The sequence below is a fragment of the Anguilla anguilla genome, chromosome 18 (assembly GCF_013347855.1).
Source record: "Anguilla anguilla isolate fAngAng1 chromosome 18, fAngAng1.pri, whole genome shotgun sequence".
Lineage (NCBI taxonomy): Eukaryota > Metazoa > Chordata > Actinopteri > Anguilliformes > Anguillidae > Anguilla > Anguilla anguilla.
This window is the reverse complement of record NC_049218.1, coordinates 3,582,428-3,705,226: the sequence shown is the minus strand read 5'-3', so window position 1 is coordinate 3,705,226 and position 122,799 is coordinate 3,582,428. Positions and strand designations below refer to the sequence as shown.

At 46.8% G+C, this 122,799-nt stretch overlaps 3 protein-coding genes across 7 annotated transcripts; 2 read left to right on the top strand and 1 right to left on the bottom strand.

The window, feature by feature from the left end:
- The first annotated feature begins 6,028 nt into the window (after positions 1-6,028).
- Positions 6,029-44,763, top strand: loxl4 (lysyl oxidase-like 4). 2 transcript variants are annotated; one of them, XM_035399628.1, is made up of 15 exons: positions 6,029-6,139; positions 7,692-8,000; positions 10,204-10,550; positions 11,156-11,370; positions 21,012-21,050; positions 21,236-21,449; positions 22,435-22,615; positions 29,816-29,970; positions 30,673-30,840; positions 32,766-32,928; positions 33,442-33,685; positions 37,295-37,410; positions 37,658-37,794; positions 40,878-40,989; positions 41,308-44,763. In XM_035399628.1, the coding sequence occupies exons 2-15, from the start codon at positions 7,715-7,717 to the stop codon at positions 41,376-41,378; spliced, it is 2,448 nt and encodes an 815-aa protein (XP_035255519.1). In that variant the 5' UTR covers positions 6,029-6,139; positions 7,692-7,714; the 3' UTR covers positions 41,379-44,763. The 2 variants fall into 2 exon arrangements, with proteins under 2 accessions (XP_035255519.1, XP_035255520.1); XM_035399629.1 differs by lacking the exon at positions 6,029-6,139 and adding an exon at positions 6,442-6,471.
- Positions 44,764-45,569: 806 nt separating this feature from the next.
- crtac1b (cartilage acidic protein 1b) lies at positions 45,570-100,859 on the top strand. Of its 4 annotated transcripts, none has more exons than XM_035399663.1 (15): positions 45,570-46,219; positions 70,138-70,346; positions 73,232-73,428; positions 75,028-75,164; positions 79,175-79,331; positions 83,580-83,714; positions 84,463-84,608; positions 91,345-91,481; positions 91,876-91,958; positions 92,590-92,690; positions 93,215-93,383; positions 94,767-94,912; positions 95,640-95,682; positions 96,503-96,646; positions 97,198-98,738. In XM_035399663.1, the coding sequence occupies exons 2-15, from the start codon at positions 70,138-70,140 to the stop codon at positions 97,308-97,310; spliced, it is 1,917 nt and encodes a 638-aa protein (XP_035255554.1). In that variant the 5' UTR covers positions 45,570-46,219; the 3' UTR covers positions 97,311-98,738. The 4 variants fall into 4 exon arrangements, with proteins under 4 accessions (XP_035255554.1, XP_035255556.1, XP_035255553.1 ...); XM_035399665.1 differs by lacking the exons at positions 45,570-46,219; positions 97,198-98,738 and adding exons at positions 65,216-65,346; positions 100,776-100,859; XM_035399662.1 differs by lacking the exon at positions 45,570-46,219 and adding an exon at positions 65,216-65,346.
- A 4,769-nt stretch (positions 100,860-105,628) lies between these two features.
- LOC118217663 (golgin subfamily A member 7B-like) lies at positions 105,629-121,718 on the bottom strand. Its single transcript, XM_035399607.1, has 5 exons — positions 121,477-121,718; positions 115,008-115,133; positions 113,265-113,417; positions 109,553-109,654; positions 105,629-109,006 (listed from the first exon to the last, which is right to left on the bottom strand). The coding sequence occupies exons 1-5, from the start codon at positions 121,486-121,488 to the stop codon at positions 108,923-108,925; spliced, it is 477 nt and encodes a 158-aa protein (XP_035255498.1). The 5' UTR covers positions 121,489-121,718; the 3' UTR covers positions 105,629-108,922.
- Between the last annotated feature and the right edge of the window lie 1,081 nt (positions 121,719-122,799).

Here is a 122,799-nt window from a genome sequence, read left to right as displayed (position 1 = left end):
TCCGAAGCAGCCTCCTAACCACTGCGTCCCTAAAGCATATACTGTCTATTAAGCATACTACGTGCTGTTTAGTGCGTATTATTTTAGTATGCAATGGGTAGTATGTGGGAAAACTATCCTCCGTACTGTTTTACAACTGTACTAAGTGTGGTAAGATGGCCTGCCCTTGTGTGGCCCTGCTCATGTTGTCATTGAAGCCACGCCTCATTTTTAAACCAAAGCTCTGCGTCATATTTATAGGACCAATAAGATCATTTACTTCCTGAAAAGTATACTCAGCGAAACTCAGGAAATAAGTACATCGTCCTGTGGATTTTAGGTACACTACATTTAGAGAAAATTTAGACTGCTTAACTTTCTCATCTAGTGTACTCATCATGTATACTCAATAGGCAAGTGCGGTGATTCAGACATGCCTTACGTCATTAACCCTCTATGCTTAGGCGTGTGTAGCAGGAGTTGACGGCTGGTTGGGTGTAGGGTGGGATTAACTCTGATTACTGCTGCCTCAGCTCTTTCCCACAATGCACCAGGAGGCCGCAAGCTACAGCCCACCATCATTCTCTTCTCCAATTAGTAGCGACATTTGTAGCAAAGTTGTTTTCCTCATTTAAATTCCACACTTGTTGTCAAAAAAAAAAAAAAATCCTAAATGAGTTTTTTTGTTTTGAACGGTGCTTTGAGCTGAAGCGTAATGCTAAATGCTACTCCTGTAGCACACCGGCTAACTGAAACGCCTCCTCACTGGACAGAGCATCTCAAACAGGGAAAAGCCGCCCCTCTGTCACCTGACTGTGTGTGTAGTTTAGTGTGGGTTTGCGTGATTGGAAATCTGAGGCCGAATCGAATGGTGAGATGATGAATGAAAGGGTTGTGAGTGAGCCACCGCCGTGGGCACCGACATCTAAACCAGGGGACAAAAAGGCGGGAAAAGCGACCTGAAACGCAACTTTGGAATGCGAGACACGAGAAATGCGTGCGCGTGGCGACTGCTTGTTATGACTGCGGCCGCCGTCGGCCGTGGCCTTCGCTTGCAGCTCAGAAACACGTCGCTGTCCGTGCCGAGTGAGACTCCCGTCTCCACTGCCCCCCCCCCCCCTGAAAAGTGATGATGCACGATGTTCTCTTAACATCTCTGAACATGGTGAGTAAGCTTCTTTTTTTTTTGTTTGTCCATCATTGCGGGAGGAGGGGGGGGATTGGGGCTGGGGTTGCGTAAGGTGGGGCCAGGGCTGGAGGAGGTGCTGTAATTTGAAAAGGCGGTTGTTTGTTGTTGAGGAGTGTATATTTATTTCACGCCACTGCAAATTGTGGGTGAGGGCAGAGTGGAGGCCTGTGGGTAATTACAGAAGAGCAGGGAGGGCCAAGACCCGTGTGCTGAGCTAAAAACACACAAACGACACGCACTGCCCCAAACAACACACACTGCCCCCAATAACACACACTGTCCCCGACACACACTGCCCCCAATAACACACACTGTCCCCGACACACACAAACGACACACACTGCCCCCAAACAACACACACCGTCCCAAACACACACTGCCCCCAATAACACGCACTGCCCCAAACAACACACACTGTCCCCAACACACACAAACGACACACACTGCACCCAAACAACACACACTCCCCCCAGACAACACACACTGCCCCAAACACACACTGCCCCCAACACACACTGTCCCCAAACAACACACACTGCCCCCAACACACACTGTCCCCAAACAACATGCACTGCCCCAAACGACACACACTGCCCCCAAACAACACACACTGCCCCCAAACACACACTGTTCCAAACAACACACACTGCCCCAAACGACACACACTGCCCCCAAACAACACACACTGTCCCAAACACACACTGTCCTCAAACAACATGCACTGCCCCAAACGACACACACTGTCCCAAACACACACTGTCCCCAAACAACATGCACTGCCCCCAATAACACACACTGTCCCCAACACACACTGCCCCCAATAACACACACTGTCCCCAACACACACTGCCCCCAATAACACACACTGTCCCCAACACACACTGCCCCCAAACAACACACACTGTCCCAAACACACACTGCCCCCAATAACACACACTGTCCCAAACACACACTGCCCCCAATAACACACACTGTCCCCAACACACACTGCCCCTAACACACACAAACGACACTCATTGCCCCCAAACAACACACACTGCCCCCAATAACACACACTGTCCCCAACACACACTGCCCCTAACACACACAAACGACACTCATTGCCCCCAAACAACACACACTGCCCCCAATAACACACACTGTCCCCAGCACACACAAACGACACACATTGTCCCAAACACACACTGCCCCCAAACAACACGCACTGCCCCAAACAACACACACTGCCCCAAACGACACACACTGCCCCAAACACACTCTGCCCCCAATAACACACACTGCCCCCAATAACACACACTGTCCCCAAACACACACTGCCCCCAATAACACACACTGCCCCAAACGACACACACTGCCCCCTAACAACACACTCTGCCCTAAATGACACACACTGCCCCCAAACAACACACTCTGCCCTAAATGACACACACTGCCCCCAAACGCACACTGCCCCCAACAACACACACTGTCCCAAACACACACAAACGACACTCATTGCACCCAAACGACACGCACTGTCCCAAACACACACTGCCCCCAAACACACACTGCCCCAAATGACACACACTGCCACACACTGACACTACCCCAAACACACACACTGCCCCCAACAACACGCACTGCCCTTAACGACACACACCAACACACACTGCCCCCCAAACACACACTCTGCCCCCAAGAACACACACTGACACACTCTGCCCAAAACAACACGCACTGCCCCAAGCAACACACACTGCCCTGAACAACACGCACCGCCTCAAATAACACTCACTGTTGTAAACTGTGCAGAAACACAGTGACACACTCTGACCAAAACAGGCAGATGCTGACCGATTAAGGCTCCCTGTAATGCCCTCCTCCAGCTGTAAGTAACCCCCCCTCACCTCCCCATTCTCTGATCCTCTCATGTCTCTTCTCCTCTGACCATGCCTTCTGATGCCCGCTGTCTCTGTGCCACTCGCTTTTCTAACCGGCCTGTCACATGCTGAGCGGTGGCGGTCCAATCACAGAGGGAGAGAGCAGGCGTTCGGATGACCCTAGCACCAGGACTGCCCCTGGATTATTTTTTCTGCTTGACCTCTGGGATTACTCCCGTGATGAGTCCCCTGTAACCGGGGCCTGGTGTTCCAGGGTTACTAACGAGGGTAGGAAGCACACTCGAGCGTCAGGTGCCACTCAAACCTGCTCATTGCCAGATTTAGGCACACAACCGGACCTAAAATCAGCCAAAATGGAGCGGAAACAATGGTATTTTAAATCTTTTAAAAAATAAGTAAAAATTATTTGGCCAGTCCTTTACCCTCTTCGAAACTGCGCTTTGAGACGTGACTGCGTTTCTGTTACTGCTGCTCAGACTAATGATAAAATTTCATTTGGTTAGTTGACTTTCTGAATGTGTAAAAAAACAAAATTTAATGGCATGAGGTGTAACAGATTGAGTTGTAAACTCCAAGCATCTATTTTGGGGGCAAAGTTGGTACCTGTTCTTTCCAACCAAAAAATAAAAATAAAAATAAGAAACCCTCCTCACGGACCCTGTGAGAAACCCCAGAACCTCACGCGACTAAAAAAGTCCAGACCCCTAGTGGTTAGCCGATCGTCCCCTGGGTCCAATAAAAGAGGAAAATATGGTTCCATTGCGTGCCCGCAGGCAGAAGTGAAGAATCACACATTAAAACATGGTGTACTTTCGCTGTGCCGGATCAGTAAGCAAGCACAGCTTACGCTCTTGACTTGGTCCGTCAGCTGGCAGGCCTTGTGACAAAAGCACGCAGGTATGTAGGGGGAGGTTTCCAAGGCGACAACGGCTCCGCGACAAAAAAAACAACAACAGCAACGCAAAAACACGGGTAATACGGGGAGACCAGAGAAGCGAAACGATTTTAAAAAATGTCCTCGCGGAAGATCAGCCGGGAGCGTTGCTTATTGAGAACAAGCCCGTGGTTTTGCGGTCTCCTCGCATCCGCGGATTGGTTTTTGCCGCCCCTTCTGGATGGCTACGGGGTTTGACATGCCCGCTGCTATTTCGGACGCAGGTTCTTCCTGTGGGCTACGGTTGCACAAAACGCTCCTCGATAGAGGTTAAGGAGCCGACGCACGGGGGCGGGGGTTTAGCATGTCGCAGGCACAGCGCTCCGCTGACCGTCTAAAGAGAGGGTGGACGAGATTTTCAGTAAACAGGACTCGTGACGGGCGGCGATGGAAGTTAAACTCGGCGCATAAACAGATGCAGGATCGGCGGGCCGACTTGAAGAGGCACCTCGGCGGGCGAAAACAAAAACAGTGAAAGTGGCCGTTTGCATATGCCACGCATCTGCACGTGCGTGTCTCGCGTGTCACCTTAAATAACTTTTGAACGAACTGCTTTTAAAAATAACTTCTTACCATACATATCAGACATTTTCCATATAGATAAAATATTACCATATTGTTATCTATGAAGTGACTTGTAATCACTTCGTAGAAAACAATATGGTATGGGCAGTGCCTGCCCGCGGCAGATGGGTTCCCCCTCTGAGTCCGGTTCTGCTCAAGGTTTCTTCCTGTTATCAGTCAGGGAGTTTTTCCTTGCCACTGTTGCCCTTGGCTTACTCTTTGGGGGCTGGTTCTCTGTAAAGCTGCTTTGTGACAAAGCTCCTTTGTTAAAAGCGCTATACAAATAAAATTGATTGATTGATTGATTGATTGATTAATCTTACCACTCAACTCCGCGTCCAGTTATCTGTCCTTAATATCTAGGTCTTGGGTCTTCAACAGCAGGTCTTAGGAGGTCATGACCTTGACATGGCCAGACTTCATATGCAAACACTGTGCATAGATTTGGGGGAAAAAAATCCTTCTTAAAATATGATGGGGGTCTCCCAGATGCCTTTGAGTCTGGATTGGGGGGGGGGGGGGGGGGGGGGGGGGGGGGGGCAGTTTCCCTGGATCAGAAAAGTTTGAAAGCCCCCTGATCTGGGTCAAATACATTATACATTACATTACAAATAAAATCACAGGCGTGTGTCCTCGCCACCGGTGGATTTTTTTTTACAGAGAACTCCATGTACTCACGGTGAACGCTTTTAAAGAAAGGCTGGAGGGTACGCCACACTTATTGTGTTTCCTCTCACTCGCAAGTCTGCAGAACGCTTGTTAAAATGTGCCCCGACACCGCGGCTCGGAACCGCTTCCACGAAGAAGCGCGAAGCCGCACTATAAAAGGAAAACCACAGCACTTCTTTGTGCCACAGGCTTATGGACATTTTAAAATGACCCATTTCACTGCAGATCTCTGTGCCTGTTTTCAATATGTATTTACATTTTATTTTTCCTCGAATTGGAGGGGAAATGGGAAAGATAATACTTTTCAAAGGTGTCTGTAAGGCTTTATGGAAAACACTTGAGAATGAATTTGAACTTTTCGAATAGCCCTCTGCTGTTTGTGCGATTCTGTGTACGCCCTCAAGGCCACAACTTAAAACAGGAAAAAATGAAAAGAAAGGGGGTTTTATAGATATTTTTAGGAGGCAGATTATGTGCATTTGTGCATCAATGCTGTTCTTGTACTCCCGATACCCAGGCTCAGAAAGACAATATGAGAAGAAAGTGTAAATATATATTAAAATATTTCCACCATACATTGAATATATGCAACAACAAAAACAAAAACTAAAAAAACCGAAAGGGCACACAAAACTCTATTGCATGTTGTAATCTATGGATACAGAAGGCCAAATTTAAAAAAACTTTTACTTGGGACATACTTAAAATTTTTCAGGAGAGAGAAAAGGGTGTGACGTGGGAGGGATGGAGGGACACGATGAAGGAGGGAGGGAGAAGGAGGGGAGGGAAGGAGAGGAGAGGAAAACGACAGACCAGAGATTTCTTCTCAGCAGCACCCTCCTTCGCTCGTTCGTTCACTCCTTCTCTCCCTCTCTCTTTCCCAGCCCAAGGACACGAGGGGTTCTCAGCAGAACTGGCCGTCAGGTGAGTATAGGCTATCTGCCGGTTCTCAGCACGACTGCAGTGCCCACACACGTCTGCTCTATCAGTGGCTTGTCTGCCTGTCCTCTCTCTCTCTCTCTCTGATTTATCCACCGTGTTAAATATACTCCATGAGATCACATAATAGACATACTCTGCTTCTTTCACACAAAACTGCAACCTTCCATGGTTATTCCAGACTGTTTTTTCGGTTTCTGTTTCTGTTTTTATCAAACCTGTGCGGTGCTGCAGTGTTCATTTGTTAGTTGGAGAGTTTGACTGACTGTGTTACCCTACTTGTTGCCCTTGGTTACCCCTCTCATCTGTAAGTTGAGGTGTGTGGGATCACAGTTTAATCACAGTTGAGACTCATTTTGGGGGAGACTGGAAAGGCAAGGGCAGAAGTGAACTGAATTATTTGCTTTACTAATTATATGTCTGCTTTTGGAATAATATGTAATTACTTTACAGTTTGCGACTTCACTACCTCGCGTGCCAATAATACTTAAGAGTTATGAGCCAGACAAGTACATATTTGTTGCAATGGAATAATTCCACGTACCAAGGCTAGGCATTGTGGGAATGCGGAAACAATCCATTTATTTTTTGCCAGATGACGGTCAGTTTCTCAAATTTCTTTTTTATTTTCAATTCAGGAATTCATCTAACGTGTCACTGTATATGAATGTGAGCTGGGAATGATGTGACTGGCCAACCATGTCAGGATTCACTGGAGACAGTTGATTCAAACTTGAATATTTTCTAACAGTGGCACCTATTGCTCTTTTTTATTTTTTTATTTTTTTGTGTTAAAGTTGTGCTGACTGTCCATACTCATGACTTGACATGTATTACCGTTTTATTACAAATATGTATCTGCAATGTATCATTACTTGACCTGACATGGAAGTCCAGATTAATTTGATACTATTATTCTAATGTGTCAGAACAAGGACAAGATCACGTTTTCCAGTAATATGAATAAATAGGTACATGCTTATCAATAAAACATTAATTATAATAATCCATCATTTTCTAATTATAGTTGTCTAATTATAGGTAGCGATTAAATAAATATTATTAATGCACCTGGATGAAAGACCTGCTGTTGATGATGATTAAGAACACAATTGTATGAGTGACGGCGTAGTAATTCCGACAATATATAGCCTACTCGTTCTCTCCTCAGTCAACTTGACGTTATCGCTTCAACCCGCGTCTCCAGTGGGTGTCAGTATTGGCCTTTAACGGGATGTGCACGGGCACAGTGACCGGCTTTATTGCCCAATAAATTAATTGAAAAGGCTTCTTGTGCAAATACCCGTAGGGCTACACATATTTCTGGGAGATAAGCATCGCGTTTGTTTTGTCACGAGAAAACTACGGCACATTAGGCTAAATTAATGTTGAACGTATTTCAGATTTGTATGGAGTGTATTAAAACAATGTAATACAATAATCACAATACAAGCGAGCAACATGTCAACACAGTGACCGCATGTTTAATTTTAAGGTCTAATTGATGTCGCCAACATTACATGTTTCTTCTTTTCAGAAGTTCCACGGTGCTACGGAACGATGCTGGGCTTTTTGCTGTGCGTCTGCCCCTTGCTTTTTCTCTCCGCGCACGGAAGCCCCGGATCTTCGGGCCGCCGCTCTGCCCGCGCGCCAGCGGTCCGTGTGCGCCTGGCCGGTACCGGTCGAACTCAAAATGAAGGGCGCGTTGAAGTCTTTTACAACAACACGTGGGGCACCGTCTGCGACGACGAGGTCGACATTAAATTGGCCAACGTCGTGTGTCGCGAGCTTGGTTTCCGAAACGGAATCACCTGGGCACACAGCGCCAAGTACGGGGTAGGAGCGGGTGAGTATGTGTACTTAAGGCTGCGGCACTTAAGAGTTATGCTACCAGGGAAACATACTTACTGGACTATTTACTGTCCGCAATTTAGACTTCCTCCAACTAAGTATTTGCTTGATTTTTCCGCCGTCGATTTTTCGCCTTGCTTAAACTCTAGAGGTGGGCATTTAATTTCCTGTCAGTGACTCCACTAATTAGATTCAGTTCACGATAGAGATTCGTTCACTGATTGGTTCACGGATGCGTTCAGTTGTAGGCCTACTGTCAGTTGTCTTTGAATTGCGAACGAGCCACGTTCAGACTGCATTCCTTCGTCAGTGATTCGTTCAGTGACTCCTCGCGCCTGCAAAGTCTGTACTCTACCACAAGATAACGGATATGGAACAACGATAAAACAAATACGAAACTGATTTTGTTGTTAACTCAGTTTGTGATCTGTGAAAGGCACGGTTCCATTTCAGTTTTCCTGTGTGGCTTTGACGGCACTTTGCTGAGAGTGGAGTTTAAATCCCTTGGCAAAGCACGATGTCGCCGAGTTTAATCAGAAATTTTAAAATACCCCCTATCATTGATAACTTTTTTTCACATAATATATTATACAATAAAACGGACCATTGTAAATCCAAAAATTAAGTAGAACAGTGTACCATGATTACAGATCGAGTCCATTGGATTAAAAAAGCTAATTATTAAATCAAAGGAGCACAATGTTTGAGTGGGCAGGCAAGATGAGGCTATATAATCAATAAATCAATATCAATCAATAAATATACTGACATGCAGTTATAACTATATACAAAAAAATCAACAATTAAAATATGCTAGCAAATTATTTTGTTAATTTGGCCTGTGAATGATTTCAGATGGAACGAAGCAGTGGCAAGTTTGAGTAATACTGTACGTGTATGTGGGTGTATCTCTACATTATCCGACCATCTCGCTGTAAAATGTGCGACCATTGTTTTGTTTCAGCGTGTGAAAATAAAAAGTAATGTGTATGCATTGTAGTCTGCGACTTAAAAGTTCCATAACTATATTCAAATGACAACAAGAAGGCTATACCGATCGAACAAACGACATGACCCGTTCCTTCAGTTCACTTTTCTTTCTGCTAAGAAGTGGGTGCGTTCATTTGTTCACCGTCATTTCTTTGGGGTCATATATGCTCAGTCAGTGCGCCTAGCTGTCAATGCACCTGTTTGCATGTGCCCTTTACACTGAAATAACTTCACAAAAGCAGCCATTTAAAGCACCCGGTATTTTCTTTTTTATGGACAGAATGATTGAAGCTTGCTCTAAGTTTGTTTAATGTGAATCGAAATTATTTTGTAGAATCCATAGGCTTTTGCCACGGTTGTTGCTGCTTTTGGCTTTCCCCGTCCTGCCCTTTAATTTAGATTTAGTGGCTCAATAAAACGTCCCGTAAATGAAAGCAGCAAGTGCAGCGCAGAACTGGCAAGGCAACGCTGTCATTAGCCTGAAACAAACGTCCCAGCAAAAGCTCAGAAAATCAGATACACCGCCGCGCTGGGCCGCCGTAAAGAAGGCGCTTTGGGAATCTCATTATCGTTCTCTGAGCTTTACGGTTGTGTAGTGAATTATTCGCCACGCCGTGCCGTGAGTTGTGTTCATGGTAGCGCGCATTAAAGGTTCGCTGTTAGTGCTTTAGCCTTGCGTACTCTCCCATTGCATAACTGTGCAGAGAGGCTGAATCTGTGACAGGCCTTGCCATACCTTTGCCAGTATAATTGATGTGACCTGCATTTCATGATTTCATTTGCCAAAACCAAAACTGTTAAAAAAAGTTTGAAGTGATGAACTTTGGCTGACGTTTTTTGAAATGAAATTTTACTCGTAGGAACACAGCATTGCAGGCCCTGCATTTATATTATTCCACACAAGTAAAGTTAGTTTATTTGAAACTACAGTCATATTGATCTTTCTGGGGCCTGTATCACAAAGCAGGATCACTGAGTCAGCCGACTAACTGCGCTGAGTAAAACCCGGAAACCCTCCCAAACCTGGAACATGGACTGAAGTAAAAAGAGCTATTCCAGGTTTTACTCAGTGCAGTTTACCCAGCTAACTCAGTAACCGTGCTTAGTGATACAGACCCCTGGTGTGTATTTTTGTGGGTGTGGAAAGGCAGAATTCTGATTGGCTGATTGGCTGATTGGCTGATTGGCTGCCCCCCCCCCCCCCCCAGGCCCGATCTGGCTGGATAACGTGCGCTGCTCGGGCACGGAGAGCTCGCTGACGGACTGCCGCTCCAACGGCTGGGGCGTGCACGACTGCCGGCACACGGAGGACCTGGGCGTGGTGTGCGGGGACGAGCAGCGCCTGGACGGCGGGCACCAGCACCAGAAGGTGAAGGCGCGGCCCGGGTACCACCGTGGGCACCCCATCGCCCTGCGGCGGAACAGCAGCGCCACCCGCCAGTGGCGGGAGAACACCGCGCGGCTGGGCAACAGCGCCACCCTCAGGACGGGCAATGACGTCTCGCACCTGGGCCCGCCCCTCAGGCAGCAGCTCTCCAACAGCCTGCACGGTCAGGTGAGCCTCCCCACCCCTCCACCCTGACCAGGGGACCCCAAACCACCCCCCCCTCCCCTCCAGGGGGAATACACCCCCCTCTGTAGAGCACCTGCCCCCCAGGGGACACCCCCCCCCCCCCCCCCCCAACCAGGGGACCCCCAACTACTTCCAAAGGTAGACTCTTTATTTTACAAAGTCCCAGACTGGTAGCATGAGCATGAAGCTTCTCACCTTTCAGGGCATTCACAGGGACATGCAGTTTCTTCCCAATGGAGGTGTGGTCAGCAGGGGCTGGTAGTGAGGTGGGGGGGGGGGGGGGGTGGGGGGGGGGGGGGGGGGGCAACGGCTGATGTTTTGGTTCACCGCCTCCAGAATGCACTTGGATGAGGGATGGTGTGCTGAATCGCATCCTTCCACATGTGCATGAGGAGGGGAAGGGGTTAGACCCTGGAGCTCCCAAATCACTCTCTCTCTACTCATCAACACTGACACCTTTACTAGCAAGCAAAAATTCCCCCTGAATAATCCTCCATAGTGGTGACAGTGAGTGGTGTGTATCTCCCCCCCGTGTGCCCCCTAGTGGTGACAGCGAGCGTGCGCTCGTCTCCTCTCCCCTCCCGCAGGCCGCCAGAAAGGTGAGGATCGAGGAGGTGCGTCTGCGGCCCATCCTGACCTCCACCAAGAAGCGCGCCCTGGTGACGGAGGGCGTGGTGGAGGTGAAGCACGCGGGCAGGTGGAGGCAGGTGTGCGACCTGGGCTGGAACCTCAACAGCAGCAGGGTGGTGTGCGGCATGCTGGGATTCCCGTCCGCCGCCCAGCACAACGCCAAGATGTACAAGTACGTCCCTCCTCACCGTCTGCCCTCCCAGACCTTCATTGTCCCAGGTTATACAGAGCAGGGTTTCCCAAATATTGAGCTGCGCACTCTGACTATGCTAAAGGCCCACTTGATGTTCTGTAGTGGTGATCATGGCCATAACTCGTCTTACCAACTGTGAAAACTAAAAAATATTCTAAAATAATGTTTAACCCTTTTAAGATGTGAGATCTCAAGTGTGTGATTAGAATGCTCTTAACTGAATGTTCTGAGCATTTTAGTGCTGATGTCACAATCACTACTGGTGATTGACAGAAAAGGGGTTCTAGAACACTGACTTTGAATTTTGAATTTTGAATTTTTAAACCAACACTTCAAAGGGTAAGGCTGTTTGAGAAGGTATGGCAGTTTGAAGCCTCAGACACCCACCCCAGTGACGTGCGGAGTGCGTTGTGTCTGAAATGAAGCTTTGTAAATATGTTTTTTGGAAAGTTGGGCCCTGAAGGGACTCCAGTTCTCAACATCCTCAACAGAGATAGTCTGTGCATCCACCTGCCAGTTTTTCATAAAATAGCTAATCACAGCCTTCACCATCTCTTATGCCTACAGCTGAGTTGGCTGTGTTCCTTTCGGGTGCATCAATACATGAATCTCTGCTTGGTATTTTGGTTTTCTTTTGCAGTTTTGTGCGTGATGCCTCCTAGAAGCACATCCTTCTGGAAGTTTCTGTTCGGCAAAAAAAAGAAAATTACTTTATATTAATTGGGGCAAGTCAGGATGATGATGATGCTAATGTCTGCCTTTCTTGAGCTGGATGCTGAAAGAAATCTGAGGACTTAAATTGATTTAAGGGAAATAAACGTGTATAAGAGTGAGGTGGTGGGGCAAGCAGGTCTATTACAGCTCATTTGAGTCACCTTTTCTGCTTGGTTCTGGCTTATCTTCAGCCCACAGGCAGGTCTTAATAGACTTCAGACTGAGAAGTGATAAAGAGATTTCCCTCGCTCACTGATACCATCTCCATTTCCTTATTTTGTTTTTCTTTTTTAAGAGGAATGGGTTTTTAAGAGGAATGGAGTGACTTTGACTTTGATTGCTTTGACGGGCTCTAATATCCCCGTTGATGGTCGTTTACGGCAGACCATCAGTTACTGAAACAGGAAGTGGTGGTGGTGTGGAGGCAGTTGGTTGGCAGTTGGTTTTATAAACGCTGCTTTTATTTGGGCCTCGCTTTAGACTTGCAGTGGTGCTCTAATCCTGTAACTCTGTGCTGTGGGTTCCTGCTTTAGCTGTTGCTGTTTTAGCAGTATGGTAGGTGATGTTCATTGTTTTCTCCATTGCATAGTGTGAGTGATTATTTATAATAATAATAATAATAATAATAATAATAACCCCGTAAGTCAGGGAACTTAATTCTTGGAAGTCTGTATTTCTACGGGGGTGTTTGCAGTCAGTGGCGTAGACTTGGAAAGAAGATGTGATGTGAGGACTGTACAGCACACCCCAAAATCAACAGACACTGCGGCCCTCCCGAAATTCAGTTTGAGACCCCCTGTCGCGCACCATGTGCGTTCTGCATGTTACGCAGGTCCCGGTGGAGCCTGGTTAGCGCCCCAAGGCTCTGTTTAATCTGTCAGCACAGCGCTCCTGTCGAGCCGAAGCGAAAGGCATTAAATGTCGTACTCCGTTTAATTATGACGCTGTGGCGCACCTCAGCTATGTGCAGTGGAGCGGTGTGCCAAATCTAAAAGGTCAGATTGCTGATTGGCCGAATTACCAAAGCCAGCCAGCCTCGGCCAATCAAAGCAGGAGCAGAACCCTTGGCTGTGCATTGCTTTCAACAAACAAAAGCGATAGCAGTGCAGCTGACCTGGGTCAAGGGTCACGTGCACATCCGAAATATTTTAACTGTTTAGATGCTGGTGAAATTTGGAAATGCTCATCCCATGAACCCCCCCCCCCCCCCCCCCCCCCCCCCACCCTTCCCCAGCGAGCCTCACCATGGGGAGGAATCTAACTCGGATCCCACACTTCATGGTGGCAGTCTCTGTGCCCGCAGTGAGACTGGCACGCTGTGCCCGCAGTCTGACTGGCAGAGCGTACACGTGCCAGCGCGACCGCGCGGGCGAACTGTAGCCCTCGCCGTGCCACACAGACGGGCCCTCGGGGATTATTTTTAGCGGGCCCAAACGGGGCCGTTTGTGAGGTATAAATAGCGGAGCTCTGCCCGCTCTCCAAACCCATATCCTCCCTCCGCCGTGGGGCCCTTCTCCCCGCCTCCTTCGGTGGTCTCAAACCCGCCATGTACCATCAGCCCTCCGGCGGGGAAAAACACGCTGAGCCGCCGCGGAGCAAAATGCCACCCAAAAATCCGTAATGTCAAGTCAAAATGGCGGGAGCAGAGGCTGCTTTGCCATGGCGCAGAGGGAATAAAGCATATAAACTGGCCCACATTACATATGAAGTACTCTCATGAACATGCATACATGATTGACACATGTGCTGTATTTGAAATCATGCCCATCCCTGCTGAAAAGTATGTGGACAAGGGTTTCACCCCCAAAGGAACTGGCATAATTTGGATGACCCCACCTCTCTGTCCCTCACTCTCTCTTCCTCTTCCGCTCTCTCTCTCTGTCTGTCTCCCTCACTCTCTCTTCCTCCCTCTCTGTCTCCTTCACTGTCTTTCCCTCACTCTCTTTCACTCTCTCTCTCTCTCTCCCTCCTTCCACACATGCCTTCCACACTCCACAGCATACAAACCCAGTACAGTAGAAAGGGCAGAAGTGTTTGTTTTTTTTTGGTTGGGGGAAATGCTTCAGTGGTTTTGTGCTGAGGGAAGTGAAAAAGTGTTGCTGCTTGAATAAAACTCCTTCGCCCCAGATGACTAATTTGGAATTGTCAGCTAGCAGGAACGCTATTACCGCTGTTCCCTCCAAAAGCATCTTTATGTTAGCAAGTAGAAAATAATAGCCGTGTAGCTAGTGTCGCTAGCTAGTTCTTGTCACAGCCTTTTTAACGGCTTATTTGAATTTTCCGGCCATGTTATTAATGCAAAAATTACGTTTTTTTTTTTTGGAGCAGCATTGTGTGTATTTTAGTGCCGGTCCTCATAAACCAGGTTCTTGTCCTCTAATTTCATACAATTAACTGGGTTGGTGTTTGAAGTTAAGAACACGCGGCCGTTCCTCTGCCAGTCTCCTTTGCTTGTCTCTGGGTCACCATGGAAACACGCTGAACATCAAAGGAAAATTGTTATTTCACCCCCCTCGAAATTCAACCACGAGGCCACCCATCTTGACCTCCTTCCCTGACTTTACCTCTTTTGACCCTCGTTCCACCTTTTGGCCTGGCTTCTTCTGTTCACATCATATTTCTGCAAACACGTTTAAAACTCGCAGCATATGCCTGTGAACATTTTGGGATTTTCCACGGTCCCCCATTAGCTGTTCTGTGCCTTACGGGAAGAATGCTCTACCCCTGTGCTAAATATGAACATTCGGGATCGCCTCTGTCTGTGTGCGGATCAGCCTCAGCCTGTTATTAACTCGCAGTCAAACCGAATCTGTGTTGTGGAGAACGTGGAGGACGGAGTCACACAACCCCATCAGCACAAAGCCTTCGCCCCAAGCCTTCAACCCAGAAATGTTCTAAATGCAAGCATTGTACCCGGTTTAGCTGGGAAAGAACCGTAAAGGCTGAAAAAAGAACGTGTATTTTTGTAATTTTGGCTGCATCACAGTCTGTGTAATTTCTCTGATGTTCTCTGAGTTAACCTGAACATCTTTCTCAAGACATTGGTGACTCACACCATTCAGGGAATGACTGGCTGCCACTGTTGATCGAACCAAACAAAGCGGTGGTAGCACGACAGAAGAACACACAGTAACAGTGGGCGAGATTTGATTCTGTTCAAGGAGCAGACACTTGTTGAATATTTAAATGAGAGCTGTACGTGTTTTATTTCGATTTGCATGCAGATTTGGAAAATGGTGTCCAAAATCACTTAAATCACGTAAATTCAGACATGGAAATGGCGGTACATCAGGTTTCCTTAAACAGTGCAGGAGATCCATAAACACAAGGCATTTGCATAAGTCGAATGACAGATATCTCCGTGGTGGGTTGTGGAGCGGTGGGTAGGGGGGCTTTGGCCTTGTGTTAATGACCTGCCCAGCTTTACATAGAACCTTCAAACCTACGCTGTTCTTGCAGGAAGAGCGTATCCGAAGGCAGCTGGTTATCTGCATATTTGCATTTAAAAAACCATAGTTTTTTATTTAGCAGACATCTGAATAATTTAACCTTGAACGTGTGAGTTTGAAATGTCAGCAGGTTCTTTAGTATTTTGCCAACCTTTCTGCATGCTTTCGTAGCTGTTTGCTTGGAAGAGGACATAGAGAGGTGTTCTTCCGTCGCGTAAAGAGTATGGAAACCATCACTGAAGTTCCACCAAACTTTTGAGAACTGTGAATGTGGGAGGAGTTGGGAGGAGTTACCTACCTGTACAATTCAGTGGGCAGTGCTATCTGTAGAGACAAAAGCTGTGGACCGCTATGGTGACATCATTTCTGTGACGATTGCTTTTGACCAATCGGCAGCCTGTTGTATGCCTAGCACCACCCATTGGTTCCTGCTGATTTCATTGGGTACCTAGCCAAGAGCAGGGAATAATAGAGTGTGGTGCTGTTAATAATGGAACCATCAAACAGGACTGGGATCTCAGTTTTGGATTAGAGTCCAGTGCAGTGCTCATAAACAGTACAGTTCCGTCATAGTCAGTTTCAGATACCAACTGCTAAAAAAAAACAGAAAGTGTAATGGAGAGATCTGTTTTTATTTATGTGTTACAAAAGACAGCCCAACCTCATGTATTGAGGATAACACAGTAAGGGGAAGTTGGTGTTCCTTGAAAGACGTGGCTTTTTCTCAGCTGCAGTTGCAGGGATCGTCCTCCGTGTGATTTCGCTGGGGTCATGTGGGGTGCATCAGAGGGCGAAACCACCCCCTCATCCGGACAGGAAACGGATGAAAGGACATTGTTGTGGAAGACTGCAGCTCGCTGTCATCAGACCTCGTTTCCCTCTCTAATTAGGGACTGCAGTAGGGCTCTTTGGTAGAAAAACAAACAAAGAGAGAAAGACCGCACTAAAGAGCCGTTTATAGCGCCAGACGCGTGTCATCTCGCGACGTCTACCTGCTGCGCGCACGACAGACGACATCTTCATCCTGTCTGGTTCTGAGATGGCCCCGCCCCCCTACAGGGGATCTGCACACGCTCAGAACCGTGCGTTAGGTCTAAGGCCACCTCTGCTCTGTGTGTGCTGGATGAGCTGCACGTGTGTGTGTGGATGTGTGTGTGTGTGAATGTTTGTTCATGTGTGGGTGCCTGGTGTGTGTGTGTGTGTATGTGAGTGTGTGTGCGTGTGTGCGTGCGTGCATGAGTGTGTGTATGTGGTGTGTGTGTGTGTGTGCATGAGTGTGTGTGTGACTCAGTGTGTATGTTTGTGTGAGTGTGTGTGTATGTGGTGTGTGTGTGTGTGGGTGTGTGTGTGTGTGTTTGCGTGCGTGTGCAGCATAGCTAAATTTCAGTTGCGCCCTGCTGTGTCAGCACGGACTGCTGTCTGTGGAGACTGCCATTTTGCCATTTAGGGATTATGACCCCGTTTTGCTTGATTAGCCTGTTGTTACATTAACCTTTTCTCCATTGTGTGTGGGGCGGGAGACCTGTTCCAGGCAGCAGGTTTGGGACCACTGCGTCTCTGCATTCTGGAATTCCCTCGATTATCTATTTTTTAAAATCATTTCTGCTTTACAGTTTAAGGAATGCAGCTCGTCCTCATAAAGGACTTTAATGTGGTCTCGCAGATATGTTCATTACCCAAAAATTTTCTCCCCTCCAGGAATTCTAATTTACACCCTTGATCTGTGATCGCTGCGGGTGGGGGGGGGCACTGTGTGCGGGCAGGTTGGCGTTAATGTCCCACAAAACCTGGGTCTCACCCAGCAGGCTTGTGGTGTCAGCAGGGGGGGGTGCCCTCAGTCTCCATGGCACCCGGCTAATTAAAGGGTTCGAGCCCAGAATCCCCCCCGAGCCTAGCTATAACCCGGGCAACATTATGTTGAGCATGTTTGACCCTTGGGAACTTGAGACTGCAATCAAAATATTGTATAATGTGACTGGCACCCAGCCAGCAATCATGGACTATAGGATGTGTCCTGGGTGGGGTGCTCTTCATGAGGGAGTCTTGTGGCCTCTTCGTGAGGGAAGCTTGTGGCCTCTCGGTCTGGTCTGGTCCCTGGATGGATATATGCTACAGCCGAGTTCTGGGAGAAGCCACCTTTTTGTGGCATAGCTGCCTAGCCTAGCTTCAGATGCTTCTACTGTTACCTGTCAGAACAGTGGAGTGAGTCGGTCAAACGGTATTCATCTCTGTCTTTGTTAAACACGATATGCAGGTTTATTTTTGGACTCCATGTGAAGTTTTGGACTACAGATTTTCCCCCATATTTTACAGCTGAGCTTGGGAACTCTACAGAAGTGCTGTCAAAGAGCTTTCGGTCTTATACAGGGGTTCAATCTCACACAAACATGCTTGAAATCAGTCACTGACAGAGGTAGAGATTCACTCTCACACAAATCTGCTGGCAGGTATAAATCAAGCAGCTGTCAGTCAGGGAAAGCAACAGTTGTTACAGACACAAGAAATGAGAGTAGAGAGTAAAAAGTGAAGCCAAACACAGCAGCGTGGCTGTTTTCTCCAAACAGGCGGGCTGGCCGTGTCATTTAGCTCTTCCTGGGGTTTGTAAACCAGGGGTGAGGCAGGATGCCTAATTACACGGGCAGGTAGGACAGTGGGAACTAATTAAAAGCCGCACCAGCCGCAGCGGCAGTGCCTCTGCATCCAAAAAAAACCGGGTTTGGAATTACGGTTGCCTTTCATGCTCCCTTCCTGTCACCTGACCGTCCAGCTTCCTGTTCCAGTTTAGAATAACATCGTGGCCACTTCCTGTGTGTTTGTTTTTAAAGGCTTGTTCATCTGCAGTGCAGTGAATGTGGTCTGAGCCTGTGATCTTGCTGGTCTTGTATGTTGCTTTCCTGCTCATTTGCACACAGCTATAATCTGTAGTGAAGAGTGATGAACTGGAGTAATGCTGGTGAGGCCATGAACTGGACACTATTTAATATCAGAAACTATACCTGAATTGAGTATTATCTTAACCATGTGTTAGTGTGTGTATGTGTGTGTTTACAGTGCTGTGAAGAAGTATTTGTCTCCTTTCTGATTTCTTCTGTTATTGAATGATCAAGCACCCATATCACCCGTGTGGAAAAGTAATTGCACCCTTAGTTACTCAATCAACCAGTTGTAATTGACCATTAGATTCAGCTGATTGAACACGGCCAGGCTTGATTGCAGTCAGCCCTGTTGAAACTAAACCTGACTGATATTGAACCTTACCATCAAAGTGAAGTAGTCACCACACAGTTTCTGTAAGCACAGGCTGAAAAGGGTTACAAAGCCATTTTTAAGTCTCTGGGACCGAACCACAATGAGAGCCATTATCTCCTAATGGAGAACACTTGGAACAGTGGTGAATCTTCCTAGGAGTAGCCAGCCATCCCAAAATTCCTTAATATATTAAATATGGGTATTTAATAATGTTTTTCATTAAATAAATTAAATAATAATAATAAAATGTGTGTTCACTCAGGTTCCTTTTGTCTAATGTTACATTTAGTCTAAAGATCTGAAACCATTCAGTGTGACAAATATGCAGTAATGGAGGAAATCAGGAAAGGGGGCAAATACTTACTCATGGCCCTGCATACATAGATTATATTCTCTTATTTGTGTGAAATATTGTGTATACATTCATCTTTGTGCCAGCTGTACTTGCAATGAAAAGGCTGTAGTGTATTTTATATGCCTCTGTCTATATATACCCTTTATTGGGGTGTTTCAGGTGCAGGTCCTGCTATTACAGAACACACCCACCTGAACACAACGTGCCTGCACACCACAGCCCACCGCACGGCCACAAAAGAGCCCTTTGAACACTGCTGTTCTCCCTCTCCTTTTTTATGGGCCTGGGCGTGCGAGCCCCCCCCCCCCCCCCGGCTCAGGGGCAGTCACTCTGCTTCTCCAGACATGGGGGAACAGCGCCAGCACTGTGGGCCCCTTTATTAAAATGCACAGGCACCTGTTTGTGTCCGTACGGGACGTACAGGACGTGCGGGACGCGGGAGGGCCGAGCCCATGACCGGCGCAAGGCCTGGCTCAGGCTGACCCCCCCGGACAACCCTCACGCCCGCTCGGCTGTAACTGTAGGGTCTTTGATGTGGGCCAGACCACCAGCCCCCCTCCCACCCCCCACCTTGCCCCCCATTGCCTGATATGGTCCTGGGGCAGGTGTGGGGGGGGGGGGGGGCATGCCGGACTGCCAGGAACTCTTCCCCCTGGCCAGGGCACTTAGATGCCAGGCATGCATGCTCCAGGAGGAAACGTGTGTTTTGTGAATCAACATTTTTTGTTTTATTTATTTTTTTAAAACGCTGTTTGCTGTTTGGCTTTCTCCCCCCTCCCGTTTGCGTGACCCAAAAGTGTGAGGGAAACGCGGACCAGAACCGTGCCTGTTTGTGTGTTTGTGTGTTTAAGTTCTCATTCGCATTTCCCAAAAGCGGGGCCCATCCCTGTTCCCGGACTTCGTTACCTTACACATCTACACGGATACTGCAGATGTTGTGAGCAAATAGCACCTATTTTCCTTCTCTAAATTTGAACCAAATTTCCATCTGTCTTTGCTCCCCCTCCCACTTTCTTCAAGGGTACACTTTGTAACACTTAGTCACACTTTACACTTGTTATTTCTATATAAACTGTATATATCCACTGTATTATTAATGTGTAATTATATACACATTAGTATTCATAAAACTCAATATATATTCTGAATTTGGCTCACTTGTGATTCCAAACATTAATATGAACATGAGATCCTTTACATGAGGCAGGGATGTCCAGTATGAATGAGTGAGATAAGCTGATTGGCTAGATGGTGGTGACAGTGGAGAATGAGTGAGACAAGCTCATTGGCTAGATGGTGGCGACAATGGAGAATGATTGAGACAAGCTGATTGGCTGGATGGTGGTGATAGTGTAATCTCTCCACAGATTTGCATTTTCTGCACTCTCATTTTGTGTTCTTAGTGAGATGTTCGCTGTTAGGATTGCTGCTCACACAGGGCCTGGGTTCACACACACACAGCTTCAATTCAACCAATATTTATTCTTAACTTTGCCTTAAAAACATACAGTTTAGCAGCCCAGCCTGGCTGTTTACTCGTGAAGAAACAAACAAAATGTTTATTTATAAGTCAACCCTAAGGACAAACGTTGATTGAATACAGGCCTATTTATACAGCTAGGAATACCGGTTTCTATTTCTTTCAGTGGCACCCTAAGATCCACCATAAATGCATGGTAACATCCCAAAAGCGCAGTCTTTAACTATGAAACACAGTGCCCTTCAAATATAGTGCACTTCAGCCTATATGCCAATCTTTCAGTGGTGATGTGCAAGTATGTCTTTTAATTTGTAACTGTGACAGGCAAGATGTGCTTACCTTTCACCTGTTAACCACAAATGATCTTTTACAGAAAAATATGGGACTCAAAGATCAAAGATCCAGCCACCAGGTGAGTTTTTGTTTTCACTTGTGTATTTGACTGTTTATACTTTTTTGTTCTGAGGACTCCCTGAAGTGAAAATGTTAAACGCACAACTGTAATTTCCTTTTCTTGAAACGTTCTGCACATAAGAATTACAGTTGGGATTTACACACCGGAGAGCCCCAGCCCACATCTCCTCTCTCCACCTGCAGGTTGAGCATCATGGCCGGGAAGAAGGGATTCTGGGTAGAGAAGGTGCACTGCCTGGGCACGGAGTTCAGCCTGGCGCAGTGCCACGCCCAGCTGTCCATCCCGCGCAGCCCCGTCCCGTGCCGGAACGGGCGTCACGCCGTGGCCCGCTGCGTCCCCGGGCCCCAGTTCGCCCGAATCTCCTCCGGCCGGCCCCAGGCCCCACACCCCGGGGTGGTGAGAAGCCTAATGTATCTGTTAGCACGTTAGCGCTGCAGTGTGTTAGCATGTTAATGCTGCATTGCGCTGGCTTATTAAAGCTGCAGTGCATGGTAGCGCTGGAGTGTGTTAGCATGTTGGCACTGAAGTATACTAGCATGTTAGTGCTGCAGTTTGTTAGCATGTTAGCACTGCAGTGTGTCAGCACGTTAGTGCTGCAAAACGTTAGCACGTTAGCATTGGAGTATGTCAGCATGTTAGCTCTGCAGTGTGTTAGCATGTTAGTGCTGTAATACATTAGCATGTTAGTGCTGTAGTACGTTAGCATGTTAGAGCTGTAGGGTGTTAGCACGTTAGCGCTGCAGTATGTTAGCATGTTAGCGCGGCAGTATTCAACTGGGTGACTATGAGGGACCTTTATCTCTGCCAGGATTTCATACCCTTTCCATCTCCTGTCACTGCAGTCTCAAGTCGCATTATGTACTAGCAATAAATACCGCACCCAGCCCCGTAGGCTCTGGTGTGACAGATTGCATCAAAGGTCTGGAATTGTTTAACTGCAGCTTGCAGAAATGGTTTTACAAAACCACTGAACCAAACCCTGAGTACAGATCATGCAGATGTGAGTACAGATCGTACTGATGTAGACAGATGCAAATCGGACTTTGGAGTTACAGGAATAGCCCAAGTGAATGTGTAAACGTGCGTAAGGACACGCACGACCGTTGCTTTGGATGACGAGCACACGTCTTTCTCCCTCTCTCTGTCTCTCTCTCTCTCTCTCTGTCCCTCCGTCCCTCTCTCTCCCTCCCTCCCTCTCCCCCCTCTCTCTCACTCTCTCCCTCCCTCACTCCCCCAATCACTCTCTCTCCCTCTCTTTCTCTCCTCTCTCTCTCCCTCCCTCTCCCCCCTCTCTCTCTCTCTCTCCCTCCCTCACTCCCCCCCCCCCACTCCCCCCCAATCACTCTCTCTCCCTCTCTCTCTCCCCACCCCCCCCCCCCAGCCGGTGGTGCGGTTGAAGGCAGGCCCGAGGCTGGGGGAGGGCCGTGTGGAGGTGCTGCGGGAGGGGAAGTGGGGGACCGTGTGCGACCACCTGTGGGACCTCACCTCCGCCAGCGTGGTGTGCAGGGAGCTGGGATTCGGCACCGCCAGGGAGGCCCCGACCGGGGCCTACATGGGACAAGGTCAGACCCGCTACCGGCACAGCCGCTAAAACTGCTACGCTAAATATTTAGCTTAAATGTGTGAAATATTCATGAAAAAAAAATTATATATATATATATCTCAGGTGCAATCATATTAATGCCCAAATTGGTCTGCATATTTTATGGAAGGGAGGAATGGAATTGCATGAGATATGAGAATGAGATATTCCATGAGATATGAAGGCCCAAATGTTCAGACATATTTGAACATATCAAACACGAAAGAGTATCTCAGGAGAGAAACATTACGGCTCCATAAATCGGCGACAAACACGACGAGATGTGCACGTTTGCGCTGTCGTTCTCGCTCTCCTATGTGGAAATCTGTAGATTGGTGTGATATTTAACTTGTTTGCATGTTAGCGCTGCTGTATGTTAGTGCTGCAGTGTATTCCAGTGGCAAACGGAACGTACCGCTAAACGTTGTGTAGATGCCGCACACACAATGCTGCGCTACAGTGCCTTCCAGTGTTTTCTACGGTGTGCTGATCTGACAGGCTGGCTGTTTCCGGGACAACTAACCTGGTTCCCTAGTTTTCCGTCCATGAAGTTACATTTTACAGACTGTAGGACTTGGTGGTACTGGGTTTGTCAGCACAAGATCATTGATGGTCTGAAGAGGACATTTAGCTTCCACTGATGTCTTCTGAAAATAATGTGGAAGGCGTGCACCTTCTCCTTGGAAGAGTATGCAGTACGTGGAATCAAGTTCTCTTATGAATTCCTTGAATCTGTTGTATCCGTCAGTGGAGACAGATAGTCGTGTATAGATCTTTTTCACTCGTTTGTCTGTGACGGCCGGCCTTCTCTCTGCAAGGCACATCTGAAAAAGGCATAAAACTTGTTGTTTGGCATAGTGCACATTCCATTCAACCAGAAATGTACTTGTGAAAGGACACGGTTTGCATTTTGGCGTCTTCTCTTTCCTTCAAGGCTCACGTTCTTCTTGTTCTCTTATGGCATGTGTCCTTCCAGTCCGGCATTTCCCCATATTTATTTACTCAGAGAAGTGACAGCCTTTGGTGTGGAAGTACTTAAGGAACCAGCCAGTACAGGCTGCCATCCAGGCTGGCCCTGTCCAACCCAAACACCCAAACAGACCTGGGTCAAATACGTATTTGTTTTGGATTCAAATACTTTTCTGTGCTCTGTTGATCTTGCCTGGTGTAATTGAGCCTGCCAATATGACCAGAAGGTGGAGTTTACACTTTTTGAGAGTATTTCATTGGTTCCAATACGCCAGACAAGATCAGTAAAGCTAATGGTACATTTCTGTTTAAGTTCCACTGTGTTTCTTTTTAAGTTAATATCAGCAGATGCTGACTGTAATCAGCTTGCGAGATTGTAATTTGTACGTTTGTAAGTGAGGAATAAGCTTGACACTGGCTGAATGTACAGAAGGTCGACCGCACAGTGGTTGGATGGAGTTTCATGTGTGACCTGACTGTGTTCATTTTGTATATTTCCCAGAACCGTGTGGTCTTAGTCATATTCCTCAGACACTCAAAAAGTCATTAATCAGATTTAGATATTTGGGCAGGTGAACTTCCTGTGACCACCATAACTGGGGGGTGGGTGTGTGTGGAGGTGAGGGTCTGAGAGTGTTTGAGAAGCGCCCCTGCTAAGTTAAGTAGGGCCAGGAAGTGTTGGTGTTTACGGAGACTTTGTCTTTGAGGTATTTTGAGGTATTTGTTTACGGATTCCACGCACATCTGAGGGAGCCTCTGAGCCTGGCGGCTTATCTGAGTCACTCCAAGCCCTTCTGCCTCTGAATCTCGGGAGAATTTGCATGAAGTCGAAATCCTCCGATGAGCTTTTTTTTTTCCATCGCGCGTTATCTGCTCTTTACCGCGCTTTGATCGGGCCGCGATCTGATCCACCTGCCGCCACAAACTGTTGCCGTGGAGATGACAGCAGGAAGGGGGCGGGAGAGGTCGCTGGGCGGCTAGCCGCTTTCAGCTAAAACTGCAGGTGCGCACCAGTTTGTTTTGGCATTGGGGATCTGTAGTGCCTGCTGGGCATCCACCTGACTGAGCCCTTTGGGGAAAGGCAGGGATAACGTTTCACTCAACGTCAACGATTCAGCGGAAGGCGAAACTAGCTGTGCTGTCGAATCAGGTCTTGCCAACTCGAGCAGCTGACGTCTCTCTCTCTCCTAATCCACGGAGGAAATCTTCTGTCCTGGAAGATTATTAGACAGCGTCGAGCAAAACTAAGGTCCCAAAAAAAACTCCTGTTTGATTGAGTAACATGCACTCCGATGACCTCCTGACTGGGTGATAAGCTCATTTCAGACTCTGGATGCTTCAGAAGGTATTTTCAGGGATACGCTCACGGAGCCTGCCTGTACTCAGCGGCTGGGTCTTTCTCCGTGTCTCAGGGATTTAAGCTCATTCAGGCTCGCCGCTGCTCTCTCCTCCTCCTGCAGTCCTTCTGTGTTCTCCTGTTCATTCTGCTGTACGGCAAAAAGCAAAACGTGGGCAGACTCAGGACTGGGAGTGGCGAGATATTGCGCTGTGTCTCAAAATGTCAGTCAGCTTTTCCTGGGATTGAGGCTTCCGGTTTGCTCTCTGTTTGCCCCTTTGGGTGGAGTGTACTGTAACGGTTAGAGAACTGGGCTGGTGACTCTGAGGTTGCAGGTTCAAATCCCAGATGGGGAACTGCGGCTGTACCACTGAACAAGCTACAGGTACTTAGCCTGATTTGCTTCAGTACATATCATGAATGCATTCTGTGTAAAAATTGTCCCAGCCTCTCTGGATGCGTGTGCTAAACACGGTGTTGTCCCTGTACAAGCCCTTACTGTTGGTCCGGCCACATCCCCTGAAGATGAAAGTTGCCTTTATTTCCATAACACTTGCTGTCACGGCTGCCGTTTTACACTCGTGTGTAATTTAGCCCGGTGCGCTCCAGGCCACAAAAACACATGTCCTGAGACGAGGGCGCACATTAGCGTCCAAATGAGAGAAAGGGCGCAGACGGGGGAGGGGCCGTAACGAGGGTGGATTTCCTGTGCCGGACACGCGGCCTGGTACCGCGCGCGCTCATAATGAGAGCCTCCCGCCTCCCGCCCCCGCCCCCGCCCCCGCCGCCGCCGACCTCTATCTTTACCCGCCTCTTAACTGTCACCGGAAACCGTCCCGCTGATTAGACTCCAGGGAAAAAGAGCTTTCTGCGGAGTCCTCTCCGCGTTTGCTTGGCCGGCTGAGGAGGAAGCTGAGAGGAGACAGCTTCATCCAGGCCAATAGGAGACAGCTTCATTCAGGTCAATAGGAGACAGCTTCATTCATGCTGAGAGGAGACAGCTTCATTCAGGCCAATAGGAGACAGCTTCATTCAGGCTGATAGGAGACGGCTTCATTCAGGTCAATAGGAGACAGTGTCATTTAGGCCAATAGGAGACAGCTTCATTCTGGCTGATAAGAGACAGCTTCATTCAGGCTGAGAGGAGACGGCTTCATTCAGGCGGATAGGAGACAGCTTCATGACAACATGGCGGCACCTACAAACTGCACTTCCCGGGCTTTCAAAATGCTTTTCACAAAACCCCCGTGGAGATTCAATGGGTGGCCTTGCAGTGACTTGGTCTTTATTTTCTCTACCATCTATGGTCCTACTGTATATCTATATGACCTCACTGTCCTTGATGTTCTGGAAGCTTAATGATCTATTCCGTTGCCTACCGAACATTCTGAGCCACAGCCCACTTAAAGAGTGACTGCATTTTTTTGGTGGTCCGCCATGTTTAAACTGTGGGCAGACATATGTTCAAATATGGAACAGAAACAGCTTCTAAAGATCAAACGTGTGTGTAGACTAGCTGGTACAGGTGCAGACCGGCGTGCATACGAGTGGAAAGTACATTATATACTGCGTGTTATTTTTATAATGTATCTCACCACTCGCTCCATCCCCTCCTGTGATCCACCAAGGCATCCCGCCGCAGAGTTAAATAGCAAGTTCGTTAGAACATGTTTTGGATTCAATGAACGTTTGTCCTTTTTTGAAGACCCACATGCACTTTATTTGCACGTCAGTTCAGGTTCAGGGCAAATTTGGATTGAATCCATACCAACATCTTTTGAAAGGAAAAAAATATTTGCTGTGCTAATGTCTTCAGGAAGAGTATGCTTCAGGGCCAAGAATCCCTGAGTGAAAATGCGACTGACCTCGCTCGTGTGTCTGGAGACTGCACTGAGCATGCCCAGACTCCCGGCGGATGAAAGGAGTCCTATCTTCCCCCGCTTGTCCTCGCATGGCTGGCTCTCGCACTCTGTGGTGAAGGGAACCGTGGCAACCGAGCTGCCACTCAAGGACCCCGGCAACAAAGAGAACAAAGAGCCCCCCCCCTGCGCTGCTCACCTGGAGACGCCACGCCACACGGCACAACGCTCGCCCTTACCTGGGATCTGATCAAAGCACTAATCAACACAGCGCACGTGCTGTGCAAACACTGCTCGCCCTTACCTGGGATCTGATCAAAGCACTAATCAACACCGTTCACATGCTCTGCGAACACTGCTCACCCTTACCTGGGATCTGATCAAAGCACTAATCAACACCGTTCACATGCTGTGCGAACACTGCTAGGTCTTACCTGGGATCTGATCAAAGCACTAATCAACACCGTTCACCTGCTGTGCGAACACTGCTCGCCCTTACCTGGGATCTGAGAGAATCAAAGCGTCCAATCGGGTCAGCTCAGGTGGAGCTTCTTCCGAGTGGGCAGAGATGTGGAAGTGGAGGCCTGGGAATGCTGAATCCAGTCTTGGCATCAGCGGGGAGAAGGGATTTTAACCTGCTCCTCAGACAGTACATTACTACAGGCGGCGGCCGTCCCACAAAAGCAGAACACGATGAAAACAGGAGCGGGCTCGTTTAATCTTAAAAAAAGGCAAATGTGTGGGTTACGCTCCGGAAGCCGCAGAACGCTCATCCCTTAAGTGTGTCTTCCATGGCTGCTAACACCGTCCTGATCCTCCCGTCTTTCAGCGTTGGCTGCCATTCCGCATTATTGGGTGTAATACATTTTCATGTGTCTGCCTGACTGCCTGTGTTTGTGTGGGTGTGTGTGTGTGTGTGTGAGCAAGAGAGAGAGAGAGAGAGAGGGACAGACAGATCAGATCAATTCAGAAAGTCAAAGCTGTCGATTTTCTTAGGGACAGTTTCCCAGATTTTTTTTCTAGTGGAATTCGGTAGATTTTTACTGGGTACACCAAATGTCGCCATAGATTCTGGAACAAACCTAAGGTTGCACATTGCACAGGCAGCAATTCTTGCCAAAGCTTCTCTAAAGCATTTGTCTAAAGTAATTTAAATCCCTCAAGTATGTGTATACGAACATACATCAGTTTTCCTAGGCTCAGTTTGAATTTCTCGTTTCCGTCTGCGTTCAGCCGGTTGCCATGTTCTACTGGTGTAGCGAAGACGGCGGTGTTTCTGAGATGAAGGGGTAAAAAAAGAGAAAAAAACAGAGACAAAATTACACACACATGCCGAGATTCTTGTTCACATCATGAGCTGCCTAAATTACAGGGGCAGTCCTCCTCTGTACATTTCCCATTTTAAACTGCTGGTGTACATTCAAATGTACGGTGGTTTCTGTCTGTCTGTGTGTGTAATTTTCTCCCTGCCTCTGAATGGGAGCTTCTTGTATTTAAGGCAGGATTTCCAGTCATTTGTTTCCTGTCTGCTGCAGTTCTCAGAACTGTGGCCCCGACGCAGATGCACAGGGTGAAAATCACAGTCGCCCCGATAGTATGAACAGCAAGTTGCCGCTCCTGCTGGTCTGTGATTGGTTGAGCCCCCCCCCCCCCCCTCCACACCCCACCCCCATCCCAGATGTTTTGACCTGCTCCCCTGGACTACATTTAGCAAGCTGGGGTTCACCTCTGCTCTCTGAGCAGTGAGACGGTACTCAGTTACTCCTTTCACAGCCTTCGCCTAACATTTGTGCAGCGTTTACCTAACGTTTGTGCGGCGTACACCTAACGTTTGTGCAGCGTACACCTAACGTTTGTGCGGCGTACACCTAACGTTTGGGCAGCGTACTCTACGCCTAACGTTTGTGTGATTTGCGTAGCAGCGCAGTAGCATTGTAGCGATGTGAAAATGTAGCTCGAATGTTACACGAACTTGTTGAATGAACTTGTTTTCTCAGGGTCCTCCCCTGGTCTTTGACTCCTGATGTTTGGGGTTCGCTGTTTCTCACCCAGTTTTGGCCTGGTTGGATGCGGTCTCCTGAGGGGGAGAGAGAGAGGTCAAACGCCATCTGCAGACAAGAAAGAATGGCGGTAATGGTCTGTGGCGGAATCATGACTGTAAGAACAAAGTTCTTATCGTCACAACAAAGCCGCCAGACAGCGAGACCAAACAGACACAAAGCCAAGTTTTTTGGGACAAGCGTGTTGGGTTTGAAAACAAACACAGACAATGTTTATCGAGCTTTGCTCCACCTCCACCTCCACCACAATGGCCTCGTGAGCCTGGATTGCACTATAGTCTTTACTCCTCTCTGCTACAAGCCTGGCAAAAGGAGAGCCGTTAAGAGCTGTAAATCTGCCCTTTGTAACAGAACTAACGACTAACCAATCAAATTAAATCAGTGAAGCCGGAGACTAAGGAGAGACTGGCTAACTGTGCTTAGAGATTTGGACCAGTCCCAGTCAACATTTTTGTGGTAAAAGTGGAAAAACCATTTAAGGTGTTCAGGTGAAAACCAGGTTACATTTGGTTGAACAGCGAAAGTTTTCCAGCCAACTAGGACATAGACTGACAATATCTGGGTGGAACCTGAGCTATATTGGGGATAACCTAGTCTGGGTATGTCAAAATGTCTCTCCACCCCTCTAGATGTCTCAATTCCAGCTTTTGCTCTCTGGGGTTGAGGGTGTCTCCCCTGCACACCTTGGGTGTGTCTATTGCTGCTGTTTTTTCCAGACGGTCCGGTGCGAATATCGAGAGATCTCTCACAGTCTGCCATTTTGGATTCTGAGACTACAGCCATCTCTTTCCCATGTGCACCTCCACACTAGGTTTATGGACCATTTACCTTCTAAGGACAGGAATGTTGGCAAGAACCTTGCCTGTTGGCAAGAACCTTGGATGAATGTGGCTCCCCAGCTGGGACTGCAGCTAATGTGCTAACGAGCTACTGGAACTGCTTGGCTTTCCTTGCAGGCACGGGCCCTATCCACATGAACTCGGTGCAGTGCCTGGGCACGGAGAGCTCCATCATGAACTGCTACTACCGTGAGGTCACCCCCAGGACCTGCAAACACGGCCAGGACGCCTCGGTCCGCTGCAATGTGCCCAAAACAGGGCTGGAGAGCACGGTGAGGCCCCTGACAGGCAGCCCGACCACACGCATCAGAGCGCGATTTAACACATGCATCAGAGCGCGATTTAACACAGGCATCAGAACGCATTTTAACACATGCATCAGAGCGCATTTTAACACATGCATCAGAGTGCATTTTAACACATGCATCAGAGCGCATTTTAACACATTGCATCAGAGCGCATTTTAACACATGCATCAGAGCGCGATTTAACACACGCATCAGAGTGCATTTTAACACATGCATCAGAGCGCGATTTAACACACGCATCAGAGTGCATTTTAACACATGCATCAGAGCGCATTTTAACACACGCATCAGAGCGCATTTTAACACATGCATCAGAGCGCGATTTAACACACGCATCAGAGTGCATTTTAACACATGCATCAGAGCGCAGTTTAACACAGGCATCAGGGCGCATATGCATCAGAGCGCATTTTAACACATGCATCAGAGCTCATTTTAACACATGCATCAGAGCGCATTTTTACACATGCATCAGAGCTCATTTTAACACATGCATCAGAGCGCATTTTAATCTTTAATTTTTTACAAAGACATGGGGGTATGGAGGTTCTGAATGCCTGTTATCTTGGAGCAGCCCCATCTGCAGATAAAACCGTGTCGTGGTGTAACGCGAGTTTGCTCTGAGTAAGAGGCCAGCCTCTCTCTGGGCCCCTGGTCCTGTTTCAGGTGCGTCTGGCCGGGGGGAGGCAGCCAGGCGAGGGCCGCGTGGAGGTGCTGATGGACGTGGGGGGCCGGAAACGCTGGGGCGCGGTCTGCAGCGAAAACTGGGGCATCAACGAGGCCATGGTCGTCTGCCGGCAACTGGGCTTCGGCTTTGCAGCTCAAGCACACCAGGTGAGATTCTTTACACTGTCGGTAGCTAGGCTACAGCTCTGCACCAGGTGAGATTCTTTACACTGTCGGTAGCTAGGCTACAGCTCTGCACCAGGTGAGATTCTTTACACTGTCGGTAGCTAGGCTACAGCTCTGCACCAGGTGAGATTCTTTACACTGTCGGTAGCTAGGCTACAGCTCTGCACCAGGTGAGATTCTTTATACTGTCGGTAGCTAGGCTACAGCTCTGCACCAGGTGAGATTCTTTACACTGTCGGTAGCTAGGCTACAGCTCTGCACCAGGTGAGATTCTTTATACTGTCGGTAGCTAGGCTACAGCTCTGCACCAGGTGAGATTCTTTATACTGTCTGGAGCTAGGCTACAGCTCTGCTGCTTGTGCACACCAGGTGAGATTATTTACCCTGTCTGCAGCTAGGCTACGACTCTGCAGCTAGTGCACACCAGGTGAGATTCTTTACCCTGTTGGTAGCTAGGCTACAGCTCTGCAGGTGGTAAATGATTTTTGTTATTTTCCGCACATGTACAAGGAAACAACGTTACCACTGAGCTACCTGACTATCAGAAATTGACTGAACGCGATTATGAGATGTTTTATTTTTCATAGCTGTTGCTTTGACCAGTGCTGTGTGGTGTGTGTGTGCGTGTACAGCTGCAGAACTGGAATAGAATAAGGGTGGAAAAATAAGATATTAAATACAGTGTCCACACCAAAAGTCCCGACAGAAACGTTTCTGTTGAGCTGTGATGCGTAAAAAAAGGCAAAAAAAAATCACAAGGAACCGTTCAGGCTGGCGTGCTTCTGTGCAAAGCCCTCTGGGATTCCTCTGGCTTATAATATTGTACCCGCTCTTAGCGTCCATCAGAAAGAACCAGTTTGTCCTTTTCCAAAAATATATGAGTACGCACCATTTCACAGCCATTTTTAATGGCTCCTTTTTATTTCCCTTAGACGTATTTCACTGAGCTTTGTGTTGCAGGCTCACTTGTGCCGGTCAAAGCCATGTTTAATGTGCTTCTAGGGGCGTTTTTGTTTGATTTAATCTTCTGGACGCCGTTTGGCTTTCATGGCCTTCTGTGCTGTTCCCCGAAGGAGGATAATTGCAGGTTCTTAAGCTCAATTTGCTTGTATATAAGAATGCCAGGAAAAGAAAATCTTAAAAATAATTTTTTTTTTTTTGCTTGGACAAGGGCAAAAACGCTCATTTGCATCATGCCACACACCAGTTGGGATGACAGAAAAGTGATGATTCGTACATGTCAGAGTTTCTATAGGTGGGTGTTCCTTTATGACCATTGTTCAGGGCACTTTGAAGAAATAGTGTGCTGTTGGCATGCTTAGCTTGGTGAGCATAGTCGAGTCAGGGATATGAGATATACTGATGTGCTGATATATATACCGATGTGCCTGTGTGTGTACGCATGTGTGTTTGTGTGTGCATGTGCGTGCGTGTATGTGTGCGTGTGTGCATGTGTGTGTGTGTATATGTGTATGTGTGTGTGCGTGTGCGTGTGTGTGCGTGCGTGTGTATATGTGCATGTGTGTGTGTGTGTGTGTGCGCATGTGTGTGTGTGTGTGTGCGCATGCGTGTGTGTGTGTGCATGTGTGTGTGTGTGTATGTGTGTGTGTGTGTGTGTGTGCGCGTACGTGTGTGTGTGTGTGTGTGTGTATGTGTGTGTGCGTGTGCGTGTGTGTGCGTGCATGTGTATATGTGCATGTGTGTGTGTGTGTATTTGTGTGTGCGTGTGCGTGTGTGTGCGTGCATGTGTATATGTGCATGTGTGTGTGTATGTGTGTGTGTGCGTGTGTGCCTGTGTGCGTGTGTGTGCGTGTGTGTGTGTGTGTGCCTGCGTGTGTGCGCGTGCGTGTGTATATGTGCATGTGTGTGTGTGTGTGTGTGTGCGCATGCATGTGTGTGTATCACAGGAGACCTGGTATTGGCCCGGAGACCCAGGCGCCAGCGAGGTGCTCCTGAGCGGGACCCACTGCATCGGGACGGAGCTGTCCATCCAGCAGTGCCGCCGAAACGGCAACGTGTACTGCCCCCGGGGGGGCGCCGCCCGGTCCGCTGGGGTCACCTGTGCCGAGGGTAAGTGTGCTCCCCCCCAATTCCGGTTGCTACATGATCGTTCACTGATCGTTGGCTGGTTGTTAGCTGATTGTTGGCTGGTTGTTAGCTGATCAGTGGCTGGTTGTTGGCTGATCATTAGTTGGTTGCTGGCTGATCGTTTGCTGGTTGGTGGCTGATTGTTTGCTGGTTGGTGGCTGATTGTTTGCTGGTTGTTACCTGATCGTTCACTGATTGTTGGCTAGTTGTTGGCTGATCGTTGGCTGGTTGCCGGCTGATCGTTAGCTGGTTGTTAGGTGATTGTTAGCTGGCTGTTAGCTGATCATTGGCTGGTTGTTAGCTGAATGGTGGCTCGTTGTTAGCTGATTGTTGACTGGTTGTTAGCTGATCATTGGCTGATTGTTGACTGATCATTGGCTGGTTATTGGCTGATCGTAGGCTGTTTGTTAACTGATTGTTGGCTGGTTGTTGGCTGGTTATTAGCTGGTGGTTAGCTCACTGTTGGCTGATCCTTGGCTCCCTGCCCCCTGCCAGCGGCTCCAGACCTGGTGATGGACGCCCAGCTGGTGCAGGAGACGGCGTACCTGGAGGACCGCCCCCTGCACCTGCTTACCTGCGCCAACGAGGAGAACTGCCTGTCGTCGTCCGCCGCGCGCATGCGCTGGCCGTACGGGCACCGCCGCCTCCTGCGCTTCTCCTCCCGCATCCTCAACCTGGGCAAGGCCGACTTCCGCCCCAGGGCCGGCCGCGAGTCCTGGACCTGGCACCAGTGCCACAGGTACCCTCTACCGCTCACCCAACTCCCAATCCTCTCATTTCAGGGCCCTGTACTGCTCACCCACATCCTAATCCTCTCATTCCAGGGCCCTGTACTGCTCAGTCAACTCTTAATCTTTTCATTTTATTTACTGTATGCGTGCCAGACGAGGCTCAGATACGTTTTAAATGACTCTTTACATCAGGTTCCCATCCTGTTGTGTTGGTTTTTTTTTTTTGTTTCCTCATATTTTGCAACCAGTTTATGCCTTCAGAAGTTGTGAGAATGAGTGTCATTATCATATCAATGTTGTGAATTGAGCATGTGCTGAAACAAACTGAAAAAGACACTGCGGCCATTCCGGATTTCAGTTAGATGAATCCCTGAAAATGGTCAGCGGAACATTTATTGCCAAAATGTGCAATCATATGAAATCAGAACTTTATCCTGAGTATTTATGAAAATATTTTTTCTTATCAGCTTGTCAGGAATCTGCAGCAATTTTAACGGTGTCTTTAGTATTTCAAATAATTATCTCACCCATGTCTGGTACATACTGGCTGTCTTATACACTCTGTGTGCGCTTCTTGTTTTTAATGTATGTGTCTCCAGTGCTGCTTTATGGGTCTGAAACACCTTCATATGAGCTTCATATGTTTTTCTCACAAGTGCCACTACTGGCATTTTCCTCTGATTCCACTTCAAATGCCCTCTTTGTTCAGTTGGTTTATATGTGACGTGATTTTTTTTTTTTGCCTACCGTGTAAAAAATAACCTGTGAGTAACAAGTGCTTTCAGCGTATGGCTGTTCCCAGTTCGTGTCACTGGTGGCCTGTGTGTCTGTACCTGATGACTCGGGTCAGGGGTGGGGGGTTAATTAGCTGCCGTGACCTGGCCCCGCCCTCACAGGTAGTTTACTGAAATAATGACGGGCCCGTTCCGTGAAGACAAGGCGGGTCGTTGTGGGGCGGGCCCAGAGGCACTGTGGGTAATCCGCAGCCTCCGGGCCCCCTTCGTTAATCTCTTCCATCAACACGTGCGCCTGAAAGGGCTCCATTCAGGGCCTTCAGTGCAGGGCATTGTGGGCCGGGTCCTCCAGGGGTCCACCCCGTGCCACACACCTTGTGTAGAGTGAGGTCATCGGCTAGCCTGTCCATAAGAGCCTGGTTATTCCCTCTGCTCCAAATCTGAACCCCTCAGGCACCCTGCTGCACCCCTGCACCCCCCCCCCCCCCATCCAGGGCTCCCCACAGGGGAAGTTTGCATCTTAATGAACACCATGGCCAATGTATTATTATTATTATTATTATTATTATTATTATTATTATTATTATTATTATTACAAAAGAATAGCAATGTATAATCCATCCATCCATCCATTATCTGTACCCGCTCATCCTGGTCAGGGTCGCAGTGGGGTGCTGGAGCCTATCCCAGCATGCATTGGGCGAGAAGCAGAAAACCCACTCTGGACAGGTCGCCAGTCTATCACAAGGGCACAGTGTAGTATAATGGTGGCTTGCGACTTTAAGATTGTAGCTTCATTTCCCTGGTGGGGAAGTGCTCGCTGCACCCTGGAGAAAGGTACTTAACACAAACTGCTTCAGTAAACAACCAGGCATAAAAAATGTAATCTGTGTAAGTCATTTGGGATGAGAGCAGCTATTAAATGCCTGAATGAATGAATAATATCAATGCATGGCTAAATAATACAGTACATAAATAAACCAAACAGTCTGTTTGTAGCGTAATTAATGCCTTGGACAATGAAGAGTCATGTTATAACAATAATGTTAATATGATCATCATTATTCTTTGTACGGTGCTCTTCCTGTGCATTATACAGAGAGCGTATAAATAATAAAAACTAATCCTGTTGAGTTTTGAGCAAACAAGGCAAAGCAAAGACAAGGAACCCTGCTGTGACCAATAAGTAATGATGTGAAACGCACACGCTCAGTTACTGATTTACTCTGCTAATGTTGTTTTACTAGCATCACTGTGTCTGCTGCCCTGGAGTATGGTACATTCAGCCCTGTCCACACTGAGCTGTCAATTGACCAATCAAAAAATCTTTTACTGCTCTGCTGACCAGTCACTGACCAATCGAAATTCTGCTACCGCTTTGCTAACCAGTCACTGACTAATCAAAACAGGCTGCTCCTGCTCAGCTGACAAGTCTCTGACCAATTGACACAGGCTGCTCCTGCTTTGTTGACCAGTGATTGAACAGTCAAAATAGGCTTTTACTGCTGTCACCGACCAATCAAAACAGGCTGCTCCTGTTCAGCTGACCAGTCACTGACCAATCAGAACAGGTTGCTCCTGCTCATCTGACGAGTCTCTGACCAACTGACACATGCTGCTTCTGCTCTGGTGACCAGTGATTGACCAGCCAAAATAGGCTGTTACTGCTGTCACTGACCAGTCAAAACAGGCTGCTCCATGTCAGCTGACCAGTCACTGACCAATCAAAACCGGCTGCTCCTGCTGTCACTGCCCAATCGAAAATAGGCTGCTCCTGCTCAGCTGACCAGTAACTGATCATTAAAAATAGGCTGCTCCTGCAGTGCGCTGCTGTTGGCCAGCCTGCTCTATTTCCGGGAAGTGGGAGATCTGCTTCAGGGTGAACGATGCCCTCGTATATACAGTCTAATTGCTCTAGAATTACCGCTGCTATTATTTCATAGGCGTGCATTATGGGGTGGAACATTTGGACACTCACACTGTTTACCTCAGCTGATTTAAACGCTGGGGGAGTTCTGTGCTGCTTCGGGTTCTAAAACCACAAGTTGAATGTGTCAAATCAAATCAGTATTATTCGCACGGCACTTTTTATAGAAAACTGTCACAAAGACACTTTACAGAGTAGCTGAAAAAGATGTTTTATACAGTAAAACTTTTACATATGATCTCAGTTTTACCTCTCAAGTCTGAAAAACTCTTCCCTGAGTCACACCTGTCACTCTGTGTCACACTTGTCACACCTGTCTCCCTGTGTCACACCTGTCTCCCTGTGTCATACCTGCCTCTCTGTCACACCTGTCTCCCTGTGTCACACCTGCCTCTCTGTGTCACACCTGTCTCCCTGTGTCACACCTGCCTCTCTGTGTCACACCTGTCTCCCTGTGTCACACCTGCCTCTCTGTGTCACACCTGTGTCACACCTGTCTCCCTGTGTCACACCTGTCTCTCTGTGTCATACCTGTGTCACACCTGCCTCTCTGTGTCACACCTGTCTCCCTGTGTCACACCTGCCTCTCTGTGTCACACCTGTCTCTCTGTATCACACCTGCCTCTCTGTGTCACACCTGTCTCCCTGTGTCACACCTGCCTCTCTGTGTCACACCTGTCTCCCTGTGTCACACCTATCTCCCTGTGTCACACCTGCCTCTCTGTGTCATACCTGTGTCACACCTGTCTCCCTGTGTCACACCTGTCTCTCAGTGTCACATCTGTGTCACACCTGTCTCTCTGTGTCACACCTGCCTCTCTGTGTCACACCTGTCTCCCTGTGTCACACCTGCCTCTCTGTGTCACACCTGTCTCTCTGTGTCACACCTGCCTCCCTGTGTCACACCTGTCTCCCTGTGTCATATCTGTGTCTCACCTGTCTCTCTGTGTTTGCAGGCACTACCACAGCATCGAGGTGTTCACTCACTATGACCTCCTGACCCTTAATGGCACCAAGGTGGCTGAGGGACACAAGGCCAGCTTCTGCCTGGAGGACACCTACTGCCCAGATGGTACTTTTACCGCCGTGTAGGCCTTTTAAATAAAGTTCTATCAGCCATAAATATGAAAGGTTTTTCAACACATTTCATAATGTGCAAATTGTATTTGTCTGTTTTTGTCCCATGACATTCTGAAACAAAGCAAATTATAACCCACTCAAAGGGAATATAATCCCCCTGTCGATGTTCTGAATCTGCATTTATCTGCTGTATAATAATAACTACAGTGAGTAAAGTTGCTTTGTTTTCTTGGCATTAGGATTACTTAAACGCTACGCTTGCTACAACATGGGGGAGCAGGGCATCTCCGTGGGATGCTGGGATACCTACCGTCACGACATCGACTGCCAGTGGGTCGACATTACGGATGTGAGACCAGGAGACTACATCTTCCAGGTCAGAGGTCACCCTCTACACAGAGCATGCTCAGTACTGTTCTCGTCAGCTGACCCTCTGCACAGAGCATGCTCAGTACTGTTCTTGTCAGCTGACCCTCTACACAGAGCATGCTCAGTACTGTTCTCGTCAGCTGACCCTCTGCACAGAGCATGCTCAGTACTGTTCTTGTCAGCTGACCCTCTACACAGAGCATGCTCAGTACTGTTCTTGTCAGCTGACCCTCTGCACAGAGCATGCTCAGTACTGTTCTTGTCAGCTGACCCTCTGCACAGAGCATGCTCAGTACTGTTCTTGTCAGCTGACCATCTGCACAGAGCATGCTCAGTACTGTTCTTGTCAGCTGGCCCTCTGCACAGAGCCTGCTCAGTACTGTTCTTGTCAGCTGACCCTCTGCACAGAGCATGCTCAGTACTGTTCTTGTCAGCTGGCCCTCTGCACAGAGCATGCTCAGTACTGTTCCCGTCAGCTGACCCTCTGCACAGAGCATGCCCAGTACTGTTCCCGTCAGCTAAGCACACTCACAGCAAAATACCCCCAGGGTTCAAAGGTCACCCTCTACAGAGAGCATGTTCAGTACTGTTCCCGTCATCTCCAGAACAGCAGCCCTGTTCACACAGTAAGCCCTGCTCCTCTTTCCGCGTCTCACACCCTCGGAGGACGGGTACGTGGGGAGTTTAGGGTAATTACAGCGTACCTTGCCTCTCGGCCCTTTCTCCGTTTATTTACGCTGCGCGTAGCTGTGATAAATACACACGCTGCGTATCTCTGCCAGTTGGAGCAGATCTTAATTACAAAGCTGCGGGCCGCGCCTCGACTATTTGCAGCGTGGCGGAGAGCTGTGGCGAATCGGAAAAGCCGGGCTGCTTGTCTGGTTCTGTCACCAAGACAATTAAAAAAAAAGAAGAAGCCGATTGCCAAACCCCAGCCGACACGAACAGAGCTGTTTGGTGTGTTAGCAATGTAAGCTACGCAGACAGACTGTAGAATACAGTTATTTACGCTTCAAGCCAAGATTCAGCCAACCACAGTGAACCATGGCCTGACAGTCAAGCCACATTTCTCAGGGAGTACTGTGTTTATGTCTGGAGTTCTGTGTACACATTTTATTTTTATTTTTTTTGCACTGTCTGCTAAACTCAGGGTTAGGTAAGGGGAAAAACACATTTGCTTAAATTTGTCAAAGTAAAGGGTGAGCTACACTGCACTGCGATAGAAATCTCAGGGCCCCAATTTTGGAAATTAAGAGGTGTGTCACTGCAGTCCTTTCAGCCAAAGGACTCAATTACCCATGATTCCCTCTTAGAGAAACAGAGCTGGTGCCCGGCTTTCACTGGAACCCCTCTGTTAGCCTCCATTAGCAACGCTTAATTTATCGCTGAGGAATTCCTCTGCCCTGCTTCGACAAGCACTTTCTCAGTTTGGAGAACATTCCAAAGGCTTCCATTGGCTCACAGGACCACAAGGATAAAGACTGAAAGCTTGCAGACTGTAATTTTTCCCCCCAAAGGCACTGACTAAGATTGCGCACATTCACAAAAAAAAAAAAAAAAAAAAAAAAAAAAACCTGGCAGTTTTGAGTCATTTATTTTCAAAAGGCATTCAACCTGTATTTAAAGTGGGTGTATTTCTACAGAGCAGCCATTTAGAAAATGGTTCCGCAATACGATCAACAAACTGGTGGGGCGGAACCAAAGTGTTGTATCAGCACTTGTGAAACTGTAATGAAATTGGCCCCCCTGTTGTGGCTGGGCACTGTGCATAAAAGGCCCTGTTGGATTTACTTTTCCACAACGCGGCTTACTAACTTTGTGGAGCAGAAGGCGACAGATCACTGTGCCCCAACAAATCATCACCTTCTCCCAAAAAAATCAATATTTTATCTGCAGAAATAATCTCCTTATTCAAAAAAAATCATCACTTTATCTCAAAATCATCACCATATTCCAAAAAATCATAAAAAATTGCAGCACAGCAAAATAAGAAATAAACAGGGCAACAGCGCTGTGTGTGTATTTATGTTCATGAACACTGAACTGCACGTATACATGTGAACATGCACAGTATGCAGAATATAGAAATCATCTGCAAGAGAAACCATCTCACTCTCTCTCTCTCCCTCTCTCTCTCTCTCTCTCACACACACACACACACACACACACATTTAGACAGACACACACACACACACATTTAGACAGACACAGACACACACACACACACACACATTTAGACAGACAGACACACACACACACACACACACACACACACACACATTTAGCGAATCAAAGAAACTGGGGAAAAAAACCCTACAGAATATGGAAAAGTAATTCCATCTTTTTATAGAAATGAATCAGACAGGCTATGAAAACAATGCCAGCCACGACTGCTTTTTAATGACAGGCCTCTCTGACAGTTTCCCAGGCATCTTGTCTCTTCCCTGCAGAACTGCACGGCCCTTCCACTGCCTGTACAAAGCTGAGCTGCATTAGCCGCTAACAGTGAACGCACTCACTCACTGAACATCTTCTCAGTCGTGCAGTAACTGCTCTACCTGAGCTCGCTGACCTCTGGGCCTCTGGGCCTGCAGGAGGGTTTTTGATAGTTTGCCCTTTGAAGGAGGTTGAGTAGTGTTATTTTGAGGCTTTGATTATGTGATCGTTATGAGGAAATTTGGTTTGAAAACCCCAGTTGAACCCACAAGCACAGACAGGCCCTATAGAGCAGCTCAGTCAGTAAAGACTCTCACTACAAGCACAGACTGGGCCCTATAGAGCGGCTCAGTCAGTAAAGACTCACGGTGAGCACAGATGTGACCTCATCCAATAATGTACATGACAGGTAATTTGAAGAATGATTGTGAAGACAGGTAATGATTCAGCAGACGTGTGTTTTTCATTTCGGACAGAGAGAGCAGGCACAAACCGGCACCTGTCTGAAGTCTGACTTGCTGTACATTACTGATGAGTCAGCATACGTTTCTGACTTTTCTGCTTGCGATGCCAGGGGAGAAAATGGCCAGATTACTGTTTACGGTTTCCTGTCTGCCAGGTAAAGAGCCCTTTGGCTGCTCTCTGTCCTCGCAGGTGGAGGTCAATCCCTCGTTGGACATGGCCGAGTCGGACTTCATGAACAACGTCATGCGCTGTCGCTGCAGATACGACGGGGGCAGGGTCTACATGTACGGCTGTCACGCAGGTACGCCTCGGATATGAACGCACAAGCACACACACACACACACACACACACACAGTACCTATACACACATACCATACACACACACACACACACACACACACAGTACACATACCACACACACACACACACACATATGCACACACAGTACACAGACACACACAGTACACATACACAGTACACAAACACACACATGCACACACACAGTACACACACATACACATACACATTCACACATACCACACACACACACACACACATACAGCCATACGTAGTCTCTGTGAAATGCCCTGGTATCTCCTCCCTGTTCCTGCTGCTTAGGAGATGCATACAGTGCGGAGACTGAGGACCTGTTTGAGCACCAGCGCCAGATCACCAACAACTTCATCTAAGCGGACAGCAGGGGGCAGTGCTGGGACTCTCCAGGATGGTTGCGGGTCGTGAGAGGTCTCTCCTCGGGCAGAGTGACTCCATAAGAACACCACAGGATGGCGACCCCCAGCATCCCAGCATGCATTGCGCCACACCCCCAGCGGCTACACTCCCTATGGGAACAGACTCACATCCACCCATGAGAGAACATTGCGGGTGGATCCCCCTGGCAACCAGAGGGACAGGCGTCATCGTGGCGACAAGATCACTTCACTTTCCATGGCAACGGGTTTCATTCCAAATCACAATCAAACTTGGGCTCCTAACGGGTTCACTAGATGGTGTTTCCCCAATTAATATTTACTTACCTACAGATATTTAAAGAGTGCCTGCTATAGTTGAATGACACCACAGGACAAAAAGCGACAATTATTATAAATTTAGCAAAAAGCAAAACTTTATTTATGAGGGCAGACTTATGGAAATATAATTTAATTAATGTGTGACGTAAACCCATGTGTAGATTATGTATTGATATCATTAAAGTATTACAGGCTGTTACAGACAGGGGGAGCCATACTTGAAAATGACTAGCTGGTCATGGTCTTCTATGGCAAGCACCCCTTGGAGACTGGTACAGGTACATATGGACAAATGGCTGTGGTAGAGGGAGGTTGCTGGATTTACTCCGGGCCTGGATTTATGATTTTCAGTTAATATCAGGTAAATCTAGATATTGGTGCATTTTAGTTGAGGCGCTGTTATGACAAATTCATACGCTCCCTTAAAGCCTATTGTGTGTTGTTTTGTATGAAAGTCTAATATTGTGGAATTAGGTTTTACTATTTGAATTAGCTGTTTTTTGTGATATTGCACATGAATTGTCATGTACAGTTCTAGGTATTCACAAAACATTCACTGGTAGGGCTGTAGTTGATTTAATCTCAAACCAAAAGGATTTGGAATTGGTGTCACAGAAAGTCAAATTCAGTTGATGCACTTTATTTTTTAAACAACAGTATTCCGACAGTTTGTTCATATTATAAATTTTTGCCCCAAATCGTATCCAGGTTTATAGATAAAACCAACCAAGTCAAATAAGTATTCAAAAGCTGGCGCTCTGTTCATTTAATGAATCATATTTAAAGATGTATTTTTATTACCAAACATACTGTACACTGTAGCTTTTCTTTGCTCAGTTATTGTGTGTAGAAATGTCGCTTGGCATTTTATGTTTTAAGATGCACAGCCTCATTATTGAAGATATAAATGGAATATGATGCATCTCTAATTATTCTATGCTATGTATGTGCTATGAGTTAATTTATTTTAGGCCTGAATGAAGAGTATGCCTATTTTAAGCATAGTGTATGAGATTTCTTATTTCTAAATGAAATTAATATACTGTATATGAAACACGTGATTTAACATCCACTCTTAAGCTGTTTGAAAATGTGATATCAATATCAGTGCCTTCAGTGTGATTAAAAGAAAGGAGTCCAAATTAAAGCAACTGTCAATTAGTTACCTCACCTCACCTGGTTTCTTGGGTTCAAACTGTCTGATTTTAAATGGAAAACAACCAGCCAAACCCCAAACTGGCTGATTTTAAAGAGAAAACAACCAGCCAAACCCCAAACTGGCTGATTTTAAAGGGAAAACAACCAGCCAATCCCCAAGCTGTTTGATTTTAAAGAGAAAGCAACCATCCAATACCCAAACTGGCTGTTCGTAAAGGGAAGGGTATGGTGCAACTTAAATATTAAGTCATGTCAGTTTAAGTCATCAAAATGTGAAAACAGGCAGGCCAGGAAAACCTCCATTTCCCAGTGTGGAAAAGTATGTAAAAACGTTGTGATTAGGCTTCTACGGGCTGTGCATTAGGAGACACAGACAGTGGCTTTTATAGAGAGCGCCTGGAATATCACGTGTGCATTTCTCTCTATAAGACAGCTACTTGTCTGGCCCAAAATACACAAATTGTTAGTTATTCGTTCTTTGTACAATAAACAGTGCTGTTATTGTATAATGTGGACCTTAATAACCATTGGACCATACATTATTGCCCTTTAATTAGACTGATGATTTGTTTACTGTATGGTACTGTAATCTCCTCTCCAATCGCTGTGCTAGGCGCTCAGTATGCCTTGTCCTCCTTCTGCGAGTGCTGATCTCTTTGCCAAGGGCTTTGTGTTGCTGCATTTTATTACATCGGGCCTCCTGTCCTGTCCTTTCTGAGGAATCGGCTTTACTGTAACTGGCAGTGCCGCTGGAAAGTGAGCTTAGCTTTTGTGTGGCTCTTTTTAGTGAGGAACAAGGAAAGAAAGCGCGAGCAGCTTAATTAACAACGCTTTGAGTCAGGCGTGTTAAGCTCTCCGGCCCACACCTGTTGGCATCCCCTCCTGGGGGCCTGACCCGTAGACCAGTTCACCATCTACAGCGAGTTCTGGAGCGCGGTGGTGTTCAGCAAACAGCGCATGACATCGTAAATGAACACACCTTCCGCGAATGAGGAAGCGCAACAGAACGCTAGATGGATGCTAGCGATGTTAAATCATTTCCTAAACTTGACTATCAATTGCCAGCTTTTGTTTTTGTTTTTTTAAATCGCAAGTGACCATGGCAATATGAGTGATAATAATGTACTTGTGCTAAAACGGTGCTCATGTACAGCGGCTTGCAGTGTATAGACAGGAGCTTGTATGCCCGTATGTCATTGTGTACTACATTATGTTTTATTTGTGGTCCTCATCAACACATTATATTTATTTTGTTCTTGCCCTCAATAACTACTTCATGACATCATGTTACTGTATGCACGTGCCAACCCTGTTGCCTTCTCTCTGACAGTCTGTCGTACGATCTAAAGCTGTAAACACCATCTTATTCATCTGTGTCTGAAACACGGACAGCTGGACAGCAGAGAGCAGCGGCTGCAGGTTTTTTTTTTTCGTTTTTTTTTTTTTTTTACCCGTGGGTGAAATTCTACACACTCAGGGATTTCATAGAAAAGCTAGTTGTTCTTGCTCATCGTCCTGTCATTACATCTTATTCCGTCTTTCAGTGGTCAGCGTAATGACCGAGTCCTCACAGGAAGTGGTTTCATCGTAGTGAGCTCCCGCAACAAACACAGCCCATCCACCGACGCCCACTGCCACATCCCTGACCCGATCGAAGCGTTGCTCGATTCCACATCACTCGAAAGTGGTGTTATCAGTGTTTGTGGGGAGAAGCGTGTGAAGCGTTGCATCTTCTGAAAGCGGGCCGCTTCGGTTCCTCTGTTCTTGTCAGTTGTTTGTGTGGCGACAGTGGCTGTTGGTGTACAGAGGGCGATCATTGAAGCGGTGTCCATAGCTGACTGTATTCTTTACTGTGAATCAATAAAATCACCCCAAACAAACCCAACCCAACTGCTTCTGTCCTTAATGCGTTATTTGCATATTTATTTGTTATAGATATACATACATAGGTGTGAACACAGTGGTTTGCAAAAGTTCTGAGTGAAAAGAAGTTAACACAGCCTCTGCAGGGAACATGCCCTTAAACATGACATTTGTATTGGTTAAATTTAACAGAATGGAAAAATAATAAATGGTATATGTTGCATGTGGAAGTTTGGACACCCTGTCAGCTCATACTTAGGAACATAAGTAGTATAAGTAAAACGGTTGTTATTTTTAATTGTATTAATGTTTCTTTGTGTTTATTTCAGTTTTATATAGGACATGTGTACCATCAAGGCTAAAGTATAAAAATCCATGAAATATGTGAGGAATTAGTACATAAAAATGTAGGGGAAAAAAACATTTTATTTTATAAAATATTTCATTTTTTATAAGTATTTAATATACTCGCTCTGCTATTTATTTCAGAAAATCCACATCAGCTAGTGGCAAAACTATGATATACAGCTGATCTCCTACATGTTTGTCACCACAATTGTGCGTATGTCAAAAAGCGGTGCAATTCAGCAAGGGTTTCCATGGAGAGTCATTAATGGCTGGTGTGACAAACCGCCCACCTGCCTGGCTACCTGCTCTACACTGTGCTTGCCTGTTTTCAGGTGCTGGTAGTCAGAGCTGAGTGGTTCATCAGTGTTGATTGGCTGCACCTGTGGGCGTGGCTGCCTTGGGTTTAAGAAGCCTGCTTTCTGTGCCTCTTGGTTCTGGTGACCTGCTCCCCAAGTAGTCCAGTTGTGGGTTTTATTTATTTATTTATTTATTTATTTATTTTTTGCTTTTTACCTTTAGGATATCCTTACACCATATTTAACACTCACCTGGACATGGCTTTATACCTCTGATAGATCCTACTTACACTTTTATGGTAGAATTTTTTTTTTTTAAGTTTAATAAGCTCTTGTTTTTACCTTTTATTTTGTGTGTGGTCTCCACTTGTTACAAACCAGAGCCAGTTTGTAACACTTTGGCCATATTGGAAAAACTACTTTCTTTAAATATGCGCCATTATTAGTTTAGATACCGTATTTTTCAAGACCGCTGCCACTTTAAGAAAGATGATTTAAATGCACGCCGCATTGTTTGGGGTGATAAGAGGCCATTGACTGAAGCCATATACTCCAGGAGGGGTTCATTTGAAACCAGAGTCGTAATCCTGCTTGATTGACTTATAAGGAAACAATTCGCTGCTCAAACAACCCCAATATATGTCACCTCCAGGAGTGATCTGAAATCGGCTTGTTAGCCTCTCTGCCATTTGCTTGAGTTCAACATGGAGTCCAAGCTGGAAAACTATAACTACAGCTTGAATACGAACAGAGCCATATTTGGTTACAAAGACATTATTATGGACAAAAAACCACCGAGATGCAAGCACTGGATACACTGCAAGTGAATGCAATGTGAGTACATTACATATGAACATTTAAAACTTTTCTGAATTATTTTTTTTTTTGGTGATCTCAGGCGCTGTCCTGAAAGTTGAAAGGGTGTGCAATTTTTTCATGCAAAGATTTGCGAGACAAACATAAAAGTAGAAAGTATGACAAAATATGTTTATGATGTGGTTTAGGGTGTAATAAGTGATTGGGGGGAGGGAGGGGGGGACCTCATTGTGTTTTATTTGGATTTATTGCCCTGAGGGCTGATGAGGGAACGGGTGGTGGCTGGGGGTATATATTAAGGTCCTGCCACAAAATCCCAGTGGAGTTGAGGTCTGACTTTGACTTGGGAATTCCAAAACCCTGGTTCTTTTCTATTTCCGGTGTTCAGTCAGAGATGTACCAGTGTGCTCAGGATCATTGTCCTGCTGCATGATACGCTTTCGGACCAAGCTTTAGCTACTAGACAGATGGTCTCCTCTAAAATACATTAGCACAGAGAGGAATTCACGGTGGACCCAACAATTGAGAAGCATCCAGGTCGTGTGGTCGATACAAATCATCACCCCTCCACCACCGTGCTTGATGGCTGGCATGAGGTTCTAGTGGTGATATGTGGTGTTTGCCAAATATGGTGTGCGTTACGGCCAAAGAAACTCCACTTTGGTCTCGTCTATCCAGAGGACAGTGTTCCAGAAGTCTTGTGGTTCATTCAGGTGCAATTTTGGAAACCTAAGCCATGCTGCAATATTCTCTTGGTTTCCCTCCCACAAAATTCATACGTGTTCAGTTTTTTCCTAATGGTGGGGTCATGAACTGTAATATGTACTGTGTTGACAGGGGCTGGCAGATCCCTGTCTGTAGCTTTGGGGTTCGTATCATACAGTCTGATTTTGGGGTGAATTTGCTGGGAGAAATTCACAGGGGTCTGCAGAACCAAGTTTGAGAACCAATGAGCTGTAGTCAAATACGTTGGCTGGCTCTCTGATTGGGTAGTCAGACTCTCCTGCTCTTACCAGCAAGCTTCCTTGCAAGTGCCCTGTGTATGAACCCACTTTGCAGTAGCCCAATTTATCCTTATTACAAAGATACTAGCATAGGCTACACCTAGCCACATGCCATCTCAGTACACCACAAGAATTTCCATCAGTCACGGTAGCAAAACATTTTCTGCATTTAGCAAGCCTTGACTAATATAGCCAGAATGGGTTTCCACAAGGCAGGGGGAGAGCCTGCTGTGAATTACAGCTCCCACTCCTTAATCGAGCTGTTCCCAACCCCGTGAACTGTGCGTTGCTGGGCCACGTACTGACCGCTTAAAAAACAAAAGTTCAATTATAAGTAATTCCCCCTAGCCCTGCATCCTATTTGCAACAAAGAACACACAGGCTGTCGGTTAAACATACGCTATTTTTAAACGTATTGGCAAAATAAGTTGTAGCACAGTGGCAGCTTTGTCTCATAGCCTTACCCGAAGGTTTTATTTTTGCATAGACCAGGGATCTCACGCTCAAATCCTGGCAGCTGCTATTTCTGCTGGCTTCTAATGTGTTTCTGCACTCCGGTGCTTAATGTAAGTCATCGTTTGACTAAAGAGTCTGTACACCTTGTTTCCAGGGCCTACATTTGCTGTAGACTGAAAGGAAATTGCAAAAAACCAGCAGACTGCAGGCCTCCAGGAGTTAAAGCTCTCCAGGAGTGGAGTTAAACCTGCAGCCTGCATCCTCCCCCCCCCCCCCACACCAAGACGAGACTTAAAATAATTTTCTTAATGAAATATTTTTCTTTTTTATATTTTTTGGGGTATACACAGAAAAACAGTGGCTGTTTTCAATGACAAGTCTTCTTGATTACTTCTTGATTACCATAACTTCTTGACTTCTAGTAGGTTCTGCAGTCCTCATGCAGTAATCTAGAAAACACCTTTCACTTAATGTGGTCGTTCTGGGAGTATGAAACCCAGTAAGGAGGAAAAACAACTGCTAAAAAAGTAAGACAAACAGTGCTTCAGGCCACTGGTCCACTGAACACACTGCTGCGCATTTCACATAAATTTAACCGCTTATCAACAGAGATCAAAGGGCACCGAAGCGGCCATTTTGTAAACAGGCAGCCCAGCCAGCCTGTGCTAGACCTGCATCCTGTTTCCAGCATTTGTTTTCATTGAGTCCCCACCCAATGTGCACTCCTGGGAATTCAGAGCCTCAATGGCGGCTTGTGTGGGCCATGACGGCTCTCTGTGGTTGGCAGGGGACAGCAGAGTGACCCTGCCTTTGGGACAATATGAGCAGACTGTAGGAACAGGTCAGCAGCCCCAGTGGCAGCAGTGTCACCTGACTCACCCACCTTCTGGCACGTCACACGATTTTGACCAGCAGGCTCTTCCTCTGATCTGTCCAACTGGCACATAGCTTCTCGTCTGATATTAAAAAGATTATTTTTAATGGTTTCACAGACCGTCCAGGAACTGGTCTGTTTCAGGACTCAGGCTGGTGCCCTTGGGGAGACCTTATGGGGCAGCCTGTAGGTCAGCTGTCTCAACCTGTATAGAAATACCCCACGTGGTGAGGAATTTAGTTCTCTCAGCCCCCATAGAATTACCCCGTACAGTGGGTAACTGGTTTCTTGCCGTGACAGTTGTGGTCTTTATTTATGTAGTTATTTATTTGGATCCCCATTAGCTGGGATACGTTAGCTGTGGCCCATGGCTCACTGTGATTCCCATCTCCATCTCTAAGCCTCAGTGCTGTCCTTCTGTCTCATTATAGGAGGGCAGACCCTGTCGGTCAGACCCCTTGGAATCGTCCTAACCCATTTCCCCCCCCCCACTGCCCCCCGCAGCCCCCACCCCCTTACGGCACCTCTGTTCTCCCTCACCCTTGACCTCATCTGACAGGCCCAGTATTCAGTCTACGGTGACTGCAAGCCGCACGCAGATCGCTTAATTGCGACCTAGACGTCTGTATCTGGGCTGATTTACAATCGAACAATGGGCTCTGGGTCCCATTTATTTATATATTATTGACCAGTGATCAATCGCTAGCTAAATGGCTGGGACAGGATTTATTGTTTAACAGTGATCAATCGCTACCTGAATAGCTAGGTCAGGTCTTTGAAATAGCCAGCCATAGTAATTTCGCTCAATATAGACCGGGCTAGATGCATGATTGTGATTAAAATCTTGTCTGTAATTCCCATCTTCCCAATACTTGAATAAAATTGCCTCGCTGACCGCCTTGCTACTTGAATATTTCATCGGATCTATCTCATCGGCGTTCGTATTATATTGTCTGGAAATATCTGATGGGAAGCACTTCATCTGTGTGCAGTGTAAGAACAAAATAAAACCTGTCATTTTCATACTGGTGTTTACAAGTCAAGATGTTCATCTATGGGTTGTAATACAATGTGCAGGAAAAAAATAGTTTTTTAAAATTTTATTTGAAAAGTTTATATTTTTAAAAAGAAAAGGTTGGGAATAACAAGTAAAAGCTTAATACACATGGAAACGACTCCATAGGTTGTGTGCATGCATGTGCGTGTCCAAGTGTGCCTATATGCGCGTGTTTGTGTATATGTGTGTTTGTATGTGTGTGCGTGTATATGTATTTGCATAGATGTGTATGTGTGCGTGTGTTCATGTCTGTGTGTGCATGTGTATGTTTGTGTGCATAGGGGTGTGTGTGTGTGTATGCCTTTGTGTGTGGGTTTTATGTGCACGTGTACGAGTGTGTGTGTGTGTTAGTGTGCGTAGGTGTGTGTGTGTATGCCTTTGTGTGTGGGTTTTATGTGCACGTGTACGAGTGTGTGTGTGTGTTTGTGTGTGTAGGTGTGTGTGTGTATGCCTTTGTGTGTAGGTTTTATGTGCACGTGTACGAGTGTGTGTGTGTGTGTTTGTGTGCGTAGGTGTGTGTGTGTATGCCTTTGTGTGTAGGTTTTATGTGCACATGTGTACGAGTGTGTGTGTATTTGCGCCCTGAAATCGTTCCTCTGTCGGGTTCCATCGATCAGCCGCGAGATTTACTGCAAAGGGCCCCTGGAAGGAGTGAGCCTCTCCCCGTCCGAGGGCCCACTGACAATTATGCCTATATATACTGGGGAAAATGAAAGCCGTTAAACGCGCTGATTACAGGGTGGAATCGGGGGAGAGCCGTTCTCCCGCCCGTAATACCGGGCCCGATGTGGCTCGGCACGGAACGTTCCACTCGGCAGGAAGGCGGGGGTGGCTCCCCCTCGCCGGGGAGAGACCGCGCCAGGGCAGTTTAGGGGGGGGTGGATTCAGGGAAGAGCCAGGGTGGGGGAAAAAAGGCACAGGCACAACCTCCTGTTTGCATACTGAAACCTATCCAGTCAGGGGTACTACGTAATTACGAGCTGCAGATTAGCGTAGCCTGGCACCCCCGCTCCGACACGCGGGGACTCAGGGTGACCCCCCCTTGTTCGTTAGTGGCGCGTTCTGCCAGGCCTGGTTGTAAAAATGTGAGAGGATTTAGGGGCTGTGAGTGAGAAGGTGCTGACGGGGGCTGAAATGGCGCGGCTTCATTACCCAGCAGCCCCCTGCCACGCTCGCTCACCTCCTGAGGTCTTTATTTATCCGCCGCTTGCGTTTCCTCCTCCTCCTCCTCCTCCGGCACGGGGGCGAGAAGCTCGACCGGCTCGTTCTCGGCTGCGTGGTTCCCAGCGTTGTGTTGTGTTGTGTTGTGTTGTGTTGTGCGTTGTACTGTGGAAGACCGAGGCTCAGAAGTGCTAGCTGCTCAGTGTGTGTCCGCTTGCCAGGGTGGTGGACCCTTTCAAAAGCATGAATGTTCCCAATAAGTTTCTGTAAGCATAGCTGTTGCTGGGTGGCGTACAATTACTCTGACCCAATCGCCACCATAAGAATTCATATTGACTATCCAATGAAATCCCAGCCGTTTGTTCATCTGAGGAAAAAGGACAAAATAAAGAGAACAACTCTTTTTTTGACAGACAGAAAGACAGACAGATGCAGAGAAAGAGAGACTCAAACTGATTCTTGCTACAAGTTATGGCAAGCAAATCTCTTGAAATGTGTCTCCATCTAGTGGTGAGAGCAGCACACAAGGTCAACCCCTCTGTTCAGTGGGGCATTTTGCCCTGAGTCTGAGATGGCAAGGGGGGAGGGGTCGGGGGTGCAGAGTAACAGCTCACTTCCTGCTGGACTTCCTGGGTCTCCGATATCCCCATATCTAAGCAGGGTGGTCCTCCGTTAAGATGTCCTCATTTGGGTAAAGTTCGCCCGAATGCTTTGCATTAAGAGCGTGAGAGTGGGGGGGGTGGGGGGGGGGGGGGGTGAGGGCGAGGCCCATGGCTCGTTTCCCATCAGCGACTTGCGTGATTGGAAGCATCTCTGGCACGGCAATATCGCCAAGGTGGCACATCAACGGCGTGTTTGTTTCAAGGGCGTGTTCAATATCCTCTTTCAGGCTGCGCACACAGTTACGCCACTAGCACGGTGCAGGACAATCCTCTTGCAAGAGCTACTCATAACTAAATCACTTAGTTATGTACATTTGTTTTTTTTAATGGTCAAATGCACTGAGGACAAAATTTGACCAGTATAAACAAATGCCTTTTTTAATTTTAAATCACCATTATTTTATTTTTGCCCCAGGTTGGAACAGCCAATCGCATTTGTTGGCCCGTTCTACTGCTGCAGCATTCCCCACCAATCAGGAGAGCACACTTAGTCATGCACGTCCACACAGCGCATATGCTGCCAGTAGTTTCCCTTGCGCTTCTAAGTCCACCAGCCGACCCAAGCGACCCTTACACTGGAGGACTACACTTCACGAGCTGCTAACATTACATTACATTTCATTACAGGCATTTAGCAGACGCTCTTATGCAGAGCGACTTGCACAACTTTTCTACAAAGCATTTTACATTGCATCCATTTATACAGCTGGATATATGCGGAAGCAATGCAGGTTAAGTACGAACTTGTGACTCTTAGGTTACAAGACCAGCTCCTTACCCATTACACAGTGACTACACTGCCGCCCTAACCCCTGCGGTGTCATGGATTCTCAGTAAATGAGACAGGATTTTGAGGTTGGAAATAAAAACCATATTTAGGCACGTTATTGGTTTTTTATTATAGCTAGTTTCACAACCCCAATCCCTGCACATCACAGAAAAGCAGAAGGAGACTGGTCATTATGCACCGATTGACCCAACAACACATTAGCTTTAAACACAGAGACGTACTATAAATACATATAATTGAAGGTGTATGTGACATACATGTACACATAAAAATACAGTAAACTTGTAATATACTGTATTGCAATACCATTACATTACATTACATTCATTTGGCAGACGCTTTTATCCAAAGCGACGTACATGTATATGATGCAATATAATTACTAAACATTTTTCACACATCAGTCTCATATTATCCAGACTTTTGTGTCAGTTTTTGTGTATATTTGTTCATTATCCATGCATTAAATGTAAGTTTTAAGCGCTGATATATTCCTCATACATACATCCATTTTCCATATATTTGGGGAATCGAGTGCATGGAAAAGAAGAGAAACCTTTCAGCCAGGAGGTTCAGTACCTCAGACTGTTAGCCTGATAGCCCCAGGGGGAAATGAGAACTGGCATGGGGTTTTAAAACGGACACCCAGAAATGGGATGAACCATCCACCTTAAAAGTATTACTAAAATGCTTATTCACCCTTCGACCATGAAAAATAAATACAGAGATTATTTGCTTTCAGGGAAAAATCAGTATTTCACAACGGTCCCCGCAGAACCTCTTTATTTACACATTTATTTTAAAAGCTTTGTAATTTCAGCCACGTTCCCCAGGGCCAGTATTCACACAGAGCTGCCTAGGGCTTGACACAGTGGGTGAGATCATTTTAAACTGGATAAAAAATTTAAGACCGAGATGGGAGGGCTGAATCGCTTAATCGCCATTTAGTTTAGTTTTTTTTTTTTTTAATTCAGCATCTCCAGTCTCCTCCAAAATTTGGAACTTCCGCTTCGCTACCTATGTACAAACACGCTCATACGTGGCCCCTGCTTGCCAGCCCCAGAGAGTGAAGGCCATCCACGGTTCTCCTCTGAAAACACGTGCCTTTCAGCCAGCTGCTTCTTTTCACACCGCATCCGCCAAGCCGCGCGTGCACAGGGTAGGGGCGGAGGAGACCCAATCATACACACGTGCGCAGGGAGAGCTAGCCGCAGACACCTTGGACGGCCAGCAGGACTCGCTCAAGCGATGAACAGTGTGCTATATCCCTACAGACTGTATCCGTCCCAAAGCCAATTACGCACCACTCCTGTGGGGGTGCCGACCACGGACTCAATCCGAGACCGCGGTGCTCACTCATGCGCTGACTGGCCATTTGACTGAGAAAAAAAAAAAAAAAAAGCTGGTGCACACCTGCTCTTCACCTATTGGACGTCAAAGCCTTCTGAACAACCAATGATAATAGAGACCCGTAATTCCTCATGTGACTTATGATTATTAAAAAACAACTACCCCTTGTGTCTCAGTCCCTGAAAACTACCGCAAACCAACTTATTAATCTGAATTTGCGGCTTTATTGCTATTTACTCCAAGTGTGTGACCTCCTGTTTGAGGTTCGGGCTCACCCCCGCCCCTCCGCCCCATATGCCAGGGGTGATAAATTGCTGGTGTTGGTATTCTGAGATTCAGTAACGACAGTGCGGAGGAACTCGGAGTCTCTGATAAAAAAAGGTGAGACCTCACGTTTCCCGAGCCCTCGATGTCCCCCGCCAGTTTCTCTGTCGCTGCTTCGCAGCTAAAAGAGAGATTATTATTCCAGAGCCACCGGACGTTCGCGTGCGCGTAACATTATCTGACAGCCCTTATTAATTTAGGGGTGTGCCTGAGTATCAGACGGTTACAAAGGTCATTCAGAAGAACAAAAAAAAAAAACTCCTGTTGCCAACCAAGAACCTCCTGTAATTAGGAACAAGGGAGGACAGATCTGGTCCGTCCATGAAATCTGAGGACTACAGAATATGAGAAGATAAGAATGCATAATGAAGAAAACAGGCCATTCTGACCATATAGGGTTGTATCTTACCTGCAGTCTACAGAGAAGAGACTCTCTCTGAGTGATATAAACTCTGACCAAGCACGTTAAAGCCTGCCACCTCAATGGCCTCATGTCTGTTTCGACTCCTGACACTTACACAGGTCGGTCTGATTCTGCTCCTGACACTTACACAACAGAGAGCGGAGGGAAAAAATCCTACAGTTCTTTAAGCTGGCACTCACACGGTTAATAGCGGTCAGTAATGAGTAAATCTCAACACACATGCTCATTTGAATTAAAAAAAATAATAATAAAATCAATCAGGAGTCATTGTAGATTTATCAGCTACAAAACTGAGACAGGAAGAAACGGGAAGATTTTCAGAACAAAGCACCGTTGTCTTTTTTTTTCTGATGGGCAAAGTGCCATGGTTTTTTTTTTTTTTATTATTATTTTTTTTTTACAAATTTTTTTTTTTTTTGCCAAGGGAGAAAAATGCTCTGTCAGCCACGATAAACGCACCGTCCCCCTGCTCCTCCATTCATCTCCAGCGCTGATAAGCACTCAAGTGCATGTTTAGGAAAGCTAAACAAAGTGACAGATTGCTTGATGTTGCTATTCTCGCCGCATGCAAAAACAAACCCCGCTCTCTCTCTCTCTCCGCGCGACGTCCTCGCGGGGTCGAGTAATGCCGCCCTAAAAAGCGTGGCTATGACAACATTCCTCCTGGCGAACGGCTTCCCTTTTTGAAGGCTCGTTCAAAGGTGAGTACGTAGAATAATAATAAAACCCAAGAAAGGTGTCTGGTTGGACGTGAAAAGCGTGCATAAATCCGCTGTAGTTGTTCAGCCATTTTAAGGGACTGCTTTCAAAGCATGATAATGCTGATACTAATATTGATAATAACTCTAACGATTCACACATTACATTTTCAAGATCATGCACCAGTGATTGTCCAGGAACAGTCCTAGGTTACCTTGAAACACATTTTTGTTTCGGTCTCTCTTCTTGGCCACCATATGCAGGAAACTTGTGTCCTGGTCATGCCCTAATCTCCTGTTTCTCAAATCACAGCCCTCCAGGTCCAAGAACTGCAGGGTTTCCACCCTCCCTTTACCTGGGAGTCAGGTGTGAATACAGTCTGGCCAATCAGTAGCACTAATAGTTTAGTTTAGTTTAGTTTAGTTTAAGTCAAGATTTTAAAACCCATGCCCAAATTCCATGGCTTGAAAAACCAAAATAAAATGTGAGAATTGGCCAGCTACTTATATAAAGAAATACCATGAAGAAATGAGTGGCATTCAAGTATGACCATTATACGATGATCCCTTTAGACGCATAATACAATCTACACCCTGAGCCAACCGGAGGAGGATGGGTTTCCCCCTTGAGCCTGGTTCCTTCCGAGGTTTCTTCCCATCTGCCACAGGGAGTTTTTCCTTGCCACTGTTGCTTAATGCTTGCTCCTGTGCGGGTTTAGGCCAGGGTTGTCTGGTAATGAGTATTGTGACAATTGCTGTGAAATACTCTATATAAATAAAATTTGATTGATTGATTGATTAATATGCAGCTCTTTTGGCAAGCTGTTCAATGCATACCACCATTTCTAGCTAATGATGCCGTGTTCTATTAGCAAACATAAGCTAATGGGGAAATATTTTTTTAATATTGTTGCGAGGCTCGGTAAAATTTATTTTATACTAAATTGATTCACCTAATGGTAATTTTGATCACTAAGTGAAGCCCAAATTCCTGATATATCATGTTCTGTTCAGGTTACAATCTAAGGTTAGCCAAATAGTCTTTTCTAAAGTATGGCTGTGCCTCACTTATTTTCTTTGTAATGTACATCGAGCTACCACTGGTGTATTATCAATAGGCTTTATGGTATGGTCTACTCCTCGAGCTGCTAATGCACGCTAGCTCGGTGTGACTTACAGTAGCAGTCGTCGCTAGCTAACTTTTACAGTTGCAGCCGTGCAAAAGCGGCAAGGTGACCACCTTCACGTGTCATTTCACGTCGGCCAATCAGAGGCAAAAAACCATGGGCCGTGGAAAATATGCTGTGCTGAGAGAGCAATTTCCTCTTTACTGTAGGTCTTACACAGTTCAATGTTTGCAGTAGGACTGTCAGTCAAAGTGTGGATGCCCCCCCCCCCCCCCCCCACTGACTTGACACCTTCATATAGACCAGGGTTCGATGGGTTGTTTTATGGCTTCCCAAGGTTGCCTTCTCACCGGCGCGATATCTGGTTTTGGTTTATCGGCCGGGCCCGGTGATTCCTTACTGCCAGCGGTAAGGTTTTATGACCTCGGGGTTGTGGGGACCCTGGGTGTGTGATGGTCTATCTGTGTGTCTGCATGCAGAACGCTTCTCTGTACGCTACGCTATGTTTGCGCAAGTTTGCCTTCGCTGAATGCAGCTCTGGTACGTTCGAATGTCTCTGCAGCATCAAACTCTTGTTTCCGTACCCGGTCTGAAATGTGTACAAATGAAAATCATTTATAAATGCCGTGATACACAAGTATTTCCAAAGTAGCATAATTCCAGTAAAACATATCCTGCAGGCATTTCACTTGTAAAACTCATGAAAAAACGGTTATTGAATTATGTCTGGCTGTTCCCAGAGCTATTATATAGCCTAAGCGATGTTACTGCACTTTAATTACTTATAATTAAAGGTTACTACAGTAAATTTGTCATGGTGTCCGATAGTGTAGGATCATTCTGAAAAGGTACTTGAAACAGGTTGTCCATATTTGAGAGGGAATTTATGGTTGTTTTTTAGTAAGATCAATCAGGTCAGGAAAGAGCATTAATTAATAGTGAGGTTTGAGAGATGGGAACAGGCTGGCCTCTCTCTCTCTCTCTCTGCAGCCCCCCATTCTCGCTCGCCCTCGTTTTTCATCCACCCCGACAGGCCATTGTTCTGATTATGGATGTCACACAGCAATAAACTGCTCGAGGATCAATATCCCTGAAATTAAAGAAAAGAATGAATTTCCGTGGAAAGACACAGTCTTTAGTCAGCTTCGGCCTATTTTGAGCATGGCTGAGTACACCCCCCCAACCCCCCCCCCCCCCCCCCAGACAGCCACTCCGCCCCCCCCAACACACACCTTTGGGGAAGTGCGGAAATTCTGTTAAGCTGAGTAGGAAACAGCAACGGCACCACAGAACCGTCTTGTGTTGGTCTGCAAGCCCACCCCCCCCCCCCCCCATGACAGAACCATCCTGTGCTGGTCTGCAAGCCCACCCCCCCCCTCCCCCTCAGAACCATCCTGTGTTGGCCTGCAAGCCCACCAAAAGCCCCCCCTCCCCCTCAGAACCATCCTGTGCTGGCCTGCAAGCCCACCCAAAGCCCCCCCCCCCCATGACAGAACCATCCTGTGTTGGCCTGCAAGCCCCCCCAGCCCCCCCCCCCCCCCCCCCAGCCGAGTGAGTGCTTGCCTTGAGGTATCAGGCCTGAGAAACTGCACAGCTGCACAGGTGATTGAGGCCTGTCTGTATGGATCCATACTGCCTGTTCCATAATCAATTAGGATTCGAATGAGCACGATGGGGCCTCTACACCTCCCTTCGCTTCGTTTGGGCTGTTAATTTCCCGGTAAAATTACCTGTCTCACATGACCTCTGCTGGTTTTCGGAAGGGGGGGTGGGGTGGGGTAGGGGGGTATGGGGCCGCTGCTGTATTCAGGGATGGGGGAAAAAATCACAAAAAATTAGACTATAAATTACAATCAAAACAGTGACGGCTGCTTTTCAGGTATAGATCATCGTAAAAAAAATGATATAAAAGAAGGGTGCGGTTTGCTGCTTATGAAAATGCATGCAAAGACACGTTAAATATGTGAAATGCTGTACATTCCTGGCCACCTTACAGCAAACACACCCGCTACACCGTACCTCTGCTCCCTTTTAAAGTGCCACAGACCAAATGCTTTCCGTCAAACATCAGCAGCACATGAAATCCTCCATGTCTCACGCAGCATAAAGCAGTATCGTCGTTTTTTTCTGATGCTACTGTGTCGCATTGGCTATTCGGCATAGAACTGTAGGACACGACATTTGTGTGCAGCGATCAAATTTGATTAAATGCTCCACTAGATTTTTTACCGGAGTCTGACTCTGTCCTCTTTTAAATCTTATTTCAAGATGCATTTCTTAAAACTTACTTTCAGCCTAATGCGACTGTGACTATTACTGTAAGATTCAATGTTTATTGCCTCCAGTAAATTTCCAAATCTGTTCTGTAAAATGGAGGAAAGGGGAGGCATTATACCCAGGGGCCGTCATGGTCTGAGGTAAAATTCTGTGCATTTGTTGTGGTTTAAAGTATTATGTGTGACAAGCCTACTTAAATAATAATTTAAAATTGAGCACCAACATATTAAATAATGACTATTACTGGAGTTCCCCATTAAAGTGTTTATTTTTGACCAAGAGATCTCTTAAAGGCCAGATGAGGCACTATTGATTGGTAATTTTGGGGATGCCCTTCCAACTGATCTTGGATATATAGATACTAATATCTCAAGGGAGGTTCATGGAAATGTAACTGGATTTATGAACGGTTGTTTATGAATGTTTTTCCCGACAGGCAATATACAATCAAAATATGCGCCTAAGCATAAAATGTAGAACGGAGAGGTGCAAGACTAGAAACAAAAACAAATATCATTTTAAAAAAGACATTCACATATCATTAAAACTGGTTATTGGAACTGTTTGTACATTAGATCTTCATATTTGTAGGTAAAACATGAAATAATTGGCTGTCATGTATCGATTGAACCTTGCACTGTGAACCTCATTTTTTTTTCTGGTGTAAGTCTTGCATCGCCTACCCCCAATGAATGTGTATACACAGGACCATACCTGTTTAAACCGGAGTAAAATGAGTGTCCCTGCTATTAAAGCAACAGACCAAAGGCACAAAGCTGTAGACTGTGCCTCTGGTATGGTTTTATCAGTAATGCTGGATATCAAAAAACTGCAGTTAAGGGATTGGAGATCTCTCTAGAATAGAAGTCCAAAATTGAAGACCAGAACGCTGATATTTTAGAACCAAAATGTGTAGGCTAGGAGGGACTATCACACGGGACATCTAGTGCTGGGAACAGTTTCTAAAGTCTGTCCTTGGACACACAAAGTCTGTCAACCACTTTAAGTCAGGGGCGCACAACTCCAGTCCTGGAGGGCCGGTCCGCTAGCTGGCTTTTGTTCCAACCAATTACCTTAGTTTTAGCTTTCTGACAGCTCTATAAACTACGCTGGTTCACTCCTGTACTTGAGCACAGCAAAATCTTCAGGATGTGCTTGCAGACTGCAGCTGTAGCTGGTGCTAACCGAAATGCCAGCCCAAGATATTATTGAGCCAATGAAATAATTAAGCAGGGGAGTATTTCACAAAGAATGGGGGTACTTCACAAAGCCGGATTACTGCCTTAGCTGGATAACTGCACTGAGTAAAACTCTGAACCCTCCCAGATCTGAAACAAGAACTGAATAAAAAAAGAGCGCCATTATCCATCTAACTCAGTAATCGTGCATCATGAAATACCCCCCTGATCTATTAGTAGATTTTCCTTTAAAAAATTAAGTTTGGCATTCGGTCTGGTGGAGAATCAGATTTTGCCCGGGCCACGCCTACTGCCCAAGTGAGCTGGTACATGCCCCTGGGTTGTGTTAGTTAACTAATCAGTCCAGGTGCTTAAAGGTGTGCTCTTAACCAAGGTACGGGGTTGAGATGGGGAGGACATGCTGAGAGGGCAAGTTAGAGTTGGAGAGAGCGGTTTGGTTGCAAAGCCAATGTAAAAAATAAAAAAATAAAAAAAATATGTTGCTGAAAAGCTGGCCAGCTGAAAAGCTGTAGCTGTGTTTTACTTTCTTTTGTCTTTGTTGTATAAGTTTATTATCTTTGCCTGGAACCCGCGAGGGGGAGTGTCAAACGGCGCATGACATCACCGATCGGTCTTTGCTGTGGCGGACGGCAGGGAGTGGTTTAGTTTTACATTGCACACAGCACACAGTAACAACTAGTAGATATCTGCGGAAAAAATGGCATTTTAAACTTTATAGAGTTCAAATGGGACAGAAACGCCTCCGACTCGTATTTCATAGCACATAAGCCATTCGTCCCGAACGATTCAAAGGAGGCATCTTCTAACGGTGGAAATGGATGATCCTCTGCACCTGGGGCAAGGATCGCGCTACGTTTGCCATCCATAATGACGGGAAATCTGAGGCTCGGGTGCGCGAAAGAATGCCTACCCGTACTGTAGGATTAGTGGGGGTGCACGTGAGGGAGCCAAGCGCAAATAACTGGTTGCGGAGAGCGAGGTGGGTCAGCGAGAGACGGTCTCCTTTCGTCCCTAAGGAGTAGGATGGGCATTCAGGTTCATAAGGGGTTAGGCTGATATGAGAGAGGCTGCGCTTTCATACTGGCTTTAAAAAAAAAAAAAAACGACAACAACAAAAAAACGACTCCTCGACTGCCGGAGACAAATGTGTCCGAAGCTGCGGAAGCTCAATCGATCGGCTATTAATTGCGCTCGACTCGCTGGGGGAAAAGGAGGCGGAAGTCAGCCAGCTCCGCCCCGCCGTGACAGCGCCCTCCATCTCTGCATAATAAGTTTTGTTTTTTGTTTTACTTTGAGGCGTAACCCGCTCCCGGGAAGACGCAAGGACAAGCCCTGTGATTTACGAGCTCCTCTCTGCCCCCTCGCTAACTCAGAGAGGCCGTAAACCTCGGCCCGAACGCCGGACTCAGAAGTATACTATGTGAACCAGGAGCTATTTAAGCAGTACCTGTCCACCTTTTATTCAGAAGACTTGGGGGTAGTCTCACTTTAGGTAGTCTGAATAGGGACAAGGCGTGGTTCTCCCTCCATGTTTTTGACACTGAAAAGGTGATTATCTCTGGCAAAAAAAACAAAAAGTGTGTTTAAAAAATTATAATTGTGATCTTCACGTTTCAGTAAAGTGGAGAGGCAAGCAAAATGTTGGCTATTTATTGCCCTTGTCCAATCTTTTTTACAAGGGCAGGGGTGTCAAACTCCCGTCCCAGAGGTCCGCAGTGTTTGCGGATATTCGCGGTTTCCTTACAATCAGCAGACGTTTGAGGCCTTGGGCACAAGGTGTGCGGAGACTTTAGCCAGTCGATGACTTGAATTAACCACTCCTGCTGAAACGCACTGAAAACCAGCAGACACTGCGGTCCTCCTGTCCTACTTCAGGGCATGGACGTCCTCTTTCAGTTAAACCTACTCCAGTGTTCCGGCAGGAATTTTCACCAGTTTCTGTCAGCATTCCTCGGCGCCCCCCCCCCCCCCCCCCCGCCCGCCCCCCACACACACACACACACTCCTTTTCTCCTCAATTTTGAACGCTACCTCGAATTGGGAGAGCGTAGATGAGCACCTGCGGTCTTCTGATGTATGTGATTTCCACCACCACACGCTTCAGATACAACCCTTCTAAAGTGTTCCTTTTTAAGTTATGATGGGGGGGGGGGGGGCGGCCCAGAATGCTTTGAGCCCTGGTGAGGGCTCCTGGGTCAAAGCTGGTTGAGAACCCCCTACTCCAATGCCTGTACTGCACTGATGTATATGCTGCACTCTACATTCAACACTATTAAACGCCAAAAAAAAAAAGTTTTGCCCAAACACCATTACCCCAACGGTGAGGTGCAAAAGTGATCACGCCCGAACCATCGCTGTTAGTCTCCATTCAAGGGCTCTAGAATGATCGAAGCACAGCTTGAATCTCCTTGGCCGTACAGTGTTAAACTCGAAGACGCATGCTTTAACCAGGAAACATTTTCTCTTGCGTTGCGATATGAGAGAGATCATTCACACCCATCTACTTTATTTCCTGAGATCATCTCTGAAGAATAAACACTATTAAGCCAGCCAATCAATATGTGAACATCAGTGGCTGTTTTTACTTGTCCACACCAGTGCATTTATTCTTGCTGCCTGAAGGGCATAAATCACATATTCATACGCTAAATTAAAAATGTATGATTGATTGTTGAGGGGAAGCAAACTTACAAAACTCACAGATATGAAATGCAGGAACATTAGTTTGAATGTCGAGTGAGAATATTGAAAACTCATTAATTTTACATTTTTAAGTGCGGTTGCTGATTCCTCAATGTCTTCAGAGCAGGTGCTGATTCGGTGTATACTAGCACAAGAAAGAGATGGCATAAATGCTTTAATATGGCAAATTTTACAATATGATGCGAATTATTAGAATATGAACACATGGTCGGTAGCAGGAAAAGGAGTACTGCAAATAAGGACTACTGAAAACTTCTGAGAAGAGGAGAAATATATTCTGTGATACTAGTATTGGTTTTTTTTTTTTCAGAAATTTTCATAGGGGCCAACCCCATTTAGAAACTTTGGGGGGGGGGGGGTATTCATTGAAGATGTTCTAATTCAGTACCCCAAAGGACAGTTTCCAAACACAAACCTTTTTCTGATTTTGTTTTCTAGGTATGCATTGACCAAAAAAATAAAAGAAAATGAAATAAATCTGTGAATGAAAACGCAGTATTTCACAGCCAGAATACTGTGATATACACAGATTGTGGCATGTGGTACGGCGGACTCTGCGTTTGGCACATTTTAGGGTGAGAATTATGGGGTACATTCGTCAGGCCGCTGGCATTGGGGAGGCCTGAGGGAATCTGCCAAGGACATTTCAGAGCGCGTCAGAGACGGTGATGTACAGCATTCATCTCCCCCCCCCCCCCCCCCCCCCCCCCCCTCCTGAAACACAGGCTTCTGTCCCCCCTCCTGAAGCACAGGCTTCTGTCCCCCCTCCTGAAGCACAGGCTTCTCTCTCCCCCTCCTGAAGCACAGGCTTATCTCTCCCCCTCCTGAAGCACAGGCTTATCTCTCCCCCTCCTGAAGCACAGGCTTCTGTCCCCCCTCCTGAAGCACAGGCTTCTGTCCCCCCTCCTGAAGCACAGGCTTCTGTCCCCCCTCCTGAAGCACAGGCTTATCTCTCCCCCTCCTGAAGCACAGGCTTATCTCTCCCCCTCCTGAAGCACAGGCTTCTGCCCCCCCTCCTGAAGCACAGGCTTCTCTCTCGCTCCATTTTTAAAAAATTTCAAGCAGTGTAGGCGACACAATGATTCAGTGCTTCGTCCTTATATTCCTCCGTGGGGCAATCTTAAGAACTATGTCCCGGCCACCTTGTGCCATGTAACCAGTCAAGAAGCCATAGCTCTGGCTTAATAGTGCCGTCTCTAGACACTGAACAACTGCACTGTTAACAAGAAGAGTGAAGCTCGTCGGTGCCAGCGGGGTTTAAAAGCCATTATTGAAGCTTAATGATTTGCGAAGTGCGTTCCCATGTGCTACTAACGGTATTCATCTTGCAGTGCGGCACAATACGTCTTTCACCCGGCGTATACCCGGAGAGGGGCAATTTTTTAATACCCTTTAGTACACAGAATTTTTTTTTTTTTTTTGTGAAGGCGTACACATTTACTTTCTAGCACTGTAATTATAATTCCTTCACTTTACAATGGCTTTTTTTCCAGCACTATTCTTACCTGTGTTCCAAGCTTCAGGCTTTTTTTTTCTTTTTTTGTGGAGGTCGGCCGAAATCGATTTTTGAGTGTTAATAACTAAATAAAACAGTCATATGGTTCCATGAAAACAACGATGAAACACACAATGGTGCTAGTGTGTTACAAAATATTCACTCTTGGTGGGGATTTGGTTAAATAAATAAATATTTGGTTAAATAAATAAATAAATAAATAAATAAATACGTCCACGTCGGAGAAGCGAATTGCACATGAACAACAAACAAAATATCTTCATGGTTTTGTTTTGCGGGGTGCGTAGGCCTACTGATCACCCAACATGCCTATAAACGATCTGCAAATTGGTGCAAAGCTTTAATTGCTGCTGAACAGCGAGGCACATGTTAAATCGTTTTTCTTTAATGTTTATTAATTAATTAATTTATTTTATTGAAATGCCTGAATTTCCGGTGGTGACGGTGCACGAAAGGCAGGCAATCGTGCGACGCTAAATCCAGTATCAGACAGACAGCGCGCGCATTATTACGGGAATCTACTCCACAGCTGCCCAATCCCACTGACTTTAGCGCGTCCACCATACATTCTGCCACTGCTCTGCAGCTGTACAATATTTACTGCATTTCAGCACGAGCCTCCGAACTTCTTGTTTCACCGATCCTTTAAATAAGCAACGCCATATGTAACGGCTGAATTGGTGCACTTTGCTGTGAAAAGACTCAGTTCTATAGAGGGTGCAACTGACGCAGGTAGCTCCAGGAGATGCTATGCTATGCTATTTTACAACGTCAAATTTTCATGCAACTTTGGAACATGCATATCTAACCAACCTTCAAATTGCTTTTACTTCGGGTTGTACCTCCCTCTCCAAAACATGGAAAGCGCATCTAAAAGGGTTTCAACTTGTTAAAGCAAAATTGGTTCAAGCATTCCCTATTTGCCAGCTATATTGTATTCTAAAGCAGTATATATATTTTTCATTCTTTATTTACTTAATCCTGCGTTTTCGTTTCACAAATACATATCAGCACTTCCTCAATCATCCCTTTGCTGACGCACGTCGCCACCTGTTTTCGCAACGAATATTCCCCTAAATACAACGCAGTGCATAGATAAATAAAATGATTCACGCACATCCCGCGTCTGTTGTCAGATTATTCTGTGCGACAACGATACATATTGGACCCTGCTGGCTATGTTTCTGATCAGTAATGTCCGTACCGTTGCTCGCTGTACCCTGGGTTAAGTCCCTGAAATGCACCTGCACAGAGCAGTTAGGTTTCCGCCCCGACCTTTCTTTGCAGGGTATTCATTGGACAGCTCTCTAGATATTCAAGTAGCTCTCCTGCAATTGGCTAGAATATTACACAACCACTTTCATAAGAAGTGGTTGTGTAAGTAATATTCTGGATATCATAGAAGTTGCTTATGGTTAACAACTATTGTACAGAGGAGAAAAGCCTTGCGAGGAAGTCTGCGGTGTATGATTTTCAGGAGACATTGATATTCCCAACTGGCTGGTTTCTGTTCTGTCTGTGCAGTAAGTACATTACCTGCTTTTTTTTTTTTTTTTTTTTTTTTACTGCAGTGCGCTTGCACGGAGCTTAGTGCGGTGCTAGAAAGTTACCGCTGCGTGTAAATAACTTTGCGCACCATGTTTGGAAAGGGGCTATTTCAGGTCGTCAGGTCCTGAGGTCTCGTAATGGGAAGTATTGCTTTGTTTCTGGTGAAAGTGGGGATAATCTACTTCTGTTATTCACAAGTTAAAAGTTTGTTTCTGGTCTACATTTGTTGAGGCTCTAGGCAGCTTCGAGTCCCGGTGCATGCGGTGCTGTAACACATCATTATCAATTTGCGAAGTAATTAATTTACTTTTGTGCTGTCTGGCATTTGTGAGCAACTTCTCACAAACTTAACTTAATTTAATGAGGTACTTCATCCAATTTATTCTGCTGAGTAACAGGCTTTGGAATGGGGGAAAGTTTTTAATTTTGCTACAGTAAGAAGTTGAAATGGTTGACATTGTGTTCATCTTAATGTGATAGTGTAATTAATTCTGTTTGGGCATACCAGTGCTGGTGGTTGTACTTTATGATGAAATTACTCTATTACAGCAGTCTGATCTTTTTAAATCAATCAAACAATCTGGTAATCTTTAGAAAGCATAAAAAGGCTTGAGAAAAGCAGTGCATTGTGCCAAATATGTTTGTGGGACTTTGAAAGAGGCCGCATGTGATTGTCCTTCACAGTAAGTGGTTTTCTTCATCAAAGTCCTGTTTGTCGCAGTCACCTGAAGATGAGGTATCTTAAAATCACGCACAGTCACAGAAGACCGATTAGGCTGGTCTACAGATGCTTGTGGAGAACATCTTTTTCCCCCAACAGCATTTAAAGCAAGACAGAAAATGCAACTGATGATGAAAATGTTAATGATTTTGTGTTTTACTGATATGACGTAAAACCTCAATTGTAGCTGAGCCATTACAGAGGTGGACTCTTGCCTTTCTTTGTCCTGAAGCCAGCCTTTTAAAAAATAATGACTTGAAGGAGCACTAGTGATGGATTGTGTGAACGTGATGCCGTGTGGTTAATAAAAGGCTGGGCTGGAATCGTTGCTTTGCGACGGCACTTCCACTCCTGCCAGCCTTCAAAAATCAGAAAAAGAGAAAGAGAAATCATGGAATCTGTTCTAATCTAATCAGTTCTGTCCCAACTTTCAGAAAGGTTTTGGGGACTCTTTCCCGGGGGCTGTACTGCTCCCCTTCTTGCTTGTGGTTAGAGGGGGGGGGGGGGGGTTGTTCTCTAAGTGTTCACTGACAGGGGGCACATGCCAGTACATCACTGGACAACCCATGTGGAAAATGCCATGCTGAAATATACCTGAAGCCGAGCGTACTATTTTATACTTCAGAATAGTTTACATATAATTAAAGTTTGTGTATTTATGCTTCAGGCATACTGAGTATGCTGTTTGTTTCCACATGGGTGCAAAACCGGTTCTGCTGCAGGGTTAGTTTTGACAGTCCTCCTCCGTGCCTCAATCCAGACTATTGCCCCTTGCCAGCAGCTTGCTACTAATGCTGTTCACTTTGCTGATAACAATAACAATAACCTTTTTTTTATTTTAGAAACTCAAATCACTCTGTACCCCCAGGACAGCCGTTTTGAAATGCACCGTTTGTACTTTTAGTTGCTGTTCCATCCCGGGGGGGATTATCCCGTTTGCGACAATCCCGTATTTTCTTACTTCCGTCGTTCCCCGGTTTCTCGGCGTTAGCTCTGCAGCGCATCCGATAAAAAAACAATATCATCAAGCCGCCGGTTAATATTCAGTTCTGTCCGTAGTTTCCCGCCTCATCGGTTATTATGCGCCCATCTAATGGAAAGAAACTGCAGCATCTTCAATAAAACATTTATATTAATGAAGTCCGCGCTCTGACGCACCCCCAGCATTTCTCGCTGTGTAGCTGACGCGGTGGATGATGCCGCCTTTATGGGCAGCGAAAGCGAGGCATGAGGGGAATTTCGGCACTGCACGCGCATCTTCAGTGCTGAGTTTTGCGCGGTCACTGTAAGGACAGCCCCTGCTTTTAATCTGAAAATGAATTTTCTCTGGTGGAGATTTTAGCGGGCATATCCATCAGCGGCGTGGGAGGGGAACCCATAACCTCACTGAACGAGAGAGACCAGTAAGAACGAAGAGAATTATTAGCCTAGTGTTTTGTTTATAAATTCAGCCTGTTGGTAAATCTGGTTGTCAGCTTGTAAACTAAATAAATAAATAAATAAATAGATTTCACTGCAGTCTCTCTGTACGGTCCTGTCCCTAAACAATCTTCCTCTTGTTCCTGCTCTCCTCCGGAGTGTGCGTAAAGTTTAAGTGTGTCCAGCTTCCCGTTTTATTTAAACTGAATTTCAGCGAACGTGAAAGGCAAGTGCAGACCGCCAGGAGAAGGGCTGTCACAAACGGCATTTTGCATTTTCATCCAGTTGCGCTAAGCGCAGAGATATCTGGTTCGGAGAGCCGTCCCTTTGCCACTTCTCATTATCCACGGCTAGCGCGCGTAGCTCAGTGACCGTGAACCTGTCTCCGCGGGTTTATGTATAAGTTTGCGAAGAAGACTACGTTTGCAGGCTGGGGGCCCCACAGCCTAAACATCACAGGCAGGACCCGAGGATATGTCCTTTTTTTTCGTGCCTGGGAGTTTGGAGGGGGGACTCTTTGGACATGCCATTTCTGATTCTGGAATGCCATTTGTTCGCTATGATTGAGAGTTGGCAACACTGGGAGTTTACGCCAGGCTGTTTAGCATGTATGTAGCATTAGCTCCTCACAGTTACCATCCAGGTGCTCATACTATATAATACAGGCCTTGGGTGACAGATATGTCTCTTCCTAAAACTCCTAAACTGGTGCTAGTGGCCTGTTACACGTTCAGTTTTCATTCTTCATTGTAAATTGCCTCCCTTGTGATGTTTAAAAGCTATTTCATAAATTGTTAGAAGGTTTAATGTCATGTAGTTCATTACCGTGTTCACGCTATTGTGCAGGGGTGGGCAAAGGGGATTTCATTTCAGCTCTTAATGATTAAAGAAAGCTCAATCATTCATTGGTATTTAGGCCAAATTGTTTGATAAGCTCATAAATGACAGCAGAATACCGGTCTTGTGCACCCGCATGAGGCGTTTTACTGCGCTCTAAACTGTGAGTGAATGAGCGTGGCGTTTTACTGCTAATTAGCTAATGGCGCTAGGCTCACACTGGCTCCCCCAGGAATCAAATTGCCTGGGGTAATGGAATGGGATTGGTCAAAATTTCATTTTTTTTTTTTTAATCCAAAATGTTTTTGTATTTTTTAACATTAATTTGTAGATACACAACACGGGCACACACCAGAACGGAAAAGCAACTTAAATGCGGCAAAACCGAAACACTGAAAAGAGAGAACACTGCACTGCACAACAAACAAGAAACTATTCATGAATGAAACTAGGTGGCTGAACACAAACACACACACACACACACACACACTCTCTCTCTCTCTCTCACACACACACACACACACACACTCTCTCTCTCTCTCTCTCTCTCTCTCTCACACACACACACACACACACACACACATATATATATATATATATATATAAATATATATACATATATACAGCTAAACCTTTTACCCTTGACTTCATCTGCAAAGCTAAGGCAAACAGAAATGTCAGTGCTTCGTGTGTATATGTTGTGGAGGGTTGTAATATAATGTGCTACACTTTACTTTCAGCTTTTTAATATGCCGTAGCCAAGCCAGTTCACACCAAGACTAAAGATTTACTACCCACTCAGGCAGGGCAATCATGAGTAGTGTAGCCCCCCCCACCTCCAGCCCCCCCCCCCAGGTGTAGCCAGGCCATCAGCCTCCACCAGCAGCTCCCAAACTGTGCCAGCTCCCCCAGATGTTCCTCTCAGTGTATTACTCCTTCACATCAGCCTCCAGCTCATTGACCCCGTGCGGATCTAGAGGACTACCCTGAATACCCCCTGGCGCCCATCCACCCCCCCTCCCCAACCCCCCCCGCACGGCCAGAGCGTTTGGGCCACTCGTTTGCAGCATATGGATTTTTCCCTCTCTTCATTATCTCCCAGTGTTGCAGAATGGCCTCACGCTCCGCTCTCCATCTGGAAAACCTCCAATCTGCACCTGTCTTCAGCTGCGGTATTTATATCCTCCTTGCTCTTCCTCCCCGATCGCTGCCTTTTACACCGGTGGAGACTGAGCTGAGCCACCCTCCTCTTCCTCCCCCATCACTACCTTTTACAACACAGGAGACTGAGCTGAGCCACCCTCCTCTTCCTCCCCCATCACTACCTTTTACAACACAGGAGACTGAGCTGAGCCACCCTCCTCTTCCTCCCAGATCGCTGCCTTTCACAGCAGAGGAGACAGAGCCCTGTTAACTACTGCAGTTGCAGCCGTGTTTATGGGTGATCCCCGACTTGGGGAAGTGTTGACATCCGGTTTCCCTCGAAACACGTGGTGTCACCAGCTGCTTCTTTTTACACTGCAGCGCCCAGCCGAGCTTGTCTCATCATTCAACATTCAGACCCTCAAATAACAATTTATATAGGACTGCCTCATCGGTCCAGGATTCCATAATATAAGTAGCAAAGGCCCTTATTGCACAAACCCTATAATAAATAGTAAATGCAAAATAAAGTATTTTAAAAAATTGGTTGTAAAGGAGTCAGTAGTGTGCTGGAAGATGTGGGGGGGGGGCGGGGCACATTTACACCCCGCCCCCATTCAGGTGAGGCCCGGCTGTGTGTCTGCAGATGATGATGCTGACCCCCTGGATCTGGCTCCTCCTCCTGGGGCTGCCCCGCCCCACCCCGTGCCGAAGCCAGCGCTCCGAACCCGTGTTCGCCTCGGTGACCTCCGTCCTGCTGCCCCCGGACTACGAGAACAACCCCACCCAGCTGAATTATGGGATGGCCGTGACCGACGTGGACGGCGACGGGGACCTGGAGGTGGTGGTGGCGGGGTGAGCGTGCGCTGATGTCATCCTTTAAATGGAATTGGGCTGCGCTCCTTTTCCCGCCCTTTTTCGTTAAAACAAGGAGTGCGTAAATCTACGGAATTCCGTAACTACGCAGTTACGGAATTCCGTAGATTTACGCGCTCCTTGTTTGGAAGATTTGCACTCGACGTCTTTCGTTCAGGTGAGACTAAATGATTCAAATGTTTTTGGCACGTTGCCTGCACCAGTGAAACCGTGTTGTGTGCTGATGCTGATCTGTACTGCCACAAGCACTTATTAATGGCCCACCTGAAGATGGAGGCTCGGATCTAATGAGCGTTTATACCTGTGGTGACGCTGCAGAGTCTGGTATATAAGATGGCCGTCAGCACGCACCTTTTCAGAGATGAGGGCCGTATGCTGAAGCTTTTAAAATTGTACGCCGATCTTTCCTGAACGTGATTAAAACGATGCTGATTTAACCCAGCTCTTTAAAGGGAGTCATCCATGTAAATGCATTGAGTGTAGATCCTAACGTAGCTCCTCAGTTCCTTAGATCTACCCATCTCCGTTTTAACCCAAAAGGCTGAAAATCCATTTATATTTGTTCATAGATGAGCACACTGTGTTCTCTTTTTCTGTTTCTTGCTTTATTCAGACAGGTAGAAAGCATGGAGGGCAACAAATAGATAGAGAAGGGAAGCAGAGGGTAACAAGAGTTTTTAAAACAGTTTAAGGCAAATGCTTTGTGTCCCTGTTCCGTGTACAATTACTGGGACATATTAAACTTCTCAGTCTGGAAAGTCCTTTGCAAGAATGAAACGGGTTCAGTATGAAAATGATCTTCTCCTCAACGTACAATGCCTAGCGTGGGCAGGAGATGTTATTTTTATTGGTTGGGGGGTGGGGGGCGGGGGGGGGGGGGGGGGGTAGTGTTTGGAGCCTAGAGGGTCTGGTGTGTGAATTTAAATTGATGTAATTGACTTTGCTCCCTCAACAGAAACAGGTCTTCTGGCAGAAGGAGATTGGAAGTGAGGGGTGGGGGTGGCGGTGTTGGTGGGTGGGGCTGGGGGGGTATGAAATGGAACCCTCCTGGGCACTTACTTTGTGGAGCGCAAGTTCAGGCTAAGCATAAAGGCTTCTCAGTACCCCCCCCCCCCCTTCGCAGACTGTTATAAAGGCAGATAATACCTTGGCAAAGTGTTCATTCCACCGTATAGCCTACTTTAATCAGCTTGAGCTGGCCAACTCTATCCTGTCAGCAGGTTCAAGCCGCAAAATGTGCAAAGCATTAAAAGAGTCTATTTGTTTTCTGAATTTTACTTTAATTATTTCACTTGACCAATCTCGTGTTTATTTACACGTTGGCTGCATGTCCTGATTAGATTGTAAATGGCAGCTGAAGACCATTCTTGTGTGCTTGTATTAGAAAGTTATTGTGTGGTTGAGCCAGCTCAGGTGTGTTCAGCTAACTAGCGCAATGGAGTTGGGTAACCGTTGGCAACAAGAGCCTGCATTCTCACCCGCTCTCCATAAACGGCAATACCCACCTCTCCTGCATAGTCTAATACAGCATTTTTAGGAAGCAGTTCTAGATGCCTTTAAAAGCAATGCTGGGCAGGCAATTGAAAGCCATTTCACATTGCTAAATTGGAGACAGTAAAAAGACTTCAGGATTTAGTGGCTTATCCACTATTGACACTCATCCTGTAATTTTTCATCAAATATATAGTGAGTGAGTTGGAATCACTACTGTAGATAAAATGTTTTACTTTTTAAAAAATCTTTTGAATTTTCCATCTTCTCTGTTGTTTGGCCATTGGCAGGGAGAATTAATGTCGTCTGAAGATGTTTGTTTCATCATGTGAGAAATCTCCGCTCTGCTCTGCCAAACGGCTGCGTCCCCGCCCGCCACTGAGATCAGAAAATGTCTTCCGTAGCAAGTGGTCTGTGGCATTGATCAGACAAGGCTAACCACCGCTTGCATAACAAGTGTTCTACATGGCCAGCCGCATGAGAAAAGCATTATGCAACTTAAGAAAAAGATTGAGTGTCTTATGGTCCAATGCCGTTTTGGAAGCGTTCGCAGTTAGAATTTTTACGAGTATATTTTTTTTTCTTGAAAAGCTTACAGTAACGAAAGGCCTGTTTTCACCGAGAGAATTCCTGAAACGAACTTTTAGGGGAAGTTTGTGTACGTTTCTGTGTTTTGGGGCAGCATGGTGGTGCAGTGGGTAGCACTGTCACCTCACTGCAAGAAGGTCCTGGGTTCGAATCTGGCCTTGGCCTTTCTGTGTGGAGTTTGCATGTTCTCCCCGTGCCCGCGTGGGTTTTCCTCCGGGTATCCGGGTCCTCCCACAGTACAAGGACGTGGAGGTGGGCTAAGTGGCGACTCCAAAATTGCCACTTAGCCTGCCTGTGTTAGTGAAAGGTTTGTGCCCTCTCCAGGGTGTATTCCTGCCTCTTGCCCAATGCATGCTGGGATAGGCTCCAGCAGCCCCTGTGACACTGCCCAGGATAAGGGGGTATAGATAATGGATGCATGGATAGATTTCTATGTTTCGTAAATTGTACACTTTCAGCTCAAATTAACAAGCGCCTGAATTCATGGGGTGTTTCAAAGCTGCTGATCTGAGCTCAGTTTTGCCTTTCAGCTCCTAACACCTCCCTGATCAGCAGTCCTACTACTCTTAGATGATTTATGAATGTGGGCCCTTGTTTATTAAAAACATCTGCTTTATGCAGCCTTGGTAATATTATGTGTATTTATTACATATTTATATATAATTAATGACATGTCCATTGTACAATTATGTCACTGTTGTGTTAATTAATCATTGTTCTGCAGCTGTACAGGGTGGTGGAACAGGAGGCAGCGTATGGAAGTTTGATTTATAATGCCTTCTCAGGTACAACGGTCCCAACCTGGTCTTGAAATATGACCGGAACAAGAAAAGGCTGGTCAACATCGCCGTGGACGACCGCAGCTCCCCATACTACGCCCTTCGGGATCGCCAGGGCAACGCCATCGGTGTGGCAGCATGCGACATTGACGGAGACGGCAGGGAGGAACTTTATTTCCTCAACACCAACAACGCATTCTCAGGTACAGACACAGGTACAGACACAGGCAGCATTCTCAGGTACAGACACAGGCTGCATTCTCAGGTACAGACACAGGCTGCATTCTCAGGTACAGACACAGGCAGCATTCTCATGTACAGACACAGACTAAATGGTAAATGGTAAATGGACTGCATTTATATAGCGCTTTTATCCAAAGCGCTTTACAATTGATGCCTCTCATTCGCCAGAGCAGTTAGGGGTTAGGTGTCTTGCTCAAGGACACTTCAACATGCCCAGGGCGGGGTTTGAACCGGCAATCCTCCGACTGCCAGACAATCGGTCTTACCTCCTGAGCTATGTCGCCCAGACTACATTCTTAGGTACAGACACAGCCTGAATTCTCAGCTACAGACACATTTTCTGTATTTTTTGATAGTATTTTATTACATATTAGATATATTGGAATATTACTAAATATATTTTCCAACACATTGATTTATATTAATGTCATGCTGTTATCAATATTTCAAGCGTGAATATTTCACAGACAATGAATAGGTTTGCATGGCCTGCTTTGAATGCAAATGGAAATCAGAAAAAAATGGCCGATTCAAGAGGCTGTTTTAGATTCTTTCAGCAGAACAAGGAGGCACTGAGGAAACTTCAGTAAAAAAAAAAGGAAAATTTAATTGACACAGGAATAGCCTCCCAGGACATAAACTACAAACAAACATCATTTTGCTTTTTTATAAAATCAGGGTTTGCATGCTGCTGGGTTGTCTGTAAACCAGGGGTTCTCACACACAGTCCCGAGGCCTCCTCCTACACACTGGCTTTCGCGCCAATGGGGACCGCATTTGCAATTCTTCAAAGGTGACGAGCTGTTAATGGTTCTGAATTAGCCACTTAAGACGCCTCATGCTCTGAGGCCGCGGCGTGCCTGAAATAGATAAGCGTGCTGCGAAGAGCCACCGTCCCAAATTCCTTTAATGACTTAATGACCAATCAGATCAGTTCGCGGGCTATTAATTCCTTCATTTCCTGTAATGCGCACTGTGGGGAGAGAGGTTATATTTTTTATAGTTTAACTGATAGACTGACTGATGAATTTGAAAAGGCTAATCTTGCATGCTGAAAGCGCAGGCACTTGCTGACTGAAACTGGATTCAGAGATGAAGCCAACAGCAACAGGCCAAAACTGAATTCTGCTCAAACCATTTCAAGAAAAAAAAATTTATAACACATTTTCAAATTACCTTAATTGAACATGAAATGGGCCAGAATGATACAAATATATATATGTTGTGTTGTCAAGAATTTTTACTGCGTCTGACATCTAGAAGACACCAATGTGATGTGATGTGTTGTGTTGTGAAGCTTGAACAGATTTTTCCAAGAGGGATGGTGGACGTGTAGAAGATTGGTGCAGTGTAAATCTTGTAATTCTTTGACCATATTGTCAGTGGACAGGTTAATCTACCATCAAAAAAAAAATAATTGGTGTAATAAAAAGCTGTAAAGTTGAAGTGTTCATGGGAGCGTATACTGTGCAGGGAATGGGTGCACGTGTGGAAAAAACGAGTGATTTTTGCCTCATACGAGACTACACGGTCGACATTGAGTCCCTCTCCTCTCCAAGGGCGAGCGACCTACACGGACAAGCTCTTCAAGTTCCGCAACGGACGCTTCGAGGACCTGCTGAGCGACGACATCAACGAGCACCGAGACGTGGCCAATCGCATGGCGGGGCGGTCAGTGGCTTGCCTGGACAGGAAGGTAACCGCGCCCGGTCACTGCGCCAGAATTCTCTCACGTCCCACAGTGGGTTCCTCGCTCACTGCCCGTACAAACCATTCGCTAAATTTACAAAAACGCTCACTGAAACGGAAATAATGTCAAAGGAAACGCAGAAGGTGAACTACACCTTTATGTACCCCAAAGTGTTCTACAAAAAAGTGGTTAAAATATTTAAAACAAATTGAATAAGTTGCTGTGTGTGTATTTTTACATAGCCTACCTCCGCGTTCATCATTGCAACCTCCATTCTGGATAAGGGAGGTCACAGGCAAGAACTTGAAGAGGTGTTGGCAGGGGCAGTTTTAGAGGTGTTGGCAGGTGCAGTTGTAGAGGTGTTGGCAGGTGCAGTTGTAGAGGTGTTTGCACTCAAAGATGGTCAAAGCCTCGAAAGGCTACCATTTAAACATCCTGCCCCCCCCCCCCCCCCCCCAGGGTCAAATATCTGACAGTTCATTTGTGTACTTCAGTCCAGTCCTGTGTTACGATGCGGTAATTAGAAAAGAGTATGGCAATTTGTGTTCAAACAGGCAGTGAGGTGGTGGTGATGGGGTTTTGGGGGGGGGGGGAGGGGTGTTAGGCAGTGGAGGGTAACAGATTGCTCCGGTACAGATTGCTCCGGTACATAATCACATCTGCAGATCACCCGTCCCTTTGTGTAGAATCTTTTTTTTTTGGCGCATAATTGGAAGACAGGTGATGAAGTGCCAATCATCACAGAGATTTGGCTGATAGCCAGAGGACGATGAGCTGAACTCTTTCCCTCCGACTGCTGTCAAGGTCCTCCAGTTCCTCCTTTCAGCCACAGGTGAAGGATAGCCCTCTCCTGTGGGGGGGGGGGGGGCTTTGTACAGTGGGGATTGAAATAGATTTTTTTTGGCTGCAGTATTGCTTTCTGCCTTGATTAGTCTTGGGTCAGAAAAAATGGCCGAGGAAATGATAATGCGATTTAAATTTTTCTGCGATGACGCCTTTAGAATGCAGAGATCTGTGTAATGACTGTTTAATTCAAACAAATTGCACGTGGGGCTTCTTTTTTTTCTTTGCTCGAAGGAAAAGAATCGCTTCTCTCTCGCTTCTGCGTCTTGATTGGACCACAACATTTCCCAAGGCCTTCCAGGGTCCTATAACGGCTGCATCGTCAAGGTTTGCTACCGCAGTGACTTATTGCAGTGCGTATAATATTCACGCAGGCTAACATTTAAAAAGAATTATGGCAGAGAATCGTGAAACTCTTGTCAGCGTCTTTACTGCGGGCATTTTCCTGTGTGTGTGGGCAGTTTGTCTGGTTGGATGAATTAGCAGGCGTTAAGAAAAACAACGCTCCACCGGACAAGCAAATAATAATGCCCTCATCCGTTGATAAAATATTCGGACAGGGGTAATTGATGGATAGATTTAAGCCGTCCGTGTTTAAAGAATATTTTTCTGAGTGGTCACAAGCCTGAAATACCGACAGGAAAAACAAGGTGATGGGGGCTATTTTTTCTCTTGTGCCTATCCACACACTTTAACATTGTCTTAACAAGATGTGCCACCAGCAGCCAGCTGAGAAACGGCCGTTAGCCAAACATCTTTGCTAATGTTCGCTATGCACCACAAGACTGCCAGAATGGAATCTCCGTATCCATTCCACAGATAGAAACACATACAACTGGTTAGCTCACTAGCTAAGTAAAACAGTCATCCATGCTTCGCCCAGAGGGTGGCTCAGGCGGCGCCCCCTGGTGGACGGGAGGTCTGGCCATCCCTGGTCCCATGGCAAACCCCTGCCCGCATACATACAGGGTCCTCTCGCTGCCCCACGGCTGCGTGCCATTGGCTGTTAGTCTGCCTGTGTTTGGCGGAGCAGCAAAGCTTGAAACGGGAGCGAAAAAGCATTTTTTCCACAGTATTTGCATTTTATGAACCCCTCGCTGTCATTTGCAGCTCAGTCAAATACCGTGTAAAAGTCTGTCCAGACCTCGGATTTTCCTTTTAATGGCTGCTGCCTGACTTCATTCTCCCCTGACTAATACTCTTGCTCTGAGGCGTTCAGTCTGTCACTCTCATAGCTTAGCTTAGCCGAGCTTCCCTACGGCTGCCATCCAGCTCGCATGCTGCTTTGCGCCGAGAAATGAAAGGGCCAGCTCCAAAGAGCCAGACCCGAACCAAGCCCGATATAAAATGACAGAATTAGGACCCACACTGACCCAATCCCATGGGTTCTGGTTGGGTTTTATTGGGCTCCATTGGTGAAATTATAAGCTCTACTACAGTGGTGCCCTAGCTGACAGGTGGGCCAGGCCGTAGAGCTAAGGATGGGCTGTACAGAGAACTTAGGGAAAGAGCTTGGTTGGACACCTGTATGGCACATACTGCTTTTAAATCAACTTTTCCCATTAGAGGTCTTTTTGGAGCGCTTGCTGAACTGAATTACGTGTACCTGGCAGATGATAATTGCTCAGGGAGGCTCTGATATAAGGCCCAGGGGACTTCCCAGGGCGCTGCTGAAATAGTGGCAGTATTTCTTTGTCTCTTTATTTTCAAAAAGGTTCAGATTCGGGGGACAGTGGGCACACATCAGGATGCATTAACGTCGCTGAAATTTTATGCACAGGTCCATTAGCATGTTGTTTCTGGGCCTTCGTCTCCACAGGGGGACTGATAATGGAGTGTGAAATGAACATCTCTGCGTTGGCGGGGGCGAACAGGGGGTGGGGTGGGGGGGGCAGGCGGGCTGGGGGGGGGGGGGGGTGTGGGCGCGAGCACGTGCAGACCGAACAGAGGGCCGCAGAAACACACGGCGGTTGGTAACTGAAGGGTGCAGCGGGGGCAGTCTCACTTTAGGGTGAGCCAGCAGATCTGAACTCTGCCGCTAATGCACTGTGCACACATTAGCATTCATATATGTTTCTGTAGTGGAGAGAAGGGGTTTGCACTTTGTCTTAGTAGCCTGCCGGAGCTAGTGCGAGCTTCACTGCACGTGTGCGTTACAGCAAAGCTGGAAACGTTTTTTAATGTAGCCGTCACTGTAATGTTTGGGAGGACATTATTGTGTTTTATTGCGTTTAATAAAACTGACAAGGATGAGAAATAAATACGTTCCAACGTAAATTATTCTTTAAGCTGGTGCTGATGTTGTGGAAAGGAACACACAGTAGAGCTCGGAAAAAAGAAAGATAGCGCCTTGTAGTGTCAGTTCTAAAGGCCAAACAGTAGTCAAAACCGAAATACAGCAACTGCCTCATTGACGGTCATGTAGTAAGGGCTCCATGTGGATAGTTTGTCATGTCCTGATAATGGCGGGTGTGTAAGTGTATGTCATAAGTTGGAATGAGCCGTTTCCTAGTTTGTGTGTGACTGTAAACATCTGTACGAACCGACAGCATCTATAAATGCAGTATGTTGCCTAGCCAGCCTGCTAAAAAAATATTTGGCCTTGCTGTATAAGGCCCACTGTAGTGGTGAAGAGCTTGCTTGCTGTATTTCTTAATCGATTGTTAGGACTGCATCGCAGGGGAAATGGGGTCTTTTGAGAGAGCGTGCCAAATTGATCTGAGCCGTATTTAAAGTGAGATGATTGTAATTAGTGCCATAGCTCAATTTTCCTACCACTCCTGTTCGCTCCTCTCCATCGATCATTAACGGTTCATTTTCTTTGCATACGCAGGGGAGGCGATAACTTCTCTGGGGTCATTAAGAAGGCGTGAACGCTGTTGGTTGTCGTTGCCAATGGTAAAATGGCAGAATTAAACTCTAATCAGGAGAGGTGCATCTATGCACCTCAAACTAGCTGGCAGAGTGTGCTCAAAAACTCTTCCACATTCCCATTTTAGGTCTCAGCTGAAAACGCACTTAAGATGCCTTTTATGTAATCAGTTGCTGTAGTTGTTGTAGTTGTAGTTGTAGTAGTATGAAATACATAATAATAATATATTCACAGCAACCTCTGTCTTCTCTCTGTCTGTCTCTACCTCCCCCCCCCCCACCCCCCCTTCCACCCCCCTCAGGGGACAGGGCGCTACGCCATCTACATCGCTAACTACGCCAGTGGGAACGTTGGGGCACACGCCCTCCTGGAGATGGACGAAGCTGCCAGTGACCCCGCCCGAGGGGTCATCGCCCTGTCCAATGTGGCCGAGGAGGCCGGGGTCAACAAGTTCACAGGTCCCGCCGCTCACAGCCCGCGTGCAAACACGGTGGTGGAACCGGATTCCATCCATTTCCTAATTAAACTACGACTGCAGGTCCCAGCAGCTGCTATGAAATATAGCACCCTCATGGGACTTGTAGGCCAATTAGTGTTGTATTAATTTAGCCACTTTAATGTGGATGGACCGATTCCTTAATAAAAGGTTTTGTTGTAATGATTCTATAAACTTTTTTTTTATTATTCATAAGTTTAATTTGATAATTAAATTTTGGCTTCAGAATGGACATCCATTCACTCTCTATCGACAGAAGGGCTTTTGGGAAATGTAGTCCAATGATCACATCCAGTTCCTCAACCTCCAGTTCTTTCTTGAAAATGATTCATTCACATAATCAAAAAATTGTGGTCTTTGTTGAAGACCAATTTGATTGATTTTACCAAGTGTGTCAGTGCTGGGTTAAAATGTTTCAGTGCTGGGTTAAATGTGCAGGGTACAAACCCTGGCCCTGGGTTAAAGTGTGTCAGTGCTGGGCTAAAATTCTTCAGTGCTGGGTTAAAATGTTTCAGTGCTAGGCTAAAGTGCTTCAGTGCTGGGTTAAAGTGTTTTAGTCCTGGGTTAAAAGAAGAGCCTGCTCCTACCGTGGCCCGTCTCAGATATGATTGGAGGCCGTTGTGACGTTCTGTACTGTGCCATCAATGATGTGGTTGAGCTGGTTTGATGGGCACTGAGGCCTTTTGAGTTCAGTAATGTGGGTGCGCCTTCTTTCTCATTAGCTGTGACATTGCGTTTATCTTTTATGAGAGCACTTTTTAGAGCCAGCACCCCCCTTTCCACGTGGGCTTGTCCCTGTGGCGGTTGTATCGCCTGAATTATGGGAGGTTTTTTTTTATTAGGAACGGGCACCTCAAATGGAGGAGGCCCTGAACTGCTGTTTCGCAGTGTGGTAGTGCGGGGGGTGTGAGGATGCCCGGGGAGGGGAGGGGAGGGAAGGGGGGGGGGTCTGGGGGAGGTGTAGTGGCAGTTGTGGCCGGGTTTATCGGGCGGTTGCCGCAGCGATGGCAGGCCGGGTTTTTTGGCTCAGTCAGCTGTTTACCGCGCTGAAAGTCACGGGGAGGTGCAAGGACGCGGCGGCCATATTTCAGCTCAGACCTGCTCAATGGGCCAGAGGCGCCATTAATCAGAGCATCGCGCGGGCCGGGCCGGGCCGGGCCGGGGCCCGCGGAAAAAACGACCCGTCCGCGTTCGCTGCGGAGCCTGTGACCTGGGGAAGACTGCACGGGGGGGGGGTGGGGGGCTCCCCAACGAGGGGTGGGGGGGGCTATCGCAGCAAACGGAGACACGCAGGATCGTGATGTCAGAGCGCAGGATCAGGAATGAGACTTTTCCTGATTAATCAGGCAGACCCTGAAATGTCTTTGTCAGGGGGAGGGGGGGGGGAGGGGGGAGGGGGAGGGGGAGGGGGGAGCACCGCTAGTATTCCCCTTTACTGCTGAGTATTCTCACCTGTCAGCGAGCGTAGAGGCTCTTGGACGTGTGTGCTTACCACAAACTCACGTCCTCTGCTGCCCCTAGTGGAGATATTTTAGGGTCTGAAACTCATTCTGTCCTTCTTAATACTGTATATTTCAGCAGAATTGTGCAGGCACACTTTCTACCTGTACAATTTGGTCCCGTCGAGTGCAGTATTGCTGACGGAACGGGCCCCATACTGGACTTCCACAGTGAGCACTACGGCGCTGTCAGAGATTTTGGAGCAGAATTTAATGGGAATGTCTGTTTTACAGAATTTATTTTGATTGCACGGAGAGCTCTGCGAGCATTTCTTTTAATGCATTAACTGTCAGATGTCCCCCCCCCCCCCCAAAGCCCTGGTGTTCGGTCCTGGGTAGTCGTAATTCAGCCCGTGTCCCGGGTGGGGGGGGGGGGGGGTTGCCGAGAGTGAAGAGGGGGTCTCCCTTCCTCTGGGGCTTTTTCTTATGAAGATCATATTTTTTGGTCTTTTTAAAATTAACTGTCAACTTCTGAGGGTGAGCGCCAGAGGCTGCAGGTTGTTCCAGTAACACCACTCACTCACTCATCGATATAAATATTGAACAAGGCTGGACTCAAACTGCAACTCTGTCTCACCCCCCCCCCCGCCCCAACACTTCTGAGTGAAGTATTCCCCTCTTCTGTCGCAAGTTTCATTCTGAAACTCTTACCCAGATATATAGATTTGATTATATTTGTGACTTGGATCAAGGGTGAGCCTCTAGCAAGTGAACTGGGGCACGTGAAATAGCTGTTTCATTAAGCTTCTTGTAGGCATACAAAAAAAAAGTTTTCAAACCAGGGCTGCAAGCATACCTGGCTCGGAGGCTACACAAGTTACTGGTGGCAGCAGATACTATTCATGTTTTGAACATAAAGTAACAGAGAAGTAGCTAGGTAGTGTAATAAACCTATCTTATTCGGAGCTACTTAAATTGTAATAACACTTTTAAATCTAAATCATTCCTCTCAAACTGCCTTGCGTCATACGTTGACTCTATACAGTTCTCACCCCTCTCCCCGAATCAGAACCTGTGAAGTGTTCATTTATTTGTTTTTCTGTCTGTGTGGGTGTGCTTTCTCTCTCTCTCTCTCTCTCTCTCTCTCTCTCTCTCTCTCTGTCCATGTGACAAATGTGAAAACCCAGAACTACCACATCCCCCTCCCAGGAAATAGTAATAATCACACCACCCTCCCCCTCTCCCAACCCCCCCCCCCCCCACCACGCACCCCCCGCACCCCACCCCAAATGACCCCCAAGGGGACCCCCATAAGTACCGAAACATTACGGCATAATCGTCCCGGTTCAGCAGCGGCATTGGTCTGGAGAGACAGAGACAGAGACAGAGACAGAGACAGAGACAGAGACAGAGACAGAGACAGAGACAGAGACAGAGACAGAGACAGAGACAGAGACAGAGACAGGGACAGGGACAGGGACAGGGACAGGGACAGGGACACTGGCTGGGGGGTGAAGGAGGCCTAGTCATCATTTTCTTTGCTGAAGTCAGTCTGGCAGAGCGGAGCCTGTAACGGCCAATGACAGGCCGAGGGCAGAGGCCTCATTTAACAGCAGAACACCCAGCGTCAGTGGAACGTGGACTAAATTTCCATAATTCTTACACCCATAAAATCCATCTTTTGAGTGTGGATTTTTTAAGAACTCTTAAAAGCCGGGTGATTTACTGAAGGCTGATATAGGTATGCCCGATTTTATTTATTTTATGTAATATTTGTGTTTTAGCCGAAGTAGCTTATTGTACGTGAAGGTGCAAGCCTGAAGAACCAACATAATCACAAAACAGAAGTGCCTATGTCGTTCACTGCCTAACAGAAACATACAATATAAATTTCCTCTCTTTACCGAAATCCAGCTTCACAAGATGCAGTCCCTACTGTTTGTTAACACAGGCTGGTTTAATAAGGAGCTCTTTCTCATGCACGGCGGCAGTCATCAGAACCTTGAGAAAATGCAGAACAGAATAAGACAGGAAGGAGTCTTTTGTCCAAGAATGACCCTCTCTCGGTTAATTGAATGTGAAATAGTGAATCGATGCAGATTGCACAGCCACACAATAATCACACTACTGACGGATGAATGGGGAGCTTGAGGCACACACACACACACACACACTCTCTCACACACACACACACACACACACACACACACTCTCTCACACACACACATACACACACTCACACACACACACACCGCTGCTGGCTATGCTGAAGTTGCTCCTAACTTCACATTTCCTTGCGTCCGGACGTTTTTAAATTAGATTGCCGTTGTTTTGATCGTGCTGTGCTGGCTGAGGTGCTGATGATACAGGATCTGTATTGAGTAATGTTTCATGAACTATTTGCAGAGTGAATGAATGTGTTTAGTTGAGTGAATATAGCGTTTCCTTCTGACCCTCTGTAGCCTTCTGTCACAAGGTGTTCAGATGCGTCTGTAACTTTCATTTTGCAGGGTATTGCACCACCTGTTGGTCTGACAGTGTTAATATCGTTTTCTCCTTTGGACTGTGTTTGACTGCATTACTTGGTTGACTTTCCTGATCATCTGCTGTGGGGGAAAAAAAAGGCTCTTCTCAGCAGTAGGGTGGAGATTGCAATGTTTGCTGCAGGAAGTTCATCAGGGAATGTTTCTGTTTAGTGACATCATTTCCACCCTCTCTCTCTGACCGACTCTCATTTTTTTGTTTTTGTTTTTGGGATGGGGGGGCCACAGGGGGCAGGGGCGTGGTGGTGGGACCCATCCTCAGCCAGACCCGCTCGGACGTCTTCTGCGACAACGAGTACGGGCCCAACTTCCTGTTCCGTAACAACGGGGACGGCACCTTCACAGACGTGGCCTCGACAGCAGGTAAGAGCCGACCCCCCCCCCCCCCCCTCACCCCCACCCAAAACATTCTCTCCCCGTCCCGGGACCCATTACACCCCTGGCTGTGTTAAAGGGCACCCAGGGCACTGGAGCTTGAAATTAATTTAATGTATTTTCTAAAAATAAATAAATAAAAAAAAGTCACTGCAAAGCATTACTTAATGAACCTTAAGAAGCGTATTGCACTGCATGGACCCAAGTGATCTATGCCGTTCGCTCCCTTCTTCACCTGATCCATAAAGCTTGGGCAGGTCGAAGCAACATGGCAGTAATCTCACCCCTTGAATCCAGATACTTCAGATCGCTGGAAGGATGAAGGGATAGAGGGAAGAAGGGAGGGCACATGCTTCAGAGTATGTGGACAGGGCCTAAGTAAATGACCCTGAGACGACCAGAGGAGGATGGGTTCCCCTCCTTGAGCCTGGTTCCTTGCGAGGTTTCTTCCCATCTGCCACAGGGAGTTTTTCCCTTGCCACTGTTGCTTTAGGCTTGCTCCTGTGGGGGTTTAGGCCAGGGTTGTCTGAGAAGCGTATTGTGACAATTGCTATGAAATGCGCTATATAAATAAAATTTGATTGATTGATTGACCTCTTGCAGGGCTTGCTTCTACAAATGTCATTGATCAGCATAACTCAAGACGTTTCCTCAGTTTGACTGTCAAATAGGACTACACAAGGTACCTTCAGCTCGAGTATGGCTTGATTTTTATTTTAATTTTTTTTGGGCTCAGGAGTTGAAGACCCCATGCAGCACGGTCGAGGGGTGGCGCTGGCTGACTTCAACCGGGACGGGAAGACCGACATCGTCTACGGCAACTGGAACGGCCCGCACCGCCTCTTCCTGCAGCTCAGCACCCATCGGAAGCAGAGATTTAAGGTTTGCGGTGGCGACTGAGAGAGCTCTACACCAATCAGGAAGCAGAGAATTAATGTTTTGGGCGGGGTTTGGAAGCTCTGCACCAATTGGAAGCAGATAATTAATGTGTTTGGTGGGGTTTGGAAGCTCTGCACCAATTGGAAGCAGAGAATTAATGGTCTGGGCGGGGTTTGGAAGCTCTGCACCAATTGGAAGCAGATAATTAATGTGTTTGGTGGGGACTGGAAGCTGTGCACCAATTGGAAGCAGTGTATAAAACCTGAGGCAGGGAATGGGTGTCTGGTCCGAGAACTTGGACACTGGCACTTAATGCAGTGGCCATACACACTGTATCTGCCTTATAAACCAGACAGTGACAGGTGAGTGCAAAGGGCCAAAACAGATGAATTGTGGCTGTTTTATTCCCCTTCATGGGGTGAGAAAAAATAAATAAAAACAGAGGAAGCAAGCTCACCTAACAGCAGGCTGCTGGGTGGTTCATCCTGGTGAGGCACTATGCGTGGATGGGCCCCACGCTCCCATGTCAATCTCAGAGCTTTCCAGCCAGTTGCAGATCTGCAGCCCCATTGGGTGGCACAACATTGGCCACAGCATCACCTGGTGACACCTGTGTCTCATGACACACCTGCTGCCACTTTGGCCTTAAAACCACTTAAGACCTGCAACAGCGAGTTGAGTAAAAAACCTGCTGTGGTTTTACAGATGGAATTTAAATTAAATATGGCTCTTTATGTTGCCGCTCCATGTTTCTGAAGTGCTTGCTGTTCCTCTGCGGTCTCTCTCTGGTTTATCGCAGCTCAATTTCCCACCAGCACCCATCAGTCAGATTGACTGAAAGATAATGACCTGACCTCCGGTCAGGGTCTCTGTCATTAATTGGGCCTGCGAAGCTCGTTCAGCAGTTAATTACAGCCCGGGGGGGGGTGACCCAGCGTCCAGTACGACAAGTCTCGAAGAGCTGCTCAGATTGAGAAATGAAGCACTGAAAGAAAGAAGGAGAAAAAAGTCTTCAAAAATGCTTACTTTTACTGAGTGTGCCAGCACTTGCGAAGTGTGTGTATGGGGTATGTACAACATGTCAGAGGCAAAACTGGTGCCAGGAGTGACGGGTTAATGCAAGGACTTCTTCAGGCCCTGTGCGTGGACTCGCGTTTCCCACAATGCACTTCTCTGCGGCAGAGGAAGAGGATTTTCCAGCTCAGTGCCCTGTGCTGCCTGCATGGCAAATAAACAAATGGCAGTCTGGAGGGCACATCAATGTGCACATCGATTCCTATAAATCCACAGCTGATCAGCTCAGGGATTCCCGCGAGTGAATGAGGGAATAGGTTTGCGCGCGCACATGCACACACACACACACACACGCACACACACACATGCACATAGACACGTGCTCACACACATATATACACACGCACATAGACACGTGCTCACACACATATACATACGCACACACACACACACATGCACATAGACACACACACACACACACACACACATGCACATAGACGCACACACACTCGCATAGACACGTACACACACATACACACAGGCATGCATGGACACACACATACACACACACACACACAACACATACATTTCTATCACTTTATAGCACTAGTTAGTATGTGTTTTCCAAATCAGGGTAAATGTAGTGTACTCAGAGCAAATGCAGTATACTGAGGGTAAATGTAGTACACTCAGGGTAAATGCAGTATACTCAAGGTAAATGTAGTATACTCAAGGTAAATGTAGTATACTCAGGGTAAATGTAGTATACTCAGGGTAAATGTAGTACACTCAGGGTAAATGCAGTATACTGAGGGTAAATGTAGTATACTCATGGTAAATGCAGTATACGGAGGGTAAATGCAGTATACTCAGTGTAAATGCAGTACACTCATGGTAAATGCAGTATACTCAAGGTAAATGTAGTATACTCAGGGTAAATGTAGTACACTCAGGGTAAATGTAGTATACCATACGCTTCCCCTCTCCTGCACTCAGCAGTCCCAGTGCTCATGACTGCATCCCCGGCTCTGTGACTCAGGCAGGTAATAACTCAGATATGGCCAGGCTGCAGTTTACCAATTAGGGCTGTTAGGAAGCAGGTAATTGCACTTGACTTGTGCTGAGGATGTTTGTGTGTGTGTGTGTGTGTGCGTGTGTGCGTGCGTATGCGCATGGGTACGTGTGTGTGTGTGTGCGTGTGTGCGTGCGTATGCGCATGGGTACGTGTGTGTGTGTGTGCGTGCGTATGCGCATGGGTACGTGTGTGTGTGTGTGTGTGTGTGTGTGTACGTGCCTGTGCGTATATATGTGTGTGTGTGTGTTTGTGTGTGCACGCACGTGCGTACGTGTGCTTGCGTGCATGCTTGTGTGTGTGTGTGTACGTGCTCTGTGTGTGTGTGTGTGAGTGTGTGTGTGTGTGTGTGTGTCTGTGTGTACGTTTGCGTGCGTACGTGTGTGTGTGTACGTGCCTGTGCGTGTGTGTGTGCGTGTGTGTGTGTGCGTGTGTGTATGCTGTGTGTGTGTGTGTGTGTGTGTGTGTGTGTGCGTGTACGTGCCTGTGCGTGTGTGTGTGTGTGCGTGTGTGTGTGTATGCGTGTGTGTGTGTGTGCGTAAGCCCCCAGCTGCTGTGCATCAGTCTGCAGTCTCTCTGATGTCAGGCGGCCTGAGCGGCTCCTTTATGGCGCTGATTAATGGCGGCGCTGACGTTGTTTCATGGTTTGGGCGCCGAGGTTAATCCCTCTTCGGAGCTGACAGAGGCCTCCCTGACGGGACGGTCCCGTCCGGGCCGCTGATCCCTGCCGTCTGTAATTAAACGCGCTTGTCACTCCGCCGGGCCGCTAACTCACCCCGCTGCTGGAGCGAGCAGCTCTCTGGGGGCGGGTGAATGCGGATACCGCGCCCCTATCAGGCCTAATTAGGAGCTACGGCCGGGCCTCCCGTCCCGTCAGATCAAACCCTCCACCCCCCCCCCCTCCCCCGCCCCTCCTCTCCCGGCTGCCCTCTGCCTCGGCTAACGTCCCGTCCAACTGGGGTGAAGCGTGCATATCGTGCCCCTATCAGGCCTAATTAGGAGCTACGGCCGGGCCTCCCGTCCCGCCAAATCAAACCCCCCCTTCCCCCACCCCTCGTCTCCCGGCTGCCCTCTGCTGCGGCTAACGTCCCGTCCAACTAGGGGGTGAGCGCGTTTTGGGGGGGAGGGCCGGGAGGGAGGGAGGCGCGGGTAGAAATACTGCTGAAGCATCGCGCGGCTTGTCGTTTAATCGATGCGTGAGTGAAATACAGGAAGCGAGAGCGGGGAGCTCACAGCGCCGCTAGGATTGTTCTCTGGTGCAATAACGGTGATTTTATTTTTTATTTTTTCCAGGGATCATATAAAATGTGCGTTTAATTCAGCTTGACCTTATTTTGGACCTTTTTACGATTAAAAAAAAAAAGTCATTTAGAACGTGAACACGATCTCCGGGGAAACGGTTGTGCTGGACACCGCAGTCTGTACCGTATGGCAGGTCGAAAGTCCGGTGAGACTGATCCGTGCATTTTTGGCTCATCCGTGTCTTAAGCTGCCGAACGTCTGACGCCACTACCTTTGGGACATCTGCTCTGAGCGCGGCCCCCAATGTTCAACACATGGATCCACTTCGCTGATGGCGAATAATTGAACAAAGAAAAAAAAAAAAGAAGAAGTACTTCAACATGAACCCCAGGAATGTTCTGTAGTCTGATCCTCCCAACACCCAGCACTTCATTTTTGTCCCCTGTAGGGGACACGCGTCTCTGGGCTTAATCTCAAGAGCCACACGGGACATTCCGTAAAAATAACATAAATAATATTTTAGAAAATATTTTCATAGCAACATCCAAGACTCTTGCATTATGTGAAATAAGTTAAAATACTTTAACTTTTTTTAGGCCAGGTCTCAGGAGGACACAGAAAGACACAGAAGGTTTATGGAACGTGGTGCTTTGATACTCCGCACAACCAAGCAGAACTTTCACTGCAGTTTTTATTTTATCATAGGATAGCTCTTGTATATTTTTAAAGATCCAAGTTTTACAAGCAAAAAAAGAAACAAACAGATTAGGTATTGCTGGGTAGGGGTACACTTACATGTACCTGTGTGCCTATAGGTTAGCAACTCTGTGACAAGTGTTTGCACCTTTTTAGGCAGTTTTTTGTACACACACACACACACAGTCTTTCTTTCTCTCTCCCTCCATCTCCCTCTCTCTCCCTCTTTCTCTCCCTCACTATCCCCCTCTCTCCCTCTTTCTCTTTCTCTCCATCTCCTTCCCTCTCTCTCTCGCTCTCTCTATCCCTCTCTCTTTCTCCCTCTCCCTCTCTCTTGCCCTCTCTCTATCTCCCTGCTGTCCTCCCTCTCTCTCTCTCCCCCTCTCTCTCGTCTCCTTCCCTCTCTCTCCCACCCCCTGCTTCCCTCTCTTTCTCTCTCTCTATCCCTCTCTCTTTCCCTCTCTCTCTCTCTCCCTCCCTCTCTCTCTCTCCCTGCTGTCCTCCCTCTCTCTCCCTCTCCTCCCTCTCTCCCTCTCTCCCCCTCTCTCTCTCTCCTTCCCCCCCCCCCCACACACAGGAAGGTCAGTGCAGTGGCCCCAGCGCTTGGCTTTATGGGGCTTATAATTAAAGTAAGGAGGGACTGAGTGCCGGTGGGAGAGGAGAGCCAGTCCATAACTCTTCCTGCTGACCTCACTGCTGCGTCACCCAGACACTGTAATGTCCGTTATTACCCCCCCCCCCCATTCCCCCCCCCCCCCCCCGTTCCCCCTACCACACCCCCAGAGACCTGCCTCTCACCTACAGGTGCACTGACAGACCTCCTCTCACCTACAGGTGCACTGACAGACCTCCTCCCACCTACAGGTGCACTGACAGACCTCCTGTCACCTACAGGTGCACTGACAGACCTCCTCTCACCTACAGACCTCCTCTCACCTACAGGTGCACAGATAGACCTCCTCCCACCTACAGGTGCACTGACAGACCTCCTCTCACCTACAGGTGCACTGACAGACCTCCTCCCACCTACAGGTGCACTGACAGACCTCCTCTCACCTACAGGTGCACTGACAGACCTCCTCTCACCTACAGGTGCACTGACTGGTCTCCATAGCCACTGTCCTTCCTGCTTCCCAGTCACAGACCATATGTGATTAGAAGCAGTCAAAGTAAGAAAAGGCCTGTAGAAATAAGCTGTTTTTATGATATATTCTGACTAATGGAGATGATCATTTTTCCAGAATTCTGCAGGGACTTCTGGCCTGCCTGCAACTTCCGCCCATTCCTGAAGAGGGCGCCACTACTCTGCTTGCTATTTGGTGTTGTTTGCTTCCTGTTTTATTGCTGGTTTGAAGGACGGCCCTAGTGACCCTGTGCTGAGATGAGATTTAGATTAGATAAGGCATAAAATTAGATTAGATTAGATAAAATAAGATTAGATAAGAAAAGGAATATAGGTTGGAAATTCCTTTTGTGTTGAGTCAGAGTAACAAATAATGTTAATAAAAAAACGTGCGAAGCCCAAACTGCAACATGATTTAATATAATAAAATGGGAGAAAAAAAGTCAAAATATAATCAGTGAAAACTGAATATTATGAGTAATTCTGCTGATGCCGCCAAACAATTTCCTGTGTGCACTTGTGTACAGATACTCTGTCTCTCTCTCTTAGTGTTGCCCCAGAATCAATCCAATTCAATTCAGTTTAATTCAGTTCAGTTCAATATAATTTAATACAATTCAACAGAGACACTGACACAAATATTTACTGTGGAAATGCAAAAGAAAATTGGGAAAAAGAAAATTGATACCCACATCCCTGTGTTTTTCAGTGTGCTACGTTGCCATGCCAATATGCCTGTGTTGGTCTGTGACGGTGTGGTAATCGCCATGCCAACGCCCGTGTGTTGGTCTGTGACGGTGTGGTAATCGCCATGCCAACGCCTGTGTGTTGGTCTGTGACGGTGTGGTAATCGCCATGCCGACGCCCGTGTGTTGGTCTGTGACGGTGTGGTAATCGCCATGCCAACGCCTGTGTGTTGGTCTGTGACGGTGTGGTAATCGCCATGCCAACGCCTGTGTGTTGGTCTGTGATGGTGTGGTAATCGCCATGCCAACGCCCGTGTGTTGGTCTGTGACAGTGTGGTAATCGCCATGCCAACGCCCGTGTGTTGGTCTGTGACGGTGTGGTAATCGCCATGCCAACGCCCATGTGTTGGTCTGTGACGGTGTGGTAATCGCCATGCCGACGCCCGTGTGTTGGTCTGTGACGTTGTGGTAATCGCCATGCCAACGCCCGTGTGTTGGTCTGTGACAGTGTGGTAATCGCCATGCCAACGCCCGTGTGTTGGTCTGTGACGGTGTGGTAATCGCCATGCCAACGCCCGTGTGTTGGTCTGTGACGGTGTGGTAATCGCCATGCCAACGCCCGTGTGTTGGTCTGTGACGGTGTGGTAATCACCATGCCGACGCCCGTGTGTTGGTCTGTGACGGTGTGGTAATCGCCATGCCAACGCCCGTGTGTTGGTCTGTGACGGTGTGGTAATCGCCATGCCAACGCCCGTGTGTTGGTCTGTGACAGTGTGGTAATCGCCATGCCAATGCCCGTGTGTTGGTCTGTGACGGTGTGGTAATCGCCATGCCAACGCCCGTGTGTTGGTCTGTGACGGTGTGGTAATCGCCATGCCGACGCCCGTGTGTTGGTCTGTGTCGCAGGACATCAGCACGCAGAAGTTCTCCATGCCTTCCCCCGTGCGCACCGTCATCGCTGCTGACTTTGACAACGACAACGAGCTGGAGGTGTTCTTCAACAACATCGCTTACCGTGGAGCGTCGGCCAATCGGCTGTTCAGGTGAGAGAGAGGGGGCGGGGCCTTGAGCTGGGCGGAAGAAGTTGACTCCTCTCTCAAAGGTATCATTAATACTAATCCAGGAGTTTTCAATCCAGTCCTGGAGGGCCACAGTGGCTGTAGGTTTATAACTCCAGTCCTGGAGGGCCGCAGTGTCTGTAGGTTTATAACTCCAGTCCTGGAGGGCCACAGTGTCTGTAGGATTGTAACTCCAGACCTGGAGGGCCGCAGTGTCTGCATGTTTAATTCCAGTCTAGATGCTCAGTTGCCAGTAGCCGTAATGATATTTGAGTCTGTTTTAACTGAATTACATGTGAAAAATGAAGTAGGCGTCTTACATCGCTGCCCGTCACGGAGCTCAAAGAGCCTTTTAACCAATGAGATTTGGCGGTGGCAGGGTGGCGCGGCGGGACCACGCGGACCCTCTGATTGAAGAGCTGAACGTCGGGGAGGCGGCTGAACCAGACGGCCGCGGGACAGGTACGCGCGTTTGACCTGAGCACTCCAACACGGCTGTTAACACCGAGCAAACCAAACGCACACAGAGTAATCGCGAGTTCACGTTTTAAAGGCCGTGTTGTGAAAGTGAACTCTGGATTGGGGTCTGTAAAGTGTTTAAACAAAACAATTAGCTAGCATATTGCGATAAGGAGGCAGATACGGCCCAGTTATTAAAATTTGTGTTAAGGGTAAACTGGGGTCAGTGTGGGTCAATGTTCCCGATGCACCCTGAAAATTAATTTACGTGCCATTCCTATTTCTGCCCCTGGGGGGCAGCAGAATTCCACAATTGTCTGTATTCTGTTGGACTGTCTGTGAGTGTTTCTCCTTGTGATAAACTAATTGGGTGAGTCCAGTTGAACTCTCCAGTCACACAGAAGCTGTATTTCCCATATGCTTGGGTGTCAGGCACATATGGCCCTGTTCTGCACCAATCACAGATTCACGCTGTGCCTGAAATTCACTGTGATCACCGATAACAACAAACACTGTTAGCTTAGCGCATTTCCTTAGCATTAGCACCCAAAGCCAGAGACACTCAGCATATGGCGGCGCCATGGCGAGCTAACTGTGTGTGATCGGACCCCTCTCCTTTCTGTTCGGTTGTCAGGGGCGACCGTGACGGACTTTGACGGAGACGGACAGCTGGATTTGCTGGTGTCCCACGGAGAGAGCGCTGCCCAGCCCATCTCAGTGTACAGAGTCAGCCAGGTGAGCCCCGCCCATCTCAGTGTACAGAGTCAGCCAGGTGAGCCCCGCCCACCTCAGTGTACAGGGTCAGCCAGGTGATCCCTGCCCATCTCAGTGTACAGAGTCAGCCAGGTGAGCCCCGCCCACCTCAGCCAGGTGAGCCCCGCCCACCTCAGTGTACAGAGTCAGCCAGGTGAGCCCCGCCCACCTCAGTGTACAGAGTCAGCTAGGTGAGCCCCGCCCATCTCAGCCAGGTGAGCCCCGCCCACCTCAGTGTACAGAGTCAGCCAGGTGAGAGCAGGGTGGCGTGGGACTGCACCAAATCCAGAGGAGCCTCCTGTGTGGGGGTGAGCGGGTGAGCAGGTGATCAGATGATTGTGTGTATGCCTGTGCGCGTGTGTGTGTGTACGTGTGACCATGCGTGTGTGGCTAACCATAAGTTCCCTGAATCTATTAGAACATTCCTGCAGCTTTCACACTGTTCAGGAACATCTTCCATTGTTGCCATGGTAACTCGCTCTCTCTTTCTCTCTCTCTCCCTGTAGGGCTCGTCCAATCGGTGGCTGCGTGTGATCCCCCGCACGCAGTTTGGCGCCTTTGCCCGCGGGGCCAAGGTCGTGACCTACACCAAGCGGAGCGGCTCGCACACGCGCATCATCGACGGGGGCTCGGGGTACCTGTGCCAGATGGAGCCTGTCGCCCACTTCGGACTGGGTAGAGCCCCCCAAGTCCACCCCTGTCCCGTCTCCACCCCCGCCTCCTCCCCGCTGCCCCTTCCAAGTCTGGGCTTCTCACCCGCCCCCAGAATCCATGCAAAGTCCTCACACTTTGATAACTAGCATTCAAAGACTTGGAAGTTCTTGAAAAGCACACAAGTACTGGCAAAGTTTTTTTCAAGTATAAAGTTAAAATATAAAGTGTAAGTTAAAGCTTAGCCAATGCTTAGCATTTGGCCCGTACATGTGTGTACATGTATACACAGATACATTTGGAGACAGAAACAATTTTTTAACACTTCTACGGCAACTCGACATGTATTTGGCCACGGGCTACAGGAAAAGTCTTGGGTTCAGTACGAGCAGGAGGAGATGGTTCCTCTCTCTGGTTCCCTGAAATTCAGGGGTCCTGCTCATGCTGGTTTTTGGGGGGACAGGTGACCCTGAGGTGTCCCCTCTTTCTGCGTGCTGGAGGAGCGGGCTCGGCTCAGCTTGGACAGAAACCATGTGCAGGTCTGCTTACTGTTAAACCTCCGCTTCAATTAAGAGCCCAGGAGGTCATCTGTCATTGGGTCCCACCCCAGAACTTCTCCCCCCCCCCCTCCCTTTGGGTTGAGTGCTGCTGGCTGTTTTTCATGCACTCACAGGAGTTACTGATTTTCAAACCCTAAATGACTTGGAGGTCAATGATATCTGGCATTATGCTGGAAATTCTCTCCTGCTGTGGGTCTGCAATATCTCTCTCTCTCCCCCTCTCGTTTTCACTCTCTTGCTCGCTCACCTGTTCCCACCAAACCCGCCACTGAGCTACTTCCTGTCTGGAGCAGAAGGCCTTCTCTTGGGAGCCCCCCCCCCTTTATTCACATGGTCATGTGTAGAGAGGAGATCAGTAGCAGCGTCTGCTCAGCCCTAGGAGAGGGATAACAATCGGCTACTGTTATACACAGTGTGCAGCCGCGTGTCTCATCTCTAACAAGCTTACTGTGTACACTGCACTGCTTCACTGCAATCTGCCACTGTACTGACTCAATGTGAGGCTTCACTGCAATCTGCCACTGTACTGACTCACTGCACAGTTTCACTGCAATCTGCCACTGTACTGACTCAATGTGAGGCTTCACTGCAATCTGCCACTGTACTGACTCACTGCACAGTTTCACTGAAATCAAGCTCTGTACTGACTCACTGAGGGCTTCCTTGTAATCTAGCTCTGTACTGACTCACTGAGGGCTTCCTTGTAATCTAGCTGTACTGACTCACTGCACTGCTTCACTGCAATCTGGCACTGTAATGACTCACTGTACTCGGTCACTGCACACTGTGACTGCACTCCATCACTGAGCTGCTTCACTGCAATCTCTCACTGCACTCTCCTCCACAGGGAAGGACGTGGCCACCAGTGTGGAGGTGTTTTGGCCTGATGGCCGCTCCGTGGCGCGGCCCCTCGAACTCTCTGAGATGAACTCCGTTCTGGAGATCCCCTACCCCGTGGAGGAGGACGAGGGAACCCCCGCCACTGAGATTGAGGTAGGGACTCGGGAGTGCTGGGAGCACTGTCCCGAATGTAGCATTAACAGCAGTCGCTCTGGAGCTGTCATAACATAACATAGCAAAACATAGCATGACATAGCATCACATAGCATAGCATAGCATGACAAAGCATAACATAGCATAGCATAGCATAGCATGACCTAGCATAACATAGCATGACCTAGCATAGAATGACATATAACGTAACGTAGCCTAGCGTAATGTAGTGTAGCGTAGTGTAGCATAGTATAACGTAACGTAACATAAATGACGCCACAACGCTCGCCATTTTCCTGACTAAATTGTACCTAGTGCATTGATTACCTACAGACTAGATGGTATCTAACACCGTATGAAGCCTGTTCCTGAAAATCCCCAGAGTTCCTGCCTCTCAGCAGTGGGTGTTAAAAATCTCTTTTAAAGTCACTATTCTGACATGTCTGCCTAAGCCCTAATATATTAATTATATTTTGAATGGTAATCCAAAAATTACTGGAGACAACTGTCTGAATATTATACACAGAGAAAAGGACCGTTTTTGGCAGGAGGTTTTGCTGAAGGGAACAGGAACAAAAACAGAGGAATTTTGAAACCTCCAAAATAACCTGCAGGATTTGAAGCCCCCACTTTAAGCACTCCAAATGGTGAAACCCAAATTTTAAACGCAGAACTCATTTATCATCTACTATAACCGGTACTTAAACCTCTACCTATTTCTTTTCAGTGTGGGAATGGATTCGTTGTCAACGAAAATGGCCGCTGCAAAGGTAGGTAAAATACCCCCACCCCACCCCATTCAACCACCCCCCCCCCCCTCTTCGAAAGCAAAGGGCACGGATACAGAAACATGATTGGCTGATTCCTGTCAGTGCTTTGAAAGGGGCACAGACGCACAGAGGGAGATCAAAACTGGAGGGGATGGAAAAGGTGTGAGTGACAGGCTCTTTGAAGTGCATCTGTTCCTCGTTCCCTGCCTGCATGCCACCTGCCCATCCTGCTGCTTCTGTGTCTGTTTCTGGAGGACTCACGGCTGCTTTTTACCGTGAGTCCTCCAGTATCCCATGATGCAGCTGTATGACCTCTGTGAGGCCTCTGTCACTGTGTGCCCTGTCTGTGTGTCTCAATGAGCCCCTGAACGTGGAAATGCGTCTGCACACAGACGGATAAAATGGGAAATGTGGTATGTGGTTTTGCAGTGTGTGAGTGAGTGGTGTGTGTGCCCTGCGATGGACTGGCAACCGGTCCAGGGTTTTTATTTCTCCTGACTCTTGCCCAGTGTATTCTGGTATAGGCTGCAGCACCCCCAGCAGCCCTGCCCAGCAGGTTAGATAATGGATGGATGGATAGTTTGATAATGGATGGATGGATAGTACTCATCATCAGTGCTTACGGCTGCACCCTTCAGCATGTGAGAGCTCAGACACGTGTGCTCTCCTGTGAAGCGTGTGATGTCAGCGTTGCCCCCCTCCTGGTCCTGTGTTGAGTGCACTGCTGTCTCTCTCTGTCTTCATGTGACCCTCGAACCCGCGCTCCCTGTGTGCTGTGTCTCCGTGGGAACCCCAAACCCGCGCTCCCTGTGTGTCCCAGACCAGGACGAGTGCACCGAGTTCCCCTCTGTGTGTCCGCGGGACCGCCCGCTTTGCATCAACACCTACGGCGGCTTCAAGTGCCGCGCCACCAAGCGCTGTGGCCAGGGGTTCGAGCCCAACGATGAGGGGACGGCCTGCGTCGGTGAGTGAGGGGGGCGGAGCTTATAGATTGTCATGAGCTGTGCAGGGAGAGCCTCATCCAACTTCAACTCCAACCCAGCCCAGCTCAGCTCAGCCTAGCTCAGCCCAACCCAGCCCAGTTTAGCTCAACCCAGCTCTGTCCAGCTTAGTGCAATCTAGCTCAGTCTAGCCCAGCACAGCTCAAACCAAGTCTGCCCGGCTCAGCCCAGCAAAGCTCAGTCCAGCCCAGCTCAGTCCAGCTTACGCTCTCTGACTTCGTCACGGTGCATTCTGATCGACGACAGGCTCCAATGAACCTCCATTCATCAGCCATCTCCTACTGCCTGCATTCTCCATCCACGTCACCTCCACCTGTCTCACTGAGGGGACTTCTCCACCCCCTGGAATCTCAACATGTTCCGTAGAGTATCTTTCTCAAAATTCCAGCACCTCCACCCATCCCACAGAGGGTCTTTCCTCACCCTCGGCACCTCCACCCATCCCACAGAGGGTGTGCGTGCCGTGAGTAAGACCTCCTCTCTCTCTTTGTTCTGTGTGCTTTCTCTCCTGCAGCTCAGGTGGCCTACTTTGAGGGAAACCGCTCCTCTGCCGGTGGGATTCGGGCTCTCCTCTCGCACTTCTCCATGACCCTGCTGGCCTTCTTCACTCTGACCCTGCTGGCCTGACCGGCCTAGCGCTCCCTCCTAAATATTCCCCCCCGCCGCGACCCCCCCTTTCTGCTTGGCTGTTTGGGATGCTAAGAGAAGGGGCTAGGAGGGAGAAGCTCAGACCTCAAACACCCCTCCCCATCCCCCTCAACTCCTCCTTGCTGTGTCATCTGCCTGGCTCCTCCCCCTCTTGGCTCTAGCCCCTCCCAGAACTGAAGAACACACACCGAGCATGCTCACTGGGAGCTAAGAGGGGATTTTCTGGGCTAACTGGAGGAAAAAAAAAAAAAAGTGTGCTCACACTCTGGTCTGGACCAATGACGCGCTAACCTCACTGGGATGACGACAACAACAGCAACACCCGGATCCACCTCTCATTCGATGACCGTTACTACAGAGGCTCGTAACCTCGAGTGGAAGGTTCCGGAAGAATCTCGATCATTTTCATTTACGTACTGATTTATATACAAATGAAACAGTGCTTAAAAGGGACAAAAACCTGGGCCCAAACCAGACAAATATGATCTGTTTTAGGTTTGTGTCCTGCAGAGTGAAGATAGAGGAAATGTGAATTGAAACGACGAGAAAAAGTGGAAAGAAGTAGCAAGATGTTAAGAAATCCTACGACCAGAAAAAATAATGGAAAGGGTGGAGTTAAGTTAAGGAAAAGAAAAGCTGGCTAAAAAGTAGGGAAAAATACATGCATCCTTGAGGAAATTTCTTGATTGGTTGGGGAAATAGATGAATAGCTCGGGCCGATGTTTTTGGTGGCAACGGATGGCGAGCTCATCAGGAATGATGGGATGGAATTCCAGGCAGGGGTGTCCTGATTTTAAAAAACGATTTCCTTCCCCGGGTTGTTCTCAAGGCTTGGAACATGGCTGTTCCGATGTGCTATGGATCTGATGAATCACCGCAGTCTGTCTGAGGAGCCTGTCGGTGATAGGTCACAGATTGTTATTTTTTTGGGGGAGAAGAACGTGTTTTGAACGTGATCATGTAATTTCATGGCCAAGTAAGGTACAATAATTTACTAAATTGAGCGCATTATAGTCGTACAGTGCTGTACGAGGCTGTATCTAAAATGATGAAAAAATGGACGAAAGTGACGCCATAGCGACAGCAAGTGTATCCTGTTTTATCTCAAGGGATCATGGGAAATGTCTCAGTTTCCCATGAACACCTGCCTGCCTGCGTGAAGTATTCCCTCTTCGTTTTTCCACCACCCAAGGCCCACACAGTGCCAGCTTCTCAGCCATGAGGAGGAGAGGGTACAGCAGCTCTGGGAGAGATGGGAACATATGCCTCGCCATCTGGCACACGCGGGGTTGCAGTATGTCAACACCCAGTCATGTTTGCCCACACATTTAAATTAATATTTTCACATTTCTGGGCTGTTCTCAGAACTGTCTGTTTTGAACTTGAACTTGATGACAAAAGATATATATATATATATATATATATATATATATATATATATATATATATATATATATATATATATGATTCCCTTGCAGCATTATAAAGTGTGGGGTCCAGACCCCCATGCAGCGGAGAGGGACATCGGTAGCGGTCCCTTCAAGGTTCTATTCCACCACAATTCCCAACCGTTTCCCCGTCTTTAAGAATTTCCGGGCCCAACCTTCCCACAGTTCCGAATTTGCCTCCAAGCTTAAAGCCAGCAGTCCCTTGGCCATTTCCCAATGCAGCAGGCAGGAGTCGTGAGAAGAAGAATTGGAACGTTCTTGCCTAAACTGCTACTCCAGCTCAGCAAGGGAAGCAGCCATTGGCTGCGCTCAAAATTCAAAGAACCAAAGTTCCCTTTATTCCCCTCCCCCGCCAACTCTGCTCAGTGCTGAATTTTTCTCTCTCTCTCTCATTCCTCAGTTGATCTGTCTTTCATAAATCACTTTTTTCTTTTAGAAGTTGGCCTAAATCTTATTGCCAGGGAGTTTCCTGTGTAGGTGTAGCTGTGGTTGATTTTTGAAAGAAATTCCGACATTTACCCACTATGCATCCAAAGTCAGCGATGTGCATCTCCACAAAAGCATTGATGTGCTTCCTGAAAGACTGAGATACTGTGTTATACAGTATCCCACACTCGGATCTAATCTCATACACAATTTTCTTTCATTTAGCTTCAAATGAAAAAATGGCACCAAGCCCTAGAATCGAGATAAGCCAGCCTATGAATTAATTTGAAAGCAGAGATCATGATATTTAAGACAGTAAAGTAAAGGCTTGTAGGATCAAGAACAAGAACAAGAACACCAAGTTTTTCAGTGGTTGGACACTTTCGGTCTGTGCTTTTTAAAATGAGAAAACTATTACAGGATAAATGTTGGCTCTTGCTAGGCCACTGTTTTACCTAGGCAACCACAGTGAACACAACAAAAAATAATTCAAGGATCAAGGTCAGTTTTTTTAAATAATCAAAATGGGTCAGTTGTGTGCTTCACTGGAGTTTAAACCTCAGGTTTAAACTTCTAGATCACAGAACTGCATTACAACTGGAACATCTATCCAAATCTGTGAAATAAGGATTCCAGTTGAAATGCAGTTCTGTGGCTTAGGTTCAAACTCTAGTGAAGCACACTGCAACTGACCCAATGAATTACATTCAATAGAAATGATGATGATGATGATGATGATGATGATGATGATGAGGATAATGCTGGTTGTAGAGTGCATTTCTGACAAGGTGCACAGAGCTTTACACAGTATAAGTGTTTGGATTGGACTTCTCATTCATACACAGCGAGCTGAGATCCTTATGGACTGTCTGACCAAGGAAACCGCTGTTCCTGATCCTACTCCTCATAACAAACATAATCAAATTCGCCACTGTTCCTGTCCTACTCCTCATAACAAACATAATCAAATTCGCCACTGTTCCTGACCCTGCTCCTCATACTTAACATAATCAAGGGATGCTGCTGTTCCTGTCCTACTCCTCATAACAAACAGAATCAAGGATACCTCTGACCAGCACAGCTGCAGAACTGTCAGGTGTCAGGAGCTCTAGTGAGATTTGATCCACACAGCCTGTAATCCCCCCAAAAAAATAGCCTGACAGAAAACTACCATTAACCGAGATGTATCACACTGTTCTGCTGCTGGTACTATATGGCACATGTATGGAATCTTAACAGGCAAGAGAAGAGAGAATTTTGATGAATGGATGACAGGGGTATTAGAAGGGAAGACCTGCCGTCGGCAAGGTCGGTGTAAATGCACAGAATGCGCTCCTATGACTGGTCTTTGCTGAACCTGACACTGTGCTGGTCATTTTTTTTAGACAAGCCGCGCACTTCGGTCAATCTTTTGTCTCTGGCTTTTTGAAGTGTTCCACTGTGATGGGGTGAGCGAGCAGACTGTCTCCCCCCAGAGAAGACGCAAAATGATTCCCTGTAAATAGTGTTGTCTGCATAATTATGATTATGATTGTGTTACTTTTCTTCTTCTTTTTTGTTTTTGTTTTAGGTGAATGAACTTCTGTGTTTCTTCTGCAGAATGAACTGTGAATTTGAGGTATCCCTGTGTAAAAATAAAATGCGGAATCTCTAATCTGGCTCGTTGCTTGAATTGCGGTCCAAAGGGGAGAGTGGAATCTGCACCTGCTTGTTGGTTTCCACACCTGGTCACCTTTCACCTCTACAGATCCAAAAAGAATGCAAGCACGCAGTATACATTACAAAACCCACTGCCATCTTTGGCTGACCTTTTCTCATTGTAATGCATGCAGGATCTTTGTCTTCATATTTGGTTTTGAAAATTTTGCAACTCTTAAGCTGATATTGTGAAATCTACAAATCAGGATTTGATATCTCAAATTTTGGCATGAAGTACCGCTTGGCCCTCTGATTTTCAGAACACAGACAGTGTTGAGATTGCTTCTGGCCAGTGGGCCAGTGTTTATTTCCTAATGTTTATGTAAGTATGCATCTAAAAATAGGTTTCTTGCTCCTGGCATCCTCACGGTTTCCAGAACCTCTAACTCTTTCTGTGACACTAACAAAACAGTAAGTCTGCCTCCTGTCTGGTTACACGTCCAGTCATACACTAAAAAAGTCTCCAGTGTCCCACATGACTCTACCTCTACGATAAGCACTGCATTTAGGGAAAACTAAGTTGAGGCCTTCAGGTTACTGTTGTCAAACTCAATTTATTTCTGAAATTAGCATTTAAGGGCCAAAGGACTTCTCAAAAAGGGGGGGGGGGGGTGGTGGTAAAAATGTATCTCCGACAAGGATCTTTATTTAAAATAATGGTCATGTACACTCCTTAGGACTGCTCCCCGCCCCCACCCCCCCCCCTTTCATATTTGACATAATCCAACCTTACCTGTTAGCACCCTGAGCAGCTTACATAGGGCCGTGTATTTATAAGAAGCTGGAGCACCAGACGCAGGTCTGTCTTCCCCCACACAATCCCCGGGTACAGCGGCGATGTCCATAAGGTGTGTGCACGGGGATATCCGTGATTACCCAGTGGTGCCAGGGGAAATTCGACATGGGGGAAAATGAATAGAGCAGCGGTGCATAGCAAGGGCCGATTCGTTTCAACAATTTTGCGTCATCTTCTTGCTCTTATTTAATTAGCTCGATCGTACCTTGATCTGACATTTGTGTAAGCACCACCTACAGCCACAGACTGCAATTGTATCCATGTTGCTGCGCTGAAGTACAGGAGAGAACCAGTGTAGTTTACTGAGCTGTTAGAAAACTAAAACTAAGGTAATTGGTTGGAACAAAAACCAAAAGCCCTCCAGGACCGTAGTTGTGCCCCCTCTGTCAGTGAGTGAAGGCTGTGGTTAGCCCCCAACTGTCACACCCCCTCTTGCCTCCTATTCGGCAGATTTTCCTCTTGTAGTGATGTAACTCTGGCACAGGGCCGTGTGTCATTGGCATGGTCATTTCAAACGGCAAATTTAGAGACATTTTAACACTTCTGCAGGTACATCACAGAACTTCAGCGCCTATTTTATTAATAACTCAGGGGCGCATCATAGCCTAAGTCCCAGCAGAGGTGCATTTTAGTTGAACTCTTTCTGAAGTCAACTGACTCAAAGACACCATGAGAACAAATAAGGACAGAGAGATGGAGAGAGAGAGATAACGAATCCCTGAGCCTTAGGTTATGTTTCCATAGCAACACTTCCCCCTGCTTCCTTTATGCATCATTCATTAAAACAGCCAAATTATTTTTAAACCAAAAAAAAAAAAAAAAACCTGAAGGCTGTTTTCAACAATGAAATGAATGAGAAAGCGATGCATATGCATAGGACATTCCCTGACTGGAATAAGTTCCATGAGAGACGGTAACCATACTGTATTAATGTATAGTAAAGTTGTGGTATGCCATGAGTATTAGTGTTAGCTAACATTCTGGATTTGGTTAGCTTACTGGATCTTCCGTGTCATGTGCCATAGATTTCTTCTCAGTAGCAAAGGTAATTAACCTGCTGTTCTGGTTCTTTCCTGTAAATCTGGCTCGATTACATGTCTCAAGGTGGGTGAACATGCAGTTAAAGGTTGACGGTAGTTGATTGCTTGGTTGTAGCCGGTTGAACTTGTGGCTAAAGGTGGTTGATCATGTGGTGGAAGGTTAAAGGTGGTTCATAGCACAGTTAAAGGGGGATTGATTGCTTGGTTAAAGCCAATTGAGCATCCGACTAAAGGTTAAGGGTCATTGATCTCTTGGCTAAAGCTGGCTGAACATGTGGCAAAAAAAGAGAGAGAGACTGTTCACACTGACACAGTGTGGCTGAGAGAGGGTAGACAGGGTGCCCCCTATCCCCCCCCCCCCCCCCCCTCTGGAACAAAGTCACCATTGTGCAGAGGGAAGGCCTCTCGCAGGGGGCCTTGGAGGACGGGGGGTGGGGTTGGGGGGAGGGCAGGGTGATGCTGACATTTGGGCAGGTGTCGTGCCATTAGCATCGCTGTCTCTTCAAAGCCCCCTATCTCAGGCCGCTATATGAAAGGGCTGTGATTGATGCACGGGACGCAGTCTGTGTTCCCCGAATCTGACAGGGAGGGGGCCTCTCTTTCTCTCTTAACTCTGCTGTGGCGGTGCCTTGTTCAGAGCCCCCCTCAGTCCCCCTCCCTCCCCGTTCTCCCCCGTCCCAAACCACCTGCTCTTATCGCTGCATTTGTGAAGTTTAACCACGAGAAGGGCTTTGAACTTCCCCGTGTCAGTAAACGGTCGGAGACGTCACTGTGTGCAATGGTCTCGACCCTCAAGGCAAAAGCCAGTGGCTTCTCTTGGCCACAAACCCTTCAGCTGTATGGCACCTTACCTTGTTCTATAAGAGACTGAAGCATAGGGAAAGGTAGGGGAGAGAAATGGTTTGTTTGACATAAATCAGCGTCCAGCCTCTTAAAGGTCTTTTGTTTAAGTGCTTGGTGAACACTTTAAAATATTTTCCCTGCAATCTTGTGCACATTTTGGAAACATTTGACTGATTTTTATGACTGTGACTTTTAAAGCGTGTACATGATAGGTCTCCCTGGTGGAACCTGCTGGAAGAGACAGAACAAGTGACGACAGTGAAAAAATAGGCCTGTAAAAACATAACTCTTATGTTGATCTCTTAGAAAAAGAAGACGTGGAGATAAAGAATAGGGGGCTCTCTATGCAGCCAGAAGGACTGACGGTTCATCTCCCACGTGACATGCCTCTAGTCTTAAGTACAGTACTTAACCTGACTTCGGTCTGCCTGTATAAATGAATAATGTATAATGGATGTCTAAGCCCCGCACGATAAGGAATTATTCAGAGCAGATGAATAATTGAATATTTCAATTAACGGAATTAATTAAATTAATGTAATTATTGAATCTCTGCGGTCCAAGTTAAACTTGATTGCCATTGATGTCATCTGTACACGATGTCTCTCTCGCTCTCTCTCTCTCGCTCTCTCTCGCTCTCTCTCTCTCTCTCTCTCTCTCTCTCTCTACCTCCCTAAACTCTTTTATTCAACACTGAACACAAGGCACACTCGAGGATGGCATGACTCAGAGCTGGTGGACTGATAGGGAAAGAATAATATCTGTCATTTTGTTATTCTGATAGAGCTCTCTGCCTTTGTGGAAGAAAGGAGATGATTTTCAGCACTTGAGTTAAAGAGGATGGAAGCAGTTTTCAGTGAATGTCTGCTTTGTGTGTGCGTGAGTGTGTGTGTATGTGTGTGAGTGTGTGTGTTTGCAAACATCTTTCTGATTGAAAGCAGTGTTTTTCTTGTTGGTGTGTGTGTTTGTGATACAGTCACATTGTTGTGTGTCTGTCTGTGGGTGTTTGTGTGTGTGTGTGCCAGTGTGTCTTTATTTATTATGGGGCAGGAGACACAGGTAGAGCAGGTATGCAGGGTCCTGGGCAGGAGACACAGGTAGAGCAGGTATGCAGAGTCCTGGGCAGGAGACACAGGTAGAGCAGTTATGCAGGGTCCGGGGCAGGAGACACAGGTAGAGCAGGTATGCAGAGTCTGGGGCAGGAGACACAGGTAGAGCAGGTATGCAGAGTCCTGGGCAGGAGACACAGGTAGAGCAGGTATGCAGAGTCCTGGGCAGGAGACACAGGTAGAGCAGGTATGCAGAGTCCTGGGCAGGAGACACAGGTAGAGCAGGTATGCAGGGTCCGGGGCAGGAGGCACAGGTAGAACAGGTATGCAGGGTCCGGGGCAGGAGACACAGGTAGAGCAGGTATGCAGCGTCCTGGGCAGGAGACACAGGTAGAGCAGGTATGCAGAGTCCGGGGCAGGAGACACAGGTAGAGCAGGTATGCAGGGTCCGGGGCAGGAGACACAGGTAGAGCAGGTATGCAGAGTCCAGGGCAGGAGACACAGGTAGAGCAGGTATGCAGAGTCCTGGGCAGGAGACACAGGTAGAGCAGGTATGCAGGGTCCGGGGCAGGAGACACAGGTAGAGCAGGTATGCAGAGTCCTGGGCAGGAGACACAGGTAGGGCAGGTATGCAGAGTCCGGGGCAGGAGACACAGGTAGAGCAGGTATGCAGAGTCCTGGGCAGGAGACACAGGTAGAGCAGGTATGCAGGGTCCTGGGCAGGAGACACAGGTAGAGCAGGTATGCAGAGTCCTGGGCAGGAGACACAGGTAGAGCAGGTATGCAGAGTCCTGGGCAGGAGATACAGGTAGAGCAGGTAGAGACCTAATCGCAAAGAGAGTCTGTTTCTGCTGCAACACAAATGCAGCCAAGTGTGGAAACACACCTAAACAGACCCTCCCAACCCACCTCCCCCAGCACAAAGGATCAACACTGCAGCAGAACAAAGCCGTCTTTGAACTCATTTCACTTCGAAAAAGCACTCATTACAAAAACAATGATTTCAATTACTTTTTTTTATTCGTATATGTAGGTGCGATATTTGTTCGAACATCACTTCAACATAATCATACATTTTCCCATATCCAACAGTAAGAAACTCTGTGAGGTTTGACCCAAACTTGACACAAAACATGTTTGCACTGCAAAAAAAATGTTTAATTCATCCATTTCTTTGTGTTGAGCCGATGACTTAGCAGATTGTTCCTGGATTGAAAAGGGGGGACCTCTGCTTGTGTCTCTATCCACAGTACTGGAAGACTTGCTTATTCCTTTCTGATATACAGTACAGTACATTTTAGTGTGGTTGCTACATGAATAGAATACAGAAGACATTTGAATTACAGAATTTACAAAACTGCATTACTTCCCTAGCGTATGTAAACTTGGCCCACAGAGAGGCAATAGAATCCTACGGGTGAGGACCTCTATCTTCCATTCATACTGTATAAAAGCCCCGCCCCTGTCCAATGCACTTTAGAAAGGTGTTGTTCTCCATTGGCGAATGTGTTCAGGTCAGCAGCAGCTGTGAGGTGATTCAGTTAACCAGCGTGTGCGAAATAAGAAGACTTGTATTAAACCTGCGATTAAACCTGGATTGTCCGCATGTTGTGCAGTAAAAAACAGAGCGTGTGTTAATCGATATATATGAAGTGTGAATGGCGTTGATACACACTCTCTCTTTGGTACACGTCTGCCCTGTACGGAGATGTAGGATCTATCTTCTCCATCCTGTTCTGCTACCTCACCTCTCATTTTTATCAGGGTCACTTTCCCTCCTAACGGAAGCATTCCGTGTTCTCTCTCCTACCTGGCACCAGGTACCAAAGTGACTCATGTCCGCCCATCTGTTCCCGCACTCTGATCTGTACCCTCCTGACCTTCATGCGTCCTTGTACCGTGAGTCAATTCCTTTACTCACTCTGTTCTCTTGTGTCCCCAAAACCTATTCTATATACACCCCAACTAAATATGCACAACCCCCCCCCCCTCCCATTCTGCCACCCACCGACACACCTGCACACACACACACACACCCACACACACACACATTATACTCAGTCTCAGGGTAAAATTTCACGGGGGGGGGGGGATTTGACAGCATGGTTCATGCACAGTTCCCAGTCAGTCAGCATACTCCCTCCTCTGTACAGACGAATCTCACGCGACACGCGGTGCTGTGTGGCGTACAGCGGGTTTTTGGTGGTAGTGGCTAATCCCTTTGGTCAGCACCAGGCTGGGGTATATCCACACAAATGAAACATGAGGGCACTGAGCACGGGAGGTCCCCACAAAGCGTGACTGGAGTGGGGGCGTGTGGTTTGGGCGGGGTGCTGGCGGTAAGAAGAGGCCGTGGAAATGTCTGAGGAGTGCTAGAGAGTAGCCGGGTGGAGACGAGACACTGAAAAAAAAAACAGAAAGAAAAACAGGAAGAACAGAAAAAATGCACAAAGTAAATGAAAGGGTAAACTGAGGGAATCAGAATTAAGTGAAACAATCCGTTAAAACGGTATGGAAGACTTCAGTGAAATGTTCAGGCCTCAGATGGGTGCGCTCTGACCAATCGGGTGGAAGGTCGCTATGATGTCACAGTTAAAGAGACCCTTTGATCTGGCCGGCAGAGTGCGTCAGCTTCAACCGGACAAACAATTATCGCCATCTGAGGAAACATTTCAGATTTTATGCAAGGCCAACAAAATTAAAGGAAATGCAGAATGCGAGCAATTGGTAATAAGAACAATGGCAACAACAGCAAATAATAATAATAATAATAAGGACAGTTATAATTAATGGCATGGTTAGTGTGAAACAGAAAAAGTTGAAAGACAGGCATAAAAGAAAGAAGAAGAACCTAAACAAATAGGAAACAAATAAATTAAGATAAAATAAAACAAATTTGCTCAGGAGACATTGCAGAAGCTTCAGCAGTTACAGGCACGGCCTTTTTTCTAGCCTTTCTGCCACTCCAGGCCAGATTACAAACCTAGGGGCGCAGGGTGGGGGCTGGTGGAGATGGTGGCCTACTGGCTTCCATGCCACCGATTATCATGGATGCAACTTGCAGATATTTATTTTCTTTTTTCCCCTTCATTTGGTTCTTCCCAGACGAATGGCATCCTCGGAGACCGCCATCGCTGCCTGCGCCTAGAACCGGCCCTGAGTGGTTATTAGCCGTTTTCCTGCTCTTCAGTCTCTGTAAACTTTGACCATATGATAATAAACACGTTTATAAAAAGCAGACTGTCTTCTGTCCACAGAAAGACAGTTTCTGGTGATTTGTTTTCACCAGGATGTAAGTAACTGGAATGCAAAAATTAAGCACAGCGCTGATATGTTACCCAAAGGGAGAAATGAACAAATCTGCAAGGTATCACAAAAGCATAATCTGTAGAATGCAGTCTCCATACATTTGTATGAGACTCATATTCACTGCACCGGCCTGTAACAGGCTGGGAAGCGCAGGGTTGCCGATAGATCCAGCCGCTACTGTCGAGTAAATCTTCTCGAAAACCACAGATGATTTTTGTTAGCGTAAACTTTACTGAAAGTTCGTTTTCTGCATTCAGCCTTCTCCGTGAAGGAAAAACAAACTCCGATTTAATGATAAGGACTCTGGGCAGAAGAAAGAGCGGGTTTTACTCGGTGAGATAAAACCACAGGGAGTCACGCCCGGCCAGCCGCAAAGCGGAACAGGCTAGACCCCCCAGCTGTCAGCTCCAGGTGGAAACACGTCAGCGATTTCGTCCTAATTTGTTCTATTCATTCGAAGAATGGGAAGCAAAAAATAATATTTGTAGTTGTTTTTTTTTTTCATCTGGCATTTAAGGCATGCAGTGACTGACTATTATTCTACCTTTACAAAATAGTCCTTCCGGAACAGATCCTGGAGGAACAGAGGCAATCAAATTGCCTGCTCTAATGAGGACAATTACATTAAAGTCAAAGGCAGTTTTGAATGCCCCCCTCCCCCACAAAACAAGCAAATACCTGATTGATGAGTGGATGGATATCTTAACGATGGGACAGAGATATACCCGTGGTAATGGAGCTGTTGGAATGAGGTGTGTGTGCGTGCGTGTGTGTGTGTGTGCCTGTGTGTGTGTGTGTGTTTGTCTGTGCCAGCTCCTGGCTTTGTGAATGGCAGTTGGCACTTTTGGGAAGGGTGCCCTCCCCTTCCCCTTCCCCCTCCCCCTGGCTCTGTTCAGAATCGGGTGCTCTCATGTTTCAACATGCGGATTTTGGGGAGCCCCCCGTCCCCCCTGTACCCGTACCCCTGGTGCTGGTCCTCCAGTCATCGGCCGCTGCTGCTGGAGGTGGAGCTACTGCCCGAGCTGGAGCCGCTGGAGCTGCGGTCCTCGAAGATGGAGATCTCAATCTGATCACCAGGGGTCAAGGGTCAAAGGGCACCCAACCCAGGTCAGTTTCCCCTCTGGCCCATTCTTTCCCAATTTTTCTGCCTTTTTTTCTGTGAAGCATCTTTGTGACAGTGCTTCTGAAAAAAAAGCTCTATTTCCAAAGAGTGATACATGAATAAATATGATTTCATATTCATATTCACGGTCTTATAAACAGCTGCTCCCCATCTGGTTTGAGCAAAACCACTGATGGTGAACCGCCATTAGAGGCATCGATGCCACCACAGTGTCTGGCTGTCTGCACATGACTTATTGCAGGAGAGACAGCCAATGGGAATAGTTTTTTCCTTAAAGACGGCACGTTTCTGTCCGTATCAATAAGTGTCAATAAATATCAATGAATGTAGCTAAAATATCCTACGGTACATATGATTGGACTCATGAAATAAGAGCAGAGTTAGGTATAAAATCCCGAAACATGCCTTCCTTGCCCCCATCACGCCACCCCGCCCCCCCCCTTGCCCCCAAACCCCCCCTTTTTGCATCATCCCTTCCGGAAAGGATACCACTCGCATGCCTCTTTCAATGGGGTCGGTGATCAGAAGGCCGCGGGGGGCGTAGATCTTCTCGTTCTGCTCCAGGATGTACCTGGAGATCTTCTTCAGCACCTGTTCAGCAGTGGTGGGGAAACCTCCATTAATAACGTGCATAATGTTCTATGAGGGTGTTTCAGTTCATGGATTGAATTTCCTGAACTGACCAAAACTGAAACTTTACCGATCAAAATTGACCCCAACCGTTAAGAACCCCAACCGCCCCACATTCAGGCAGGCATAAGCACGCACAAGCACACAAATACACATACATGTACACACACATGCAAGCACATTCAGAAACACACACACACACACACACACACTTCCCAGGCCAGGGCAGCCCCATATTTAGAGGAAGGGGGTCCCTGGGGACTGCAAACCCACACACAGACAACACAGAAGTTAGTTTTGATGAAGCAACACTTCCCCTCTTGGCTCATAATACACTCCAGCTTTTACGCCAGTCTATTCATGTGTGGTCTCTTATCGTGCGTCAACACTGGTGCATGCCCTCTCAGGACCCCGAATCGCATCTTTCACTGTGAGTGTTTTTCCAGATTTTTTTTAAAAGATAGGACAAACAAACATCATTCATTCAGAACCGCACTACAGGGTAGTGATAAGATCTTCGTATTGCACTGCAAATCTGCGGAACATGAAAGAGCGTGCTTCCGTTCGGCCGACCCGTTCAGCGTTTGCGTGCGATGTGATGCAGGAGTTCCGGAATTTTCCATTTCCTTCGTTTTTTTTTGTTCCATTTGAGGGTTCGTATAAAACGGGGGCGTAAACGAGCTGGAGGCAATTGTAAGTGTGTCCTTCCGGAAGGTGTCTGGTGGCCCTGAAAGCGGGGTGTGTTTTGATTGGCAAGGCCAAGCGTGGCCAGCGGCTAACAGGTGCGGGAACATGCAGAACAGAAGCGGAGCATTCATGTGTGGCAGGGCACCAGGCAGTACATTTTTATCTCCTAGTCCTTTCATTCAGACGCCTGTGTGCTTTGATACCAGCCGGCGTGTTCTAACGGGTCATTTCAAATGGGCTGTGGACACACTGCTGTGAAGAATACAGAGTGCACGTCTGCCAAGGCAATCGAGAGGAAAATGTAAATTGCAGCACCAGTATTACTGACTCCTCTTTCAAGCGCTTATACAACGGCTTGGCTTGAGTACTCAATTCCGATTGACTGCAACGTGTCACGGACATTATTTTTCCGTAAACCGCTGGCTATGAAGCAGCATCGTCAAAAGATTAATTGCAGTTCTTAAATAGTGCACATCAACGGACTCAATAAAACAAGCACGGACAATTTTGATTTTTTTTTTTGTTGTTATAAATTGCTCGCAAACCAAGCGTTATAATGTCATACCTAGAACAGTGTTAATGATCTCAAGATCAGCCACTGCCAACTCAAGTATAGTCGGCTTGATGTCCATGAATGAATGTAAAGTAGCTAGTCTAGTTATAGCATGTCTTAAGGTTGCCAACCATCCCATAAAATAATGAATCGTCCCCTAATTTGTAAAGTAAAAAATGTGTTCAGTATTTTGTTCGGTATCTTTGATTATATATTGTTTATCCTCGGTTTTGAATATAATTCAGTAGTTAGCTAGCTAGCTATGCATGGTAAGAAACATTTTGTGAGACCTCAAACCAAACCGAATTTTAATATATGGATAAATTTGCCACATAACCATCCCCTGATTTAATTGGCTAAAAGCTTGTTCTCTCCCCTTCCACCTCAGCTGATGTGTGGTGAGCGTTCTGGCGCAAAAAAAAAAGGCTGCCATGCATCACCCAGGTGGGTGCTACACGTTGGCGGTGGCTGAGGTGAGTTTCCCCTTCATCACTGTAAAGCACTTTGAGCATCTGGAAAAGTGCTATTTACATGCAATGTTTCATTCATTCATTCATTCATTATTATGGCCAGGTTTACACACAGCATGGTTCTGGAACGGGAGCGACAGCTGAACTAGTGAGAGGCGGGCATGAAAACCATAATAACAGCTGTGCTGTCACCAGTCCATAATTTGTGACACTTGGCATCATTTCCCGTCAGTTTTTGAGCCGGTACGCCACCCAGTTGGTGCGCTCAGCTAAGAACATGGTTCAGATTATGAAGCAGCGAACTGACAAACTGACATATTTGCACATTTGTTGGAGATCAACAAACGTATCAGCACAGCTGTCGTGTTTGTTTACAATGTAATAAATGGCAAGGGGTTTTATTGTGTACTGCTGACAAGAGCCTTTTGAATAATAATAATAATAATAATAATAATAAAACTTTGAGTGCTTTCCTTACATGGTTTGCAAAGTTTTCTTGCCCTAAAAGTATACATATAATAAAGAAATAAAACAAAATAAAGACAATTAATATTGAACAAAACAGTAATACAGCTATAATAATAAAGTAAAAGACTACAAATATTAAGGCTTTTATTTTCCAATTTTGTCAGCTCTGGTTGGGCATAATGGGTTTTTTTGAGAGAAACTATTCTTGTATTAGTTGTAGCAATCACCTATGGTGTTTGACTAATTTCCTTCAGTGTGTGTTACTTTGTCTGCGCTTATTTCAATGTTTCTTCTCAATTTCGAGATTCGCTTCGAGATTCCTTTGGCTCAGTGGTTGATTGCAGGGCTATGAGGATCAGCTGCTGATCAGTGCCTTGGAGACCTGGCTGTTAATGAGTCATTGAGAGCAGCTGTTGTGCATTCTTCTGTTAACCAATCAGGGTGTGACCACACCCTTCCTGTTGGGAATAAAAGAGGCAGGAAATGCCTTGCTCATGTTCCACTTCTGATCCTGATGTCTCCCACTACACTCCTCATCTCAGCAGCCTAATTAGTGAGGATCTCTACTCATCATTAGGACTTTGTTTGAGAGTTTCTTTGCTCTGGTTGTCAGACAAATGCTGTGTTTGTAAGGGTACTGAGAAGCCAGGTCATTTCAGGGTGTTGCATTTTAAGAAACAGACTTTCGCTGAGTCACCTGCACTAGGGTGGTTAGCAAAGCTAGCCATGGCTATTTATTGCAAGTTTATACTGCTTGCCAAAATGGCTGCCTAGGCCTGCAGGCATTACTAGTTTTTATTTTAATTTTAAGTTGAGCAGCAAAATCCTCATATCACATCTACACAATTCCTGTTGTTTATAGTCTGTTCAATAGAGAAAAGAGGCTGTAAATGATAAAGGGAAAGGAAGAAACTGCCGATAAATACTTTGATTTCCTTTTTGGAAGAGGCATTTGTTCATGAAAGTACATTGAAGAGGAATTTTTAAACACACCAACTTCTACTATATAAATTTATTCCTCCTTTCCTTATTTTTATGTGGTTGTAACTGGTACTCAGACTCCTTCCTGATCCTCAGGCGTTGGGGGGAAAATGGGTAGTTGTGGTTGACCCAAGAATGACCTTTCAGTTTAGAACCTTCCTGGAAATTTATGGTGAATTCCTCCCAACACATGCATTCATTTGCCTGAAATGTTTTTTTTTTTTTTTTGTTTTGTTTTTTTTTCTGTGCTGTTAAGAACAATGACATAGTCAAAGACTGTGTTAGTGGAACACTCTTTACATTTTATCTCAAAAAAACCAAATGGAAATAGAACTTAAAATTCTCCCGATATTCTGGAGAGGGCGTTAGCTGGAGCGGGTAACGTAGAGCGAAGCGAAAGGCGGCGCCCAACCTTCTCGTAGCGCGTCTCCATGCAGAGGAAGATGACGTAGGCCGTGGCGCAGGCCATGCAGCCCTCCAGATAGGACTGGCCGCCGATCTTCTCCGCCTCCGCGTAGAAGTTATTCAGCGTCTTCACCGTGTCCTCGAACAGAGACCGCTCGACCTGCCCCCGGAAGCCGAAAGGGACACGGTGGTCAACGTTTCAGGAGTGCCGCGTGACTTCACTTTCTTAACGTGTTTGCAAACCTAAATTGCACTAATCGCCCTCGTTTCGTGTCAGTTGGTCTGGATATAAGAGTGCATTCAAAATAAATTCAGTGCACTGGAGCATTCTTTAGCGAAACCGAATTTATTCTGCTTCCACCGAGCCATTCAATTGCTTCCCACAGTACGTCAATAATTAACCATTCTTTTTTTTTTTAAAGAGAGAGACCGCGTTTTCAATTAAGCTGAATTAATGACCAAAAATAAAGAGCTTGGAGGCCGCGATGTGGAATGAAACATTCTGAGACGTCGGCTGCTCTCCTGGGCGGAACGTAGACGTGACCGTTCCCTGCACTCTCCTCTGTTCTTCACTTTTTTTATTATTTATAAATTATTTTTACATCTCTCACAAGTTGTGACAGTCGGCACAAAACTCATGGTTTCAACACCGGTAACCAAGGGAACAGAATGACGGCAGTTCTTTTCTAAAAATATCCTATCCTGTTTGATTCGATCTGAGCGGCTGCCATTTATTTGCCGCTGTAATGTTTTATTAACACTTCAACGAAGTTCGTTAAGATGTGGAGTGTCCTGACATTTCAAAGAGGATGGCTGAGTAATCGCTGCCGGTCCCACAAAACTCTTATGAAAATGTAAATTCATAGTGCCCTCCAGAATTATTGGCACCCTCAATTAATATGAACAAAAAAGAAAATGCTGTATAAAAATTATCAAATGCTTTCCATACTCAGCAATATGAGGACCTTTAAGAGAAACACACTGCACACCTCAGCTTCATTACAAATTCTACTTCCTGCAAACATCAGAGTCTGTGTCTGTTCCAGAATTGCAAACAACAGTAACTCAAATGTGGCATGCTAAAAATATCATTCCATCTTTTTTTCTTTTTTTTTGTCTACCTTGGGAAGAGATTCTGCAGGCACCACTGATTCTTCGTTATTGCCATTGATGGGGAAATGGGCATTTTCAGTCATTTAGCTATTTTTTATAGCCGTTGCCTGATTTATAGAGGTCAACAACCTTGTCTCATTTCATTTATGACTTCTCTGACCTTCCCCACGTTGATGGATGCCTGAGGGATTTTGACATGTGTCACCTCAAATCTATATCCCAGTGCGGCAGGAAGTTCCTAAAGGTTCAGATGAACTTAAGTTTGTTTTTAAACAATCATTTTTTTATTTAACCTTTATTTAACCAGGAAAACTCCCAAAATCTCTTTTGCAAGGGGGGCCAAGGGGGACATTAGAATTAAAGTTTAGATTTCCTTCGTGCTTCGAGTGCAAGCTGATAAATAACCATGTCAGTAAAAAAATTTAAAAAAATTTTTTAAGTTACATTAAATTTTTCATTGCTTGATGCCCTTCAGGTTCAGATGAGAACACATGTGCATGTGACTTTAGAGTAAATGGTTTAAGAAATGGATGGATGGATGGATGGATTAACCCTGCCCACACCTTCTTGGCTTTAGCATTAGTCATTTGGTCCACGGCAGTAAGTCTGCTGAGAGAGATCGCGGGAGCAGACTCACCCTGCTGTCCAGCTCGGAGGGGAACTTGGTCTGGAACTTGCAGACTGTTCCCTCGCTGTAGTCCCGCTGGATGAAGACCTTGGTGGCCAGCGAGGCGCTGTGCTGCATCTCCTGCAGGGTGTGGAACTGTGGAGAGATAGATTAAGTGATATTAAATGTAAAATGTGAGGTTTAATCTTTGTGACTGTAGCTAAGGGTCAGTTTTTCAAACAGCGACTTCTCTCTTTGCTTGACAATGCTTCTTGTAAACCTATCAATATGACACATCGTTTCGCATTGTAAATGGAGTTACAGTGCATGTACCATCCATTTTAGATTCCTCTTCAGGCATAAAAGTTTTAAACAAACCGGCAAGTTTTTGTTTCACAGATTCACATAACCAGTCTTGGAAATCTCAGGGGTAGTGATTTGGTGAAGCAATACGTACGCGATGGAGTTACACAGCAAGGTCACAGTTTGCTAAATTACAAAAAAAAAAAAAAAAAAAACTGCAGAGCAGGGAGATGGGGAAATTTATGAGGGGATCACTTTCTTGTTAAGTAGTCGCTGACAGGGCTGTTCGCTTTCCCATTCCACCTGCGTCAGCCTGTAGAACATTCCGGAACAGTCCAGAAATTTGCACAGCCAGCCAAAAACATGGGTTCACACACGCAGCCTCGTAGGATAGGTACGGAATGTTACACATCTATATAAAGTCCATCACCTGCTTAAAAATACTTCACATTATTTTGTGGGGTATTTTAAAAATATATATTCTCTCAAACTTGCAGGCTTATTCGCATCAGTTTCAGTATAACTGTTTTTTTATTAATTTTTTTGTAATGCAATTTATACATACTTACTTCCGTTTATTTTATTAGGAAAATGAATGAGTCTCTCTCTTTCTCGACAATCTCTCCTTCCCTGTCTTCTGTCTTCCTACTGCTCGCTCTCACTGCAGCTCAAAGCTGTTGAGCTGAAGTACTTCATCAGCACTCTGTGTCACAGTGTGCTACACGTGAGTTACACGTGCGCTAAACAGCAGCTATGTGTTGAGACACCTGGCACATGACAGCCATCGCCACGGATACCCCGATGACTCACTGCGCTTAGAGCTGAGCTGATTGGTCGCCTCCTGCTCTGGACGAACGTGCAGTAAATGTTCTGGAAAAGTTCAACAGCCTGTTCCTGCCACTTTTACAATGAAATCAGGGTACACAAAATCCAATATATAAGGGCTCAGTGCGTTTTTTAAAATCATTCTGGCACATAATGTCCTATACAGCTGTGCACACCAGTGCTGATTCTCTCCTACACTGGACCATTGTAAAATGGTATCAGTTTTTCACGGCCGTTTTGAATGAACCACCACTGCACACCAAATATCAGGACAGGCACAGGAAACTGAGGGACAGGAAGCAGGGTGAACATACAAAGATAGCTCTTCCCAAAGTGAGTAGTCAAGGCAGCACATATGACTGGAAAATCCTGAAGATGGCAGGAAATAAATGATTGAACAGTTTGAGAGCCCGGCTCTCCGGGTACTGCTCTCCCCCATGTTGTTCACATTAAATGTGTCATTCATAATTAACGGGGTCTGGCTGGGGGAGGCTGGCATTCAATCAGAGACACGGGCCCTGTTGGCATCGGCTGCAGCATCTCCCACTCCTGGAAGCTCACCCAATCAATACCGCAGCTCTGACCAGCTGTGTTCCTCCACATATACAAGTGCAGAGTGACAACACCCAACAGCTATCCTGTACCCTCAGACCCTCTTACTCAAATCATGCTCTGCGAGGGCCGAGATAAGCTGGTTTTCCCACCCTCCCTTGAGTCAGCTGTGAATACAGTCTGGCCAATCAGTAGCGCTAATTGTTTTGTTAATTACCTGGGAGAAAAGAAAGAAAAAAAACCGGGGCCGGATCTGGAATTGGGTGTGAGCATCCATGTCCTAAGAGAACTGACTGGAGCGATGTCACAACCTCGTGCTCAGTCACTGAACACAAGCTCATGCTCAGTCACTGAACACTGCGGATGTGTTCTGCCAAGTCTTGGGGGAGAGGTGGAGGAAGCACATTTGGACAGGCAGCAGGCTGTCTGTGATAGACATTACATTACAGGCATTTAGCAGACCCTCTTATCCAGAGCGACTTACGCATTTTTTTTTACATACCATTTACATTGTATCCATTTATACAGCTAGATATACACTGAAGCAATGCAGGTTGAGTACCTTGCTCAAGGCTACAACGGCAGTGCCCTACCTGGGAATCAAACCTGTGACCTTTAGGTTACAAGACCAGCTCCTTACCCATTATACTACGCTGCTGCCCATGCTAGCTGATAGCTTGCGCCGTGGGAGGCCAAAGCTTGCCATGGTGGAGTTCCCTCCATTAGCGGAACGAGCATCCCATGGCGGTCAGAAGGGCAGAGACATCGGCCATTTCTGAGGCTGAATAAAGACCTGGGTCTTCAACTGCCTTGGTTCCTCCACCCCAACCCTTTCTACTAATCACTTACTGTAATTTGTATTATCATCCTAATGTTGTAGCTTGCACTCCCCCCTTGTTTGACTTGGCATAAGTTAGGTCAGAATAATGTTCACTGCGTGAACCGAACTGTGTTCTTGGCTATGAATTACTGTACGAAATGAGCATTGTGCCTCGTCGAACCTGTGTTTTGTAGTTCCAATGACCTTGCTATGCACTTTCGTACGTCGCTTTGGATAAAAGCGCCTGCTGAATAAATGTAATGTAATGGTCTAGAACTTTTACAAAGCACTTACACCCGATAACGTGAAAGATAAAAACAAGACAAAACAAAAATTTTGAGCCTGCTGGCCTTGTGCCCAGCCTTGGGATGCCCATGTTACGAACTGGCCTCATGCCTATAGCCTCTCCGTACAGAATGTGGGGGGGTGGGGGGGTGGGGGGGGGTCTGCCGTCAGCCAAGAGCAGTCAGCAGGGGGAGCCGGAACAAGGCTTTAAGGGGGTGTTATTTTATATTAACAGGGATATAACCACAACAACAACAACAACGAGAGAGAGGGAAAACGTGGGGGCGGCTTATACCCCACACAGTTTGCAAGGCAAAAATGCAAGGCGGCAAGACCACAGCAAGCCCACCAGGAGCCAAAATGCCCCCTGAATGGGATATCTTACAGTAGGAGATATTTCCTCTGACTGAAAGTCTGAAGGGCTTTTTGTATTTGATGGACCACCTACGCATTTATTGTGCAGTCATGTCTGGATATTGAATCAAACGCAAAAATGTTCAAATTCTTTATTTTATTTTTTTTAAAACATATTCCTGTACAGACATAAAAATAAATAAAATCAATTTTTTAAATAAAAGTTGCTGCATTGCAGCTCATATTGGCCTTGTGACAAAAACACATCTTTGTGTGTCAGGCTTGCACGTGATCTCAGTGAGATATAAAACATACCCAGTAATTACTGTACATGCCCTTCAGTCTTATTGTCATTGTCATATTGTCAATGATATTGATTTTTACCTAGCCATCAAACGTAAAGCAGATGTCCTGATTTGAAGGATTAAGCCAAATGAAACCTAAAACCTATAAATATATATTATGCCCTGGAAACTCAGTCCCCATTCTGTAAATGGTGGAACGATGGAAAATTACTGCACACACTTCAAGAGGGCTGTTCTCTGTTCTTCAGATTATGGGAGTGAAAAACATAGTGGTGCTGGGTGCTCAGTGGGTAATTAATCAAGGCCTGTCTTGTTGCTTTGGAGACGAGCCCAACTGCTGCCATGGATTCTCATCAGCAGACGTGTGTGCTGTGATCATACGTGGTGTGCAGGACAACCTGAAGCTTGTCCATGGTTCAAACCCAGGGAAAGTATTTGATTGGTCACACATGTTTATAAAAGGGCTGCTTTCTCAGCTCATCCAAGCAAACACCTTTTCTAGGGTTAATCTTCAAATATTATATAACACACACACACACACACACACACACACTGTGGACTTCCCGACCATGCGGAGGTTGCAGTTGACAACACAGGATTAGAAACACAGCAGTCAGAGTCAAAGGTTGTGGTTAGAAAAATATATATATATTTATTGAAACTGATTACTGGGGAAGGGTAAGGGGAGAAAAAAAAGCAACTTAAGTTCTTCCCTTCCTCTCCAGGGCACTGAGGCTCCTCCTGGGAAGAGATAAAGGAGAAGGGCATATTAGATGGTACCTGGGGGGTGCAGAGCAGTCAGGTCCTGGGCTGTACCCTTTCTCCGTCTTCCCCTCATATTTTAGGGCTATTGTCCTTCAGCCCCCTGTCTGTGGTGCGAGAATCCAGACTTGCACAGGCAAGGCAGAACTCCAATACTTCACTATTTCAATTCTTCAGTTGTTCAGTCACTTCAGCAGTTTCTCTGGCGCTTGTCCACCAGGCAGTCCTTCTGGTCTCCGCAGGTGTAGCTCAGGTCCTTCCTCACCGTGCGCTTAAAGAAGCACCTGCAGCCCTCACAGCTGCACACCCTGCAGTGCTTCCCTTTTCTCTGCATGCCCATGGCCAGGCACTTCGGGTAGCGGCAGCACTGGCAGCGGTTTTCTCTGGCGTCTGGGGGGGAAAGGGCCTGGATGCATCAGTCAAGCACCACCCGGTCCATGAGTGGGGGCGGGGAAGACAATCTCCTTCCACCAGCCAGCGCAGGAGCAGGTGAAGAGAGAAGCCAGGTGTGGCTCTGTTGAGTAGTCCCAGCAACATTGCCACTCTGTTGTTCCTCTGCTCCTTAAAAGCCCTGTGAGCTAATCAACTTTAGCTGCCTCAGGTGTGCTCCAGCAGAGTGGGAAATTCCACAGTCCTGCACTCTGCTGCAGCTCTGTCCATGGTGCTGAACCTGGGGAATCTCACCTGGTCTGCACAGTGCTTTCCCTTAGTCCTGAAATCCTCCAATAGGTAGTTGGGGAGGTAATGACCTCTTACCACTTGTCCTAGTGGTAGGGCTGGCTGCTGTGGTGTTGCTGGTGTTTCTTCGTGGAGCACCGATAAGGGATCGGGGTGCCACAACACACACACACACACACACGCACGCACACACATGTCCATACAACGTACACGTAAACATGCACACACACTCACAAACATGCATACACATACTTAGAGGCAAATATACTCATTGTTGCTGATGCGACTGGCAAGATATTTTTAAATGTGTGTCTTAAATAAATTGCTCTTATTCTGTTTTCCCAAAAACTCGCCATTTTTACGATACGTATGTATTATTTCTCTAAGGGCAAACATCTAAGCGCCACTCTTCCAAACATTATCTCTTATACACCGACTGCAGCCGTTCAACATTCCTCATACAGGAATCTTATAAAGCAAATTAAATCACTCACTTTTGTATTTAACAATTCATCATTACATTCATTTCCTGAAACCAAGAGCAAGCACCTCCTACATTATTGACTGTGGTTGTGTACTATAAGGTCAAGTCGTGAAGCAGCCTACAGCAAAGTCTCCTTAATTCCTTATTCATCCGGAGTTCCGTGTAGCGCGAGCGTGTTAGAATACACTGCGCCTGTTTGTGCTGGGAGCTACTGTCCGCGGTCCTGACAAGTGTTCACGTCTCGCGGGGGTGAATTACCATCAGCAGCCTGTAGTACAACGCTGTGACCTGGCACTGATCGCTCGCAGCTCCTCGCTTCACCTCCTACACTAGAGACAAACGTCTTGTGTTTTCCCGAGGCAGCTGAATGCAAAACACCCCCCAATAACCTCCCACCACCCCCTTAATTTCCTGATGTATAGCTAGACTACTCGCTGTTAAATCTAAAAAAAAAGAAAGAAAAAAAACAACCAAGACTCCAAGACACTATGCATTTTCTTATTATTTTGTATTGCTAAATTATGAAGGTGAATCCCCATCCACTTTGAGAGTTTACATGGGGAGCCTTTCAACGTTAATGCACCATAATTTGTCCATCGTGTTTATTGCGGAATATTGTCGTGTTCGAAGTATTTCCCCATTAATAACCTGTCGCGTGTTTTAGTTAATATACAATACTTTGTGTATGCGAGTAGAGACATAACTTATCTCTCTTGAAATTATCTTTGTCGCAGTTCGGTGTAATAGCAGTTCACGTGTGTCCGGAATCGAAGAAACCCTATTTGTGCACTTGTAGCTTTTTTGCATGCTATAATGAAACGAATTGACACGGAATACGATTCTAGACCAGCTTGGGATTTCCGTCTAATTTAACTGCTTATAAGGCAGAACATTGGCTAAATTTATTTCGATTTAGCCGTAGGGCAGGTGCATTGGAATTCACCAGACACAATCGTCCCCTTAAATCAACGGGCATGTGTATGTCTGTAACTAATAACGCAAGTAATAATTTTTGTTCGGCGAAAAAAATTCAGCATTATTTTTTAGGTCATTTCACAATGAAAATATTTTCCATTCAATGTGTCGTACGTAACAGCAGGCGGGTATATAGAAGAATAATCTGCTTCTTACCTCTGTCGCCATGTTGCCATTAGACAGTGGAGGATCTGTCCCGGTGCTGAAATCGTTCCAACTAGCTGTAGTGGGACACCACGACTGAGCGTCGCCGGAGGGCGGGGCAAAGTGACGGCCGCGCAGGAAACAGACGCCGCGAGGGTCGTAACCGTTACACGCAGGGGATATCACGCGACCTCCATTACTCCGAGGTGAAAACAGAGGGAGTCAGACTGTCCGTCGGGTTCTGCTGCTATCACCAAAAGGGAGACTAAGAGGTGGAGACGTTGTTAAAGTAATCACTTGATAAATTAATTGCACAGCAGCATTAATATATTCAAATAAATGGTAGTGGCATGCACGTTGCTTCTGAGAAGAGAACTTTTTCTCTCTTTTTTTTGGTTCCCGGTTTTCATTTTCGTGTGTAGCGTGGTTTTTCATATTGTGTGATCAGTGTATTCTCGTCGCTGCATGTAGCCTAATACACGTTATTTCAGACCACAGTGCGTAGCTTACTTATCAACATAAAATGTGGCTTTAATTTTTCTATATACAGGCACGGGTTGGTGAAAGCCAAAAGGAAGCCTTTAACACACAATGTCTGTGTCCAGCTGTCAAACATGATTGCTGCCCATACCATTACAGATCAGCAATCTCATAGAATTCATTGGGTTCGATGATTGCTCATGCTCTGTTGTATAACAGCTAAGGAACATGCATAAAGGACACTAATGGGGTATGATGTTTGGCTGCATCTTTTTTTTTTTTCGAAACCCAAACTCCCTCCCTAATTTGTGACATCCAATTAGCTATTTTTAGCCGTGTTCATGTGGCGATCCCCATGGTAGGAGGGGGTGTAAGCTCTGCAATGCTGCTGCCAGCCGGTTTGTTCTCATCTATGAGCTCAGTGGGAGGAAAACTCTTCGGGGGCCTGATTTACTAAGACCTTCAGCCTGTGCAAAACCATCCAGCTCGTGTAAAAAAAAAAAAAACAATGACATGCCCAATGATTGGTCATGGTATTTGTTTTGCACCAATCATTGGCTGTGTTATTACTGTCCGCTGAAAGGTTTTGCACATGCTGAAGGTCGCAATAAATCAGGTCCTTAATGTGCAGCTTTGGCAAGTAGTCTGCGCAAGTGCGATAGACCAGCAGGGGTCGCTAGAGAGCAAAGAAACACAAACTTCTAACTGACTGAACCCTCCTGCCTCTAGGTAACGGGTCCTCAATCTTATCCATATTGGGTCGGTGTGGGTGCAGGCTTTTGTTTCAACCAAGCAGTGACACACCTGATTCTACTAATCAAAGTGTTCAGCAAATACACTAGTGCAGGGATCATC

What these genes read in the sequence shown, in the direction of transcription:
- LOC118217663 (XM_035399607.1), bottom strand. An exon ending in CCTCCGAGCTGGACAGCAGG is followed by an intron (nt 113,418 to 115,007) that starts GTGAGTCTGCTC and finishes TTCCGGGGGCAG; the next exon opens with GTCGAGCGGTCTCTGTTCGA. An exon ending in TGGAGACGCGCTACGAGAAG is followed by an intron (nt 109,655 to 113,264) that starts GTTGGGCGCCGC and finishes ACTGCTGAACAG; the next exon opens with GTGCTGAAGAAGATCTCCAG.
- loxl4 (XM_035399628.1), top strand. Translation starts at nt 7,715, where the DNA reads ATGCTGGGCTTTTTGCTGTGCGTCTGCCCCTTGCTTTTTCTCTCCGCG. An exon ending in CAAGTACGGGGTAGGAGCGG is followed by an intron (nt 8,001 to 10,203) that starts GTGAGTATGTGT and finishes CCCCCCCCCCAG; the next exon opens with GCCCGATCTGGCTGGATAAC. An exon ending in CAGGAGACTACATCTTCCAG is followed by an intron (nt 37,795 to 40,877) that starts GTCAGAGGTCAC and finishes CTGTCCTCGCAG; the next exon opens with GTGGAGGTCAATCCCTCGTT.
- crtac1b (XM_035399663.1), top strand. Translation starts at nt 70,138, where the DNA reads ATGATGATGCTGACCCCCTGGATCTGGCTCCTCCTCCTGGGGCTGCCC. An exon ending in TCGGCCAATCGGCTGTTCAG is followed by an intron (nt 91,482 to 91,875) that starts GTGAGAGAGAGG and finishes TGGCGGTGGCAG; the next exon opens with GGTGGCGCGGCGGGACCACG. An exon ending in TGAGGGGACGGCCTGCGTCG is followed by an intron (nt 96,647 to 97,197) that starts GTGAGTGAGGGG and finishes TCTCTCCTGCAG; the next exon opens with CTCAGGTGGCCTACTTTGAG.